This window comes from Urtica dioica, chromosome 1 (assembly GCF_054948205.1).
Source record: "Urtica dioica subsp. dioica isolate 48M chromosome 1, U.dioica_male_clone48M_v1_H2, whole genome shotgun sequence".
NCBI lineage: Eukaryota > Viridiplantae > Streptophyta > Magnoliopsida > Rosales > Urticaceae > Urtica > Urtica dioica.
Window position 1 is genome coordinate 2573038 of NC_142756.1, and position 138883 is coordinate 2711920.

The 138883-nt window shown below is 35.9% G+C and overlaps 24 protein-coding genes and 1 pseudogene across 34 annotated transcripts in view; 11 read left to right on the forward strand and 14 right to left on the reverse strand.

Annotated features, from left to right (window-relative positions):
- Positions 1-1036: 1036 nt before the first annotated feature.
- LOC149406296 (uncharacterized) lies at positions 1037-7269 on the reverse strand. 2 transcript variants are annotated; one of them, XM_089627842.1, is made up of 2 exons: positions 6230-7269; positions 1037-1366 (listed from the first exon to the last, which is right to left on the reverse strand). In XM_089627842.1, exon 1 carries the CDS (start codon positions 7039-7041, stop codon positions 6247-6249), a length of 795 nt encoding a protein of 264 aa, XP_089483968.1. In that variant the 5' UTR covers positions 7042-7269; the 3' UTR covers positions 1037-1366; positions 6230-6246. The 2 variants fall into 2 exon arrangements, with proteins under 2 accessions (XP_089483968.1, XP_089484017.1); XM_089627891.1 differs by lacking the exon at positions 1037-1366 and adding an exon at positions 3897-4028.
- LOC149406297 (uncharacterized) lies at positions 1377-3988 on the reverse strand. The gene is made up of 2 exons (XM_089627947.1): positions 3197-3988; positions 1377-2876 (listed from the first exon to the last, which is right to left on the reverse strand). The coding sequence occupies exon 1, from the start codon at positions 3986-3988 to the stop codon at positions 3239-3241; it is 750 nt and encodes a 249-aa protein (XP_089484073.1). The 3' UTR covers positions 1377-2876; positions 3197-3238.
- Positions 7270-10422: 3153 nt separating the features above from the next.
- On the reverse strand, positions 10423-14324 carry LOC149406298 (cytochrome c1-2, heme protein, mitochondrial). Its single transcript, XM_089628014.1, has 8 exons — positions 14260-14324; positions 13550-13627; positions 12900-13114; positions 11930-12209; positions 11721-11792; positions 11185-11301; positions 11009-11074; positions 10423-10907 (listed from the first exon to the last, which is right to left on the reverse strand). The coding sequence occupies exons 2-8, from the start codon at positions 13604-13606 to the stop codon at positions 10791-10793; spliced, it is 924 nt and encodes a 307-aa protein (XP_089484140.1). The 5' UTR covers positions 13607-13627; positions 14260-14324; the 3' UTR covers positions 10423-10790.
- A 250-nt stretch (positions 14325-14574) lies between these two features.
- LOC149406299 (kelch repeat-containing protein At3g27220-like) lies at positions 14575-16730 on the forward strand. Of its 2 annotated transcripts, none has more exons than XM_089628323.1 (7): positions 14575-14839; positions 14930-15085; positions 15155-15387; positions 15516-15686; positions 16088-16193; positions 16280-16486; positions 16566-16730. In XM_089628323.1, the coding sequence occupies exons 1-7, from the start codon at positions 14648-14650 to the stop codon at positions 16728-16730; spliced, it is 1230 nt and encodes a 409-aa protein (XP_089484449.1). In that variant the 5' UTR covers positions 14575-14647. The 2 variants fall into 2 exon arrangements, with proteins under 2 accessions (XP_089484449.1, XP_089484506.1); XM_089628380.1 differs by having other exon boundaries at positions 14933-15085.
- LOC149406300 (Rubisco methyltransferase family protein) lies at positions 16680-21401 on the reverse strand. Of its 4 annotated transcripts, none has more exons than XR_016301636.1 (13): positions 20823-21401; positions 20670-20745; positions 20021-20226; positions 19849-19935; positions 19639-19731; positions 19165-19319; positions 18964-19048; positions 18793-18879; positions 17924-18043; positions 17702-17803; positions 17450-17618; positions 17279-17350; positions 16680-16802 (listed from the first exon to the last, which is right to left on the reverse strand). XR_016301636.1 is itself a non-coding variant. In XM_089628140.1 (12 exons), the coding sequence occupies exons 1-11, from the start codon at positions 21168-21170 to the stop codon at positions 17451-17453; spliced, it is 1527 nt and encodes a 508-aa protein (XP_089484266.1). In that variant the 5' UTR covers positions 21171-21401; the 3' UTR covers positions 16887-17350; position 17450. The 4 variants fall into 4 exon arrangements, 1 of the variants encoding a protein (XP_089484266.1); XR_016301603.1 differs by lacking the exon at positions 16680-16802 and adding an exon at positions 16887-17136; XR_016301616.1 differs by lacking the exon at positions 16680-16802 and adding an exon at positions 16887-17171.
- Positions 21402-22709: 1308 nt separating this feature from the next.
- LOC149406301 (4-coumarate--CoA ligase-like 9) lies at positions 22710-25386 on the forward strand. Its single transcript, XM_089628718.1, has 6 exons — positions 22710-23857; positions 24286-24475; positions 24538-24686; positions 24782-24849; positions 24942-25044; positions 25138-25386. The coding sequence occupies exons 1-6, from the start codon at positions 22856-22858 to the stop codon at positions 25264-25266; spliced, it is 1641 nt and encodes a 546-aa protein (XP_089484844.1). The 5' UTR covers positions 22710-22855; the 3' UTR covers positions 25267-25386.
- A 400-nt stretch (positions 25387-25786) lies between these two features.
- On the forward strand, positions 25787-31529 carry TPLATE (ARM repeat superfamily protein). The gene is made up of 7 exons (XM_089628493.1): positions 25787-27144; positions 27694-28290; positions 28364-28725; positions 28963-29266; positions 29568-29690; positions 29909-30364; positions 30853-31529. The coding sequence occupies exons 1-7, from the start codon at positions 26020-26022 to the stop codon at positions 31396-31398; spliced, it is 3513 nt and encodes a 1170-aa protein (XP_089484619.1). The 5' UTR covers positions 25787-26019; the 3' UTR covers positions 31399-31529.
- Positions 31530-31660: 131 nt separating this feature from the next.
- LOC149406303 (pentatricopeptide repeat-containing protein At1g19720 pseudogene) lies at positions 31661-35032 on the reverse strand (annotated as a pseudogene).
- Positions 35033-35182: 150 nt separating this feature from the next.
- On the reverse strand, positions 35183-38258 carry COP13 (Proteasome component (PCI) domain protein). The gene is made up of 11 exons (XM_089628820.1): positions 37943-38258; positions 37493-37608; positions 37092-37338; positions 36708-36765; positions 36511-36600; positions 36338-36403; positions 36148-36237; positions 35881-36039; positions 35672-35793; positions 35531-35603; positions 35183-35455 (listed from the first exon to the last, which is right to left on the reverse strand). Exons 1-11 carry the CDS (start codon positions 38125-38127, stop codon positions 35387-35389), a joined length of 1275 nt encoding a protein of 424 aa, XP_089484946.1. The 5' UTR covers positions 38128-38258; the 3' UTR covers positions 35183-35386.
- A 323-nt stretch (positions 38259-38581) lies between these two features.
- On the forward strand, positions 38582-40638 carry LOC149406305 (Thioredoxin superfamily protein). The gene is made up of 4 exons (XM_089628894.1): positions 38582-38950; positions 39163-39306; positions 39390-39595; positions 40249-40638. The coding sequence occupies exons 1-4, from the start codon at positions 38703-38705 to the stop codon at positions 40407-40409; spliced, it is 759 nt and encodes a 252-aa protein (XP_089485020.1). The 5' UTR covers positions 38582-38702; the 3' UTR covers positions 40410-40638.
- Positions 40639-40768: 130 nt separating this feature from the next.
- Positions 40769-44060, reverse strand: LOC149406306 (Ribosomal protein L13 family protein). Its single transcript, XM_089628998.1, has 6 exons — positions 43940-44060; positions 43180-43239; positions 42445-42516; positions 42063-42229; positions 41681-41792; positions 40769-41203 (listed from the first exon to the last, which is right to left on the reverse strand). The coding sequence occupies exons 2-6, from the start codon at positions 43219-43221 to the stop codon at positions 40976-40978; spliced, it is 621 nt and encodes a 206-aa protein (XP_089485124.1). The 5' UTR covers positions 43222-43239; positions 43940-44060; the 3' UTR covers positions 40769-40975.
- A 2993-nt stretch (positions 44061-47053) lies between these two features.
- LOC149406307 (uncharacterized) lies at positions 47054-48902 on the reverse strand. Of its 2 annotated transcripts, XM_089626389.1 has the most exons (3): positions 48409-48902; positions 48184-48302; positions 47054-47078 (listed from the first exon to the last, which is right to left on the reverse strand). In XM_089626389.1, the coding sequence occupies exons 1-2, from the start codon at positions 48825-48827 to the stop codon at positions 48200-48202; spliced, it is 522 nt and encodes a 173-aa protein (XP_089482515.1). In that variant the 5' UTR covers positions 48828-48902; the 3' UTR covers positions 47054-47078; positions 48184-48199. The 2 variants fall into 2 exon arrangements, with proteins under 2 accessions (XP_089482515.1, XP_089482510.1); XM_089626384.1 differs by lacking the exon at positions 47054-47078 and having other exon boundaries at positions 47998-48302.
- Positions 48903-52121: 3219 nt separating this feature from the next.
- On the reverse strand, positions 52122-52550 carry LOC149406308 (S-protein homolog 20-like). Its single transcript, XM_089611696.1, has one exon. It carries the CDS (start codon positions 52548-52550, stop codon positions 52122-52124), a length of 429 nt encoding a protein of 142 aa, XP_089467822.1.
- A 5410-nt stretch (positions 52551-57960) lies between these two features.
- On the forward strand, positions 57961-58389 carry LOC149406309 (S-protein homolog 20-like). Its single transcript, XM_089611729.1, has one exon. It carries the CDS (start codon positions 57961-57963, stop codon positions 58387-58389), a length of 429 nt encoding a protein of 142 aa, XP_089467855.1.
- Positions 58390-59844: 1455 nt separating this feature from the next.
- On the reverse strand, positions 59845-60318 carry LOC149406310 (S-protein homolog 5-like). The gene has a single exon (XM_089611741.1). The coding sequence runs from the start codon at positions 60316-60318 to the stop codon at positions 59845-59847; it is 474 nt and encodes a 157-aa protein (XP_089467867.1).
- A 1271-nt stretch (positions 60319-61589) lies between these two features.
- On the reverse strand, positions 61590-62837 carry LOC149406311 (mitochondrial pyruvate carrier 1-like). Its single transcript, XM_089629211.1, has 5 exons — positions 62523-62837; positions 62275-62413; positions 62125-62179; positions 61896-62032; positions 61590-61768 (listed from the first exon to the last, which is right to left on the reverse strand). Exons 2-5 carry the CDS (start codon positions 62365-62367, stop codon positions 61691-61693), a joined length of 363 nt encoding a protein of 120 aa, XP_089485337.1. The 5' UTR covers positions 62368-62413; positions 62523-62837; the 3' UTR covers positions 61590-61690.
- Positions 62838-62947: 110 nt separating this feature from the next.
- On the reverse strand, positions 62948-68043 carry SYN2 (Rad21/Rec8-like family protein). Its single transcript, XM_089629101.1, has 13 exons — positions 67674-68043; positions 66850-67120; positions 66698-66735; positions 66366-66412; positions 66205-66269; positions 65536-66098; positions 65325-65442; positions 65079-65212; positions 64565-64965; positions 64215-64251; positions 64097-64118; positions 63857-63989; positions 62948-63342 (listed from the first exon to the last, which is right to left on the reverse strand). The coding sequence occupies exons 1-13, from the start codon at positions 67798-67800 to the stop codon at positions 63238-63240; spliced, it is 2061 nt and encodes a 686-aa protein (XP_089485227.1). The 5' UTR covers positions 67801-68043; the 3' UTR covers positions 62948-63237.
- Positions 68044-69578: 1535 nt separating this feature from the next.
- On the forward strand, positions 69579-71724 carry LOC149406313 (Ribosome recycling factor). The gene is made up of 8 exons (XM_089629490.1): positions 69579-69856; positions 70133-70273; positions 70373-70488; positions 70624-70715; positions 70800-70821; positions 70913-70981; positions 71238-71306; positions 71379-71724. The coding sequence occupies exons 1-8, from the start codon at positions 69655-69657 to the stop codon at positions 71454-71456; spliced, it is 789 nt and encodes a 262-aa protein (XP_089485616.1). The 5' UTR covers positions 69579-69654; the 3' UTR covers positions 71457-71724.
- Positions 71725-72057: 333 nt separating this feature from the next.
- LOC149406314 (ankyrin) lies at positions 72058-77502 on the reverse strand. Its single transcript, XM_089629395.1, has 4 exons — positions 77027-77502; positions 74965-75240; positions 74403-74540; positions 72058-73772 (listed from the first exon to the last, which is right to left on the reverse strand). Exons 1-4 carry the CDS (start codon positions 77324-77326, stop codon positions 72261-72263), a joined length of 2226 nt encoding a protein of 741 aa, XP_089485521.1. The 5' UTR covers positions 77327-77502; the 3' UTR covers positions 72058-72260.
- Positions 77503-92378: 14876 nt separating this feature from the next.
- Positions 92379-96428, reverse strand: LOC149406315 (primase homolog protein-like). 5 transcript variants are annotated; one of them, XR_016301972.1, is made up of 13 exons: positions 96211-96428; positions 95981-96126; positions 95829-95884; positions 95683-95734; positions 95486-95578; positions 95041-95121; positions 94500-94583; positions 94332-94397; positions 94135-94248; positions 93512-93563; positions 93316-93401; positions 92750-92810; positions 92379-92668 (listed from the first exon to the last, which is right to left on the reverse strand). XR_016301972.1 is itself a non-coding variant. In XM_089629689.1 (13 exons), exons 1-13 carry the CDS (start codon positions 96401-96403, stop codon positions 92625-92627), a joined length of 1101 nt encoding a protein of 366 aa, XP_089485815.1. In that variant the 5' UTR covers positions 96404-96428; the 3' UTR covers positions 92379-92624. The 5 variants fall into 5 exon arrangements, 3 of the variants coding, with proteins under 3 accessions (XP_089485815.1, XP_089485708.1, XP_089485774.1); XM_089629689.1 differs by having other exon boundaries at positions 92379-92645; positions 93512-93559; XM_089629582.1 differs by having other exon boundaries at positions 93512-93559.
- Positions 96429-96617: 189 nt separating this feature from the next.
- Positions 96618-100504, forward strand: HEMG2 (Flavin containing amine oxidoreductase family). The gene is made up of 18 exons (XM_089629872.1): positions 96618-96835; positions 96915-96954; positions 97125-97260; positions 97350-97415; positions 97600-97650; positions 97742-97798; positions 97871-97953; positions 98058-98094; positions 98195-98260; positions 98434-98474; positions 98634-98757; positions 98843-99028; positions 99175-99249; positions 99329-99452; positions 99534-99642; positions 99752-99826; positions 99923-100029; positions 100234-100504. Exons 1-18 carry the CDS (start codon positions 96754-96756, stop codon positions 100323-100325), a joined length of 1551 nt encoding a protein of 516 aa, XP_089485998.1. The 5' UTR covers positions 96618-96753; the 3' UTR covers positions 100326-100504.
- Positions 100505-103475: 2971 nt separating this feature from the next.
- LOC149406317 (S-protein homolog 19-like) lies at positions 103476-103952 on the forward strand. Its single transcript, XM_089611820.1, has one exon. It carries the CDS (start codon positions 103476-103478, stop codon positions 103950-103952), a length of 477 nt encoding a protein of 158 aa, XP_089467946.1.
- Positions 103953-105789: 1837 nt separating this feature from the next.
- On the forward strand, positions 105790-106242 carry LOC149406318 (S-protein homolog 20-like). Its single transcript, XM_089611883.1, has one exon. The coding sequence runs from the start codon at positions 105790-105792 to the stop codon at positions 106240-106242; it is 453 nt and encodes a 150-aa protein (XP_089468009.1).
- A 16878-nt stretch (positions 106243-123120) lies between these two features.
- LOC149406319 (S-protein homolog 3-like) lies at positions 123121-123615 on the forward strand. The gene has a single exon (XM_089611946.1). The coding sequence runs from the start codon at positions 123121-123123 to the stop codon at positions 123613-123615; it is 495 nt and encodes a 164-aa protein (XP_089468072.1).
- A 15150-nt stretch (positions 123616-138765) lies between these two features.
- Positions 138766-138883, forward strand: part of LOC149406320 (S-protein homolog 4-like) — a 387-nt gene continuing 269 nt past the window's right edge. Inside the window, exon 1 of the mRNA XM_089611972.1 lies at positions 138766-138883. This exon is cut by the window's right edge and continues 269 nt beyond it. Coding sequence (XP_089468098.1) covers positions 138766-138883 — 118 coding nt within the window.

Consider the following 138883-nt stretch of genomic DNA (forward strand, 5'->3'; position numbering starts at 1 on the left):
GCTTTTAATACCTCTATAAACCAACGAACATTTTGCTAACTATTTAAGTACTATAAAGAGAAAAGAAGATGAGACATTAATTCATTGAAAGAATATTGATAGACCATGAAATATTTACTATTTAATTATCATTATTCTGTTTATATCAAATGTGATACCAACGAACATTTATAATTAACTAATGTCTTCTTGATCTTTCAAAATAAATTTGTCTCTTTTATTATTATAGTTATATTGTTATTTAGTATCTATTTTAATCCAATAGTGTAGTAAAATAATTTGAATGTTTGTTAAAGAAAAAGGATCATTTAGGCTTTCATGTATTATATTTTTTCATGTTGATTAATTTTTTTTTTTTTCATGTTTTGCGACACACACACACACACACACAAAAAAGCTCTAAAATAAAATAATATGTTTTTGTAATTAAATGTTTGATAGAGAGATTTAATTGGGTGGACACTTTTTTTATGTCTTATTATTTATTCTCACGACTGTAATGACAGATAAAACTTATTTGATTTCAGATTGATCTTTAAAAAAAAAAGTTGTATACGAGGTTTAGGCATACACTTACAAACACTTAGAAGATTGGTACAAATTTTTAGGTAGACTTAAAAATTAGATTATATGCTTAACAGAGAAAAACATAAACTGTCTACAGTTAGACGTTTTGTATATACATATTTAAATTTAGTATTCTTCGATGTATTATAAAATATTAATTAATCTATAGTAGTTCATTGAATAATAATCATAAACTTGTTCGTGAAAGAATATTAATTTTGTGGCGGATTGTTTTCCCTTCACCTAATATCAGGCCTTAAAACCTTTTAATATTTATCTACTTTCATTCATAAAAAAAAACATTGGTCAGACTAAAAACTGCACTTCATAATAATTCTCTGGAAAAAAACAATTTGCCTATACTTTTCTTAATATCTGTTCTCAAAGAGAGTCAGTGCACTTAGGATTCAGAAGTTATCTGATGTACTAGTACTAGTATACTATACTTCTAAAAAGCGCCACATGAAAAGGAAAATAAATAAAAATATTGAACTTGATTAAAATTAGTAGCGTACTTTCACATAATTTTTATTTAGATTCATTGCACAAAGTTGGTCTCAAAGCTGAAATATACTATGCTTGATGATCTGCTACACGTGCGTCTATACAAGACCCGGCAATAATATATATAGCCACGCACCAAACAAACTAAAGCTACGTTCATATATAATAGCTCATTTCTTATTCATAGGATATATAATACTATATACACTTACAAAAGTACTCTTCTAGTTTGATGATAAGTACCAATTTTCCACGTCATGATAACGGTCAATTCAAGTATCCTCTTAGAGAAAACCTAGAAAAAAAGAAACCAATACATGCATGTGAATCAGCAACAATATTTAGTACCATCAACATACGACAAATTAAAGCCATAATTAAGATAAGCACAAACAACTAATGTATAGTTCGTCAAAGTTTTATTAGAATAATATTAGTAGTGGATATTTCACGTAGATTAATACTGTTTTCTGTAACTTATTATAAGAATTTTTGTCCTACTCCACTTACATTTTTCTTGAAAATTTTGATATAAAAAGTCAGTTTTTAAAAGAATATAGTACTTATCTTCTGTATGCTTCATACAAGTAAAATGGAAAACAAGAGAAGCATTTATGAATCAAACATGAACAGTAACTAGTTAGTATTAAGTACTAAGAAAAAATCTAACAAGATGTGACGAATATTAATTAATATGCATGCATTAGAACAGTAACATTTCATATTGCATCATGTAATACACTTGGCATGTTAATAATAACCTGGTCTGCCAGCAATTTTTTTTTAGCCAACAAATTAACATATAGTGTTCCAGATATTTTTTAAAGCATGTATGCAAGTTAGCATCTCATTTTACATGTATGCAAATGTAAAATAACGAAAATATTTGTTTCCCTCTTTTTGGCAACTCAGACATTATAATAGGTTATTTATTGTAACTTAAAAAATTAGTATGCAATAAAAAAAGTTATGGCAGCATAACTTTATAATGTGAAGAAGATGAAAAAAATAATTGACGGACTGATTTCGTATCATGGATAAATCAAGACAAACTAGGAAAATGGCTTTATCAATGCAAATGGAAAAGAAAAGAAAACGAATAATGCCAAATGTATGTCTATTTTAATTATAATTATAATTTTGATTAAAATCAGTGAATGTAAAATATGGAGCCCCAGGTCAATTTCAATAATCAAGATACTAACTGAATTGAAATATTGTTCAATGAGAAGAAGAAAGAAGAAAAAGTCAGCCAAGGGAAAAAAAAACACAGGAAAAGAAAATTGAACTTTCAATAATGGCAATGTACTAATGCCTACCAAAATACGAAAAACGACACCAACCTAGAAATTAGAATCTACTTTTGAATTGTTAGCCAATTTTAGTTGCTGTACAAACAAACACTATCTTACAAAACAAATATTTGTGCACATGTCTGAAATATATGCAATAATATCATTCGTTGACGAATGAACAGTGGAGATATTATCCTTGTTCATGCAAACTCAATTTCATTGGTGCATTTATGTACTTCAGTAGTAAACAGCTATGTTTCTGACAAATTGCTTTTAGTTTTATTTTCACATAATCACTTACTTGTCGGTCAATAATGCCATTACGTATCTAACATTTTTTACTAACTTGTATTATTTATAGGTTAATGCGTGTTAGTGTATAAAGGGAAAATAGCATGAGGACATCAGAGATGCTATCTAGATAAGTATATGTAGAGCCTTCCAGCCAGGAAATGTATATATTCAGATAATACTATTGGGCCACCCTTTAAACCATCTTTAATTACGTACCTGCCATAAAAAAAAAAAAAACAAAACAAAAAAACACTTCGTTAGTACATCTAGTCCATTGGGTAGGGTATTATATATATAAACAATATAAATTATTGCACAATAAGCTTTTTATTATAGCTAAAAAACCAAACTACAATTCTCTCATAAGCTTAGTCACATTCCCAAATTAACATATCCTCGTATAGATGAACGGACGATAATTAACGACAAAGACAACATCCGAATTTGTACCAAGTGTCGCGCTAATTAATCCTATAGGGACATAACCTAGCTAGCTAACGAACGTAACTATGTAAATCGTTTAGAGTTAATTATACCTGAGAATGGTAAACTTGCACTAATGAGAAACGCTTTCGTGGTTAAGTAGTACGACCAAGCGTGAGAGCGGCTTCAACGTCGAGCCTCCATGCAAATCCTCCGCCGTCCATTCTCCACAGATCGCACGGCACAACGCGCGAGTGGAGCTTCCTCTCCCGCGCGTGGCTGTTGTAGTACTGCAGCTTTACGTGCCCTGTGAGTGCCGAGTAAAAGGACGGAAATTTCTCCTTAATTACCAAACCTACCACTACACTCTGTTCACCGTCACCGTCACCGCTGTTACTCACCATCTTCCTTAACGCCGCGTTCACCCACGTCACGCTCTCCGAACCGTCGGATACGAAGCCCGGACACGTGTCGCTCTCCAGGCTCACCAGCCACGACCGCGCGTTCTTTTGATGAACGTCCTCGCTAACCGTCGGTCGAGCCTGAACTAAAATAACCACAACCACCGAACTATCGACCTGATCGGATCTTGACACGTCAAACGCGATCGGACGGTACAGATCACTAGATCTCTCTGGCAAGAGCTGAAGCAGTTTATCGCTATTATTATTATAATTATTTACGTCCTTCTTCGCCGATTCGACGACCGGCTTTTTCTCGGATCTTCTCGTGTAACGGCTATTCCTACGAACCCTAACGTACTTCCTCTTCTTTCTACTTTCGGCGGAAAAAGCCGAAACTACCGGAGGATTACCTGGACACGTGGCAGGCTTGGGAGCGATCGGTCGGAATCTCGGCATCGCCGGAGATATCAACTGCCATGACTCCGACGAAGAACCGTTCATTATTTCTTCGTTCTTCCTCTTCTTCTCTCACTTTCTCTCTCTGGAGATGAACACGTGGCTAGGGGTTAGAAGAGTATGATAACAAACTGTGGCTAAACAAATCTTATTGGCTGGTCTGCTTTTTTATAATAAGAGAGAAAAAAGGAAAGAGTGTTGGAATCGGGCGTAATTAAGCGCACCGTGAGGGCCCACTAAAGAGTCAATAGGAGAGGGTTTCGTGGCCAGCACTGCTAAAAAGAAAAGGACACGTGGGCTCTCATCGGACGTTGTAGCGTAGTGGAAACAACAAAAGTGAGAAAAAAAAAAAAAAAAAGTAGCTTTGGACTTTGGCGAAAGAGTGAGAGAGAGAGTGGTGGTTCGAGAGAAGACGAACACGTGGTGTAATTCCATTTGCTTACTGTACGAACTTCACAGGTACAACAGTATCGCATAAAGATACACCCGACGCGATCACTGGTCAAGTGAGATTAACTCGCTTGCAAAAATAGCATAGATAACGTGCGTTTCGCTTGCACGTTGATAGAGTGAGCGTGGGTTTTGAGTTTCGATTGGTGATGGGTGAAATTCCTTTTACCTGATTGGTGGAGTGTGAATTGGGGACGCGTGGTTGGTTTTCGACGGTGTGGATCTTGGAGCTAGATCTTTGACGTCATCTAATGGACAGCGACAGATGTCACCTAAAATGGTTCTTTTTTTATTAATATATTTAAATTTCTTTTTCTGCAAAAAAAAAAACAATTGTTTCCTCTTACAGATCGCCACGTGTTTTATTCAGCTTTTCCTCTACTCTCTTTCAAAATGACTGCCTACCAACCGGGAGCCAAAATCTAGCAACTACGGAGAAAAGAAGATTAGGAGTCTATTTCTTTTTCTGAACCATCATTACAAATCAAACGTTAGAAAATAAAATCTATGTACATGAACATTTTGAATTCAACTCGGAATAAATGCTTCTTGAAGTTTGTTCTAGTTTTCCGTTAAGAAAAAAGTTTATTTATATCTGTTATGGGAGAAATGCTACGTATGTATGTACTATGTGATGTATAAATAATCTGGTAGATTACATCATACATGGGTACACTAGTATACAGTATATATTGTATATCATGTTAAGCGCAAACCTAAGATTTCAATTTATTAATAAATTTAAGAAGTAGGATACGCGATAAACTTAAGCGCCAAATAGTCAGAGTCACTCTACAACAACAATTTTTCTTTTATAGATAATTGTCTAAAGCAATTGGCAACAACAAACAAGTACATTACAAACTTATTATGAGATGCACAAACAATTGTACGAGACTTCCAATTATGATATATTATCTTTTATAAAAAAATATAAACATGATTATAAAATAAAAATAAAAAATGACCAATTTACATAAAGCTAATAATATATATAATAACCACCATGATTCGTGTAATATTTTGGAGTAAAAGTCTATATGAAGTGTCGCCAAAAGCGAGTTGTTTTTATACTCGATATTGACCAATCACCAAGAATAACGCTTACTAATGCGATAGGCTAAGGTATTGCTAACTTTCTAGGCCAGGAATGGGTGGATATCTCAGCTTTAACTTTATTATGAATCTAGTTCAGTTTCCTTAGAGACTTTAGTTCTGTATATAGTTTGCTAAAATCATTAAATAACTATTTCTATATTTTATATATAATTTAGCCCTGTAGATAATTGATATGTTTATTTAGATATTAAAAATATCAGTTGATATATTTATGCCCTTAATTTTTTTTGGGTAAATAAAAATTATTTTGATTGTATACTAATGAACAATAAATTAAAAATAGACTTCGTAGGTTCATTAAAATCTGATGACCTGATGCCCTTAATTATTAGAAGCCCTCAGTACCTGTCCTTGGCATTAAAAATCGACCCGTTTCAAAAATATTTCAATATCTTATCTTATCTTATCAACTCTCCCTCTCTCTCCTAGCTAGATCTAGTAACAATGAAAAATTACAGACACGTGTCATGAGAATGAATTGTTTTTTTAAGTAAATTCATACACAAATTCCTCATCTATATACTCAAGTCATTAGCATTAGAATTTAGTAGTAGGTAAGCATTTACATTTATAAACACATCTTTACTTCTCCCAATAGCCTTCCTCTCCCTAACTATTTTATCTTATATATACAAACCAATACAAATTAATTACCAAACTACCACACATATACATATATATAAATATATAGATATACACACACGTATACGTATATACCTGGTCGAAATGACTTCTCAGAGGGCCAAGCCGAGAGCAGCTTTAATGTCGAGCCTCCATGCAAAGCCACCGGATTCCAATCTCCACACGTCGCACGGAATTATTTTCCAGTTATTACGCTTTATCATATTATCTCTCCATTCGCTATTCTTAGAATTATCGTCGTTGCTCACGTGATTTTCAACCCTAACCCGGCACGTGAACGATGTCACCGAGTCCGTACATCCCCAAGCTCCGCCGGAGACGGTTGCCAGCCTCACCACGACCACCGTCGCGGCGACCATTTTCCGGTAGGCCTCGTTAACCCACACAACGTTGCTCAGAGAAGCGTCCGTTACGAACCCCGGACACGTGTCGCTCGCCAGGGAGTCCGTACATCCAAGCAGCCCTATCTTGCCGGTTATGCACGTGTCGGTCACGTGCTCCACCGTCACCCACGACTCAGCGATAACGGCTCTCCCGGAGCTAGTCTCACTTCGGTTCCTCAGAGATCTGCTCGCCGGAGAATCACGGCCGTTCGATTCTCGCGCCACGTGGCGGATCGTTTGCTTTTGAACCGCTTCGACTGTGTTCTTCTCAGATCTGCTATTGCTTCTCCTCCTCCTAGGGTTTCCACCGCAATTTTGAGCTCTGACGTATTTTCTCTTCGCTCTCTTCCCTGTAACAAACTCCTGCGGCGATATTCCGCCAGAAATGTACTCTCCGGTGACAGGCTTCGGCGCGATCGGTCGGAACCTCAGAGCCATCACGCTCTCGATGACCGCGCGTGAGTTCAATCTCGTCGCCGCGTTCCAGCGATCTCCACCGTCCATCAAGCTTGGCCGATTTCTCCGATCTGTTTCTTTCGCTTACGTGTGCGTCTCTCTCTCTCTCTCTCTACTTTAGTCTTTACCGGAGAATGGAAAGAGAGAGAAAGAGAGAATGAAGCGATAATCATAGCAGTCGCAGCAGTGGGTGTGTAAGCGTTTACCACGTGTCTAGGGCAACGCTAAGAGACATTTCTCGCTCCTGATTGGTCAGGTTTCATGTTTCCCGGTGGGACCCACAACATAATTGAAATCTGCGTATCTTGATTGTGATTTTAAGGGTTCGCATAATTGGACCAATGAGGGAAGCCAGAGTGTCCGGGTATTCCTGGAAAGGAGAGACACGTGGGCGCTGTAGGAGGAATGAGCATAATTTGCGCTGGGAAAGGAAAGAGGAAAGGAGGTTCCAGAATACGGACACGTGGTGTGTGGTCATTTGTTCAGAACATGGTAATTTTTGTCCTAAAAAGGACTTGACAGCTTCGATTGGTCGCGTGGTTTTCACGTGGGGATATATTTGAGAAGTGGTGATTCCTTATTGGTTAACTTTTATGTGTGTGGATTTCGAATGAGACTGGAGTTGATTTTTAGGTCGTTGGGGACGCGTGGATATATATATATATATATATATATATATATTTTTTTTTTTTTTGGCAAAAATCACTAATAACAATAAAGTATTTATTTCCCATCAATCTATTTGCAAAACAATTATCATCATCAAATCAAGGATTTAAATACCGTTACTGTTCCGAGGTTCAGAATTTACTGGTAATCGTTGGTATAGTAAAAGAATACCGGAGAAAGCAGGAAAAAAAGGAAACCGTTACCGTTGAACATATCATTATTGTTGAGAAATACCGTCAAATACTATATTTACCGAGAGAAATCCAGAAAAAAATATACAAAAAACATACATAGTACGTAGGATAAAATTCATAAAATTAAAATAGTGTACAATGTTTCAAATTTCAATACATTACCAAATTGCAAACACAAAGTTCAATAGTACAAACCAAAATGATAAAGTTCAACACAATACACTAAATACCATAGTCCAAATTCAACATAAAAGAAATTATTTGAATTAAATCATAAAAAACTAACGATAAATTTCGTGAAGAATGTTAAATATCATCAGATTTTAAGAATTGTCGGTATTTGACCACTTACCGGTAAGTTTCCGTCGGAATGCGTAAAAATTGCCTAAAGACTGTCAAAAAGTGGACGGTTTGTACATACTGGTACTGAGACTTTGAAAAAAACGGTTTCCGAAGTGATTTCCGTCCGGTATCCCCGGAATTTCAAACCATGCATCAAATCGCAACATAAATTGGTATAAATTTTAGTAAGTAATGTATCTGTTTAATTGAGAAGGTAATATTAACTTTCAGAATGGATAATCAAATACGCTTCCTTCGTATTTAAAACCATCCCACGACAGACAAGAATTGGAAAAAAATTGCGGAAAACCGAACAATTATACAATATTTGCCTTATGTTGCGCGAATTAATTACACAAATTATTTGAATGGGATTTGTCGACAATTTTTTTTATATAATTACGTTTGATTTAATCAACTAAAAAGACGTTGTAAATGATGAACTAGTATCATGGCAAAATTTGATAGGTGGAATCTAACATAATCTTAGATTCCGTCGGAACCTATATATTTAAAGTGTAAACAAACTATATATCTAATTAAAGACATTCTGTGCGTTTCATCCCAAGTCTAATAGATCTTTCTCACGCACAACGGTACAAGATTGTGTGTGTGTGTGTGTGTGTGTGTGTGTGTTTTGTGTGTGTTTTATTTTTTATTTATTTATAATATGCTGGTCAAGGGAAATTATTTGTAATAATTTATTTGATTTGATCATTAATAATAAAAGAAATAGTTATCAGTTTGCCCATACACTATCCTCGCATGTTTTATTACATGATTAGTTAAAATTCAACCATATCGAAAATTGAGAACATATCGAAGATTAATTGTTGATGCTTGTTTCATTTAATGAGTTGATAATTGCATACTACACACTCGTTAGTATGATTTGAATGAAAAATGTTAGTCTATATAAGAGATCGATAGCTTCTACCTTATATACATGTAAATATGACTTTTTGAATCTCTAAGATGATAAAGGAAAGAATGCGCATATTTGAGACTAACTTCGAAATTTGTTGGTTTAGCTAGATAAAGCTTTGTTGTAGGATAAAAATACATGATGGGATAAAAATAATAAGGTTAAAGATAAAACACTGTTTGATTTGACATAGTGAAAAAATTTACTCTATTATATGAAAATATGGAAATATGACTTTATGAATATCATATCGAAGATGATAAATGAAAGAGTGCGCGAATTTGAGACTAACTTCGAATTTTTTTGGTTTATAAAGCTTTGTTGTAGGTTAAAATTACATGAATAAGTAGTAAGTTTTTTTAGTGTTAAAAGTAGAGTTTGGGTTAAAGATAAAATATTGTTTGATTTGACATAAATTGTACAATAAAATTTCGAGTTGAAGATGATCCAAACTCATAAAATTTAATACACGATCACTATTAAATAAATCATGGATTGAAATATCAGGAAAATCGGGAGAAAATCGATCGGTATATCAGATTCTGGCAATTCCCGGTAGCGGTATGAACAAAACCGCTAGATACTAGGAAAATCGCCAGTTACCAGCAGAAAACCGGATCAGTTATCGAAATCCCAAAAACTAGGTCAATTTTTTTTTAATTCAAATTTTAAAAAAATTTAGCCAAAGATCGTCGGCCGACTTTAAAATTTTTTGAAATTTTAAGCCCATGGTCGTGAGCGTTATATAATAATGGGTTGATTGCTCGAATGAGTGTGTTGAATTGCAAAATGTGATGCATTGTAATGAAGATATTGTAGACTATTTACATTTTTATTCTATGTATGGACACATTTTTTTTTTTTAATAATTATGTGTTCACTGGATACCTTTCGGTAAATCTGGTATTTATCGGTACAGCATATCGGTAATGGTAACTTCATCGGTACAATTTACCATTATCCTCACTAGATACCCCAGTAAATCATTGGTATCTCCCGGTAACCCAACAAAATCCGAGTCTCGGTAGGGCATGGTAAATGTATTTCAATCCTTGAAATAAATTAAAGGATATAATACAAAGAAACGTATAAAATTAACAATTCCACAAGTAAGTTCTTTTTCTTTCTCTTTTATTCTTCTTTATGGTGGTTGACGAAAAGAAAAGAATAATACAAAAGAATCACTAATTTTGACTTGTGACAAGAGAGTAATAAAAGAACCACAAAGATGTGAATTAAGTATCATCAAAGTGCCATAAATATATTCGAGCAAAAAACTGCAATAACATAACAAGAAAAGACAGAGAAAGTACATTCCTTTATTTGAGTTTTTTTTTTTTTTTTTTTACTTCACGTTAATTTGCATCACATGAAACAAACTAAACGAATAATAGAGTATTCCAAGCAGGAGATTTGAGCCTGAACAAGATGAACAAAAAATTTATGTCCAAGAACAAAAAAAAAAAATCCATGTTTATATGGAGTGTTACAAGCTTTATTTCCTTCTCTGGAAGTACACTTCTCAGGTCACCCCACTTTACCAAATTACTAATGCCAACGGAATCTGACACATGAAGAAAAACACCGATGAAAAAAAAAATAATTTCCGATTGATTCTCCAACAAGCATAAGATAAGGTCGAAGAAGCAGTGGCTTTTAAAAGCAAACTAGTTGATGGCATCGATGACCAATTTGCGAGACTTGAGAACACTCCACTTCAAACGCCGGTAATAAGCAGCTTGAAGAAGAGCCAGCGAAAGAACAAAAATCCACTTGAATCCCATCTGTTATTTGTTTAATTAATTTTAAAAAAACGAGTCATGAATAATTTACTTAGTATTTCGATATATTAATCAAATAAATTTAGACTATAAGAAGACTATACCAGTTTTCTCTCTTCCATTTCTGGTTCTGCAGCCCAAGTCAAGAATGACACGATATCTTTCCCCATCTGTGACCATGCATGCCAAAATATAGTTGTTTAAACCATGATTAAGAAATAAATCAAATTAATTTGTACCGCATAGAAACAAAATAAAATAATAAATATTATAGACGAACCTGAGCCTCTGTGGCGGGTGTACCATCTTCGTATTCCACAGCCCCGTCGATAAGCATCTTAGGCATAGCAATTGCTCCGCCAGGGAAATATGGGTTGTAGTGCAAACCCTCACGAATCTGCAAAGTGATTTTATATTTTATCAGGCAAATAATACACGGTGAATTTTTCACCGAATCCGCAGAAAGGGCATAATCTGGTGTCGCCATAAAGACTTTAAAGCAAGTGCAAGAATCTCTCTAGTAGTACTCACAATATAGAGAATATAAACACTTTTTTTTCCCACATAGTAGCAAGAGACATTGTACTAATAATCATTTAGTTAACAAACATAAATGAATGAATAAGCCATCCAATTGAATCTTTATGAGGGGCTTGAAACACTTATTTCTTGGTTCTATTTTCACGCTTGAGAATGAAAAGTTTATCCTCTGGTTCTTGTTGTGAACAAGGTAACTTGATTTTTTCGCTATACTAGTACGTTTTAAATTTTTATATTTTGTTTGAATAAACATAGAAAAAGTACAGCAGAAAATACCTGAACACCAGCAGGAGGATCACGGTAACCGGTCAACAGAGCAAATACATAGTTCTGCCCATTATGGCGAGCCTGAACATAGTCAACAGAAAAAGTCAGACAATCCGTGGAGAGAAAACAAAAATTGTATATATATATATATATATATATATATATATATATATATATATAATCTGATTATATGCAGAGAGAAGAGAATAGAGGATTACTTTAGTGATAAGACTTAGATCTGGAGGATAAGCCCCTCCGTTGGCAAACCTAGCTGCCTGCTCATTGGGATAAGGCTCGGGAAATCGATCGCTGAGTTTACCGGGACGAGTGAACATTTCACCCTCGTCATTTGGCCCATCGACCACCTCAATCTCGGCAGCCATGGCCTTTGTCTCATCTTCAGTGTATGCGACACCGACCAAATCACGGTACGATACCAAAGACGCAGAGTGGCACGATGCGCACACTTGGGTATAAACCTGATGACCTCGCCGAATTCTGCAAAGAATAATTGAACACGAAGCAATAAGTAATAAATCAAAAAGAGAAAAAAAGACAGCTCTGGGAAAGAAAAATTCAAACTTGTTCAGACTAGAAATATAAGAAAAAGCTGAAATTCGACGCTAAAACTGACAGTCACAAGGCAAAGTAGAAAGATTTATTCTCTCCCATAATAACTCTTCAAAATGAAAATTCCGACCCTCGACAGTACAATTTTTTCATTATATACGGCCTTCCGAGTCCTTACATTCATTCTCCACGAAGCAATAATAAGAAACGATTCAATAACCGCATTCACGGGCATATACAATGTAACATCACACTCCCTTAAGAAACGCTATTTTGCACCCGGTCATCTAAGGCCAGTCTAAAGAATTACTATTCTGTGATAAAATTCAAAAAGGGAGGGCTATATTTTCTTAGGACAGATCATTATAACGTGTCTATTTAAAACTACGGGCCACTATGAGGCCTCGCCTTCAAACTTCCAGGGACCCATGGGCTTATTCACGCAAAGCCACATACCCACGATTATAAATAAAATACAATGTAATATTAATAAGGTATGTTCGACGACAAAATACTTTTGTTGCCTATCACAGAGCACCAAGGGGATAAAAGTAAAGAAGAAAAAAATGCGAAGATTGACACATCATATCAGACACAAGAGGTTAGTTAAGAACTCACGATCCGTGGTCATATGAACTTAGAATTCCCTTGTGAGGCCACGGATAGCTTGGACACTCCAATCCATGTTCGGCCTCGTCGGCAGAAGCGATGGTGGCAAAACCCAAAAGTCCCGAAACTCCCACTCCAAGTAGCGCAAGTCCTTTAAGAGACTTCATGCCAGCAGAGTCGATTTCCTCCTTCTTGGTCACGAGCGAAGACAGAGACGGAGGAGCCTGTACAATTGTGGTTCAAGATCATTCATTTCATGCTCATCGACAAGATAAAATAATAAAAATTTAGCAATATAAGCCACATAAATATAAGCGTTTGTGTTTTAGCCAACGTTTTGTAAATTTTTCGTAAATAGCCAAAAAACTTTTGTAAATGTTTTGTGAATAGCTATATTTACTAGAAATTTACTCTGTATTTTTTGTTATTTTGATAGCGTAAATAGATTTACGTGGTTATTTACAAAAAAATAACGAAACGTTGGCTATTTCAAAATTTCTAACGTTTCATATGGCTAGACAGCCACTGGACCCATAAAATAAAGCTAAAAGACATTTCACGAGCAAGAGGCCAAGGAAGTAGGTCCTCAAGGATACAATACGAATCGTGAGCTAGGAAATATGAAAAAGATAAGAAGAAGAAGAAGAGATGAAACTTACAGAAGATTGAGATAAAAGTTTCCTCCTCAACAACTGATGGATTGCTCCTCTGGCCATCGCAGTGAATTTTTCTGACAACTGATTCAACAAAGTAATTGAATACATGGGGGGGCTAAAACAGATAGATTCAAGAATTTCGATGCTATAGGAATTCTTCAATTTTTGGAAATCAGCAGGATTCACAATAGGATGACGATACCCTCTTACCAATCACCAAAAATTTAAATATTTATCTTTTTTTTTTTCCTGGTTATCATAGTTCATAGATACCAAGCAATCCACACATTATGCTACAATGATAATGGCTCGGGTCCATGAATTTCTAGTTTCAGATTCACATAGTATTGCATTTGACGGGAATATAATATTAAGAATACCGAGGATGAACACTTTGCAAAAAAATAATATATCAATTTTTCACAATGAATAAAACTCCCAAGCAATTGAGAACGTGAATTCTCACATAAATACAAACTCAATCGGATCATAAACGAAAAAAAAACTTTTTTTTTTCAAATCGAAATTTCAGTCCTAAAGAAAGAGAACTAATTCAGAAAACCGGATTTGGATTTATTTTTCGCCAAATTTATCGATGGATTGCGATATGGACGACTAAGGGATTTATCGACCCAAAAAAAGATTCAGCAGAGAAAAAAGAAGAGAGACGAGTATCATGAGAAGAAATCGTACAGCAAGTTGTGATGACTTACAGGATCAAATTAGGGTTTGAGGTCGGAGTTCTCTCGAAGATCCAAACACGACGAACGAAATATGTAATCCTTCTAGTCGCCATTTTTTCTCCCTATTTAATTCAATTGGGCTGGGCTTCATTGACCTCTTTGTGCAAAGCCCATTGTGAGCTTCTAAAAGCCCAATCACATATAATTTTTTAATTTTTATTTAAAGAAAAAAACATAACATAAAGTTTTAAACCATTGGCGCCCAGGTATGCAATTCCAGCGGCACCGATTTCTTGTTTTTCTTCTTTAATATGAAAGAGAGAGAAATTTCTTTTTTTTGCTCTTCTCGTCTTCTATTAAAGTACTGGTTTTTATTTACACCTTTATTATTGAGCATTAAAAAAAAAAAAAAAAAACAATGGTAAGGTTCGGTCAAAACAAGCTTCACTATCCCACAAGGCTCTTCCTTTTCGTCTCCGTCTCGGCTCTCCTCGGAACCGCTCTCATCGCTGATTTTCTCTTCGCTTCATCGTCAACGGCTTCTTCTTCCGGTCAAACTCTTTCTTCCGAGTCAAACATCTGGGCATTCGACAAAAGCAGAGCCAACAAGGTGATTGATTTATTGATTCTGGCGGTAATCATATGATACCACTCAGTTCCAAAAAGTGTTGACTTTTTCGTTTTATCAATGGTTGACCAGAAGAAGAGAGAGCTATCTGCGACATTTTCCGATATTCCGGCGCCGGAGCTTCAATGGGAGGAAATGCCTCCGGCGCCGGTCCCGCGACTCGACGGAGCCGCTGCGCAGATCGGAGATCTTCTCTACGTCTTCTCGGGATACGCCTCTCTCGACTATGTAAGTCCACTATAAAGATTGAGTCTTTACGATCGTGTTCGATGTATTTGGTGATTATGGGTTGAATAGGTACACTCTCACGTGGACGTGTTCAACTTCAGCGAGAACAAATGGGTAGAGAGATTCGAGGCGCCAAAGGAGATGGGAAATTCGCACTTGGGAGTGGCGAGCGATGATGGGAGATACGTGTATGTTGTGTCGGGGCAATATGGCCCGCAATGTAGAGGACCCACGGCTAGAGCCTTTGTGTTGGACACTCGAACCAAGCGATGGAATGATATGCCATCTCTACCCTTTCCGAGGTTTATAACTTGTTTGGTTTGCTTGTCAAAAAAAAAAAAAAAGTGGGCAAGAAAAAGGGAAAGCAACATATTTTTGGTTACTTGGGATATAAGTTATCTTTCATTCAAATTTTTTTTTTTTGGGTTAGGTATGCTCCGGCGACTCAGATATGGAGAGGGAGACTCCACGTGATGGGAGGGAGCAAAGAGAACCGTCACACCCCGGGAGTCGAGCATTGGAGCATCGCCGTGAAGGATGGTCGCGCTTTGGAGGCTCACTGGAGGGACGAGATCCCGATCCCCCGTGGTGGACCCCACAGGTTCGGTTTGGACTTCCCTAATTTGATTGCAATACTCCGTTTGCGAGTTTTTAGTGTTTCTCAAAGTTTGGCCTAATCAAAGATTCTTTAGTTTTATTAGATGCATATAGATGATAAGGGGGCTAACCTCCTCCGACTTTCGTTACCAGACCGCCACGTGATTTCGTCAAGCGTCGACACGTGCCGATTTTTTACTCTTTTTTTCGCTTCTCACTCTATTTTATACGCCTGCCATTTTTATACTTTTTTTTTACTTTTTTTTTACATAGTTTGACGACGGGGGATAAACTTTTGCCTTTTAAATTATACCTCTCTCTCTCTCTCTCATGTGTGTGATCAGAAAATAGATTATGCCAATTGAAAAAGAATGATGCAAAAATTCGATCTTCTTTCTTTGATAGGGCTTGTGTCGTAGCAAATGACCGACTCTTTGTTATCGGCGGCCAAGAAGGCGATTTCATGGCCAAACCCGGGTCGCCCATTTTCAAGTGCTCTCGCAGGCACGAGGTAGTAAATAGTATCAACCTCGTTCACGTGTACACTGTTGTCTTTGGATTCAAGTGATGAGGCTGTTTCCTTGTGTTTTTTTCAAGGTTGTTTACAGCGATGTATATATGCTCGACAATGAAATGAAATGGAAAGTTGTTCCTCCTATGCCAAAGCCAAACTCTCACATCGAGTGCGCTTGGGTGCTTGTCAACAACTCGATAATCATCGCCGGAGGCACAACGGAGAAACACCCGGTTACCAAAAGGATGATGTTAGTCGGAGAAGTCTTTCAGTTTCATTTGGAGTCTCTGGTACTTTCTCTAGTCCCTCTCGATCGGTAACGGATTATAGAGCAACGATGATCTCTAATTATTGTGTTGTTTTGAGCAGACATGGACAGTCGTTGGGAAGCTTCCTTATCGTGTTAAAACCACTTTAGCTGGCTTTTGGGATGGTTACTTGTATTTCACGTCAGGCCAACGGGACAGAGGACCGGACAATCCTCAGCCAAAGAAGGTCGTTGCAGATATGTGGAGGACTAAATTGTCTTTGTGACCAGCTTTCCATCTTCAGTGTGTGTGTGTGTGTGTTACTTCATGTCATCCTTTTGCTCATTTACTACTTTACCTGTTTAGGGCCAAATATCCCTTTATGGCAACATTTCTAAAGAAATGGATACGAGGATAAAAGCTCAAGTAACAAAGACAAGAGTAAATTAAACTGAACTAGTACTTACTTTTTACATTTACAATCAATGGCAAGATGTTATTACCGAACAGAATATTGACATCATCGCATTTCTTTATAAACTAGCGAAATCGACAAGATTACATGCAAATCTTCGATGAAGGACGACATTTTTTTTATAGCATGTCAAGACACTGAGCTCAAACAACACAATTCACAGTCTCCTAATAATAATGATAGCAAATTTTTATAATTTCCTTGATTACTGGGTCGACTGCAAAAATCACAAGAAATTGAATAATTTAGGCCCTGAAGAAAATGAATCAGAACCCCGTTATGTACAAATATAACCTTTTTATCATAACCAATATGTTGGTCATAAAGCCGAATTGCTTCAGGATTTGGAAGGTACTGACCTTGGTGTTTCTCACAAGTCCAACAATTTACCAAAGTCCTTTCAAAAGTCTTTTCCAGGAATACATGGTTTTCTGTAAGTTAATCCAAACAAACAAGAATGTAAGGAATAAACATGATTATCACGTGTTGTGTGTGTGTCGCATAAAATCAAAAGCAGAGAACAAGAGTACCCTAGCTTAACAGAGGGGCATAACGAGCTGGGCACGGAGAGACAGTGTGATCTGGGAGCTGATTTATCATGTCAAGTGTTGCGTCTAGGCAAGCGTGAAGCATTTTCTTCTCCAGCCTCACAAGTTGCGTAGCAACTCTCTTTTTTTGGTTCAGATGATGGTCTTCCAACTATAACAAAGAAAGTCAAATCATGCGAAAAGGCAATATTTTTCTAGGATATAGAATCACAGTTAGACGATTTCAAAGTTTACCAAAGATTCATCTTCCTTTAATGTAGTTGGGTAGCCAGCTAGTCGTCTCCTAAAATAATCAGCAAGTTGATCTAGAACTGCACGTTCCATACAAGGGCTTACCTATTATCATCAAAATATAAAGTTAATCATTATCAATTTAAGATTTTGGCTCCTTATGAAGTCAATAACTTTTCGTTAAAAATCATGTGAGCATTCATAAAAAGGAAAAGTAAGACTTACTGGACAAACAGGACCTTGTGAAGAGATGACAGATTGCATCTCTGAAGGATCTGAAACATAGCCCAGTCGAAGATACGGAATTATGTCCAACACAGCATCTTTTTCCTTTCCGACGAGCACCTGGACATAGATATATTAAAGAACTAGTGTTTTATAAAAGAGAGTCACACAAATAGTTAAAAATAGCAACCTAATTCTGGAAATCTGTTAATAACCCACTTATTATATTATATATATATATATATTATCTTTTTTGTAAATTGGCTTTTGCCTTAATATATATATATATATATATATAAAGAGGTTACTGTTTCAAAAAAAAAAAAAAACCCTCTTATTTTATTAGTAGAAACTAGAAAATAGGATAAATCAATACAAAGATAGATTTCCCGGCTTTCAAGAGGTCATGATAAGGATGCCGTTCTTTCTCATACGCAATACTACTTATAGACTAACATAACATTAGTAATTTTTATTTATTCTAAATGCTCTTCTTTGCTATTCAATTTTTATTATATTATTCTTATCCCTTATCAAATACCTAGCTATCCTTAGTTTGGTACCATGAATCTCATTGGCATTGTGTTACGATCCTATTTGACTCACATTTCCAAGTATGGGATCGACATCTGGGAGTCCCACATCACTAAAGCATTGGCTAAGATTGTGGATTTATAATCTGATTGGTATTACGATCCTAATTGACTCTCACATTGCCAGGTATGGGATTGACATGTGGAAGTCCCATGTCACTACACCACTACAGGCTTAGTCTGTGGGTTTATAACCTCTTAAACACCCATACTCAAGAGATTGTAACGTATGGCTCAAAGACGTACGAACGAAAGGCCAAGACTTTGATATCGCACCTGAAAAGCTTGTATAGATAGTTTTCCATTTCTCTGGGCGACCATTCTTTTTTCCTGATATTGTGGATCCTCGGTATCCAAAGCTGCCTGGATTACATGGAACACTAAGCATACTCGGCAACATTGACACAAACAAAGAATTGTAGACATTGGAAGAGACTCGGGTCTTACTTGTACTACTAGGCGATCATTAGCATTTTCCTCATCAACAAATCCATAGTTTAAAAGCAACCTTGAATTAGGTTGTGGCCCACACCTACAACAATTACAAGCTTCAAATACATCAAAAGGCAGCAGAAGCACCTGTAATTGAATGATCATACCTTTAAAGTGTAGCCATCAACATAAAAACAAATTTTGTTAAAGTCTCACCAAACAGCAATCGGTTCTCCAGCCTTATATGGGCGATCGACTACGAGTTGGACAGCGTCGTTAGCACATGTCAACATTGCTCTGCAGTTGCTTCTGTAAGCTAATAGTGGGGGTCCAAGAGGTACTAACGCAAAACGTCGAGCCAAGCTGACTTTCTGGATTCATAGTAAAACATAAATTAATCAATTTTTTTATGATTTAAACATTACGGACAAATACGGGGATGCAACTAATAAACCCAAAAAATTGATAAAAGCAAAGAATAATTCGCATGCCCATGTAAAAGCATTATTGTTATATGATATGTCTTCATTGTGTCTGTGTTGGTAACATTTGTTAAGGAAATTCATCATTTGAATACCATATATGACATATCACAATACAAAGCGGTATGTCAAGGTATGAAGCATCAAATAAGAAAATGCAATGATATTGAGAATGCACAATTATCAACCGCCACAAAGAAATAACTACCTGCAGATGTACAACACATGACTGCACAGCAACAAAAGCTTGTTTGAAAATTTTGAAGGGGAAAGCCTCCGTAGGAATATCGTATGGGTATTGCTGAAAATAAAAACATAGATAACACATTTATATCACATCTTATATCCATTTAAATTTTAAAGCATAGAGGGGAAAGAATACAAATTCATTAATCAAAAGAGTAGTCTGGAGAATAACCTGAAAAAGGGACCCAGCCATAAACCACACAGTGTCAAGTTCATTATATTCTCTTTTAATTCCTTCTGCCCTTTCGAGAACTTCACCCTGATACAATTCAAAGGCACCGATCTTAAATCTAAAGCCACAATTGTCTTATCATCTTATAAAATGAATGAAAACACCCATTTACCTTAGTAGGGCTTCCTGTAAGGTAATTAAGTTCATCTTCCGACCACAAAAGTGGAGATTCCACGGCCAACTGTCCCCTAGCTCGCTGACGGTCAAGCTCGCGTATGTAAGGATACCAAAAAGACTTCTTTCCTTGCTTCTTTTCATACATCAAATACAATGCCAAGCAAGCCAACTCCGACAGTTTATTAGTTGTCAACAACTCAGCTGCAAGGATAAATCAACTGATAAATACTCCATCATAGCATTTACCTTTTCACAAAAAGCAAGCAAATACAGAATGGATATAATGCAAATGCATATTATAGTTAACGTTCTTGCGCCGTCACTTTCTCATCCTACAAATAAATTTAGCTAACTGATGTATATTCTATTTTAAGGCAACCAACCACAAACCAGCCTAACTGATGTTTTCTTCAGTCTTGGATATTCACAGCCATAATTTACGTGTCTGCAATGCCCTAAAGCTCAGTGCTCAAGCTTGTTAATGCAAATACACTAACAAACTTAAACAGCTCTAACAAACAAACAGTCTAAATCAGGAGACAAGATCCATTTTTGCCATCTATGATCGCACTGAACTCGTCAATTGCCTTATACTGAACATTGAAAAATCATCAACATGGCTAAAAAAACCCAATGAATCTCACCAATGCTCTCGTTCCCCAAAACTCTCTCGAGTGTCACGACAAGGGAATTCGGCACGGAGAAAGCAACATCACCGACCTACAAAACCAGAAACAATTTTCCTAAGACTAAAACCACAATTTCACAGAGAGAGCGACCGAAAAAAGTAAAACCACCTCAAGATCTTCGCTTGCTGCAACAAAGTGAATCGATCGTAAATTCTCGTCGTACGAAGGCCTTTCCTTGAGCATGACCTTGCACGGAGGCAAGCCGTTTTCGTACATCCACGCCTGCAAGTCCTCGAACTCGCCGTCGCTCTTCTTTCCGGCGGCGCCATTGGACTTCGCGACCAAGGTCTCCGAGCTCGACGCGGCGCAGAGACGCTTCCGACGAAGCGGCCTCGGATGCTTCGCGGCGGCGAGGCTGTGAGTCCTCCGGTAGAAAGCCGGAGCCCTGGGACGATCCGAGAGGGATCGAATCGGCGACCAGACGCAGCGGTCGTGCAGAGGACCGACGACCTCCATGGACGGAGCGATTTCTAGGGTTAGTATTGGAGGTCCGATGAAGGTTATACAGAAAGTGAGAGGTGTGACTGAGAAAACGAAAACTTGGAGATATTTTTGTTTCTTATTTGTTTTTGAAGCTTTGAGAGCTCTGTGGATAAGAGCGGTAAGCAAAAAAATCCGAGTTAGTTTGGCTCTTTCCGTTCGTTAATTCTGGATTTGGTACCAAATCGGAGTCTTGATTTTTTAACTTTCAAGTAATCAGTTGTAAAAAAAAACCCCTAATTGGTTTGACTTTCATATACGTTGACATTGAAAACAAGAACTAAACGACTGACATTATATAAATGTCGTTTTTCACCTGAGGAACATGGTGATGCCGCACAAAAGAAAAAAAAAATGTATTTTTTTATTTAAAAAATGGCGTAATAAATATTTAATGTTTTAAAATCGGGCCATAAATTCTTAATGTTATATTTTTTTGGTCCGTCACTATTAAAATCATTATCTTTGAATAGAAGAACAAGTAGTGTGTGTGACGGACTCAAATTAAAAAAAAAAAAGATTTAATGTACTTTCTTAAAAATCAGTAAAACAATAATTACATTAATTTATAAACAAATTACCCTCTAACATCCTAACCTTTTCCAAGTTCACACATAAAAAAAAACCATCAATTAACAAAAGAATCTCATTGCTGAAAAAACAACATAAAGAACCTTATTGCTGAAAAACCAACATATTTAATCTTATTGCTGAAAAAAAAAACATAAATAATCTCATTCTTAGACCACCCAATCCCACAATCTATCTTCCAATCTCTAAAACAAAACCTTCACTTAGCAAGCTCAAGCGAGTTAACTCAAGAATAATTACTTATGAAGTTTGGTTTCACACCTTTTTCGCCCCCTCTTTCATCTACTCTTATCTATGTTGATGATCATTTGACCGTTGCGAGATCTTCAATAGATATCTTTATCCACTGCTGATGGATATCTTTGAACCACGAAGAGGTTGTCCATGGGTTGGTCTTGAAAAAATGGGTTGGTGTACGGTGTTTATAGTGTATAAAAGAGGCCGAACACCTTCGATTAAATGTACGTGTACATGTGAGCAAAAACACAATAGAAGTAGGTAAGCTTTCCATAAAAAAGAAAAAAAAAAAAAAAAAAAAAAAACAGAGGAGCAAATATTGCAAACTACGTACGCTACTTTAATATCTCACTTCATGTTTTACCCTTGTCAAATATAAATTCACGAATCACAATTAACATTTCACTTTACCAATTGTACTTCTTTATAGTCGTCATCATTGTATTCATCGTTGACGCCGTGATACAATTTCCGACCAACTCTTGGTTGGCAAAATTGACAGACCTTCTTACATAACATTTCATTTAATTTCATTACGATTAATACTTAATATATAGCCTACTACTGGTAACAAAAATTCGAATAATATCAAATGGAATAAATTCCCTTCGTTGAATATGAATAATATGGGAATGGAATAATTTCCCGACTTTTCGTCCCACACGTGTGGGTAGCCACACAAATATGTGAGGAGTTGTTTTTCTTTTAATAATTGGGTTGACTTTGACTTTTATTACATCAACTAAACCATACGACACAAAAAGAAGCAAGGACCGTCCTCAGTATCGCCGTCACTGACTCTGAACTGAAGCAAAGCAGAGAGAGAACTAACGATGAACCACAAAATAAACGCCGTCGATCCACGAAACGGTTTCGACTCAGTCACCGGAATCTTCCACAGCCTCAGACCTCCGGTCGACCTTCCACCAGAGAACACTCCTCTCTCCGCCGCGGAGTTCTCTCTCTCCCTCCTCCGCCGCAGCTCAGACTCGGTCGCGTTCATCGACTCAGCCACCGGCCGACGCGTCCTCTTCTCCGAGTTCTCTCTGCGCACCGAAACCCTAGCCGCCAATCTCCGATCCTCTCTCGGCCTCTCCAAAGGCGACGTCGCTTTCGTCCTCTCTCCGAACCTCGTCCAAATCCCGATCCTCTACTTCGCGCTCCTCTCCATCGGCGCTGTGGTCTCGCCGGCGAATCCAATCAGCACGGAGTCCGAGATCGCCGCGCTACTCAAACTCTGCAAGCCGAAGATCGCCTTCGCCACCTCAGCGACATCTCGGAAACTGAACCAGATCGGGATCGTCGTCGTGGCGATCGACTCCGCGAAGTTCGAATCCCTTACGAAGACGACGAAATCGACGGAGTCGTCGGGTCCGGCGAGAGTGAACCAGTCCGATCTGGCGGCGATCATGTACTCGTCCGGAACCACCGGGAGAGTCAAAGGCGTGGAGATTACTCACCGGAACCTGATCGCCATGACCGCCGTCATCCACGCGAGCCGCGACCGGCGGAGGGAATCTCCGGCGGTGGTGTTCTACGCCGTGCCGTACTTCCACATGTACGGGTTCTTCTACTGCGTGAAGTCGGTGGCGGCGGGAGAGACGGCGGTGGTGATGGAGAGGTTTCAGACGAAGAAGATGCTTCGAGCGGTGGAGGAGTTTCAGGTGAGTTACGCGGCGCTCGTTCCGCCGATCGTTGTGGCCATGGCGAAGGGCGATTTCGCGGCGGAGTTTGATCTGAGCTCGCTGGAGACCGTCGGATGCGGCGCGGCGCCGCTGGGAAAAGATGTGATCGCCGAGTTCAAGGCCAAGTTTCCTCACGTATCGCTGGTTCAGGTCAGTCGAATCCGTACAATATTAGGTTTGACCGATTTGGAAGACTAGAGAGCATAGAGTAGATCACTCAGAATAAAATATAATGTTATTGTTATTAAAAGAGAAGGATTGGATAGATTTGCACCTCTGAGAAAATATGTTCCCACACCTGTACGAGGTTGACCCACTTTGAAGACTTAATAAAAATGACCTCATAAAAGTCAATTTGTTTTCCTTACGAAAATGCTGTTCATCAAAACAAGAGTGTTCTTTTTTCCTTGGGGATTTTCACGTGAGATATGTTTTTTGTAGCCAATTTACTTGGATGCATATTTTTTTTTTTGCAAGTACAAAACTTACAGAGAAGGACTTGTAACTAGATTGTAAAAAGTAGCAAAATAATTGGATTGATTGTGTGATGAGCTAACAATTTCATTTCCATGGTGAAGGGATATGGGCTGACCGAGTCAACCGGGGCCGTGGCTCGGATGGCCAGCCCGGAAGAGAGTCTCCGACACGGCTCATCAGGAAAGCTTTGCCCAACTTACGAAGCAAAAGTCGTGGACCACGAATCGGGACAGGCTTTGCCACCGAGAAAACAAGGAGAGCTTTGGATTAGAGGACCTTCCATCATGAAAGGTAACAAATACATTCATCTTCTATACTAAGAATGATTGGTGATCATGTCTCGATCGTCGCAGGTTATATCGGGGACGGAGAATCGGAATCGACGGCTCTTGAACCAAGAGAAGGATGGTTTAGGACAGGCGATCTTTGCTATATCGACGGCGAAGGATATCTCTACGTCGTCGATAGGCTGAAAGAGTTGATCAAAATCAACGCTTATCAGGTTTGGTTGATAAAAAAAAAAAAAAAAAAAAAAAAAAAAAAAAAAAAAGTGGTCAAATTTGATTTGTTTGAATTTTTTGCTTGTAAATGAACCAGGTTGCCCCGGCAGAGCTTGAGCAATTGCTTCAATCTCACCCAGATATACTCGACGCTGCTGTGATTCCGTACGTGGCCGATATGGATCATTGAATTTATAAGATTTATAATGTATGGTAAATATGAAATTAAACTCTTGTTTGTTTTTATTAATTAGCAGATATCCGGATGAGAAATCAGGTCAAGTGCCAATGGCGATTGTGGTAAGACGGCCTAAGAGCAACCTTGGGGAGTCGCAAGTTATGGAATTTGTAGCTTGTCAGGTGTATATAAGTAATTTAATAAAACTATTTTCAATTTTATTGTGTGATATAATTATGCTAAATTCGGTTTTGGTTTGGTTTTGATATGTGAAGGTTTCTCCGTATAAGAAGATAAGGCGCGTGGCGTTTGTAGATTCAATACCAAAGACTGCTTCCGGAAAAATTCTGAGGCGAGAGTTGAGGAAGCATTTTGTTCAATCCTCAAATCTCTCTAGATTGTGATTACATATTAATTCATATACACAGTATCAAACAATAATTAATCATATATTAAGACATGATTTATTTATAAGAGAATTTTATCCACCATAATTAACTTAATTTATGTTGTTAAACATAATAATAAGATAAAAAAAAAAAAAAACAAAATATGTAAAGAACGATCAAGTTAGTTCCTAGTCATGGTAACTGGAAATTACAGATTCTTCTTTGTTAGTTACAATTTTTTTTACTTATTTTATTTTTATTTCTTACAGTTTCATTTAGCTTTCACCCCCTTTTTATGTTTTAAAAACCTGTTAAAATGAAAAAAAAAAAAAAAAAAAAATGAGGTACTTATGAAAGGTTTAAAAGTCTCAGATATTTTAAAAATTACCATCTTCAAAGGAAATATTTGTGGATATTTCCCATTATTACACTCTCTGATTCCGGAGCACCATAATGGGCCAAGAGCACAATGTTTGGGCCTATGGTCAGAAGCCCAATCGGTGTCACTCGTTGTTGTCGCTCACTCGGATCTGAACTCGGTGTCGCTCACACAGACTCAGTGCCTTGTATCGAATTATTTCCCTCGCTGAAGCTCCAACAACAGTTGGAAAAAAAAAAACAGCGTGGAAATGGAAATAGGCATCATCATCAACAACTCTGCAAATCCATAGTCTCACACAGTCATTCATCCATGTCCAAACACCTCCGAAACCCTAAACCTCCGTCAAATTCCCTAAGATCCATACCTTGATCTCTCACCCATCAACAATGGACATTCTCTTCGCGCAGATCCAAGCTGACCTCCGCTCCAACGACGCTCTCCGGCAATCCGGCGCGCTGCTCCAAGCTCTACAGCAATCAGCCGCCGGAAGAGACATCTCCGTTATCGCCAAGTCCGCCGTGGAAGAGATCGTGGCCTCGCCGGCCTCCGCGGTCTGCAAGAAGCTCGCTTTCGACCTAATCCGATCAACTCGCCTCACCGCCGATCTGTGGGACACAGTATGCTCCGGCGTCCGGTCCGACCTCCTCTTCCCGGACCCGGACGTCACCGCCGCCGCGCTCACCATTCTCGCCGCCATCCCTTCCCACCGCCTCTCCGCCCTAATCTCCGGCTCCAATAAAGAGATCAGCGCTTGCTTTGACTCCCACAGCGAGAATCTTCGATTCTCTGTGACTGAAACCCTAGGCTGCATCCTCGCCCGTGACGATCTTGTCATCCTCTGCGAGAACAATGTCAATCTGCTCGACAAGGTCTCGGCTTGGTGGTCCAGGATTGGCCAGAACATGCTGGACCGGTCTGACGCAGTCTCTAAGGTCGCGTTCGAGTCTGTCGGGAGGCTCTTCCAGGAGTTCGATACGAAGAGGATGAGCCGGTTGGCCGGGGATAAGCTCGTGGACAGCGAGAATTCTGTGGCGATAAGGTCTAATTGGGTTTCTTCGATGGTGGATTTGGTGTGGAAGAAGAGGAGGGCTTTGACCGCGAGGTCGCTGGTATTGCCGGTGGAGAGCTTCAAGGCCACGGTGTTTCCGATCGTGTACGCAGTCAAGGCCGTTGCTTCCGGTTCGGTCGAGGTCATGAGGAAGCTCTCGAAATCTTCGTACTCCTCTGCCAATGGCATCGTGGACTCGAACGCGGAGAAACTTGTTGGGGTTTCGGACGTGGTGTCACATCTGGCTCCGTTTCTGGCTTCGTCATTGGAACCGGCGTTGATCTACGAGGTCGGAATCAACATGTTGTACTTGGCTGATGTGCCTGGAGGGAAGCCCGAGTGGGCTTCGCAGTCGATCATCGCGATCCTCACGCTTTGGGATCGGCAAGAGTTCTCTTCAGCGAGGGAAAGTATTGTCAGAGCTGTCGTTACGAATCTTCACTTACTTGATCTTCATATGCAGGTATCGCTTGCCCTTCTTTACTCGCTTTAGAAGCTTTCTTTCTATATTGGGAAAGAAGGTAAACACAAGGAATATTTATGTCTAGCTAAACTACAAACACAACTCGGAAGCACTGTTTGTAACTCAAACATTGGTTCGAATCCAATGCGGATTGACCACAGAACTTTTATTTAGTTGGTGGAATCCCTAATTGAGAAGGCTAATATATTTTTGTACGGAATCCCTATTTCATTTGCGGAGGAAATTAAGTTGATTCCCGGGTTGATGCTGAGTGGTTAATGGGGTCGGACTGAGTTAAATAGGCTTTATGGAGGTAAATATACGGAAAAGATATTTGAAAAATGTCATCTCTACATTGAGAACAAATTAAAAATGGATATGTAATGTTCCATTATGGGTTTGTGATTTTTTTCTTTTGGATTGTTATATTTCTAATCTGGAAAATCAAAGTGATTTATAAAAATTCTGTTCTTTTTAGCTGGAACACGTAAATGTGTCTTTTAGTATATCCAGCGAGAGAGGAGCTAATATTTGACATTGCATTTATAGGTTTCCCTGTTTAGGAGACTGCTTCTAATGGTGAGAAATTTGCGGGCAGAATCAGATCGTATGCATGCGCTGGCATGTATTTGTAGAACTGCTCTGTGTGTTGATCTATTTGCCAAGGAAAGCGTGCGAAGAGGACAGAAACCTGTTGCCGGGACCGATATTGCCTCTCTTTTTGAGGACGCTAGAATAAGAGATGATCTTAACAGTGTTACGAGTAAAAGCTTGTTTAGGGAGGAGCTAGTGGCGTCTTTGGTGGAAAGTTGTTTCCAGTTATCTCTACCGTTGCCCGAACAAAAGAACTCGGGTAAAGAGAGCAGGGTCATCGGAGCTTTAGCTTACGGAACTGGTTATGGTGCGCTAAACTGGACTGAGCCTGCTCTGGAAGTGGTTGAAGTTTGCAGGCCTTGTGTCAAATGGGACTGTGATGGCCGAACATATGCCATAGACTGCTACTTGAAGCTGCTTGTTAGGTTGTGCCAAATCTATGATACAAGGGGAGGTGTGAAAAGAGTCAAGGACGGTGCTTCTCAAGACCAAATCTTAAACGAGACAAGATTGCAAAACTTGCAACGTGAGCTTGTGAAAGATTTACGTGAGGTATGGAAATTCTTTAGATGATTATGCTCGGCCCTGTTTAATTGACTTATAAATCGTTCTGTACATTTGGCAGGTGAATACTCCAAGAATATGTGCCCGTGTTATTTGGGCTATTTCGGAGCACATAGATCTAGAAGGCTTAGATCCGCTCCTTGCTGATGATCCAGAGGATCCTCTAAATATCATTATCACTAATATCCGCAAGGTTTTGTTTAACACGGATTCATCTGCGGATACAACAAATAGGCTTTTAGATCTTCAGGCAATTCTTCTCTGTGCTCAAAGATTGGGATCACGTTATGCAAGGGCCGGATCACTTCTAACGAAAGAGCTTGAAGAGTTTAGAGCTGGTACGATGGCTGATTCCGTCAACAAGCATCAAAGTCGTTTGATACTTCAGAGAATCAAATATGCTTCAGCTCATTCAGAAAGCAAGTAAGCATCTACGAGACTAGGCCTCTCAATCTCAATCTTTGGTTGTGCATAGAAGATCTCCTACTCTAAGTAGGCTATATCGAAAAGCAAATGCCTAACATACTTTTTCTTATAGAAAACTCTAATATGGTCATTTTGCTTCATATACGTCACAGAATTCAAATGAACATAATAGTCCTTGTTCTTGTCCAGTGTTTATGTTTGACTGACTACTATCGTCGCTATTATTCCTTACAGGTGGGCCGGGGTTAGTGAAGCCAGAGGTGATTATCCATTTAGCCACCATAAACTAACCGTTCAGTTCTACGAAGCATCTGCGGCTCAGGATAGGAAGTTAGAAGGACTGGTTCACAAGGCCATTTTAGAGCTTTGGGGGCCAGATCCAAGTGAACTAACCCTTTTGCTGACTAAAGGAGTTGACTCTAAGCTACTCAAAATCCCTCCCACTGCAATCACATTGACGGGTAGCAGTGATCCGTGCTACGTCGAAGCTTATCATTTGACAGACTCCGGTGATGGAAGGGTCACTTTACATTTGAAGGTTAATTTTTTTTTTTTTTTTTTTTTTTAAATCAGTCCTTTCTTTATCGTGTAACTTGTTTCCGGGAGAAATTAACCCGTTCTTCATTTATACATAAATAGTTGCAGTCTCCTCAAACTTTATCCTAGTTAATGTATTTGGTCAGTAGCAAATTTATTTCATTTTAGTCCTTGAACTTTTGGTCTGTTAACAGCCAAGAACATGATGAAATAACAGAGAATTACTGTTTTTTTATTTTTTTTTTATGAAAATCACATTCCCAAGTCCTAGAACACTTGCTTACTTTTGTGTTGGTACACAGGTCTTGAATTTAACCGAGCTTGAACTAAACCGGGTGGACATTCGGGTTGGATTATCAGGGGCACTGTATTTCATGGATGGGTCTCCTCAAGCAGTCCGGCAGTTGCGTAATCTTGTTTCTCAGGTCTGATATTATCCGACCATTTCTTTTCCACACTTCACATTCCTGTTGATTTATCTTCCCTCTTGTGTAGTCTTCAAGTAAAAAAGGGTGTTTTTTCAGTCAATAAATATCTTGCCCTTGGTAGCTCTGGAGAGATTGACTTGAGAGTATTAGTGGGGTATTCAGTTTTCGGCTTCCAATGCGACTTCTCACTTATCTGTTTTTTCGATCTTTTATAGGATCCGGTGCTGTCCAGTGTTACTGTAGGTGTCTCCCAATTTGAAAGATCTGCACTTTGGGTTCAAGTCCTATATTACCCTTTCTATGGTAGTGGTGGTGCCGGGGACTATGAAGGTGACTACGCCGAAGAAGATCCACAAATTATGAAACAGAAGAGAAGCTTAAAGCCAGAATTAGGGGAACCCGTAATCTTGAGGTGTCAACCGTATAAACTTCCTCTGACGGAGCTCTTATTGCCACACAAAATCTCACCGGTTGAGTTCTTCCGATTGTGGCCTAGTTTACCTGCTATTGTTGAGTACACTGGTACATATATGTACGAAGGAAGTGGCTTCAAAGCCACTGCGGCGCAACAATACGGTTCGTCTCCGTTCTTGAGCGGGTTGAAATCTCTGGCATCCAAGCCATTCCACAGAGTTTGTTCGCATATAATACGCACAGTGGCTGGGTTTCAGGTAAACTTTTATCTCAGTCACTTCTTTCTTCTTGGAGTTTGCACCTAAAAATTGTTGAAATTTCTATTCTTTATGCTCCTGTTAAAACAAATATAGTTGCAAACAGTCAATTTTCTTTAGTTCTTAGGCTCTTATTAAAGAAAAAAAGCCTTTTTTTGTAATGTTTGTTTGGACCTTCTTTGTAAATAATTTGTCATTTTCCCCCATTACCTCATTGATAGATTGGCGATTTACCAATTTTTTTGGGTGATATTTTGGAAATTTATTGTGAATATCGCTAGTGGTAGTCATCGATAAATGGTGTACCTTCAGTAATTCTCTAGTAACTGACTGTATTTCAATACTTGACGGTATATAAATGATGAGAAAAATTGTCTACTGTCAAGTCAATTAGTTAATCTCTAAGAGACTGGGTTCACCTCTCGAATTGTGGACCAAGCTCATCAATCTTCTTAATTATGTTACTGACTCCTTTCTTCTGGTCGAAGCTCTGTTTTGCCGCCAAAACCTGGTACGGAGGCTTTTTGGGCATGATGATATTCGGGGCCAGCGAAGTGAGCAGGAACGTCGATCTCGGTGACGAAACGACGACCATGATCTGCAAATTCGTGGTCCGAGCCTCCGATGCGTCGATAACGAAGGAGATCGGCTCGGACCTTCAAGGATGGCTCGACGACCTCACAGACGGCGGGGTCGAGTACATGCCCGAGGAAGAAGTCAAGGAGGCCGCGGCCGAGAGGCTCAAGACCTCCGTGGAACGGATCGCTCTGCTCAAAGCCGCTCAGCCAAAAACCAAAATCTCAAACCCCAGCGATGATGATGTTGTTGTCGATGACGATGACGAAGATGAAGAAGAAAATGAAGAGAAAGAGAAGGAAAAGAAGAAGAAGAAGAAAGAGGCCGAGGAAGAGGAAAAAAAGGGACCATCGACACTGTCGAAGCTGAGCGCCGAGGAGGTTGAGCATCTTTCTCTTCAGGCAGCTGTGCTTCAGGAATGGCACATGCTGTGTAAAGATAGAGATACCAAAGTTTAATTGAATATTTTTCCTATTTTTTGGGCCTCTTTACTCGCTAGATTAGTTGAAAAGGTTTTTTTTTTTTTTTTTTGGGCAATATGCTTGTATTCTTATTCTTCTGATGTATGGATACATTGGTGTGAAAACTACTCCCTTTATTCATTCTTTTTGCCTTGTTACGTATATCTTGTACGGCTAGTCATTGCAAATGTTGTATTGGAGAGATGTTTTTGTTATAATCTACAAGGGTTTCAACAACAATGCTACATTTTACATTACAAAATAATGGGGTTTTAAGCGTCTACCAATAATCTCTACAAGAACACTCTCCGTCACTGAATCGGTGCAGACGCTTCGAGTCATTGACAAATATCTCGCGACCATAAAACTTGGAGACACACTTTACCGTCTCGTGACAATTCCCACACATTCTGAGACTTTTAACGATTCGAATGCACTGGTTTTTCCCTGGGAAAGTGATGAGTGCAAACCAAAGAGCAAGCTTTTCGCTGTGGACACCCGCAACTTCTTCTCTATCTTCTTCCTCGATGCAATGCCCGTCATGAAACCCAGATTGACCCTTCCCTTTTCTCGTTATCCAAGGATATAGATAAGGCTGGGATTGATCACCGGCGTGAAATGTGTAGACTGTATTTTCCAGTTCAATCCAGCACCGTCCCAACTGCCTGGCATTCTCTCTTTCAAGCTTGGATTTCCCGACCAATCCGTTGATCTGTGTTCTCAATCGTCGGACCAAGTGATTCCATGGTTCCAATGCGAGCATTTTGTCCATAGCACGTGAAGCTAGGCCGACATTCCCATGGATTCTGCTCGCTGTGAGCAACGCACTCCATACTGATGAATTGGGCTCCACTGGCATGTTGGCAATGAACTCTACTGCTTCTTCGAGCCGACCGGCACGGCCAAACAAATCGACCATAGCTGAATAATGTTCTGGACCAGCAACGATGTGATAATCTTCGAGCATGGTAGAGAAAGCTTCTTTCCCATCGTCAACTCTTCCAGAGAGACCATATGCGTGGATTAAAGGCAGAAAGGTACCTCCAGTTGGCTTCAACCGCGATTTCCTCACGCGATCATACATTCCGATCGCAAGATCTGGGAATCCATGCGAGACATACACGGAAATCATCGAGTTCCAAGTGATAATATCCTTCGATTCCGTTCTGTCGAACAGGGTCTTTGAATATCTCATATTTCCAGACTTGGCATATGTGTCTATCAAGGAATTCGCAACCGGGAGTTCGGACTCTAAGCCCCGTCGCAGAATGCAACAATGCATCTCTCTGACATTTTTCGCTGCTAAAAGATTTCCACAAGCTGGCAAGACAGTCAACACCGTAGCCATATTCGGAACCACCGAATCGAGCTGCATTTTTCTGAACATCGAAAAAGCCTCGTCCTTTTTCCCAAGTTGAAGATACCCTGCCACGAGAGTGGTCCACGACGCGGTGCCTCGTTTTATTTTACCATCTTTTTCCATTCTTTGAAACAGATCCATTGCCAAATCCTCGTGCCCGTTACGCATGTAACCCGAGATCATCACATCCCACGTGAATACATCTGGTTTTACTCCCGATTCCTTCATTTTCATGACGAGTTCGCAAGCTTTGCCAGAGTGACCAGCTTGGCAATAGCCTCCGATCAGCGAGTTCCACGTGCAAACATTTCTTTCGACCATTGTATCGAAGACTAGCTGCGCTGCCTCTAAATCCCCGCACTTGCAATACATGTCGACGAGCGAACTGCCAACGTAAACATCGCCCATAACGCCAATCTTGATCGAGAAAGCATGACTTTCCTTCCCGTTACCGAGGGATGCACAGGCTGAGACTACGCTTCTAATCGTAAATGCATTCGGTTCAACTCCCTCCAAAAGCATGGCTTTGAACATACCCAAGGCTTGACGTCTCTGGTTGTTATGAGAAAGCCCCGAGATCATAGATGTCCAAGTAACAACATCAGGAGCTACGCCCAAACTCTTCATCTCCTTCATTACTTCCAAAGCTTCCTCGATTAGACCCTTTTGGAAAAACCCCGTTATAATAACATTCCACGTGAATACATTTGGTTCTACACCCGATTCCTGCATTTTCGTGACAAGATCGCAAGCTTTGCCGTTGTAACCAGCTTGGCAATAGCCTCCGATCAGAAAGTTCCACGTGAAAACATTTCTTTCGACCATTGCATCAAAGACTCGTTGCGCTGCCTCTAAATCCCCGCACTTGCAATACATGTTGACGAGCGAATTCCCGACACGAACATTGTCGATGACGCCAATCTTGACCGAGAAAGCATGGATTTCCTTCCCTTTGACGAGGGATTCACAGGCCGAGACTACGCTTGTAATCGTAACTGCATTAGGTTCAACTCCCTCCAAAAGCATCGCCTTGAACATATCCAACGCTTGACGTCTCCGATTGCTACGAGAAAGCCCCGAGATCATAGCCGTCCAAGTAACAACATTAGGAGCTATACCCAAACTCTCCATCTTCTTCATTACTTCCATGGCCTCTTCGATCAGACCCTCTTGGATAAACCCCGTTATAATTGCAGTCCAACTCACCGCGTTCCTCTTCTCCATTTGGTCGAAAAGCCTCCTCGCCCAATTCAGCTTCCCGGAGTTGGCATAGACCGCGAGAATCGAAGTGCTGACTCTAATCGAGTCGCAAAAACCAAGCCGGACTACCATCGAATGTATCACCTTGGTCGCCTCCGAGTCCCTTCCATTCCCACACGCCTCCACGATCGTGGGAAACAGAAACCGGTTAGGCATAACCCCGTCTCTCACCATCATGACGAAAAGCTCCAAAACACTCTCCCACTCGTGCGCTCTAGCGTAGGCTCCGATCATAACCGACCAGGTGAACAAGTTTCTCTCAGGCATTCCGTCAAACACCTTGCGTGCATCGCCGAGACACCCACATTTCGCCAACACGCTGACCAGCTTGGTCTCTACAACACTCAGCCGACCGTGGAATCTGCGACCCAGCTCGACGCAGTTCAAGTCCGCGCAAGACTGACCCAACTTCGTGTAGCTGTTAGAACTGACTTTGAGTCCACGCTCGCCGATGGATTCCAAAGCCTCGACGGCCTCTTTGGGACTTCCCAGATTCTCTGCGGAGATGCGTACCTCACCGGCGTGTTCTTCCACCACATCCTCGCGTTGCGCGGCGAAGAGTCTGGGCCAATTGTTGGAGTGTTTGACGGCGAGTGAGATAGTATAGAGCTTCCGATTAGGGTTTGAAAGAATCCATGGAAAGCAGAGATCGTAACGAGTTGAGGGACCAACTTGAGAGCAACATAACCATAAGCTCATCGTCAACTTTCTTATCCCTTTACTTTTTTTTTTTTTTTTTTTGTTGGTTTTTCTGTGACTCGTTCATATGCCTCGGGCCCACAAATTATCCGAATCTAGTCATTCCTTGTTCTTTAAGGAACCTCTCTTTAATTGGATCGCTACAAATTGCTGAGATTTATGAAGTCTGCTTTGGTTTCTCACATTTTCGAATCTGCTTTAAATCAAATCAATACAACCCAAAATCGAATTTACAGCCTCAAATCGTAGTTAGAAACGTGGAAATTGTCTTCGTTACTTTTTAAGCGTAAAATTGTCAGAATAAATAAAAATAAAACGAGGTAGTGAAAATATGAGGTATTCTAGTCACTATCATCTCATTTGTGGAAGTTCCCTGAGAAACATCGCTAAATCTCTCTTGGCAATGCAAATGCTATATCCTTTGTTGGGCTTCAACGTACTATCAAATATTAAGCAGACCCGTAGAAAAAACTGATGGTAAACTAGAATGTTACGTAGATCACATCCACAAAGTGTTTGTTTTGCAACTAAACCAGATCAATCTATTTCTCAGCTGAGGTCCAAAATATATGAAAAAAAAAACTGTTTCTTTGCACTGTTCGCAGCCGACGGATCATCGATCGCTAGTTCGGGTCCCGGTCCCTATACAAAGCATTCTCGCTCGGCTCATATGTTAAATTTCTGAGGAACACTGTCATAGTCATCGAGATCGAATCTCGGGCGCTCTCTTCCAACCTGAAAACACACAGAAGCCATTAAAGAGACCAACCAAATAAGTTTCCGAGTCGAACCAAGAAACAAAGACCTTACCTTTGCTAGGTATAACGGATCGCACGAGATGTTTTCATCCATAGCAGTCAACTTCTTTGAAAGTGCTGTAATCCTGAAAAAAAAAAAAATTTGAACCACAGTTTAGACATATATGATTTACATGCAATATTCTACTTTTACCTCTGGATAGACGAGTCGATGTGGTCGATCATCTCTGAGGTTTTGTACTGTTCGGGATCTTCGAGAAACCTAACCATCCCGTCTTTCTGGTTGATTGATGCGTATATTTCACCATCTCGAATCTGCAGTACAATACTAGAATGTCAAGACACTAATAACGTGAATTTCTATGCTTAGTGGTCCCAACGCTCACATATGTTAAGTCATACCATTTGCAGAACATGCATTTCGGCTTCCTTTGCACTGTTTAATTGGACAGTGTTGGCTATATCCTGGAGCGAGAGAGTCAAGTATGTCTGAGTAAGTCTCTGGATATTTCGCTTGTACATGGAAGCTACAACCTGCTTTACCAGCCCGAGATTGTAGTCCTGCACAGAGATATTCAATTGTAATATTATACACACAAGAACACACAGTGCAATGAATAGGTCCCAGAAACTGAAAGATGATGAAGAAGAAGGTTTTGGGAAGCTCACACTTTCAAACTTGGTAATGTTTGTCTGAACATACGTCTCCAAATCTGAAATCTTTCCGGCGCCGTAATTATTTGCCAACTCAATGTAGGGCTGTTCAAAGAAGACCGAAAAAAAACCAGGGACCAGATTAAACGAAATTCTCTAAATAGAGAGAATCTACAAAGGGAAAATAAATTTTCAACAGCATTACATGAGAGAGAGTTTTTAAATTCCTTTGAGCTGCCGATGAAGTATACTTTGGGAAGCTGGTTGAGAACTGGCGCCAAAAAGCCAAACATTATTAAAATGTGGATGAAAATTTACAGACTGAACTTTTCCAACGTCTAATTGACAAGATAAGGGAAATTGAGATTGGAAACATACTTGTCCATGATGGATGAGAGAAACAAGGATGTACTTTTTATATGCTTCAACTGCTATGGCATTGATAGTTGGCATTGGTGCAGTTACAACCTGGAGAGAGCATGTAAAAATTCACTTGAAGTTATCATCAGCTAACCGAAAGGCTCATCCAGCTTTGTGGGGAAAAAAAATTAAGAGGGTAAAAAGCGATAACCCACATTGTGCAGAAGCTCCAATGCTTTGCGGAATTGCTTTTGTCCTATGCATATCATCCCCCTATTGACGACGATAGAACGTCAAAATAATATAATCAACTTTCTAAGTGATAAATACCAATTTATAGCTTGGGTTATTTCACTAACGAGACTAGATAAATCACAATAACCCAAGTTGTGTGCTAGTAAATAAAACTATAACCTATGTGTATTAATCTAGAGCAGAAATTTCGAAAGAAACAAAAAAATAAAGGGAAAAAAAAGCAGTAGCAAAACTAAGATGCCTACAAATCCAAAGCATCAAACAACATGGAAATGGGTCTTTATAGACATTTTTTTTTTCTTTTTCCAGCAGTGAACAAAGAAGAAGAAGAAGAAGAAGCTCACCCATAATAGCCGTAGAGAAAAAGATCTTTTGGCTGATCAACCTCGAAGATGTCTTCATGCAAAACGGAGAGGCCAGTTTTGTAGCACTTGGCCAACAAGCAAAGAAGTAAGAATTCCGGGTGCAATGAAGTCAAATGTTCTGAAGAGGTTTGAAGTTTCCTGATCGCCGACAACATCGGAGCGACCCCTCTAATCGGGGCATTGAGCACCAAAACTTGGTCTTTCAGTTTCTTACAAACTGATATGACTGCAAAAACACAACAAATTAGAACAATGACATGACTGTAGTATTTGTATGAGAGGCCAAGCCAACAATGTTTCATTATTTTGAAGACCATCCAATTTTCTAACAAACTGTTTCCAATCCTCAGAAACATTCGAAGTGTCTTAAATGAACTCACATTTCTCGGGCGCCAAACGAATTTGCTCCGTATCACAAGCACTGATGAATCTGCAAATGGCTAGAACCAAGTCGCTTGTTCGCTCTTTCAAAACCGGACCAGACGAACATGCTTCTCTGTGACCATAAAATCCCGAGTTAATATGGGACTCTGAAATTACAAGTTTCGGTAGAGAAATTCAATTCTATGAGGATTTCTAAAAAAAAAAAAAAAAAAAAAAAAAGCTAATTGCATTTTCGAATTAGGACAATCATTTGATTCGGGAACAAATAAACGAATTGAACACAACTATAGTATATTAAAGAATAAAATGTTTGGAGTTAGGGCACAAATAAAATCGCAGTGATACACACTCCTGCTCCGATCACTAGAATCGAATAACTGGCATATAAATCAGTAATCTTAAACCCTAAACAAATCACGAGGAGAGAAAGAGAGAGAGAGAGTTACAGTATGTAGAGATATCCGAGAGAGTGTTTGGAGGAGTCAAGCTGTTCGAGCGCAGGGAACAACCGAGTCGACTCGGCGCGGAGCGAGTCTTCGGCTTGCCTCAGTACTACGTGAAGCCGAGAGATATCTCCGGGGGAGCTCGACAGCCCCTGGATTTGAGTCACCACCGCTTCCAACGATTCCATGGATTTTAGTTGAAGGCTTTCCCTCCCAGTCGATTTGTCTTTGGTCCTAAGCTCTCCGAGTTCTATTTTCCCATTTGAGCTGTATTAATGGCGGATTCGACTCGTTCCTCGTGCTGAGTCGACTCGCAGCGATCTGTAACTCGGATATTGGGCTTTTATTAATAGGTTCAAGCCCATTATTATAAATCATATCAGTTTCACTTTTGCCCCTATTTATTGGGTTAATACAGTGTTTGACCCTACCGGTCAGAATAATATTTTTTTTTACCCTTCAGTCAGTAAAAATAATATCCAAAAATTAATATTACACTCAATTGACAGCCGAGATTCTCGACACATCCACATAGAAAAAAAAAAACCGTAGGTAAATCAAATTAACATGGCAAGCTTAATTTTTCTAAATAGAATGATTTACTATTCTTCTCTTTTAGAATTGTGTGGTTAAAGTATAATTATTTTATAGTTTGTGGGCCTAAAATCAAATACAATTCCGAGAAAAGGAGCAACAACAACAGCAGAGAAAAGCTAAAGATTCGAAAGGAAAGTTTCGGAAAGATCGAGATTCAGAGGCAACCATGGGAGATTATCATTTCGTGTACAAGGATTTGGACGGAGCTTCGACTCAGTGGGACGATCTTCAGCGAAAGCACGGCAATCTTCCACCGAAACCGCCGGTGTTTAAGCCTCCGGCGTTCGCTCCCGCCGAGGACGAATCATCTCTCCCCAAGGACAAATCCTGGATCGATCGCAAGACCGAGGACGAGCTCGAAGACCTCGACGACGACGATGCTTTTGACGACGATCGCTTTCTCGAAGAATACAGGTATTCTTTTTGCCGCAGTCGAAATGATAAAATTTGTATCTTAATAGATCGTTTTGATCTCACGAATATGAACTGGTCTGATGGTATGAGGAATTCGATTCGGAATGTAAGAACTGTAAAAGTTTGGGTATTTATAAATATGTGGTTGTTTGACTTTGTTCATCGTAATTAGTTTGTTTGTTGATATAGAGCTGTATGGATATTGTTCATAGGAAGAAGAGGTTGACTGAGCTTAGAGAAGCAGCTAAGGTTGCAAAATTCGGGTCGATTATGCCGATTTCGGGATCCGATTTCGTGAGAGAGGTCTCTCAAGCTCCATCTGATGTTTGGGTTGTTGTGCTTCTCTACAAAGAAGGGTATTCACTTTTTCATTCCGAGCTTTTTGATTATTTTGGATTAGAATGATCTTTACAAAAAAAAAACATTGAATTCATTGTAGAATCGCAGACTGTGCCGTGCTGATGCAATGCCTAGAGGAATTGGCGACTCGATATCCAGCAACGAAATTTTGCAAGATAATATCAACCGATTGTATTCCTAATTACCCGGACCGAAACCTTCCCACTGTTCTAGTGTACAACAATAGCGCAGTCAAAGCAAACCATGTTGGCATGCATAGATTTGGACGGAGATGTACACCCGAAGGTACTCACAATCCAACCACGAAATGATTAGTTAATTGTTTATGGGAAGAAATATTATTACTAGGAGTTTGATAGTCTAAAAAGAAAGAAAAAAGTCATTCAGGCAGGAAATGAATTAGCTTGATCTAAGGCTTAGGCTTTTGGATTTGGTAGAGTTTATCGATGGAATTCAAAGATTTTTATTGCTAGCTATATTCTTATACGCTTTGAAAGAGTTGCTTTAGTTAGTTTGTTAGGGCAAGAAATAGTATTAGCAGGTCATTTAGGCAGGAAATGAATAGCTTTGTTTAAGGCTTAGCCTTCTAGTAAAAGTCATTGATCACTTAGGTACTCGATCATCTTGTATTCTGCATCAGATTATCGACGGAATTTGTAGGTTATTTTATTATCACAATATCGTTATATGTTTTTCGAACTATAGGGGCTGCGAATTAATTAGTTAATTGCTTAGGGTATGGAATAGTATTATTGGAAGCTATAGGTTTTATTGTCTACAAAGAATAATTTAGGCAGGAAATGAAACGAATTAGCTTGGTGCGAGGGTTAGCCTTTCGGTTGAGTTACAGGTCTCTCAGATACCTGATTATGTCAGTTTATTGACGGCATTCGAAAGTTCTTATAAAATTATTGTTATATGCATTTGGAAAACTATAGGTGTGGCGTTAGTCCTGTGCCAATCGGACCCGGTTCTCAACGACGGCCAAAGTGGAGGCGATCAATCAAGAGACTCCGTAATTGACGGAGTTCGAAAGAGGTTCTTGGAAAAAGTCGTTTCACAGCACGAGGAAGACGATGATGGATCTTCAAGTGATTAGAAGAAGGCTTTTAGTTTGAGGAGGATTATATACTTTCTTTAGTTTTTGAGTATTGGTTTGAGTTTTGTGAAGTAGCCTTTTGACACTTTTTAACTGTTGTAAAACTTTATTGTCAATGAGACTTAATCGCTTGATTGTATTTTTGTATTTGTAATGTGACACGTTTTACTCTGAACTCACCCAAATCATAGGCTTAAAGCCTTAAATTAAGTCGTCGTAGTTATTGGAATCTATATTTATTTAATATATTATTTTAAGCTTAAATTAAGTCATGCATTTTTTTTTTTTTTTTAAATTTTGAAGTCCATATCTGCGGAGAAATAACAGAAGTTTTACGTATAAAACCGTATAAGGCAAGCTATATGAACGTAAGATTTTTGCATTCGTACCAGTCATACAATATCTGCTTGTCAATGGCTACAAAATTATTTGCCACTCCAAAAAGACATTGAAATCTCAAAAAAAAAATGATCCGGAAAAACAGAAAGACACAAATTTGAACTTTCTGAACCGCCTATCGATTTTTTTCCCCTGGGCTCTCGTTTAAGCCTACACTGTGGCGAGCCTCACGACTCTTCAACTTGTAATTTATTCCTGTTCTTCTTGCTTCCTTTGACCGTGTCGCCGGTATCGTTTTCCTTCTCTACAGCCTTCTTTTGAGCTCGAACCATGGCTCTTCTGGCACGAGGACGAAGCTCTCTCACTGTCCGAGGAGGCATCGCATACTCTTCAAGAGGCCGGTCCCCAAAAGGATGCTCGCTTCCCGGGAATATCCTCAGCTTTAAATCTCTATCCTACAACCATATAAACGATAGAGGCGTGAGAGAAAGAGAGAGACTTGGATATGTTTAAGCCCTCGTTTGGAACCAGAATTTTTAATAAGGATTTAAATGAAAAGTCGGGGAAAATTTGAGGGGGAAAACTATTTTCTTATTCTTGTTCGGATATGCCAAGAAGATTTATGGAGACATGTGCGAGATAGGTATAATGAAATCTCGCGAATGCGAATTCGGTTTTTTATATTCCATGGTATACTTTTAGGAAAACTGAAATCCGTGTTTTAGTTATACACTATCCTTCAAATTATTCTTTTGATTTTTTTCTGGCCAAATTAGTTATAGGGCGTTCCGTTTTCTTTTTCCCTTGCATTTTCCAAGGTTTCAAACATAGCACAAGTCTTCCAGTAAAATATAATTGGGCCAAAGATGACACACACACACACACACACACACACACATATATTTATATAAATATGTAAAGACGATACGTACATCACGTAATTTGTTCCTGGGAAGCATGCGGAGAACAGCTTTCCGAATGACTTCAGTCGGGTCTTTAGCCATCTGATCTTTCAAGCTCCTTTCCTTGAGGTGCCCAACATACCTACAGTTCATCAATACAAGTTCGACATTCATATAAATTATTTGTTTGATTAAAAAAAAAAGTGCCAATAGTGATATCAGCTTATTTTTCAGGCATCACTAACTACATGAAAAATCTAGTCTCTTGTTGCCTAGTTTGCCAATAGAGTTTACCATCTAGTCATCTAGTTTTCACCGTTAAGTAGGAAATCGATTTATTTTTTCAAATTGAAAATGAATACCCAACGAGCACGACTTTCCGATTGGAATTTATTGTGATAAAAATTGTTACCCGGTATGCCAACGGTAAAACTTATTGGTAAGTTTTCTTCCAGTAACGCAGACTTCCTTGGCGTTAAGCACAACACACATATCTCCATTCTCTAGATACGGTGTGTATGTTGGCTTATCTTTGCCTTGGATAACAGTTGATATCTGAGATGCTAATCTTCCAAGAACCTTCACCAAAAGAAAAATAAAGTAATCAATGTAAAAAAAAAAAAAAAGCAAACCAGCATTTGGATTTTCATCATATCAATTAGCTCAATAATATCGAACTTCAAGAACGAACAGTGTTTGAACACTTCATATAAGATTTCTCTATGAATATATTGAAATATATAAAAAGAAAAAAAAATCAGAGTAATTAATTACACCAAGGCTAGTATCCAAACCTGGCCTTTAGCGTCAAATACTCTCCATCTTAGACCATCTAGATTAATTCTACGAATACCCGCAACTGCTTTCTGCAAAAATAGCACAAACTTCAGGGTTGATTCAAGTAATAATTGTATATAGACAAAAGAAAATCTTAGAAAATATATAATAACTGTTTAGTAATTAAATATGATACAATAAAAATTCTAAAGGAAGTCATTTTTTACTCTGCTTCATCAAATCACTTCATAGTATAATCTGATTTATAAAAAATCACACTTCCTTCTTCGAACACTAAACTAAGAACTCATATGAACTTCAAAATTTAACAAATGGATAAACGGATTCTATATATCAGATAGATGAACAATAAGGTAAAAATTTGTGATTCAGCACCTAAATCTATGAATTTTGTAACACCTATTTAGAAGTATACTTACAGGTTACAGTGGAAACAAAAGTTCAGAACTTCAGCTAATCATTTGCACTAAAAAATTATTCACAAATTCTTCTACAATATAGAAATGAATCGGCTGATTGAAAATTTTGTACAGAAAAAACATTCATATGAACATCATCTAAATCGATTAATTACGTATGCAGTTTGACATCATTCGAGTCTTTCAAAATGATTACGTGAGACAAGATTTGAATCCATAGTAAATCATGCCAATTTGAATGAAATAAACGATAATAATAAAAATGAGAAGAGACATATTCCAAAGGTTGAAGAAAAACGAATGAAACATTGCCTTCAAGTTTCCACTGAAAGACGAAGCGGCTTGACTTGCCATCTCTGTTTTAATTTGGAGCTGTAAAAAAAATTCCGGATTCGGATATTAGAAAATGGTCAAACTAAAAAAGTGGTTGCTTCAAATTCAAATACTTTTCTAAGATCGTATGTCACATAACTAATGAATCAATTAATAAAATAAATAGGAACTCCTTCAAAGCATAGCCATAGACTACACTGGAAGACAAAAGACAAGACACCATGGATATTTAAGCCGTAATCACCATATATGCTTTATCTCTGTAACCAATTGATTTCAACAATCACTTACAACTTGCTGGGATTTTTTTTAAGTAAATGACCTTAATTGAACACCATTTTGCAGATTTGGACTTGTTATATAGACTTTTTCTTTTTCATTTACTTTTATTCGGTTTCAACTTTCAACTAAGAAAAACGCAGTCCTAAACTTCTAAGTCAAAACCAGGATCAGATTCCCCAAAAGCCAAATACACGAACAAAAATCATCATCTAAGCCCTAAAATCAGGGACCCTGGAATGCTCTACCTGGTATATCTTGATTAGACTTTGCCAAAAAAACGGAATATGAATTTTAGACGATTTCAAATTACATAAACTAAAAACAACAAAAATGACTCTGAGTAAAAAGCACATCAATTATATATTTTCGCAATGAAATAGGGAATTCAAGCAAAACTAATCAACACGTGAACAAAATAAAATAAAAAAAAAACTGAAACTTAGGGTTTGAACATTACCTGGTGGTGCGATACGGTGGGAGAAGGCGAGACGGCGAGCAATTGGGAGCGACGGCTAGAGGCTTTTCTAGTTACTCACTAGGTTTTTTAATTTAATAATTTTTTTTATCTTTTTATATTTAATTATATTCAAGTAGATATAGAGTAGGGAGATTGATACCAAAAATACCAAATGTATGTATCAAATATTTAGCCTAGTGAGTAAAGACAAATATACCTCTGAAATATAATTTAAACATTTCCTCAAAAAAAAAAAAATATATAATTTAAACAAAAAAAAAAAAAAAATAAAAAACCTCAAAGGAAATTGACAATGATATCATTTGTTTGTTACTTACCAAAAATCAACAAAAACTCAAATATTTATACATCTAGTACCAAATCGATCACGAACTACAATCAATTCGTGACCTATGTGCTACGAAATCAAACAAGCTCGTGACCGATTTGGTACTAAATGTGTCAATATTCGAGTTTTGGTTGATTTTTGGTAATGACAAGCGATTGATATTATTGATGTCAATTTCTCAAACCTCATCCGCCCGTTCTTTTTCAAAGCTTCCCACGCACCTATTCACTTCACTTCTTCTGGTTTAAGGGGAAAAAAAAACTTATCTCGCAGTCATCACTCTCTCTGTGAACTTCACGATTCATATTAAAAAAACTTCTCTCAAAATCGTTGCTCTCTCTGTCTCTCTTCTCTATTGCCCATCAACAAAACAATGTTCTCTTCACTCTCATTCTCTTAACTTTCCGGTTCCAAAACTAGAAAACCCCTAAAAAAAACCCATTATTATGAAGTAATCCAAATCGATCAAGGAAGCTTCTACGCCAATGGAAGTCTGATGAAGCCCTAGGACAGCTTCAAATAGTGACATAAAAGCCATGTCGTCTCTAAAGAGAAAAGAACCGGAGGTGTCGCCGCATATACTCGAGCGGAGACAAAAATTTGATAATGAACATGTCTCGAGGTAACACAATAACCAAAACCACAACTACAACCACAACCACAATCAGTTGAGGTAACACCATTTCTGTATTGTGTTTAAGTTTAAACAACTGTAGTTCGTGACAGATCTATCAAGGAATAATCTAGTATGTGACATATCTGCCACGAAATACCCTAGTCCATGACACATCTGTCATGGAGTAACCTAGTTCGTGACATATATGTCACGAACTCAAATTATTTCGTGACACATCTGACTTTGTTATTGTACTTATGAAATCTAACTACAATCCCGGTTCGAGGTTCTCAAAAATGTAGTCCGAAATCTCCAAGGTTGTTTCCTTTGAAGAGGACTACATAAAGTTTAAAAATGAGATTCTCGACGCAGTGAAGTGCTTCAGAGTTAGTCTTGATGATCTAGATCAGTTCTACAATTGGAGACGTAAACTTGAGAAGGAAAAGAAGCAGTTTGAGAGAACCTCCAGATTACGTGAGCAAGCGAAAAAGCACATTGCGAGGAAGAAGCAAGAAGAAGAAAAGAAGAAAAAAAAGGAAGAAGAGGAAAGAGGATGAAGAGAAGGAAAAAAAAAAAAAAAGAGGAACAAGAAGAGGAAGCGAAAAAAAAGAAAAAAGAGGAAGAAGAAGAAGAAGAAGAAGAAAATGTGATGAAGAAGAGGATGTGTCACAGATAAAGCCACTTCGTGACACATGTGTCACATATTGAATGTATTTCGTGACAAATGTGTCACAGACTCAAAGTATTTCGTGACAGATGTGTCAAAGTATCAATGTATTTTCATGACAGATGCGTCATGGAATCAATGTATTTTCGTGACAAATGTGTCACAGAATTAATCTAGGTCTATGACACATCTGTCACAAAATACATTGATTATGTGACAGATGTGTCACGAAATATATTGATTCCGTGACAAATTTTTCAAATTTAAAACTTCCAAGAAATAATTAATGTTTTTTTTCGTGCAGCATATTGACATCGAGATGTATTACCTTCGTAAGAAGAAAAATACTGATTTGATAATTCACTCATTCAATGTCATGTCAACAATCTTTTGCAAGTATCTTTGAGATACTTACACTGAGTTCAAAGACGAAATGTAATGACACATATGGCACGAAATGTAATGACTTTTCTTGCTTTTTTAATCAGTCAAAAACGTCACGAAACTCCTAAACAGTAACAACAACGTCAAAAATTTGAAAATTTGTCTTATCAATAAACCCAACAACACCAGTAAAGTTCTAAACATTGAAAATGAAATACATACCAAAACATAAAGGAAGTTCTAAACATTAAAGGAAACACAAGAAAACTTAAAAAAAATATTTGTGTGAAATTACAAACCAAACCAGTGCCTCATCCCCGGAGCTCTCATTTCTGGTGGAATTGGATTGCGGCACGTAGCTCTATTGTGGCCTACACACGTCCACATCGGAAACATTTGCGAAGCCGTACATCAGATTCTCCTAGAGAATGAATCCTTCTCTTCCTAGGTCTATTGGTATATGTCTGGTGAGCAAGAAGAAGGGACGCGTCAAGAAGAATGAAACTGTGTTTGGTTTGAGCAAAGAAGAAGTCAGGAGAAAAATTGGGGAAAATTTTGACGGATGATAGTTGAAGAAAGAATTAATTCTCTCACCGAAGTATTATTTCTGTCAAATTTTGAATTTTAAGTTATATTTAGTAAATAGCATCCATTTTGATTCAAATATCATTAGTGTCAATCTCCCAAAAATAAAAATAGTATACATATCAACATAACATATTCAACTTTTTCATGCCATTTGTGAAATTGAGGAGTGGATCCCAAGAATGCGTAGGCGGCAAAGATTGAGGAAGACTTAATATTAGGGTTGTGAATTTGTTTCTGGTTATCATATTCATGAGAAACTATGTATTGACCATATCTTCTTTTTTATTCTTTGAGCAAATGAACCTCTCGAATTTTCATGTGTAGCTTTTGTGATTCAAAATCTAAAACCACATAGAAAGCAGTAATCAAGAAGAGTCAATACATTTTTCTCAATTCCCTTTGTTACACGATCACTTACTTTGTATTACAAACGCTTCAAATAGTATTATTATATTCAGATCCGAGATTACAAGCCAAAGACATATTAGTAAACACATAAAGGCTGAGTGAGAGGCAGATCCAGGGCGTAACATAACTTAAAGGAAAAACAATCAAATACAAATCAACAATCTCGAAAACAAAATACTCTTTTTTTGTTCTTTATACTCTTGTTATTTTTTTTTCCACATCTTCTATGAAGTCATGGCAATCCTACTTTGTGGAATCGCTATTACAGAAAGCAATATATTCTGTTTTTCCACTAATACAAATCAATCCGAGGTTACAAGCTCTTAAAGCTTTCTATTTTCTCTTACGTAAGAATAACAATCAAACACAAATCAACATCACTCTTATTATTTAATTTTATTTGTTTTCAATTTTAAACACACACAAAAAAGAAAAAAGTTTACACCATATCGGCATAAAATATTCAAAATTTTCATGCCTGTGAATGTTCAAATCGTTTGTGAAATTTTTCCGAGGATATCAAGTCCACATCCTAATCTCACCAGTTCACCCCAAAAGACACAACCCAACCCCAAACCTAAATCACATTCATGCCTGTGAAAGTCAAATCATTTGTGAATAAATTTGCCTGAGGATATCAAGTCCACATCCTAATCTCAACAACTCAGCGAAAAACACTCAATCCAGCCCCAAGCCTAAATCACATTCATGTCTGTGAAAGTTAAAAACATTCGTGAAAAAGTTTTCTTGAGGATATCAAGACCAAATCCTAATCTCACCAACTCAGCCAAAAACACTCAATCCAGCCCCAAGCCTAGACGACATTCATGTCAGTGAAAGAAACATTTGGGAAAAGTTTGACTAAGGATATCGCCAATTAACAAAAAAAAAAACTCAATCCAACCCCAGGCTTATAACAGTCTGTTTAGTATCGATTTTACATCTCATATAGGAAAAAGATGTAGAAAATGACCGAGAATACTTGGAGGTTTTAAAACTTCATTCAACAATTATATTTCTAAAGAATAATAATATGATTCAAACAAAGAAATTAAATTTTATGAACGTACTCCAACTCTTTTATTTTTTCAAACAGATCAAAAACTAAACCAACAATGTTTATCATTGATAATCCACCCAGGAGCGAAACAAATCCAAGATTTACAAGATGGTAATATAGAAAAGAGTTTGAAACAAATAAACCTAGTTCATGATCTGAAAATATGACCTACCGAGTCGGCGGTGATTTCACGAGGTGGCGGCGATGAGAGCTTCGGGGTCGGAGTCAGAGAGGTGTTGCCGCTTGGGACTTGGGATCGGCGGAGGAGAAGAAGAACGAAGGCGTTTTTTCCTAAAAAGAGAAATAAAAGATCGAGTCATAAACGTTAAATTATTAAAAAAAAAAAAAAAAAAATTCGTAAAACCTAATAAATATTTAATTAATAAAAAGCAATTACTCGTCTTCGGGGACTGGCAAGGCATCAGTAAATCTTTCGATGGTGAAAAAAAGTTCGACGAACAGAGCGAAAATAGAGTTTTCGCTCTCTACGGGGCGATAGGCATCATTCTTCGTAAGCTCTGCGCACTTGAGAACGTGGAAGACGATGCGGCTGTAATCGGAGCGGATAATCTCCGTCGGAATTAAGGTTGCTTCGGAAAGTATGTTCACGACGGCGTCTTCGTCGAGCGCGTCGACAGGGACGTTTTTTGTGACCTCCAAGTAGCGGACACCGGATCCGAATGGAACTCCGAACACGGACACGAGGCGGATCAAGAACTCCGTTGGACCTTCCGTCTCCCGCGCCATATTGTCGCCCTTCACGGAGAACATCGGACCTTTACCAAGCACTTTGAACGGAACAGACTCGCTTCCCATCTCTGCGTTTAGATTGAGATCCCAGAATTTTGCGTAAAATCTTAAACCCGATTCTATTTTTCGGTAGTGTACATAATATCCTTTTTTATAATCTTTTTTCTTTTAGAATAAAAAAGACATATTTATCCCAGAATTATGGTTATGACGAAAATACGCTAGTTGTACTATCAAATCAATGGTTTTGCTCCTCAATATCATTTTGTCTTTTTGTATATTTTAACGTCCATCCGTATGTTAAATACCTATGCATTTATCACGTGGTAAGGGAAGTATTGGATCTCCGGTATATAAAGTGTTTTTGGGCGTAAACGGACCTTGACTTCCACCGTAGCGTAACGAATATGTTTTTATCTTTATTATGTTTACACTTTCGAAGTGGTCTGCGTTGAAATAATGAAGATTTGACTTTAGTTTTGAGTTTTTAGTAAAAATTAATTGATTCGAAAAAAAATTGGTGTAGATAACTGCAAATCACTGCACATGGCCGCAACTTTATTGATATCAGTTGTGGTTATTTTTTTTTCAAGACAGACTCGATGAATGTTTATAAATCGTAATATCTCGCAGGCTTTTGTAAAACGCCGTAACAAAAACCGGTTTACTACAGTAACTTATGATCATTTGGGATTAGTTGCGGTGGATACGATCGTGAGTTATTATGATTTTTGTATTTAATGTTGTTTGTTTAAATGTGCCGATTTTCGTGGTGTTATTCTTATGTTTGATGGAATTTGGGTCTTAAAGGTGGTGAATTGGCTGTATTTTTTGAGGGAGTGAAAATGAGCTTAAGGGCATGGAAGTAAAAGTTCTGCTACATAAAAAATCAGTTGGAGAGTAATGCTGGAAGACTGAGGGTTAATCGTCTACCATCTCAAGGTGAAATAGTTGTTGCACAATGCAAATGTGGCAAATGCGGCGGTCGTGATCATATTCGAGCTTCATGTAACGCAATATCATGATGTTATGTTAATTCTTTGTTATTTTGATTCAATATGGAAGATATTTTGTACTTTTATGAGAATTATAAGACTGAATTATGTTTAAAAGTTTATTTTCTAGTTTTCTCAAACACTTTAGTGAAGTTTCTTTCGGCTAATATACCACAGGTCATCGTAGAATATCTTGCGGTCACTTGCGGGTTTATGCAGAAGCATGCGGTGACTATTCCAACTAAAGTAGGATGCGGTAATTTGCGATTACATGTATACAATACATACGACAACCAGTTTATAATCAAAACTTGTTCTTCACGACATAATGACGGATTTTTAACAAGTAAAGTACACTCGCAACAAACAAAACATAATAATGGGTTTTTAAATGATGTATGTCTAACACTTCGTACAACGTTTGAATTCTTTACTCGTGGGTCACCCTAGGAAACTCAAACCCTTTTGACCAAATTTGGTATACAAACTCACACAAAGCCCACATATCTCTTCCATATGAAAACTCTTGTAAGAACACTCCCACATCACTTTTATATTTCCTTCACAATTACTGATATCTTTCAATCCATTTTATGCATCAATTTCTCATTCAATATAGCATTGAATTTGGAAAATAAATATTCAATCTGATACCCGCCGCAACGAGGAATAAGAATACACATGAGTTAATCAATTCAGATGAGTAGATCTCACTCAAATCTTAGCCACAAATCAGCTACACAAAGTGTAATTAATAAATACTATGTATTACAATATTTCCAACATTTCATTACTACAAGAGAAGGAGCCAGCAATTGCAGCCATGAAAGGGTGTATTTGAAAACAACTATTCAGGAGGGGCATAAATGAAACACTCATATAATTTTGGAGTTAAAATTTAAAAATTGATAACAATTTGGGGCAAATATATCATTTTCAAAAGTTTAGCTGACTCCGGCCGTGATTACTACGATATTTCAAGTCAAGTATCACAAAGGTTGCACCTTAAAGCTAATTTATAATGAATGAGTACCTTATATGCACTTACAAACAATATCAAATCTCTTTTATATTTCTTCTTAACGAAAATATATCCGAGTTGCCTATTTTTTATTTCTCCATTTCTCATATCTTAAATCGTGTGTCCCGAACTTTACCGAGACAACTTTATTTGTTGGATCTATTCTTTAGATCTAAAGGTCTGATTAAAAAAACTCAATGATGTTATGTCAGAATTATCTTTTCATTTTGAACAAAAATGTCTCTCACCTTCAAAAGTTCACGATATTGTCCTTCTCACCATTTTTTTGTTTCACTCTCTTTCATCTCTATTTTTTTTTCGTCTTTCACTATAAAATTCCAATAATCACATTCATCTTAACATGCTGGAAAGTGAAGTTTAGATGTTCAGTATCATTATCTTGTGCTTTCAGACCTCGAGCCATGTTAAATATTATTGAAGAACATATAGAAAATCATCAAAAAATTATTGAAATAATTTTTTCATTTAGTAGGATTTTGTCGGATTTAATAGGAAGAAGAATAAAAAATCAATTGAATAATATTTTTGTCCAAAATAAAATGATATCTCTAATTTTGATGTGGTAACATTATTGAGTTTATTTGATAAAGTTCATAGGTTAGTGAGTCTACTTTATGAAATTTCTTTGGTAAAATTGATAAATGTTAGGTACAATTAAATAGTCCAACCCAAACAAAAAATTGTAGATGACTAATAAAAACCAATAAAAAGCGCCAATCTTAAAAAAATTTAACTATTTTAATTTCAGAAAAAGGAATTCATGAATAACCTGGGGGACAAATTAAACTCCGATCAGTTTTCTGATTTTTGAGGCACCGTGAGAGCTTCGTTAGAGTGTCCGTAGATCAATGTTGTAAAATTAGACATGCTTGAAAGGGTTACAACTTTCCGTTATATTTTACTGGACCGAACGAGATATAAATTTTTCTAGAATATACTTTACAGTCTCCGGGAGTTACCATAGTAATTACAATAAAAAATTATAATCAAACATTTAAGCTAATAAATTTCTATTAAATTATACTATTTAAATGTTAAACATACTTTTATTCTAATATTTTTTTTAATTATAGATAAACTATTTGATATATATATGTATATGTGTGTGTGTGTGTGTGTGTGTGTGTGTAGAGTAGATGGTAGAGAGAGAGAGTCGATAATATATAAATAAAGTAGACACATTTTAATATTCATTAATCAAAGCAGCAATTAGCGCTCCTTATTCTAAATAAACAACGCCCATAGTAGTACTTACTTAGGAGTTAGGACATATACATTGTATATGAAATGATATATATTAGATATAATTATGTAACGATTGAGTTATTTCCAGGAAAGACAATAATTGTCGTCGTCGCAGGCACAGGGTCCACTGGGCTTGATGTTCCAACAGCAGCGATCGGTGCCGGTTTTGCAACGGTCGGAGTCTCTGTCGAAAGTATAAGCGTCGAAGAAATGAGACTGGCTGTTCCCAGGCCACTTCCAGGTGACGTGGCAGTAGAAGAGCGTGGTCCCCCAGAAATTAGGGCTGAACGAGAAGTCAAACCCTTTGTTGGGAGATAGGTATGTTCTTCCCAGGTCGTCGTTCTTTGACTTGCAGTGCAATCCAGCCCAAACCCCTCCGCCCAAGCTGTTTCTGATCGTCACTTTCACTTTCTGGCTTGGCTTGTCTTTCCCTCCCGCCCCAATCTCGCTCTGAACCGCCCCGGTCAAAGTCAACGACGACGACACGAATAGCAGCGTCGCAACCATTATTATAATACTAGTACGACGACCTAAACCCATGTTTAACAGTACGTATAGCTTTTCCTGTAATACTATTAATGGGTTTATTATGAGCTTGAAAGGGATGGTTTGTGGTTTTGTGTGATCTTGGTATTTATACACAAGATTTGGCTACGTTTTGACGTTGGCTTTTTACTATTTTTATCTGCTTCTAAATGTTCAATATGCTTTGTTGTCTTGTGTTGTATCTATATGTAGTAACAATCTGTTTGTTTACATTTCTAGTCTTCACCCAAATTTTGAGTAACTTCATTAGTATTTTTGCTTTCAAATTTTAGACGATTTGATTTATGTATAGTCAATAGTTAATTCTTGCGTGTGTCACGCGGCATAACTTATTAAATCTCTCTAAATTTAAAATCTTATCTGTTATTAACAGTTACAATAACTGATATAGTATAGATTAAATGGCAATTTTTCGTTGTTACACTTTGCTGGCTGATTTGCATTTTTTTTTTCTGCTTTGATCGATCTAGGCAGTCAAATATCGTGCGATCCTTCTTTGATTTTGTAAAATATTTATCTAAATAAGGATAATGCATAACTTTTTTAAAAAAAATTGTTTCTCTTAAATTAGCTACGTACTAAAACTATTTTTTGATATATATGAATAATAAGATAAAAATTTGTGTAGGCATCCTAGTAATGAAGTTCTGTAACAGCTACTAGAAGTATAAGAGTATATAATTAACTAATGCGGGAACAGCCTTTTCAATTTTTTTTAATCTTTTATTGAAACATACAAAGATCAGAACTTCAATTTCACTAAAATCATCCATGGAGCGATTCGTTCAAATACGATTTGCCATGGTTTCCTAAGCGAGAAGCTTCTCTAAGTCTCAGTCCTCAAAGCCTTCCTCGGATCTCAAATAGAGCTTTTTTGCTCGAAAATAGTTCTCAAAAATAGTTCTCAAAAGTCCCAATTTTATCTCCATGTACACAATGTATCATGTTTACTATTTTATATCAATTGTTTGTGTGTTGATTTATTTATATCAATGTATATGTATTATGTCATTACTCTTCCCATTGCTTCTACCACAGTCACTGTCACAAGAGTGTTTACTAGAATGCATCTTATGAAGCCAAATTTTGTATAGGGAATAGAAACTAATATATTGTTACATAAATTGGCAATTTAATGTTGGAAAAATACTTAAAGAGTCGCGGAATATAATTTCAGATAGAATTAGGTCTCGCGACAATTATAATATTTGGAAGCGTCACAGCTTCTGTTGTAACAGACTGTGCAACAGTTACGCCACATTCACTTTTGGACTTTTCTATTCCGAATTAAAGTAAGATTCCAGTGTGGATTGATGATATCATCGACGTAGAGGAGCGCAACAATGAACTGAGGACCAAAACCTCGTGTGAACAAGGAGTGATCTGCTTGGGATTGCACAAAGCCTAGCTTCTGAATAGTAGTGTTGAACTTAATGTTCCATTGTCTCGAAAGCTTGTTTAACACCATAATGAAGTCGACACACATGTTTTCCACTGAATTTTAAATCTTCTCCTGAAACAAATAGCTAAACGACAACTCCATATAAACCTCCTCAAACAAGTCTCCGTTTAAGAAGGCATTGTTATTGTCCAACTGAATCAGAGTCCATCTATGATCAGCAGCACTATTAGCAAGAAGAATTTTAACGCCGACTAACTTGGCCAATGCAGAAAAGGTCTCAATATAGTCAATACCTTCCAATTGACTATAACCTTTTTTGCAACCAAACGTGTCTTGTGTCATGCCAGCTCACCATCAGCACCAAACTTGTTTTTGAACAACCAAAGACAACCATTAGCTGATTTCCTTCCAGGAATGAAACAACTGACAAGAATATCAAGCATTGCATTAATCTCTTCGTTCATGACTTGGCACCAATGAGCATGTTTGGGACCACGATGGTTGTGGTTCAAAATGGACTGAAATCGCCAAGGCGAAAGCCTTGAAGCTTGGAGATAAACAGTCATAGCTGAGAACTTTGTCTAGAAAATGAGGAGAAGTCTTGACTGCATCATTGTGAGTATCTAAACCATCTAGAGCATCTGCCATATAGAAGTGATAATCCCTTAGGCGCACTGGTGGATTGGTGTGCCTAGTTGACTTTCTTTGAGGCTGCACTATACGTGTCAGCTTCAACAATGTCTTATGGATGGTCAATGATGTCAATGTTGTGATCTCTGTTAACATCTATAGATGGTTCACAATCAGCTGCTTGAGATGAGGATGCACAGTCCTTAGGAGTACAAGCAGGTTCATCATAGTGTCCAACATAGACTGAACGTGGAGAAGGCAAAGAAAGATCACTAAATGGATCATTGACATCATCAAGTTCACTGATGTTGACAAAAAGAAATATATGCTCATGGAACACCACTTCCCTAGAGATGAAAATTTCATTCTTGTCAATGTCAAGTAACCTATAGCCTTTGACCCCCGGAGGATACCCAAGAAAAACACACCTCCGTTCTCTAGGGTCAAACTTGGTTATGTGAGCCTTAAGGGTTGATGCCTATGCTAGACAACCAAAAAATCTTAGCATAGTGTAGTTAATCGGTTTGCCAAACAAGAATTCAAACGGTGACTTGTTCCCTAAGATAGAGGTAGGCGTGTACTTGATTAGGAAAGTAGCAGCGAGTACACACTCAGATCATAATTTGATAGGCACACGCGACTGAAAATATAGTGCCCTTGCAACATTAAGCAAGTTCTGGTGTTTTCTTTCAACTACCGAGTTTTTATGAGGAAACTCGATGCAAAAAAACTGATGTAAAGTGCCTTGCTTGGAGAAGAAGTCAGCAAAAAATAATTCCCTTGCATTATCTGATCTAATGCTTTTAATGACCTTTCTAAATTGTGTGTGAAACCATGGCACAAAATCTAGATATTAAGAAATGCACACCTGCTTTATATTTCATCATGAAAATCCAACGAAAGCGAGAGCAATCATCCACAAGCGTGAGGAAATAACTATGTCCAGAGTGAGATTGCACATGACAGAGACCTTATACATCACAATGAATCAATTCAAAGCAGTTTTCAAACAGTTTATTTGAAGAGACAAAAAGCAAACGTCTTTGCTTGGCAAGATGGCAAACACTACAATGACAGTTTTTACTACTAGTTGAGTAATTCAAAAGCTTCTTGAGAGGTTCCAACTTCTTGAATGATAGATGTCCCAGTCTGTCATCCTACACCTGTGAAGATGTTTGATTGACTGGAATGTCTTTACAACTCCTCCCATTGATGATGTAAAGTCCATCTCGCATCTCACCCATGCCAATCATTTTCCCTAGCCTTGTATCCTGGATTATGAAACCACGAGCAGTAAAAGAGATCTCACCATTCAGATCTTCATTCAATGCATGCACACAGAGCAAGTTGAACTTGAATCTAAGTACAAATAAGTATCCCTCAAAACTGATGTACTATGCGATTAGGCAAGGTCACAGTTGATCTAGCAACATGTTTGAGGCTCAGATATTGAGAACTCTCATCGCATATGTGCTTCGAAACGCCTGATTCTAGTATCCATACTGCATTATTACCAGAGTTACCACTATAAAAGCTATCAGAATAGCAAGCACTTGCATTGTAAGTGGTTTGATTGACATCAATGTGATAGCACTGATCAAACAGCTGAGAAGTGGTCAATTGATTATGATCATCACCTTTGACCTGCTGATCTGTAGCTTCCACATAATTTGCTTGATTCTTAGGCCTCTTGTGTCCCGGCGGATAACCATGCAATTCGTAGCATTTATCCATGGTATGACCAGGAATCTTGCAGTGAGCACAGACCTATTCTCCTTCTCTTTCTTGTATACCTTCTTCTGCACCTCATCCTTTACTGTCGTGGCAATAACATTATCATTTTCAACAGTTGAATACTCATTTCCAACACTGTGCTACTTCTCTTCTCGAGTCATTAACACATTCCAACTGATTTCTATTCTTGAGAGAAATTCACCAGCTCACGTTTCAGCTGATAGATCCTTTGACCATTAGATTGCGGAAATCTCTCATTCGTATCAGTTCAGATCTTAGCTACAGACTCACCAAACAAGAGACTAGACAAGATTTCTTTTATACAAAGTTCATCAGCCAAGCTATCACTATGTGGTTGTTATGCCTCCAAGAGTTCAACAATAGAGGGTCAGATCCATCAGGTTTCAGAATAGATCCATCAACAAAACTTAGCTTGTTTTTCATTGATAATGCAATCAACATAGATGTGTTCCACGATGCGTAATTATCTCCATTCAGAAATTGAGATACGAGCACCGTATCTAGTTTGTCCGAGTGATGGAGATAATAAGAATTGAGTGGATCATCGATGACTGTTTTGCATGAAGCTCCAAAAGATGAATTCTCCGTCGTCTTGTTACTCTGTTCTTCCATTTAGTGCAGAGTAAGAAAACAATGTATAACCAGAGAGACGAGAACTTCGAATCAAAGCTTCACTAAGCTCAACAATGGTGAAAAGAGAGCTTTGATACCATAACACAACCAGTCATTCGAGAGTGTTTGGAGAGAATGATCTTCTCAATTTGAGCAAGATCTATATTTCTCATTAACCAGAAAAGAGCTTACAAAACTGCTTATACATGCTCGTCTCAATGATAGAGAGCGCTGTACAAATAAATGAATGACACGTGTCTAAGTGTGACATAAAAGAAAATACCCTAAGCTACGTCGTTTAACTCCTAATAGTTAGAAATCACTCAGGCTCAACTAGTCGAGTACTAATAACATGATTTCCCTTTTAATGAATGAGAAAATCCATAAATAGGCTTTTTTTCAAGTTCCCAATTTAGGTGTTACAGAATTTAAATTTAGCACTATCAATAAATAGTTTCAGTAGATAGCTTTGTGATATCCAAATTCAAAAACAATTATGCACTATCCTTATTTAGATAAACATTTTCCAAAATCACAGAAAGTTCGCAAGATTTGACTGCCTAGATCGAACAAAATAAATAAATAAATCAGCCAGCAGTGGTCAGTTGATAAGATTTTAATTTTAGAGAGATTTAGTTATGCCGCTTAACGGTGATCACGATACCCGCAAGAACTATCGACTATACATAAACCAAACCGTATCTAAGATTTGGAAGCAAAAAAATAAATAAATAAAGTGAGTCAAAAATTGGGTGAAGATAATTTTAAACAAAAAGATCTATATATAGACATTAACAATAATAGTAAAATGCCAACGTCAAAACGTAGCCAAATCTTGTGTATAAATACCAAGATCACACAAAACCACAAACCATCCCTTTCAAGCTCATAATAAACCCATTAATAGTATTACAGGAAAAGCTATACGTACTGTTAAACATGGGTTTAGGTCGTCGTACTAGTATTATAATAATGGTTGCGACGCTGCTATTCGTGTCGTCGTCGTTGACTTTGACCGGGGCGGTTCAGAGCGAGATTGGGGCGGGAGGGAAAGACAAGCCAAGCCAGAAAGTGAAAGTGACGATCAGAAACAGCTTGGGCGGAGGGGTTTGGGCTGGATTGCACTGCAAGTCAAAGAACGACGACCTGGGAAGAACATACCTATCTCCCAACAAAGGGTTTGACTTCTCGTTCAGCCCTAATTTCTGGGGGACCACGCTCTTCTACTGCCACGTCACCTGGAAGTGGCCTGGGAACAGCCAGTCTCATTTCTTCGACGCTTATAGTTTCGGCAGAGACTCCGACCGTTGCAAAACCGGCACCGATCGCTGCTGTTGGAACATCAAGCCCAGTGGACCCTGTGCCTGCGACGACGACAATTATTGTCTTTCCTGGAAATAACTCAATCGTTACATAATTATATCTAATATATATCATTTCATATATCATGTTTATGAAAATGTAACTATTGGTGCATAAATGATAAAATGATTGATCAAACCTTCGTAGTTCCCATGACCATTTCTTTTTTCTTTATATACATATGCACACAAACATATATGCGTACGTGCTCGCGGTAATTCTTTCGACATGAAAAAGAAGTATATAAAATCGAATAAACTATAAATATAATATATATTGTTAATGTAAATTTATTTATTTTCACCAATATTGAATGTCTATGTTTAGTCTTTTTTAAATTTATGATCCATAATTATTATTTTATAGACAATTAAAATAGTTATCCAATCTATAACATTATAGAAGTTCTGGTCTTTCAATTGCAGTTTTTCAGTTCGAAGGATTTTTGTTGATGGAAATACAAGAAAAAAAATTCTTATTGTAATTGGGCTGGGGCTGTATCTGTTATAAATAAATAGCTGTCAATCAATTATTAATAACTATTGTCTATTAATAATTTGACCACTCATCAAATTAGCGCTTATGGTATATTCACATTATAGCGCCATGAAAAATATATCATTAAGTAACAAAGCTTTAGTTTTATATAAATCATATTAATTTTGATTTAATTAATAATGACGCAACACATTTATTTAACGATATTAATAATCCTAAAATTATCTTAATAGATTCATGGCTTCCATGATGACCATAAATGGGTTTATCCGTAATAGGGATTTTCTTTCTGAGGCCTTTTGAATTTGCGAGGGAGAGAGTTGGCACATCTTCAAAACTCCGACGGTGGATCTAACAATGGAGGCCAAAAGACTTAATTACGTTCGAATGTGAAAGGTTGGGTTCAATGAAGGAAACTCATAGGGTTTTTGGAGTCATATGCAGAGTGAAAATGGACACTCCTCTTTATTTGTAGTCATAGTTCGGAAGACAACGGTTTTGATAATAGAGTGTCGGTAAGATTTTGTGTACTAGAACTATTTTAGTCCCACCTTGGCGACTAGCTAGCCACACAAAGTCGACTTTGGTAGCTACAATGTAACTTTGGTCACAACTATATCTCCGGTCGTGGCTGAATCATTGATTTGTTATTGTTATCCTATCATACTCTTCAATTTTTTCTATCATGTTTTGAATTACATTATCTCCACACGTTCATTTTCCGCATATTTGTACATGATATTACCAACATCATCTTAAAAATAATCAATAATATAGAAAGAAAGACTTGGTCATTAACTTACAATATCAGCCTTTCGGATTTCCATATATATATATATATATATAATCGATCTTCTTAAGAATACACAAGATTAACAATCCTGATACAATCCATTATTAGACTGTTAGAGAGATCATCAAACCCCAAACAAACAAGGAATAATGCACAAACACAAACACATAGATATATTATGAAAACGAAAGCCACATATATGATTATTTCCAGGGGATACACCTATCCTTTTCGCCGCAGCGGCACGGTCCTCTGGGCTTGATGTCCCAACAGAGAATGTTTCCCTGTCCGAAGTTATATATCTTTTTTTTATAATCATAAGCGTCGAAGAAATGAGATTGGCTGTTCCCGGGCCATTTCCACGTGACGTGGCAGTAGAAGAGCGTGGTTCCCCAGATATTAGGGTTGAAAGTGATCTCGTAGGATTTGTTTGGAGATAGGTATCTTCTTCCCAGGTCGTCGTCCTTTGACTTGCAGTGCAAGCCAACCCAAACCCCTCCGCCCAAGCTGTTCCTGATTATGACTTTGCCGAATTCGTTCGGCTTCGTTAAATTGCGCTCTCCGGACCCCATATCGCTTCGACTCGCGCCGATCAACGCCAACGAGGACGATAGAAATAGCAGCGTGACAAGCATGAACGTGCCATTATTGCATTTCTTGCTTGTACCTGAAGCCATGTGTATTATATTGTTTCAAGGGGCTGACTAGAGTTTTGCGTGTTTCTGGTTTATTTTTTTTTTCATTTATTTATATATGTACAAGAATTTGTTACGTTCTAACGCTGTCTTTACTATTATTATGTATTTTTTTTTTTTTTTTTTTTTGCTTATGGTCTATCTTTGTAGTTAAATATATCCATTCCATAATATGATCACGCGTTCCAAGTCAAACGCTTTGTTGCGTCTATATATAGTAACGTGAAGTTTTTTTTAGTTATACATTATCTATTCTTCATCAAAATTGATATTCTCTGCAAACTTTTTGCATGTTTCATATAATCCTTATAGTTATGTAACTGAATTTCTAAAATTGAAGCCTCGTCCATGAATAGTAATAGTGAATGACTTTGTGGGTTTGGGCTTTTAACTTGAATGTCAAATTTAAGATGATGACCTTATGGGCTAGTGAGTTGTGGCAATTCATAAAAGGGAAAATATCACATGTAACTCCTATTAAATCGAAATGCTTAACTTATTCCTATAGTTTTTAAAAATGTCATAAGTATTTTTTAACATTTCTATTAATATCAATTATATACTTTTAAAACGTGTTTACATATCAATACTCTCCTTTTCTATTAGATTTTGTTGATATTTTTTTAAACGAAAAAATTGAAATACCAATTTTACCTTTGATGAATTCCCTCTTTTTATACCCTGAGTTGTTTTTATAATAAATAAAAAAAAAATTATTTTTGGCTTGTGCTTGGCCTTCCATTTCTTCTTTGTTAAGTACTTAGCAAAGAGAGAGTTCTATGGTTTCGAGCGAGAAAAAACATAAAGAGAGCTTTTAATCATGACAACTGTGTAAAGCTTGATTGGGCTAGTCAGCCGTATATAGAGAGCTTGTACAGTGTTCGGCGACTATGGAGGTGGTGACAACAATGCTTTCTCTTCTCTCTGGTAAGCCCTTCTGTTGCTGTCGTGGCCAGATGCGATCACTTCTTTTGAAAATGGGTAGTTCAATTTTAAATTTTAAAAAAAGATCAACAAAATATTATAAAAAGGATGGATTTTGCTATGTAAAAGTATTTTAAAGTATACAATGGAGAGACATATGATATTTATATGGGTTCATTAGGTATATAAACATATTTACAGTTTCACATTGTTATATAATCAACGTTTCATAAATCTTAGATAAATAGTCACATCCATGCATTTATATGTGTAAATTGACGTAAATACTCATCATTTAGCGAATACACACTATATATCTTTTGCCATAGAATACTCATATCCAAATCCAATATTTCATTATTACAATTACAAACATGTCTTTCATTGAATCATAATCCTAATAAGACAATTATTTACATGATAATTGATATTAGCTCTCAGCCTTATTTAATACATCATCACTAAGCAATCCCATACCTTCCTCACTCTTGTCGTCTTCTCCAGATTTCTGCTCACAAACACAAATCACAAATTAAACACTGCTTGGACAAGTAAATAAAATACTTCTTGGTCGTATAAACGAAACCCAATCACAGACTCTATAAAAGGAAAAATAAAAATAAATAAATAAATACCGTTGAGCCTTTGACCAAACGAGATAGCTGATAGAGTTGAACAGTCTCATTAGAGGCGTGGAACACCAAAAGATGTATATTACGTGGTTTTACCATCCATGCGAATCTCATGAACAATGCAGAATAAACGCACATCACTGCCAAAAATGTCCTTATTACATCAACACAGATGATCTATTAATATAGTTATTAGCAAATGTAGAGTTTATAAATTTAATCTAAATTTGACCTCCAGTCATTTTGGTAGATATTAGATCTGGAGATTTCTTCGAGTCCATCAACGCCTGATTTTCAGAACGGTGGATCATAAATTAATATTTGTAATCGAAAAAAATTAGCAATCATTATAGACACAGAAATATCAAATATATTAACTTACGGCTATAGGAATACCCCAGTTAAATATGGGTCCCCAAAAGTGAGTTGTTTTTGGACCAACTGGGCTATTCCAAAATGTTCTGAGGAGTCCCATTCCAGGCAGGCTTGATATTATTATTATTATTATTTTTTTTTGCTAGCTTTTTGTCATCATGGAGAAATAAAAGAACAGTTATGGTATTAAAGACATGAATTTGCAGAATATAGTATACGGCATCAAAAAAAAAGAAAAGAAAAAAAAAGTCTTACTTGGATCGAGAGCTATTGAAGATTAAGAGCACGCACTGGTTCTGAAGGTTTTCATACATAATTCTATGTGTAAACTTCAAACTATATATGGAATCCAAAAATAGTATCAAGTCAACGAAGAAACAATAGAGTATTAGCTTGTGGATGTATATCATCCTTACACAGCTGTTATTAACTACAAAGTTGTTTGGCAAACAGGTCCTAGTCATTTAGCGTTATCTCTTGGGGGATATTAAAATAATCAAAAGTAATGTGGTCTTAAATAAATTTCTTTAATTATCAAGTTATTACATCGAATATATATTATTTTATCATAACCATTTTGATTGTTCTGTGAATATTCTATCGTTGACTTGAATGACCCACAAAAGGGGCAGAAAGAAAGAAAACATAAATACATGCAAATATATGAAATGGAAGGTTACTTGTTTGAAAGGCCTACGCAAAACTATTCTTTATATTTATAAATACGCACTTGATAATTACATACTCATATTTGCATATCCAAAAAAATAACCAAAATTGACCGAAGGCTGACTAAAAAGGCTACTACTCTTATCATTCTCTTATGCTTTAGAGCTGAAATTTTTCATTTACATGAAATCTAAAAGACATCTACTTAACTCAGCAAACATGTAATATAAGTGTGTTTTTACGCTATATCTAGAATTTGTTAGTCCTTCCCTACTAAATAAACAAGCTTCAAAGCCTTCATTCAGTCAATCATCAAGACTCTGTCCAATTTCTGGAGTTTCTGGACCAAAATGTCACCGTAGCTTTCGTCTTGCTTCACGCCCACAAACCCTTTACTGCTCAGTACCTGTACACGAACCGAAAATCGGGTGTCGGTTTATAGATCGGTTTTTGAATTTGGGAATATATTATAAACAGTACATCCTACTGATGTATCAATAGTTTCACCTTCTATTTTCGAATGGATCACAAATCCGCGAATTTTCGTGGCGTCAATACAATCTCTTCTGCTCAAATTTTGTTGACTTTTTAATCAGCTATTCAAATTCTAAATTGATCTTATTTAGGTAATCATAAAACATAAACTTACCAAAAATAGAAATACTATATTTTTCATAAAATTTTAAAAAACCTGGTTCTGGTGATCACCAACAGTATGAGCTTTTGGTAATTTATAAAAGTTAACAGTAATTTTGTCTTAAAACAACCATCATATAGAAAAGTCCAACAAAATTCGAGACTAAGAGATTAAAATTTGACATTGAAACAGAAGGTACGATCAAAGCTTTTTACTATAAACACAAGGGATACGTATGATATTTTTTTCCCTCTTATTTAGAATGAAGAAAAGAAACACATACCAGTACTTCGTAGAAACACCGGGCGCTCTCTTTCTTTGTTTTTCCTTCCACGACTCGTGACAAGTTCAGAATCTCCTCCGCTGCTCGCTCCTCCAGCTTTTGAAAACTTCTGTACAAGTACTTAGCCACTAATCTGCAGAAGACCCGACCATCAACGAGGTCATGGAAATTAAATAAAAAAAAATCTCCAATTAAAGAACAAACTGAACACAGATATTACGTGCAACAAAAATTACATACCTAGTTCTTCCAGACCATCCGTCTGAAATATTTTACATAAAATAAAGAATGTATCAGTTTGTTACAATATAAGCAAGAAAACTAATTCCAGAGAGATTGGAGTGGGATAGCTTCTTACTCCAGTCACTGTCTCCGTCTGAATGAGAACTCGTCACCTGAACACAAGATAAAAGAAGAAACACGAATGATATTATATTATGGTAATGAAACTATAAGGAAAATATCATAACCATGAACCATCCCTTGTGTTTTAACAAAAAGCTATATCTATACCCTTCTATGTTCAAGTTGATCACAAACATCTCCTGAATTTCACATAATATCAATATCTATTAAAGTGCGGTATTAGGAGGATATCCCATTCAGAGTATCAATTCACGAGTCCATGTAGAACTCGAATAACCAACAAAATATTGTCCTATAGTCTTTCGAATTGAGAAGAAGACAGATAAATAATAGAGTTCACACCTCATCCACCAGATTGAGATCCAACGGTAGATCCAGGCTGGGAGAGCGATCGCGTCTTGGGCTCTCGAAGAACGATGGCCTACTTAGGCTCTCGTAGTTTGGCGTGCTGGGGCTCAAAGGTTGCTCGAACGGCCTCGTGGCTATGGAGCTTTGGACAGGTGTTTCGGGGGCAATGCCCGATCGCTCCGACACAACACGAAAACACGGGACAGGTGTTGCCGGAGCGACGACATCGACTCTCTCCGGCACACCGGGAAAAGACCGGTCCGGTTGCTCCAATGATATACCAGGAGAGTTGATCTTTGAGATGTCGAGTTTCTCTAGAGGAGCCATGGTCTTAGAATATTTTGGCAATTTGTATTTCTTTTCGTAGTATAGGGATCTTAGTTCTGGGGCAATGCCTGCATTGAAAAAAGATACGGGTTTTTTTTTTTTAAAAGAAAATAAAAAATAAAAAAGATATACGGGTTAAGAGCTCGACAAGTAAAATAAAAAAAAATGTTATCCCACTTACCACTGATCAATGGCTCGACGAAGAAAATACGGGGAAATGAACGAGTGGCTCTCCAAACACCAAGCGCAGTGTGAGCAAGTTTTCTTCGTTTAGAAACCAAGTCACTGGCATCGTGTATGCTTTGCTTCACTACCCTGTATCATTAAACTCATCCATTAGCCCCCCTTTTTTTTTCTAATCACAAATTGAATGTAAGGAAAGGAATGAAAGACTTTAGTGATATGCAAGATTATGCTTTTCACATACTCCATAGGCAGAATTATTGCTTCATCAATGATGCGATTTCTTTTCATTGATTTCCGGGCACGTTCTTTAGGAGCCGGTGTTGATAGACCCAAAAACTGTGGCGTCGCAGAACCTAAATCTGCAGGAGAGTCAAGATGCAAAAGATAAGAAAGACTTTCAATTTGGAAAATTTAAAACTCATTGAATTGAATATGCTTAGAGGAACTTTCACCAGAAGCATGAGGAATCTCGATATCATCAGTGGAGATTTTAGAGACCGAGTCGTCTTCTTTGCCACCGTGATGGGACTCTCCTTCGTTTGGTATTTCACATATGATTGGCTCTCCATCTTCGGGATTCTCTTCCATGACCGAATCGACGAGTTCACGAAGCTCGCGATTGGAATGTTCTCCTACAGAGCACACATTGTGTCGAAGCTTCTCGATATTGGCTTGCGAATCACTTTCATTTTCAAGATGTTCAGGTTCCGAGACCATCTTCTGTTCTGTAGCAATCAAGAGATCTTCATCGGGCACAACCTCAACCTCGGGTGATCCAACAAGGTGCACATCATTTCCTTCAATATCTTGGAGCAATATATCCGGATCCTTGTTCTTCTCTGTATCATCTTGGCGATCTTCATTGTGGGTCATATCTATGTTCTGATGTTCTTCTTCCACCACAGACTCTCTTTGGGAAGACCTGTTTTCTTTAACGATCTCCATGGTCGTAGTTAAGCCGTCTATGTTAAGTAAGTTTCTTAAGTTCACATCTATCCCGTAAGATGAGAGAATACTGCAATAAATGTTTTTTTCTTAGAAGCGAAAAAAACACAAACACGCACTAATAATTCATAACAAAGATTACAAACTCGAGCTACTTCTAGAGGGCTTGAACATACTCGTCAAACGGAGAGTACATAACCGAGCAAGGATAATAACCACCAGAGATATCCTCGTAAATACACTGCATATTTTTTTTATTGGATATGTTCATTAGAAATCAAATAAAGGTTAATGTTATGAGTATAGAAAAAAAAAAAAAAAAAAATCCACGACCTACCATGTCTAAGGCATGTTCCTTCGTGCCTGTCTTTTCTAAGAAACTCTCTGTTTCACATAACACCAAATCAACCCCAAGAAAATTTAGCCACAATTATTACGAGAGCCTTCAAATGACCATAACCCAGACACCACGGTTATCCAAAAAAACAAAAAAACATGATAAGAGAGCCTCTGAATTCCATTGATGAAATGATGGAGAATACTAAATGACTATTTCCAAGCTCTATTTATATACTTAAATAACTCTTAGTAAAACTAGTTTTTTTTAGCCTAAACCATCAACAAACAATAAGAGCAACCGGATATTTATTTGATCACACGATATGATACCTTTCAGAGTGATCTCTTCGTGGGGAAGCACATTAGCACTAGAGAAAAAAAAAAATACAAGTAACACAACAATCACATGAGAGTCATCAAAACAAAAGGGTGTTCCTCGATCACTTGATTCATAAGCAAGTACTAAGAAAAAAAAGACTTACTCGATAGCATCCTCAACGATCTCAACGTCGAAAGCGTCGAGTTCGTAGGTCTCTGGTAGAGTTATGGAGAAATAAGGGGCTTTCTGTGTCCGAGTCTCTTCGGGCAACTCTTCTTTTCTCGTACGAACCACAAAGTTTGTGATTTCCTGCAGAACCTCTCGGCAGTCATAGAGCATGTATTCGACTTTCTTCGAGTATATTCGGACGATTCCGAGAAGAAGGTACCCGAATATACGACAAGTAATTTGGACCTCATCTTTCAAAATCTCATCTGCAAAGAAAAATAAGATTCCAGAATAACATTACCATTGTGAAGTGCATGATTTCGGCTCAAGGAGAATCACTTCAATATGCTCATAATATATTGTTTATGCAAAAACAAAGCAACGAGACTCTTGGAAGAAAAAAAAAAATTAAGATACTAATTTTTTCCATCTTCCTCATCTAATAAAAATACGGTTCTATTTACTGTTAGTAAATGACCAAAATAAAAAAAAATAAAAAATAAAATACAAAATTGAAACAAAAAGCCCTAAGTTCTCAAATACACTAGGTTGTCCTACAAGCCATATAGTTCTTCAGCTGAGAAAGAAATGATTCGAAACCTTGGAAAACAAGGTAGTGATGTCTTTCACAGATCCCTAGTCAAACTACATTTACATTTCAATCATTATACAAGCTTGAAAGGATCGTATTGTGGAAATCGCTTCAAAGCTCGATTGCACATTCTGGGTTCTAACAGAGATGGAAGCTCTTAAACATCCACACACAAAAAAAAAACTGACCAAATCAGCTAAAAATGGAAAAAGAAAAAGAAAACGAACCAACAGAAGAGGAGATATCTGTGCCTTTGACTTGAGGCTTCTTGAGCTTCTTGAAGAAATAAGCAGCGATTCTTACGGCTTCTAAATGCTTGTTCTTTGTCGCAGAACTGCTCTGAGAGTGAATCATCTTTCTCAATCGCTCAATCTCTGGTCACGTTCTTATTCCCTTCTATGGAATTCCTGTACTGTTTTGTGTACAATGAGAGAGAGAGAGAGAGAGAGAGAGAGAGCACAAAACGGTCGTCTTGTTTTGCGTGAGTTGCTCTGAACAAATTACTCGGCGAAAAAGACAAAAACAGAAAAGAAAAAAAAATCGTGAATTTTGGGAAAAGACCCTGAGACACAGAGAGACTAAGCGAAAAAAAGAAAGGGGGCAAATCTTATAATTCAATTTTGGGGATTCTTAATGAATTGATTTAATTTCATATTTTTATGGATATTTAATGTAACAGGAAAAGATAATAAAAAATAGTTTTTTTTTTCCCTTGTTGACAGACATTTATTTCTATTCATTACAAATAATGTTTGGCCCATGTTAGTATTAGGGTGTATATATCTATATTATTACTGAAATAACTTGGATGATTTTTATTTTTTAATATTACTTATTTATTATAATTGGAGTGTTGGATGATGTTATTTGAATTATAAAATAAAACCATCATCATCTACTTTGAGTTTAAAAAAGAACAGTCAATTTGTACACCATGAAATGCCACATCGGAGAACTCTCTCTCATAAATTGGATTTTGATGTAAACATTACATCTACAGTTTAATTAATTAGCTTTTATATTATTATTATTATTTTATAGAAAATAAAAGGGAAAAAAGAATAAAATAAGAATGTAGTAGATAAAAAATGATAAGGATAATCATTAACCGACTGTGAAATCGCTAGAATGTCACATCTGGTAATTTCAGTAGATGTAACGGACGGTTAAGATTTCTGTGATGTTTTACTCGCTGAAACCCCAAAATGATGGAGACAAATATATATTTCTAAAGAATATATATGAAGCAAGTTTCAAAAAAAAGAAAGAAAAGAATATATATGAAGCAAGCGACGTGCCAACGTGTCATATTTAGACATTGTTGGTCAAAGAAAATTGGTCCCATTAAATCAAATTACTCTGTGGCTCACCTTTCAGCTACTGAGAATGTTACAGACCAAACATGGTCTAGGTTCTACTACTAAATAAATACATAAATAAAAAACTGGTATTATTATTATCTCCTTCTGCCATGATTTTAACCATTTTAATATTTATTATCACTTTTTAGTTATGTTATTTATAACAAGTGTTTTTTTTTTTTTCAAGTCCAACAAAAAAACATGTTTACACATAAATTTATTATTCTTTCGTAACAATAAAGTAGTCCCTAAGAAGTATTATACTTTTAGTAATATAATCTAGATTGAGAATTTGAAGATTATTTTCCCAATTATTGATAAATAAGAGGGCAACACCGCATTATCTTTAATATATACTAACAAGTGTAAAGGGAAAATTACGTAATATGAACATAATTCTTCGAATACCTCCCGTTTAAAATTATTTTATCTAGAAACAAAAACTAGGAGACTATTCTACTTAAAAAAACTAATGCATAAATTAAATTTTAATTCGTTATAAAATATGAACTTTCCTCTATTATTGGTGCATCAGAGGAACTCATTTGAATTTTTTTTTTTGTGAAGATAAATACTTGAAATTAGGTCATAATGGAAAATTGACATAACAAATGTTAGGTGATCATAATAATTTTAGAAATGAGCTATTATAAGAAAACGTTTTGAAAACAGGTAATCATGTAATTTCCATCAAATGTAAACGAGACAATACTTTTGGGCTTACTCATTGCGCTTAAAACCAAACAAAATCCAGGCCCAAATAATAAACCTTTCGTCCCTGACCTCTGGACAGTGAAAGGGTTTAGAAGAAAACGTCAAAACCCTAAGCTTCAGTTCAGGCACTTCAATGGCGATCTTTCTCAGACGCGCGTTCGCCTGTAGAAATGTCCTTCTTCCCCGGAGTTCTGGTATGTACGTACGAGATATATCGACCATAGTCAGCTCTAGAAATGGCGTCCTTCACTCCGAGGAGCCGAGAATTTCCTCTCTCCCGGCGAATAATTTCCTCGCTGAAATTCGCAGAGGCTTTGCCAAAGCACGCAAATCAAGTAATTTATATATATATATATATATATATATATATATATATATGTGTGTGTGTGTGTGTGTGTGTGTGTGTGTGTGAATTAGAATACAGAACCCTAGACATTTGAGTTTCCAAATAAAAGAAATGAATATCATATTCTCAGTTAATATGTGATACTAAATTGAATTTATCATGGCATTGTGAATTGAAAAGAAGATCAATTTTCAAAATGAATATGATAAATGTCCATATTTTTCAATCTCTTTATTGTTATTATTATTATTTTTTTTTTTTGTAGAGGATGATTCTGGTTCGAGTTCTTCGGACTTGCAAGATATGAGACCGGTTATCAAGTCGAGCGCGAGCTCACAGATGGACGCGGCCATGGCTGCGTTGTCCGTTGAATTGAGCAAACTTAGAACAGGAAGAGCTTCTTCAGGTGATTTCTGATGTTGTTTTTTTCTTTCCTTTTTTAAGTTGATTAATTTCATTTTTCATTATACGTGTTTGATAATGTGATCTTTTAATTGTGAACTAGGAATGCTTGACCACATCATAGTGGATCTTGGTGATATGAAGATGCCATTGAACCAGATCGCAGTTGTTTCGGTTATGGACACAAAGACTTTATCAATTAACCCTTTTGATCCCAATGTGAGTTGCTAATATATTTTTCCGAGTAAGTTTAGGCTAGTCAGCATTTTGATTTATTCAGTCTGAAAAAGAAAACAATTCTGTTGTGTCTTATTCATACATTCCATTTATACAAATAGTACATGTCTTATTCAGTCATTAAAGAATTTGGAGAAAGCAATTGTGGCGTCTCCGTTGGGAATAAATCCGAGAGAAGAGGGTGAGCGATTGATCGCAGCTATACCTCCGTAAGCACTTCGATATACAGTTTTTTTAACTGATTTGTATCTTCTCTGATTCTCTCTCTCTCTCTTTTTTGGGGGTAAAACCAGATTGACCAAAGAGCATATTCAGGTGACTTCACATTGTCCTTCTTTCACTGGATATTGATGCCCGTTTCACATTTCATATCTCTCTCTAAATTATTTTTAACTTGCTTTTTCAGGCTATTTGTAAAGTAGTCACAAAGTCCGGTGAAGATGCCAAATTAAGCATAAGGAGGGCTCGCCAAAAGGTTAGATTGATTGAATTCTTGTTTTCTTCATCTTCTCTGTCTGCAAAATTCATGTTATCTTCTATTAGAGGTTTAGACTAACTGGGTAGTAGAAAATGGACAGAATTTAAAACTTTTTTTAATTTTCTTAAGTTATACAAGTAATAAACAATACTTGTTTTTTCAGTCCCCAGCAAAATAAAAAACCGTGAGCAGAGTTGTTTTCATGTTATGAAATCTGTTTAAAACGTCTTTTGGTCAAACTATTTTTTTGCAGGCAATGGATTCGATAAAGAAATTGCAATCGAGCTACCCCAAAGACGAGTTAAAAAGATGGGAGAAAGAAGTGAGTTGTTAAATTGTGCCTTAAATCACAAGGAATCAAGTTGTATTATTAATTTTTTTTTTTTTTTACCAGATTGAAGATTTAACCAAAAAGTATATCAAATCAACCGAAGATGTGTGCAAGGCGAAAGAGAAGGAGATCACAAGCTAAATAAAAGCTAAAGCAATGGTGTCGGTTTTCACTCTTTGTTCAAAGAGCCCCACCACCACCACTACTCAAAAGATTTCACCTTTGCGCTCTAATCATAAATCATTGCATTGGATATTTTGTACCAATAAAAATTATTTATTAAGTTCTGGTGGTCGATATTAATCAAAAAGTTGGTTGAGATTATTATAGATGGATCAAGAGACGGATTTCACAATGTCATGTCTTCTCAGCTGGAAATAAAATAGGTTGCGATGCTCTTAATGGATTACGATGGTGTTCTTTTAAAAAAAAGGTTGATTACTGACCTACGTGATTGATTTTGACTACTTGCTTGCTTTCACAGGACCCACTTCAACTATCAAGTTGTTTCTAGTTCTGCTCTTCTCTGATCTAGCCCTCTTCGTTTGGTCAATTCACAATATTATATTCTTCTTCATACTCATAGGTTCATATATAATTGAAGGTGTACGGTCAAGTTAAACCCGAAGGCATTCTATCCGGATCCTCTGTTTTCTTTTTCCTCTTTACTATATCATCCAAATTAAATCATTATACCCTTTTTTGCCTCTATTTTTTTTTTTTTATGTTATTAGTAATGATGTAAAAGAAAAGACCAAACTACCACAAATCAAAACCTTTACAAACGAAAACTTCTTACACATTAGTAGTAGTGCCTCAAGGTGAGGTACTCTTGACAAACTAAGCTGGTAAAGGAAAAAAAAAATAAGGTCTATACATATCCTACTACTTCACCGAAAAAAATAAAAATAAAACACTCATCCAATCAAAATCAACATACATATATTATAACTCTTTGGCCTCTCTAGTCACAAGCTTAATCCCTCTGACGAAAAGCTCGGCGGTTTCTCCGCCGGACAAACACACGAAATGCACCTCCTTGTTTCCCTCCGTGACCACCCTGAAGAGCCCCGCCTCGTGGGCCCCACCGCCACCTCTGCTCTTCCGGTTCCGCCGGAACGCCTCGCTGGCACCGATCTCCGCCTCCTTGCAGACCACGTTCCTCCGCCTCGACTTTCCCCAACACAAAACCCCGCTCTCTCTCGCCATCTTGACCTCCTTCTCGTGCGCTTTCCCTTTCCCGCCCTTGGTGTGCTTCCGCGCCCGCACCCCCGCCGTAACGATCTCCCGCGCCGCCTCGTCGAGCAAGAACTCGCGAGCTTTGCTCTCTGGACCGGCGAGCGAGACCGCCGACTCGCCTCTCTCGTTGACGAACCCGAGGTTCGACCCGTGCGACAGCAAATGCCGACATATCGACACGTGCCCTTCTCTCGCGGCCAACATCAGAGGAGTGAAGCCCTCGCCGTCGGGGGCGTTGACGTCATATCCGCGGCTCGTCAACAGTTCGACGGCTTCGAAGTCTCCGCGGCGAGCGGCGCAGTGGAGAGCGTAGAAGAATCCTCCGCCGGAGCTTCGGCTTCCTATCTCGAGCGCGAATTCGAGCATCACTTTCTCGAAGAGGTCGCGATTCGGGTTGGAGCGAGGGAGGGTCAGGGACGCCACGTCAGCGCCGGCGTAGACGAGCGATCGGAACGCGTCGACGAATCCGCCGGAGGCCGCGATCGTCACAGGAGAAAGTCCGTTCTCGTCCTTTCGATCGACGTCGAAGTCTCCTCTGGCGATCAGAGCCTCGAGAGCTTCTTTATCTCCGGCTCGCGCCGCGGCGATCAGTGGGCAGAAGAGTTTGGGGTCGCTCGATTTCGGGAGATTCCCGGATTTGATCGCGCTCATGACGGTCCGTTCGAACACGACGGACCAGTTGTTCAACTCGGCGATTAAACTCGCCGTTTGACCGTCGGAGTTGACCAATGCGAAGTCAGCTCCGGCGAGAATCAACGTTCTCAGGCACGCCTCTTGTTTATACCTCGCACTGACCATCAATGCAGTCTCGCCGGAGCCGTTCTTTGAGTCGATATCGCAACCGGATTCGAGCAAACACTGGAGGATCCCCAAGTCTCCGAGCCGGGCCGCCATGTGGATCGGCCGGGAAGTTGCTATTCCGGCGATTTCGACCGGAGACTCAACGTCGGCCCCGGAGCTCAAGAGCACGCTAACGGCCCCGGCGTTCCCGCAGAGAACGGCGTGGTGGAGGAGCGTTCTTCCGCGGTGAGGCGTGTGGACCGAGAGGTGTTGCAAGAGCATCCGGAGAATCGCGCCGCTGGATTCGAAGTACTCCACGGCGCACCACGTGATCGGGTACGGCTCGGCTAGCCCGGCTCCGACGCGGAGCTCTTCCCCTGTGGCCGTGTCCCACGACCACGCTCCGAGCTTCGCATCCACGTCAGTTCTCGCGCCAGCCTGGCATCATCAATTTTCACGTGGGTTAAAAAAGCAAGCAAGCAGATTATTATTATTAATTTTTTTTTTCCCCTTACTTTCTACAGTCTTGAGTCATAACTCATATTACTGACAGATTGCTTTAAAAGGGATTGGCCGGATCAAACACATTTTTCTGTTGAGATTTTCATTCAATGAAAAAGTTGAACCACACGCCTAAATCCAAAAGGTACAACAGCTGTAGATAGTTATTTATTGCAGCATTGTCATATACGAAGGGCATAGACGTCATTTTGGATTTACATACACGATACATGTACTGAAAATAAACAGAAGCATAATCTACGTACACATAGTGGAGACAAGAGCTACGCTCAGGAGTATAGCTGGTTTTACTACTCATAAGGACCCACAAAACTTAAGCAAATGGGTGGCTATTTTTAGGAGGGTCGGTTGTGGTGAAGAGTCCTTTCCAATTACAATATCATTTTCTAAAACAGAGGTACCATAAAGGACAATGTCGTGACAAGTACATTTACAAATATCTGAAAAGCATTTTTCAAATTATGGAGGATTGGTCGATAGTAATAAATTACGGCTTACTTTCTTACTACCAAGATTTATAGCTTTGGTGATAAAAAAATTTATTACCTGTAGAAGCAAACGGACGGTGGAGATTTGTCTGCTAACAACCGCGGCAACGAGCGCTGTGCAATCGACATTTGCGTGCAATGAAGGTTTAGACGATTGAAGCAATACCCGATCTACCGCGCTTGGATTAACACCACACTGCCAATAAGCAAGAATGAACAATCAGTCTAAAGTTCTGTAAATCAAAGAAGTAAAATAACTCGGATTTCGATAGTTGCAGCAATTAATTCATTACTCTTCATCAACCTCATGACATCTTCTAATGATTTTATTACTGATCTACCCTGACATCCAAACAGCGAATACAACGAACGACGACAAAAAAACTGAGATTCTTTGCAAATCTCATTGCTGTGGACAAAATGGGGACGTGTCCAGTGACATAAGAGGGCAATAATAAGAAAGAGATGGTCAACAGCCAATTCATTCAATCAATCCTGTTTTTTGGAAAGAGACAGTTCCAGTGGGACCTTATACTGGCTGATGGCTTATAGCCCGTAAAATTTCTGCGTTAAATGTTACTATAAGTAACTAAGGAAAGCTTTTTTATTTTTTTATTTACCTTAATGAGTGTGTCCACCAAATCAACAAAGCCTCTGCATGAAGCTGTGACAAGAGCGTGCACAGCGATGTGGGGCCGGATCAAGTCGGAGGCCATTAACAGCTCGGCGAACTTAGCGCGGCCGTGACAGCTGGCCTCCATCAGAGCCTCCTCGCAAGCTGGCTGAGACGCTCCGTCTTTCACTAAGATCTCGAGAATCTCATAGTGGCCCTCTCTCACCGCCGCCGTTGTAACGAATCCCCTGAAAAGCTTCTGATTCAACTCCGCTCCAATGCTCTGTAATTTTGTTTGAGAATTTTCACATGTCAAATTATTACCGAAGCATCTTAACAATGTAGTATTGGCATGTGGGATAATATCAATGACATGATTGTGGAGTCAAAATTGTTTGAGCAGGGGCTATAGGAAGCCTTTGGTAAGCCAGTAAACAAGAGAAGTAGAAACGAATGGGTAAAAGACATATTCCTGATTTCTATTCTATCCACGTAGTTGATTTTAGAGACAACTAGGTATGGGCTCTTTAGACGCATACAAAATTCAATTAAATAATCTAATGGCAATTTGTGTATAGGTCACCTAACCAAACATTTGCTATGCTAGCTCTTCCATCATTTAGACCTCATTAATACATGTCAGATATATAGGATTCCATGTATTTCTGCACATGAATAAAACAATAATTGAAATTATGTCTCCACATTCAGATATTCGTTTCTTTAATCCAAATGAGTCCAAAAATGAGCAGAAACCTTTGGTATTTGAAACATCACACACTACAATGACATAAGTTTTGTCTGGATTTCTTTTTAATAAGGTCATATGGCAGAAATAATTACACAAGCCCCGAAGATGACACTCAAAAGCTCAATTGCTTAAATTATTAAATAAATTGACAAGGAAATTGCAGTGTGAATCCATTCACTCGAGAGAAACCATTAACAGTGGAATTGAGCGTGAGACGCTTCCTTTATGATGTCAATTAAAGAGGTTCAATCTCGAACAATGTCACAAATAGGAAGCCTCAAATAGCTTATCTCAAAGAAGGTTTGGAACTAAGCATACAAAGATAAGATAGGACCTTTAAATGCCAAGACAAGGCACAAAGCACAAAAGAGAACCATATCTTGAATACTAAAAAGAAATCCACGTAACTACGCAAAGGTAAAGGCTAAATTGTCGACAATAGTTCGCGCTTATTGCGCTTCAAAAAGTTTTGACATTAAAGAAAGATTGAGACTAGACCAATACTGTCTGATGAGCAATTAAGATCCAATATTTAAGCTCTTTCATCAGCTAATTAAAATATAGAGAGGATTAAAATATTTATCTTTGACCAATGAATGCCAACATTTTCTGAAATCACGGAATTAAATACTTCGAAATTAAGACTTCAAAAACCAAACCTGCACAGCAGTTAATGTCATAAAGACGGTAACATTACAATAAGACGCTCGTAATTCAAAAAAACAAAAAGCTTTACGTCCTGAAAAGAACTCTGCGAGGAAAAGGACAGACAAGCAAGCACTAAAAGATTTTTCAAATTTTTTTTATACCCCAAACAACAAAATGATTTAGGTCAAGTGAAAGTCAATCAACAGCTACAAGCTCAACAAATAAAACAGTTTGAAAACATAAAAAACATATATAAAAAAAAAAAAAAAAAAAAAAAAAAAAAAAAAAAAATTCAGCTACGAACGAGAACGATCAATTTTTCAAATTAAAGTAATCAACAAAAGGACTTTTCAATTTTTTTAAACAAACAACGAAATGACTCAGTCAAGTGAAGATCCATTGAGAGCTACAAGCTCAACGAATATAACAGTTTGACCCAAAAAAAAAAAAATACAACAGCAAACGAGAACGATCAATTTTTGAAATTAATACAAACAACAAAATATTTTTTCAACTTTTCTCAACACAAACAGCAAAATACGTCAGTCAAGGAAGGCACTGAAGGTCAATCAACAGCCACAACCTCAACGAATAAAACAGTTCGATTATAAATTAATAAAATAATATCAGCTACGAACAAAAACGATCGGATGAAACTACGTTACATTACCAGCAATTTCTTCGTCAAAGCGACGTTTCCAGAGTGAACGGCAACGAAAAGAGCCGTAACGTCCGACCTAAACTCGTCGTAGTCGACTCGGACCTCGGCCGGCGATTCACCGCGTGGCACCAACTCGGTCTTCCTGGTCCGGAGGCAAACGCCGTCGACGAAGTTGACGTCGACGCACGGATCAGAGACACACTCGAGCGCCGATTTCAGATCGCCGACGAACGAAGCTTCGACGAGGCGCTGCGAAACCTCTGCCTCGTAGTCCACCGGAAAAATCTGCTTTCCTGAGAACACTACCATCGTCGTCGAACCAGAAGAGAGCTTCGAGCTTCTTCCACTGAAACTGTCTCTGTCTCTCTCTAGAGCATACGATCGTCTCTCTCTCTCTCTCCAAAACAGACTCGAAGCTCGAGAGAAAGAAATGAAAACCGTAAAAAGAAAAAAATAACAATAAATTGAAAGAAGTGAGCGCGAGTGAGAATGTTGAGCGAAGGAGTGAGTGCATATATATCGGGGACGGGTTTAAGCTTAACTCGGGTTTAACCCACGGTTAAAACTAATAAATTTTGACCGGGTTTTTTTTATTGTTATTATTTGTGGGGTCCACTAGCTAATTTCGTGTAGGTTTAATTTTTATTATGTTTTCATTTTTTATATATATATATATATATATTTTTTTTTTTTGAATAATTTGAAAGTTGAACTTGCTTGAGTTGAAGGCCTGCTCAAATATTACGTGGGCCAAATAAAAACTTGGCTCAACTTGAATCGCGCAGTAAATGTCGTTTACAATCACCGCCGTCGATATGCCACGTGTTCTAATCTTAGCCGTTAAATGATGAGGTGAATGAATTAAAAAGGAGTTGACACGCGAGAAACTTCAATTTTTTTTTTTTTTTTTTTTTTTACAGCTGTTGGCCGTGAAATAGAATTACCGTTTAGATTGTGAAATAATTCAAAAAATGCGTAAATTTATGAAAAAAAAAAAATTCTCAATCATAAGAACATAAATGACAATGAAAATGCTGTTACGGATCACGCATGCATGAATGAATGAGAGCGACATCATTTCTTCCAATTTGTCATTTATTTGAATGTATGTATTTACTTGGAAAGAAAGATACGAAATTCGGTGAGGCATGACTCATGAGTAATTAAGAGAAATCAAAGAAGAAAACTTGATCCAAAATATGTTGGAGAAATCTGCAAGCATATTAATTAAAAAAAAATTGATCAATTATTTGCGTACATAGACATAATAACTAATTTATATTTGATTCTTACCCTAATCTTAGTAAAATCTAAAATTAATTTAAGATTGTGTGTGAGCTAGTTCATTTCTGTTTTTGAAAGAAAAGTGCTTCAAATATCCCTCTCATTGAGAAATAAATAAACAAAAATCTATGTTGCTTAATAAGTACTAAATCTTGACATGTATAAAACTACATAACTGTCTCCGGATATATTGTAAAACCAATCAATATGTTCACACAGAATCTTGAAAGTTTACAAAACTAATTTCCCCACAAACTTTTTTTCCAATTTGGTCCTTTTGAAATTCAGTTCCGTCCCTGCACACGTGTGATAATTAATTTATAAAAGAAAGAAAGAAAGAACACGAAACTACTATGCGTATTAAATGGAAATATATACTTTAATTAATTTTATAAGTTTTAGTCTATCTTTTCTCACACTGATGGGTCCAAAACAATGATGCCACAACCACTTGTCGTTGAAGCCCTTGAATAGCCCAAATCTCCTAAGAGATATATAGTACATAAACAAACATGAGACCCCAAAGATATCAATTATCCACTAATATTCACGAATCCATTACTGTTCTTTTAATTAGAAAATACAAACACACATTATAACCACAAGATTGATATCTAATTGACTCATCATGTAGTGAACCATAGTCAGAGATCTTTTCGTAGCTTTTATTGTATTTCACACGCTTTTTCTGTATAATTAAAAAATACAAAAGAAGCATAAATTATTCATTATTCTCTTGGTGTGTGTGTGTATATATATTTATAGCTCGTAGTCAATAAGAGTACTCAACAAGCAACCAACAGTGTGCCTTTATATAGTCAACTTTTTGACCACGACCTCACATAAATTACGGTGCACACGCACGAGCTTGTATGTATACACTGGCAAAGCACACTCTCTTGTCTTGTGTTTTCCGAGTCTTTGAAACCCTCTCTGACGAAGGCCGTGAGATCTTTAATGAATCGTGAGGAAAAATACTCGTATACACGAATCGAAGTGATGCAGAACGTATTTTTAAAATCTAATCCCGTTTGGTTAAGTTTTCCATTCCTGTTTTCTGTTTTCTGATTCTAAATTCTAGAAATCTAAAACTGTTTGATTATAAATTCAGAAAACAGATTTAGAATCATGTTTCTGTTTTCTTTGAAATTTGTTTAGAAAACATAAAACAATGAAAAGTTGTTTTCTATTTTATCTCTATACAATTGAATGAAAAACATAACCAAACAACATTTAAAATATTCCGAAACGTAATTCTAAATCTGTTTTTTAAATTTAAAAATTAGAATCAGAAAACAGAATTTAAAAACAGAAAACGAGTTTAAAAAACTAAACCAAACGGCCCCTAAATTTGTTCCTCCTAATTTTTTATATTTTTTTTATTTGCGCCTAATTGAAATTTTTAGCTCTGTCACTTATAAATATATTTTTCGTCAATATTATCCTGATAGAATGATCATACGGGTTTGCGGGCAAGACATTTCTGTTAATTATTTTTGGGTCAAGCGGCTATATAGCCAAATAGAACTTAAGCTTTTGCAAAATAGTCATAGTTTGTCAACTATAAGTAAACTAGCCAAAGTAAGATTAATCTAGGCTGGATTAAATTTAATCCCAACGAACTATAAAGACATACTGTAAGTTTTATGAAGGCTGGATTAAAATTAATCGAGGCAGGATTAAAAGTCGTAGTACTCTCAATTGGCTATTTTGCTATACCTAATGAAACTATGGCTATTTTGCAAAAGTCATAGTTTGAATTGGCTACTTCATACAATTTTTCCATTATTTTTCTCCCACCCCTTTTTTTCTCTCTACAACCCTAAACATTTTTTTCTCTATAAACACCATCTTTTCCCCTAAAAACCTTTGTGTCTCAATTTTAGGAGAGCGGATGTTAAACTTTATTTAAATATTTTGTATTATTTTTCTCTTGTTGCTGTGGTCGACGGCAAGAAGCCTTTGGCCGGTTGGCGGTAAGGAGCCTAGGGCATGCAAGTTGGCGGCATCATGGCTAAAGGAGTTGGCGACAACTATCTCTAGGTGAATTTTTGGGGTTGGAGGCGACATCAAGTCGGCGCCGTCAGGTTGACATCACCTCAGGTTGGTGTCACCATCAAGTTGGCAAAGTCATCAGGTTGGCATCACCTTAAATTAGTACTAATATCAGGTTGACAGCGTGGCAGGTTGACGGCACCATCAGATTGACGATGTCATCGGATTGACGGTGTCATCAAGTTAGCGGCACCATCAAGTTGGCGGCTCCATCAGGTTGACGGCGTCATCAGGTTGGCGGCACCATCAAGTTGGCGACATCATCAGATTAGTGGTGCCATCAAGTTGGCGGCGTCATCGGATTGACGATGTCATCAGGTTGGCGGCACCATCAGGTTGACAAAGTCATCAGGTTTGCGGCACCATCAGGTTGGCGACGCTATCAGATCGGCGACACCATTAGGTTGGCGTAATCATCAAGTTAGCAATATCATCAAGTTGGTTGCAATTAGGGATGGCAATTTGACCCGTTACCCGCGTTCCGGCCCGTTACCCGATTTATTCGGGTCGGGTAATACCCGTTCTTTTTGGGTAAACGGGTAATACCTGTTAGGGTTTTAACGGGTCCGGGTACGGGTAACGGAATAGTCATCCCGTACCCGGTTACCCGGGACCCGACCCGTTAACTTTTAAATATTTAAAAAGATAACAAATTTTAATATGTTGCAATGAAGATGACCAAATTTACAATGAAAATTATCAATTTGCAATGAAGACTTCTTTTGTATTTTTATTTATTTATTTTGAATTTTAATGTTCTTTATATTGTAGTAGCATTTTGATATTTTCACCTAAATTTTATTATTTTTAAACTTTATATTGTTGATGGATTTTTATTTTATAAACGGGTCTACCCGACCCGCTACCATTTTTTTAAACCGGGTAAACGGGTAACGGGTCCAATATTTTTAACCCGATTACCCGGCGGGTATCCCCGTTACCCGGCCCGTCTCAAAATCCGGGTAACGGGTAAAAAATTATAGCGGGTACGGGTAACAGAATAGGTGTACCCGGTTTTACCCGTACCCGTTGCCATCCCTAGCTGCAATACTTATATTATGGCCAAAATAGGTTGAAGGCGAGCTTGTTTTATGGCCAAAATGAGTTGGCGCTAATGTTTGTTTTGTGCCCAAAATGAGTTGGCATCAACAGTCAAGATTGACTCGAGGTTTGATCAAAAGACTTCACTTGTGAACTTGAAATTTACGTATGGACTTATCTTTTTATTTTTGCTCTCGAAGTATCATTTATATCTTCTTAAAAATATGATGCTCTAGCATAAGAGAATGATAATGCCTTTTCATAAAAGAAAAAAAATGCCATAATAAAAAAATAATATTTTGAAAATGACACAACCTTCGCATTTTTCTTAATTCTTCTGACCATAGGACTAGGACGGTGACTTTCCATTTATTATATAGTCTATATATATCCGTGCACATGTAATTGCATTAGCATATGCATGCATGTATATATGACCTTAGTGATTGTTACTATTTTTTATATCCTAGTGGGACCTAGTCTTGAAGCTACGTACATGCATGGATAAAAACAAAATTAATTAACCATAGCCGATATTTTTCATAAAATGTAGATATCATTCAAACATTCATTAGTCTTTATTATTCTCTCACATAAACACAGATCATAAAATGGTCATGGTGTTGATACATATTTTGTATCAACTATAGTTTTTCATAAAGTTTTTATAGTACTAGATGAAGGGAAAAATATCTTCCACCCATATGTAGACATATATATATATATATAATAGCATAATTATAGGCAGAGAAATACAATGAGACAGCTTGCAATTGTATACGGAACATTGGTCACAAAAAACTATCAATCACAACCACCAAATGATATTCAGGACTAGTATAATATCGATCGTAAATTTGTGTTATGCAATCGTAAGAGGGAATTTGGTAATATATTTAAGAGTGATCAGTGAAGATTTATTTTCCGCGGCTGATCGTGATACTTTTTGTATTTGATTTTATTTATTTTTCAGCTCTCGAATGGTCAAACTTAGCCGACAAAAAATATATTGGCTAGTCAACTCTATTTATCTCCCACGTGAAGTGGAGAACCGATTCCGGATTTAGCAAATATTGCTGTCTATATTGTATCTCTAGTTCGATATATATTATTATGCTTTTTCAATATCAATTGATGTACATGAGATATCAATGTCATATACAAAATATAATAATATTTTCGTCGGTCAAAATTTATAGTTAAACAACAAAATAACCTTCATACATACGGCTGTATAAAACATATTTTATTTCATATGAATAACCCCACAAAACGGATTGTCAAATAATGGACATTAATGTAAATAATCCCACGCGCATGTGGCCAAAAATAAGCATATAAATTTAATATCTGCATGGAATCTTCAGTCGTGGAAAGCTCTCTCTCTCTCTCTCTCTCTCTCTCTCTCTCTCTCTCTCTATATATATATATATACATATATATATATATATATATATATATATATATATATGCTTTATTGAGATGATTAACTTGTTTAGTTTAAGGTTTTGGCTTTAAGATTAAGACAAAGAGAAGGATATGCTTCTTCTCGCTGGTGAATGCATGCAGGTGTCCTAGGAGTTGATGACGATCTTGTAAATAAATGATCAAATTAAAGAAGAATAAATTATTATATACCATTACATATGATCTTAATAAAGGTTAATTATACATTTACGGAGTCTTTTGATTTGTTTTTTCTTCATATGAAACAAAGGAAATTAACTTAATTAGGGTTTAAATTTCTTCCACTCGCAAATTCGGAGCATTATTTTCTATTCGCGTGCTTTGGGAGATAATTAAACTTACAAGATATACAGTAAATAAAAAACACCGTATGCTTAGTGTGAACTATTCTTGGTTCCATATATCAACATTAATTCACAATAAGAAAACTCATGACCTACAAGGCCGACCTATAGGTCAAGCAATTGTATTAGACTCTCATTAAATAAAGACCTAATTATGTAAAAAAAATATTAAAATGAATAAATGTATTTTAGGCCCAAATATATCAAGTATATATAGTCTAAATAAATTTTTTTTAAAAAGCTTATAGGGTAGACTTGTTTTGGGTCGCAAAAAATATTAGAGCCTTGATGCCATAAACAATTTTGGTTATGTTTTTTTTATGTGGCATTCAGATACATGCTCAATCAAGCTCGTCATCTTGTACCAAATGTCAACAATAGAATCAAAATACTGGTTTGTGTTTTGTTTTACTCTAATACCCTGCGAAGTTTTGATGCAAAGAAAAAAAAATTAATAATGAATAACTTCAATAAATTTCACAACAATACGATTATATTGATTAATAAGACTGTTTTACAAGCGAAATAAATGTAAAATGACTCGAAATGCAGTTGGTCCAAAAATAAAATAAAAAGTATTATAAGAAGTAAAAATGTGAGATTACTATTGACATTGTGAGAAAATGGTTCCCGAAGCTTGGTTGCTCAAAATTCTACTTATAAGTGATTCTTTGATGGTTATGGAGGAGGCAAGGATGTTGTAAATTATAACCTCACTCTCTTGTAATAATTCTCAACAGCTAAGTAAGATGAAAGTGTAAAAGGGTGCCACTCAGGGTAGGCATCAAACCTGAGCAAACCGGGAGCTAGACACACGGACGCAATGGCAATGAAAAGTTAATTAAATACTGAACTCAGGCAAGGGAGGCTAGATGCTAGATGAAGGATGAGTGAAAACACTTCGGGTCCGTTTAGAACCCGAAAAATATGAGGGAAAGGAAAAATGGAATTCCTCCTATTTTCTTTTTGTTGTTTCAATGGAGGAAAAATAAGATGACAAGAAAAATAAGAGGAAAAACGGGAGAGAAAGTGTATAGCTAAAGCGGAGATTCCATTTTTCGGAAAAATCGGATGAAAAATGAGAATTTCTCTAAATTTATCTATGTAGAGACCACGTTTGTCTATATCTTCCTTGATTTTTCTCTCAATTTTCTCTCATATTTTCCATGACTTCCAAACACAATCTAAAATTTTGATTTCCCTTGTATTTTCATTTTCCCTCCTATTTTCAAGTTCCAAACGGACCTTTAACGGACCTTTAGACATTGTGCCAGATGAAGGCTAGGCGCGAATGAATGGATGCAGTATGTAAGGTCATGTGCAGAACGAGATGGGCGAGGGTTAGGTGTATAGGGCATGCTCTAGGCAATGTCAGCACTATACTGGAGGTAGCGCCGGATGAGGGTTGGGCGCTAGACGATGGCTGGGCACGACTTGTGGACCTTGCTCGGTGAAGAACATATATAGATGCCAAGCTCAATGATTGTCGATCTTGATAAACACGTTGGAATGTCATTTTCTGTTGCTATTGACTTTGATCATGGTAGAGTCCGCTTCTTCAATGTTTGATATTGTTTTTTTTCCTTACAAAACTAATTGATAATAATAAGAGGTGAAATTCATAATCTTATAACCTATATTAGTTGCTTTGTGGAATCTATAATACTTATCATAAATAGAGATGCTACTATAGTGAGTTAGTTTGCTAAGATAATAGGTGTTTCTTCTCCCACGAGTAAACTTACTAGTTGATAATTAATGTGACATAAACCGGAGAATCTACAGTGAGAAGAGGCTAGAAATATAGCGTACTAGAAGTCTCTTTTACATGCGTATACATTATAATGAGGTCGTATATTATATTGTTGAAGACCGAGGTAGATCGTCTGTGTCTCCTAAATATGAAACAAATATGTTAACCCACATTACTCGATCTATAAATTAGAATCTTACAACACTTAATGAAAATAATATATATGTGTTAGGGATATTAATAAAATATTGTGCGAGAATAAGACAATTAATGGAAATAAAATAAAATAATTTGTCAAAAAATAAAAGAAACAGAATAAAAATACTATGGACAAAAAGAACTAAACATTAACCGGTATGAACCAAAACAATAAGGAAACAAAAATGATGTCGAGGTCCGTTGGACGGTTTTCTTGAAGCTTTTTATCGCCCTCCCACATGTGCTGAAAAAATTAGCGAAAGCCTCTCAGGAGACAACGACAATTAGGCCAGCTTAGAACCACTTAGCTTGACTACAACAAAGTTGAACCACTGTCTGAATACTACCACTAGAATACAAAAGAAAACACACAATTTCAGAGGGAGAGAGAGGAGAGCAAGAAACGTAATGGTTTCGGTGTGTTCTAAATAGAGAGTTAGGCCTAGGCTGAGCCAAGCGTTCGGTTACAAAACGTTCAACAAACGTTTATAGACAATGAGTGTTACTAAATGCTCACCCATTATTGCACGTTTAAACACCCAACGTACAACTTCATTAGTGCACGGTTACAAGGCTTAACCCACCACTTGATGCACGGTTTTCAAACATAAAACTGTAGCTTTAATGGGCTATTGTTATACCGTAAAATTAACTATTTTATTTTATTTTAAAAATAAAATATGAAAATTTAGGAATTAGGCCAAGCCCAACCCGACCGGACGACGGCGTGTGGTGCGGTGGTCTTGGGCCTTTTCAAGCCCATGGCCTTCTACAAACTGGGTCACCCTTGGGTACCCAAATCCTTGAGCACAAATTGCATATATAAGAACTACAAAGTCTACATATTTCTTTCATGCAGAACTCTTGTATATACACACTCAACTACAACACTTTCATTATTCATTCACAATAATTGGTATTTTTCAACACACTTTAAGCATTAATTTCTCATTCAATATAGCATTGATTTTGACAAATAAATATTTAATCTTATACACGTCGCAACTAAGAATAAGAATATGCTGAAATTAATCAATTTCGATGAGTGGACCCCATTCAAATCTTAGCCACAAATCAGCTACTCACATCTTAAAATCTCCAACAATATGTATATCTGTCTCTGCATATAATACGCAGATATCATATATTCATATATGTATTCATCTATATATATATATATATATATATATATATATATATATGAAAAAAAAACTATATTTCTGGCACACTAGTACAAAATATAGCATCATGTGCGATTTTTTTCGCAACTGAAAGTGCAAAAGTCGCACCTGAAAGTACTTTCAGGTGAGACTTTAGATGCGACAAAATCGCACCCGAAAGTCCGCAACTGATAATCCTCTTGATTATCAGGTGCGACAAGTCGCACCTGATGCTCTTTATCTTTTAAAAAAATTAATATGCTGATTATATATTACAATATATAATCAGCATATTAAAACTAATCAAATCTAATTTCATTATATTCCTAATTGATAAATTACAATATATCTTAATTTTAATTTCATTAACTAATTACAATTCCTAATTGATAAATTACAATATATCAAAACTAATTAAAACAAAAACAAATTTAAACTAATCACATTATTACAATTACTAATCAATTAACTAATTACAATTCCTAATTGATAAACTAATCACATTATTACATTATTACAATTATTAATCTTAATTTTAATTTCATTAACTAATTACAATTCCTAATTGATAAATTACAATATATAAAAACTAATTAAAACAAAAACAAATTTAAACTAAACATTAACCTAAACATATTAGTATATCACAAACTAAACAAGTCAAAAGAATTCCCGACAGCCTGACCCACTAGCGCTTAAGCCATCATAACTCGAGCTACAAAACTTGAAATCGATTGATTCTAGCGGCAAATGAAAGTAGACTCATGTAGCTTTCTAACGAGATATACAAGTATATATACGACAAGAATAGCTATCTCAAAAACAGCCCGTAATTCACTGTTACAATTCTGGAAATCCCGTTTTACTGCTGCGAAACACAAACTTTGGAAATTCATAACTCATTCAATACTCAATGGATTTACATGTTCTTGGTCATTTTAGAAAGCTCATACAGTCTACTATCCATGAAAAATATCCAAAAATAAGAACTCAGATCATATCGGTCTGTCCACGTCGATTTACAGAGGCAGTTCAACTTAAACACTCGGCCAGCACCACTATCACACGGCCAAGATCCAAATCAAAGGCAAACTCAGTTTAAATCAAGAACAAACATCATTGAGTCGATTCCTAAACTATTAAATCTGGAACAAATACTAATCCACGCCCAAAATCACCCTAAGACAATCAGAGAGAAAAACCCCAATCCAAACCCTAGAATCGAATCTCAAAATTGGGGAAAAGAAATTCTCACTTGAATATCTCCGATTGGCTCTCCTCTCCTCTGATTCCGGCGTCCTCGACGTGCTCGCGGCGGCGCTGGTTCCTTCTCGGCCGCGCGCGGGTGGCGCTCGGGCTCGGTGGCTGGCTGGATGGCGCGCGCACATGGCTGGGGTCTCGGGCTGGTGCTGGTGGTCGTGCGTCCTCTCCCTCGGTCTCTCCCCTTCTCAGTCTCGCTCTCTCACTCTCTTATCATCTCTCTCTCGCTCGATCTCTCTTTCCCTCCCTCTCGGTTCTCTCTTCTTCTTCTACGAGAGAGAGGAGTTGTTGTTTTTAAAACTGAATGAAAAAATGAGGGGGAGAATTGGCCCGGTTAAAATTTTAAACAATCAGCACCTGATAGTAATTTTAAACTATCAGATGCGACTAGTCGCACCTGATACTCAAAAGAAAAAAATAATTTAACGAAATTTTTTGTACTTCTGGTTGACAATCTGATGCGACTAGTCGCACCCGAAAGTCATTTAGATGCGACTTTTAGGTGCGACTAGTCGCACCTGATAGTCATGCGCATCAGAAAACCAAATTTGTAGTAGTGGCAATAAAAATTATGAGCTTTCATACATAAAAAAAAAAACTAATAATTGATAATATAAAATTAGAAGTAGTGTAGGTAATACTAATTAATTATTGCTAGTTATTTACAATATGACACTACCGTGATACACGCTATAATAATTTGTATTTTTAGCAAATTATAATAATTTATATTTTCAGCTACTATATTTACAATGATGATGACGATACAATTATAACGAGGTTAAATGATCGTGAGAAAAACTTCCCACCTATATAACGGCATATTATAATTACAAATAATAAATTTATAAAATAGTTAAAATTGTCTAAAATATAAATGAAATAATAAAAATTGGTGATATATTTAACTCCGTCAATAAATTTTTTGACATAAATTTATATGAATGCATGCATGAGTCATTACTTTTATTGATATTATAATTTTTTCTGGACAATATAACTTGGACAATATTTTACTGAGAACTTAAATTAACATTTGACTATTTTATTTACGAATTAGTTTCAAATAACTATATATATATTTATGTCTTATATGAAATTTATAAGCAACTAAATTATATCAAACTTATTATTTGCTAAATAGTCAATGTTTTCTTAATTATAGTTAATTAGCCTTTAATTTTATTAAATGTAATTAAATTGGCAATTTAATCTAAATAGTTCAATTAATAGGCATGAATTATTTGGACAAAACTGTCAATTTGATTATAGTTAATAAAATTAGTGGTTAATTAATTATAATTAACTAAACATTGATTATTATACAAATATTTTAAAGTTTTTATATTGCTAATATGTCATAGGGCTATATCACTTACTAACGCTAGTAGTAAACTTACTAAATGTAACATTTTTCTCAAGTAGTAATTCGTTTCTAGTGTAAGTGTGTAACAATATATACACGACAGAAGAGTATGGTCATACATGTGATCGAATCTAAGCTTAAGAGTCCCTCGCACTGTCTTTATAGATGTCAAAATCTTCTTTAGTTTAATGCAAACTTTGTATAATATATATAAATATATAAAAAAATATATTATATAGTACGTACCCCCGTGAATCTCTTTGATGGCAATGCATGATATGCCTCTAAATTATATTTGTATACTACTGTATTGAGAATATTTCCATTCAGCTGCAGCAGATCTGTAAAATCGGATCACAATTATTTATTGCAGATATATATGTATATAGTTTCCACGAAGCTGCGAGCGTACGGAAATATATACTTTTTTTTTTTGGTTGGGGAACACAAGTTCGCATTAGACTTTTGTTGCATGGCATTCCATTCTGCTCATCAATGAAGTAATCGACATGCATTTATATGTTCCTCACCTCTATATTGTGTTATTAATTTGAACCTAGCTCCATCATTTTTTATTCAATTTACAACCAGACATGCATAATGTAAAATAAATTTAGAGAAATAGTGAATAATAGCTTTTCTGGTCAAGTAGTATTATTAACATGTGATATGATAATTTTTTTTTTTAATTCTACAATGTACAGTTTAATTTTTTTTTTTTTTTTATATATATCGGTTTTAACATTTTTGTTTATTTATTTTAGGCTATTATCTATTTACATTTCATATAATTGCACTCTTCAACTTCTTTTCTTTTTCTTAAAATTTCACTCTCCAACTTATTTGTGAAAATAATCGAAAGTAACCGTTTCTCATAACTTTTTTCCAATATTAGCCGTTGAACCTTCAAATTTTCATAAATAACCTTTTTTAATAACAAGTAAAACCAGATAGCAATAGATGTTGACCAGATTCAATAACAATTAATCATATTTTAATAGTTGTTGATCATATTTCAATAATTATTGATAAGATTTCAATAATTATTGATAAGATTTCAATAACTTTTAACCAGAGTTCAATAACAGTTTAGCAGATTTCAATAGTTGTTGACCAGATTTCAATAATTGATGATCAAATTTCAATAAATGTTGATCGAATTTCTGAAATATGAGAGTATTTTTGTCCAAAAATAGAGAAATGATTACTATTAAAATGTTTTGAAAATATGAGTGAAATATAAAAAGTGACGCATATTTTAAATTAGTTATGAACTTTTCCCAACTTATTTTAATTATATATATATATATATATATATATATATATATATATATATTCGCTCTCCAACTTATTTAATTAGCATTGTCAAAATTACGTCTATAGTGTCTACAGAATTTTGCAAGGGTATCGTCAAAGATGGGAGTTATCTTAAACATTATCGTGCGATGATTTATTGTGTAGATGTTGTAATCATTGATTTGAGAGTTGTGAAACTATAGTCTCGTGATAGAACTCACTACAAATTCAGACTCGAGGAGATTTCGAGTTGAATTATGGATATAACAGAGAAACAATGGATCGATAATGATGAAGTCTTATCGTATAAGACTATAGTAAAATATTGTCGAGTACTATTTAACTAAAATAATGACTCATATTTAATTTTTTTTTTTATATATTTTTTTTAATTGTTGTTGTTGAATTAGACATTATCACCAAAGCGGATTATAATATAAGATTGTTTAGTTCCATCTCACATATGTTGTTAATTTCGTTTTCACAATATTTATGAAACCTCATTGGAACGTATCTTGAAACATTATCACGACAAAGTAATGAGTTTTTCAAGCTATAATTAAACTATCAAATCATGTGACACTACTTAGGACGTTGCCACGTTTGGGTATCATCTATGTTAGTATAGAGACAATTACTTTTTCGTTTGTTTCTTAAATTAATTATTGGTCACTCAAACTAAACTCAAGCAAGCATGCATATATACATTATAAGCTCATACGTATCCTCCAAGTATTTACCTACCCCACTTGATTATTTATTACACGGACTATTTAATTTTTAGAATCAGGAAATTTATTTTCTTCTTCTCAAACTTGTGTGACTCTCAACAGAAACACTTGGTACACAGAGTCACAATCCCAGAAATGTGATTAATAAAAGTCAAATTCCTAGTGTTATGAACAACTATACACCCACTTTATTGGAAAGAAAAAGTTCAAAATTTGAATGGAAATAATAATCAAATACATTACATGCCATTCCAAAATTCCATGGTTTTTCCTTGAGCTCAAAATGGACCCCCCAAATCCCCTGCAACTATTATTGGTCCACTCAACTAGCATTTCTTGGTGGAGCTCTTTGAATTTGCCTTCCACTAATGGGACAAACCAAATACCCGTTTTGGCATTTCAAAATTTTCAATCCCCTAATAGCTTCTTTAGTGATCCAATACCATTATAATACCTTGAGAAATCAAGTCTCTACTACAAGTAGCTAAGTAATTTGAATTAAAAATACTAGGTCCCCACCAAAGCATTGCAACGAATCATTAATACTCATTGGAATTTAAGTAATATTGGCGCTAAAGCATTTTTCCAATAGCTTCCTCTCATTGAGCTATTCAAATTTGCCTACCAACACAAGCAAAATTACCCTTTATTATTCCCATCTTTTCTTTTGGTCCCGGGTATTGCAACTTTTTAGCACTTACCTAACTCTCTTTAAAAAAAAAAGAATAAAAAATATAAAAAATACGCATTACCTGAATTTAAAATCTCATTCAAATTAGAGCTTTTCCATGATTGGATGATTTTAAACAAAGCAAGGAAATATAAATTTATGGGTCATTTTCAAATAGTTGCTTGTGTGTGACTGTACCAAAACCTAAGCAATATGTAATGTATGATCATTCCAATGGAATAATTAATTAATAATGCAAATTACTTTTTATTTTCCAAGATTATATCCCGAACCCACCTTTTAAATGAGCCAATAGCTTCGGTTACTTTTAGATTTATTGCACGGCATGATCATGAGCAAGATAATTTTAGGAGCCACGGAAATTAACCTTTAAATCAAAATCATTAAATATTATAATCTTGTCTTTGCTAAGGCTTCAAGTACAAATTACATATATTAATATGGACCGGTTTTCAACGACAATCACTAATAAAATATAACCTTGCAGAATTTATGCAGTTATCGAAAGATAATCTGCCTTTAGTTTAAAAAACGAAGATACCAATTTCAAATCAAATCCACTAAAACACTTTCTTAAAATATATTTAAAATAAAAGATACGTAAATAACCAGACATGTCATTCTAAAACTTTTCAACTACAACTACCTTGAACGCTCGTTGAAAAAAAAAACTACCTAAAACTTTTGGAAGTTCTCAACTATAAGTAGCTAAATATTTTTCAAGCTAATATGTAACATCACGTAATCATGAAATTCTCAGGTGATAGTTCAAATCTCTAGTTAGCTCTTTACACCAAAAATATGCTGACATAAGTAAAATTAACTGAGACATGCTCGGCTTCTAGATGTTTACACATTCAGATCTTTCGAATCAATATTCATATATATTTTTTTTTCTTTCAATTATCGGGGTTAATCTTGTTTGTATATGACCGTAAATTGCAGATATAACTCAGCTCCTTCAATCGTATTCTTCAAAGCACTTGGTCCCAAACACATCAAAACCTGTATCAGGAATATTCTAAAAAAACATTTCATTTCATAAAATACAGCCACTTTTTTAAAGTGGTTAATTTAGCATAATACCTCATTAGCATCCTTGAAACAACTGAATTCGTCTTTCTTTGGCCAACTTACTTGCCAACACCTGAGAGCCGAAGAAAGAGGTTACATCGAAAAAAAAGGCAACAATACAGACAAGCCATTTTAGTTATTTTCATAAAAATATTAATGTTTTTTTTTTAATGAAATTTATCAACCAACCAACTTACAACATATTTTCCAACTTAATAACTTGTTAATTTTATATAAGAAATTAATTAGATTATAATTGTTAGAAGTATAGCCACGTCAGATGAGAAGCTAGGAGCCAAAAGCACAGCCACGTCAGCTGATAAAATTGACAGCCTGTCAAGGCCGTTAAGGCTATAGGGAGTTACCGATTTATATTCGTAATAGTTAATTCATCCAATATGAAAATATACAAGAGAAGACTTTCTCTCTTTTTTAATCCAAACACATTTTCCACCTTTAACTATAATCTAAAACCCTTAAAAATACTAAATAAAAGTCTTTGCAATTTCTTTTATTAGTTCAGGGACTAAAATGCAACTCGATTAGAAGTCGATTTTTGTTGCATAATAAAGACAAACCTGTGTTTTCCGATGCGGCGTGCGAGCTCTTCTGCCAAAGATTGGCCGGGTTTGTCAGCGTCAGTTGCGAGGATTATTCGAGAAGCCTAAATAGCATTATTATCCAGAGAAATTGAAATTACAAAAAAACAAAATAAATAAATTACGACAAACTAGCTGTGATTTGGTTGGTGAGGATAGTAGTCTGTTTATTTACCTTATCCAAATACGGTAAGCAATTCCAAATGTAGCTGAATTTGGTGTCCTAACTTCACACAAACACACATTTGAAGACAAGGTTAACGTGTAAACAGAGATATCTTGAATGAATTAACACCACAAAGCTAACAAAAAAATAAAATCCTGTACAAGACCAATCGGGTAAAAATTCGTAGAAAAAATGTCAATCACGCACTGTCAAATCTAATGTTATATGACAATCATTCCCCTAGTCCAGAACTTTAAGTCACAAGGGTCATATAAAATAATAGAACTAGAATATAAAAATAATTTATACATTTAAGAGGGCATATAAGGGGAAAAAAATAGGGTATAAGAAAAGTCATTTTTTTTTGGGACTAAAATGTATAAACTTATGGGTAAAAAAAAGTAAATGGTTAGAATTATGACAATAATGTCAAAACTGAGGGTATACAATTGAAATTTTTGCAAACTCATAAAAGTCGCTTCATAAAGCCAGTATTCATATCTTGAACCATTTTCCATATGAAGTGTTTAAACTTGCTCGACAAGTCATATTCAACAAAGCTCATTCATCATCAAATTCAAAAGAGATCCTATTCGATAATATGAGAAACGCTCTCAAGTTAATATTTTTACCATTTCGGGCGGCGGTATTATTTCAGATATCCTAAACGGAGCACCATCGGGGACACTCACACAGTTGCGAAATCCAGCTTCTTCCATCGAAAGCTTATCCAATTCCCCTTCAACCTATAATCACCAATACCCGATATGAAATCTATGTTTAAGGTCGGTGACACATGGAAGAGAAAGAGGAGAAAAGAAATACTTACAATGATGATTTCATCTGAATCAACTATGTCGTCCAGACCGTAAAATATTTTTTCAGTATCCTTCTCCTGAAAAAGAAAAAAAAAGTATTTCTTTACATAAGAAAATAAAAAGAGTAAGCATTTGATCATGGATATGTAGTAAGGAGAAGAAAGAAAGAAAAAAAATACCCGCCAAAATCTTTTTCCGACGGTCCGGTACTTGCAACTAACAATAATTCCCTCTCGCCTATAAGTAAATGCCATGGCAACACCCTTCAATTCAGAAAAAAAAAAAAAAATAACGTGCTTGAAAATTACGAAGAAAGCTCTCTTTGCATGTGAACGTGATCATATAATTTTAAGCTAGAGTACAGAGCACATAATTATTTGAAAACCATTTAAGGTGACTTGAGTCTTTGTTACGATTGATTTTAATTTAGCTCACGGGATTTGAACCTGTGACGTTTGAGTCACTCGGACTCACATGCTCTCTCTTACTCATTCAAACAAGATCTTTCAGCTTCGAAGATATTTATTCCTATAGATGCTTCAAATCTGTGTAGTAAGAGCTTATATTCTTGTTTTCCAAACAGACAAATCGCCATATAAAACTATGTTCAAACGGAATCCAGACCAAGTATTGAAAAGCTAGTTCCTATGAAGAAAATCTCACTACACGAAATGAATAAACAAAAAATTCAATATTTCAAATGGAATTTAAAGGTAGTACCTTATCATCGGAAAATTGCATAACCTTATTTCTATGCAGAGTTTCCTCGGAGATCATTCGCTCCCGTAAATACGCCAAGAGCTGAAAAAAGATTAATTAAAAGTATATATGAAACAGAATCAACTTTGTGACTTAATGAATATACTTGGAATATAAAGATTACGTCAAAGTTCGAGAGAAAACTCGAATCCCTATTTGAGTTTCTTGTTCAGAGTAAATAAGGTTTCTATGACAAATTTTCCATTAAGAAAATCACGAAACAAGTGGATAACATCTCCGAAATCCTTCTAGACAACTTTGTTCATGGAAAGCCGAAAAATGCTCAAGCTGCTTGACTTTGCAACTAAGAAAGCCATTAACACCATCAAATGATAAATATTAAACTAATGTGCAAAGCAGAAAAAAATCCTCCATCATATGTCAAAAGGTAAATAATAAAGAGAACCTCGTTACTAAGAGGCATTAAACCCAAGGACTCCTCTGTCAATGATCCGGGCGATCTTATCTTTCTTTTTGCTTCGGGAATCTCTGCAAACACCTAAATTTCCAACTATAAAAAATTAAAAAAAAAATACATATATAAAAAATTTAGAGTTTAAAATAAAAAACCAGATTACAAGGTATTCAAGAGAGTATGTTTACCCGGCCAGCCCAACCGCAATCAGACCGGAAGCAACGCCACATTGCAGCGTCACTGTCACAACATCAAAATCTAACAAAAATTATTCACACATCACTACCCAAAAACTTAAATACACAATAATCACATAGGAGAGGCTTCACATTACCCTTTCTGGACGATATGAAAAGACAAACTCCTCTCCAATGTCTCTCCTCCTTTGCACTGTATCAATAGAAAATGTGTTCACATAGAACACAGAAGTTTCTAACTAAATACCCTCAACAAATGCGTTCACAAAGAACATTAAAAAGATAATACCTTTGGGCAGAGAAGATTATAAAAACAACCGGGCACACATGAATCGTCGTACACGACCCCTAAAGTCTCAGCCTTTTCTTTCAGAACACTCCATTTCGGCGCGTTATTATCGCTGGTGCTCTTTTCTTCGAGTTCCAACAAATTAGCTATCATAACGCCACAAAAGACATAAAGGAACTAGCTTTATAGCAGTGATGTGAGTATTAGAAATTCGTGTGTAAAGAAAGAACCTGGGAAGGTGATTGGAGTGTGAAGTTCGTCAGAGCTAGACAAAGAGTGACACCGAACTTTCCTGCTGAGCTTCGCACCGGGAAAGACGAAGCCATTACAGGGCTCGTAGAGTAACCGGTTTCTGGATGAGGAGAAGAAGATTGGCGTTTTAATCCAGCGACAGAGAGACTGTATTGATGAGCTCGTTCTCATTTCTGGGGTTTTTCTTTTCCTTCGACGGTTTGAGAATTTATCACGTTTCTTATCTATCTATTAGTTTTCTAAGAAAACCCGGTTCGGGTCGGGTTGGTTAAGATATCCTTATTAGGTCGGATATCGGGTTGGAATGATATCTGGGGTTTTTCTTTTTTTCCTTCGAAGGTTTGAGAATTTATCACGTTTCTTATCTATCTATTAGCTTTCTAAGAAAACCCAGGTCGGTTCGGGTCTGTTAAGATATCCTTGTTAGGTCGGATATCGGGTATTTTATGGGAATGATAGAGACAGAAAGAGAGAGGCAAAAATAAATTCTGGTCCGAGTCTGACATAGTCATTTGGTTTGGATGAATTTAATCGATTCGGCGACTCTTATCAGAGCACCGAAGTTTCGCAATATGGTCTCGGCTTCAAAACAAGATAATCCAGGTACTCTCTCTCTCTCTCTCTCATTTGTAAAAGAATTTGATTTGATACATACAATTTCAAATGGCCATTTTTTTTTCAGGCCATGCCAAAAGAGTAGCTGTAATTGGTGCTGGGGTCAGGTAAATTTTTTCCGTTTCATTGGAAAATTCTGGGAACTTAAATGCATGACATTGTAGATTATTGAATTTTTCAAAAAAAAAAAAAACAAGCTTCTTGAATTTGAATGCATTGTGTGAATTAGGGTTTGATTAGAGAGTAATTTTGTGTGTGTTGTATAATGGTGAATAAGTGGGCTTTCTGCGGCGTATAAGCTGAAATCGCGGGGCTTCGATGTGACAGTGTTCGAAGCCTCAGGAGGGGTTGGAGGGAAATTGAGGAGTGTTTCTCACAACGGTCTAATTTGGGATGAAGGAGCTAATACAATGGTAACTAATTCATTTAGGTCACATTACATTGATTCAATTGGATTGGATTGGTGTTTGTGAATTTATTTATTTATTCATTTTTTTGGCAGACCGAAAGCGAGATAGAGGTCCAAACTCTGCTTGATGATCTTGGACTCAGAGAAAAACAGCAAATTGTAATGGATTTTGATTCACTTGCTCTCTCTCAACAATCTGTTTTAAGTCTTTTATCAGTTTATAATTTGGAAGCTTTGAACTTGGAAATATAAAGCGAAGAAGCTAAGTTGTTTATGATTGATTTTTTTACGAATTTTATCGATGAGTTCAGAAACTTATTGATTTTTTTTTTCATTGTTACAGCCGATTTCGCAGAACAAGCGCTACATTGTGAGAAATGGGTTGCCAGTGATGGTATGATATTTTCTCAGTGCACTGGTTTTATTTTTTATTTTTTATGTTTTTTTACTGTAAATGAGACTTTCTCTGTATTCAACTTTTTTAGTTACCTACAAATCCAATTGATCTGATTAAGAGCAACATTCTCTCTTCACAATCCAAGGTTAGTCATCTTTTATTTTATATTTATATATTTTGTACGATGGACTACAATTCACATGATTGGGGCTTGCAGTTTCAACTTTTGCTAGAGCCATTTCTGTGGAAGAAAAGAAATTCTAACTCCAAGATTTCTGACGAAAATACCCAATCAGAAAGGTGGGAATCATAAACCATGACATGACATCTGTTTCACCATTAGAAAGAAAACTCGTTATTAATCGATTATGACAATTTTTTTTTATTTTTCGGATTTTCTTTAGTGTGCGGGGATTCTTTCAACGTCACTTTGGGAAAGAGGTAAAAAATCATAATCGAAGAATTCATGTCATTCCTCTTCCTATATCATACATGTTGATCTCATTTGTATTAATTTTTTTTATATAAATAATTTTTTTAGGTTGTTGATTATCTCATCGACCCTTTTGTGGCTGGCACAAGTGGTGGGGATCCCGACTCTCTATCGGTGAGTTATGTCTCACTTTCGCCTAATTGATCCCAAAATTAAATTAAACAAATCATAAACATTGTTTTTTCAAATAGCCAAAGTCCAAGATTTTCAGCTCTGTATCTTCTTGGACAAACACTTTTTTAAAATTTCTTATTTAACAATTTTTTTTTCTCTGTATTTTTGAACAGATGCAACATTCTTTCCCAGAACTATGGAGTTTAGAAGATAGGTATATAAATATATTTATTTTCCATTCTTACACTTTTTATTTTTATTTTTAGAATTCGAGTTATGCACATCTTATTTAGCCGGTGTAACTTGTGCTAAATCTTGCTGAAATAAAAAAAAATGAAGATTTCTCATCACTTGAATTATCATATGTCTGTAGGTTTGGTTCGATTATAGCAGGAGCAATTCAATCAAAATTTCTTACAAAAAAAGACACAAAAAAGCTTTCCTCAGAGACAAAGAAGCGTTCGCGTGGTTCGTTTTCCTTTCAGAATGGCATGCAGGTAAATATGTGGATAAACATATAGTCTTCCGGTTCTGGTCATTTTTCTTTTTAAAGTCCAGATATTCTCCATGATCTTGTTTCAGACTCTGCCTGAGACTTTGAGCAAAGAACTCAACAAAGACAAGCTTAAACTAAACTCGAGAATTTTGTCATTGGCTTATGGCTGCCACAACGATGATGATGAGCTGGCGATAGGAAAGTGGGTGATTTCTTCAAGTGATCCCGAGAATGCTCCGCAAGATATAGCTGTTGATGCTGTAATCATGACGGTTCGTAAAATAATTAACTTTGTATTATCCGACATTAGGCACGAGAATTTGTTAGAAGACTTGAGACATTTTATCTGATTTATAATTTATTGATGCTACTTATTCGAAGGAAAAAAAATAAATAGATAATGTGTTGATTTACTTAGGCTCCACTAGGCAATGTCAAAGAAATGAAGATTACAAATAGAGGAACCCTCTTCCCACTTAACTTCATCCCGGAGGTAAATATTTTTCTCGTCTTTCAGTTACAAAATTTATGCTCAATTACATCACGGGGAATTTACGATGTTGGTATTTCAGGTGACTTATTTGCCACTGTCGGTAATAATAACCACGTTCAAGAAACACGATGTCAAGAGACCCCTCGAGGGATTCGGCGTGCTCGTTCCATCTTCGGAGCAGAAAAAAGGCTTAAAAACGCTCGGTAATCGTACTCCTATATTAATGAAAGTTAGTCATGATTTTAAAGTAACGTTGTTGTGATGTGTGGTGTGAATAATTGAAGGTACTCTCTTCTCGTCCATGATGTTCCCCGATCGAGCACCTAATGACCAATATATGTACACAACATTTGTCGGAGGAAGCCGTAACAAGGAATTAGCAAGCGCATCAACGTAATTATATAAAAAAAAAAAAAAAAAAAACACTCCGAATATTTTTTTTTTTTGTAGAGATTTTATAATGTGTTATATATTTCTTAAATTGTGCTTTGTGCTGGTACAGGGATGAGTTAAAGCAAGTTGTTACCTCTGACCTCAGACAGTTACTAGGAGTCGAAGGAGAGCCCACATTTGTCAAGTAAATAATTACCAACTTTCCCGAAATCTTTTTATTTTTTATTTTTTTTTACATCTGCTAAACAGGTTTGTAATAATTGTGATAAACTAATGGCAGTCATGTCTACTGGAAGAAAGCGTTCCCATTGTACGGCCATGACTATGGTTCAGTCATGTTAGCGATCGAGACGATGGAAAAAAGTCTTCCCGGCTTTTTCTATGCAGGTATCAATGTCGTCTTTGTCAATTACGAGTGGCATTTTGAAAATTAAACTTTTTTATTTCTTCTAAGAAAACATGGCCATCAAACTAATTGATTTTGTAGCATTTTAGTAATGTTCAGAAAATACTTTACTTTTTAATGAAATCTAAAGATATTGCATCTATTATTACTTATGTTTTGGCTGTTACCGTGAGTTTTTTTGGCAGGCAATCACAAGGGTGGACTTTCCGTTGGAAAATCCATTGCATCGGGCTGCAAGGCGGCTGAGCTAGCCATCGCTTATTTGGACTCTTCTTAATACCGAAAAAAGATAACTTCCTGATCAAGTTACTTGTAACTCGGCAATTTTTTTGTTCATTTGCTCGTTGAAAGCTAATAAAAAAATAAACTGATTGGTAACCTGAAACTTGTACATGTAAAAGATACATTGGGTTATGTTCAAAGATCTCAGGTTAAATAAAAATGTGTAATTTGATACTTTGGTAATTTCTGTATTAGCTTTTTAGTTTGTGTTGTTTTGACGAGGTTGTCGTTTTTGTGTAGGGTTGATTTCATGGTTTGTCGTGCTTAAGATGTCGCTTTTAATATCTAGCTGGCTAATTGACTTCTAGGGGGGAAAAAAACACTTTATGGGTTAAAGTTAAACTTACTAGCGTATTTTTAGATGATAGAAATATTAAAAGCTAAGTAGCGATATCCTGATTCATATATTCATTTTTCTTAAAAAGGGCTCACATATTTTACCAAAACAGAGAGACATGGAAACAAATTTTTACTTGGTCTAGATTCATACAATAATATGGAAATGTCTAGGTTCATATTTTACCATGTATCAATTTACAGCTGTCATTAAATACAAGATATATAGTAATGTTTTTAGTAATTGTAGAAATTTGTTCATAGTTATTGTTATTGTACTTTTATTCATCGAGGTGAGACATGTTGACTGGACATAGTCACATAGACATTGATCTCATATACAGATTATTTGCAAGGGAAGAGTATTCAACTTTCAGATCGATTAATACCAAAAGAAAATAGACCAACTGTACACATCAATTCTCACTTGAAAAAATTTCCCGAATTTCGACTAACCAAACAAACATAATATGTACGCTAGACATATCTTCTTTCAATTTACCAAACAAACATAGATCTTTCACTTAATAACTGATGATTGTACCGATATATAATGTACAACTAAAAATCCGTTATATATAAAAGAACATAAAAACAATATCACAACTTAATTCATGAGTCTTGAATATAAATTGGATCTAGTTCGTGGTAGCTAGCTTGGTCTAGCGGTAATCCCACACTCACCTCGACGGAGAGGTCATGGGTTCAAGCTCCCATGGGATGCAGAAATGCATGCCCCCTAAGATTTATTCTAATAAGTATGTAATATTTGCCAATAGTGCCACGTACTATGTAATCTTGGCCGATAGTGTCACCTGCGCTTTGCACTGCTAATATATCATGTAATCTTGGCCGATAGTGTCCCTACTAAAAAAAAAAAAATTGGATCTAGTTCACACTAGGATAAAATGGGCATTTAGACTAGACAAAAATCGCGTATAGAAGCCCAAAAATCACAATTATTTTTAGAACAGACACGAGGACACTCCCCTTCTTCTTGGAATTTGCCGTTTCCTGTTTCTGATTCTTAACCTTGACTTTTGCGCTTTGACTAAGGACCGAAGACGGTGAATATTCGAGTTGTACGAGAAGAGAAATTTCATATTCTAAACCTCAAAAGTAAAGAAATATCGCAGCTAGACCTCTCTTATGTCAAAAATATCTAAAATTAGATTTTTGATCATTTTTTGGACAAAAATGCCCTTAAAATCAATAATACTCTCTTATAGTCATCTTAAGCCATTGCAAACAATCTTAAACTATCGCAACCCATCTCAAACCATCTTATAGCCTTAAGGTAAATCATCTTAAACAATCTTAAATCATCGCAAACCATAGCAAAAATATTAAATTTCATCGCTGATTTAGTTGAATTTCATCTTATTCATCACAAACCATTGCAAAATTTTTATAAAATTCTAGATTTTTGAACGTTGAATCTAAACCTAAGTCAAAACAACAATCTCACCTAATCTAAGCTGATTCAAAATGAATAAACAAATGAGCTTACGGGGCCGGCCCAAACTCACCGGGGGCCCTAGGCGATTCAATATTTTGGGGCCCTAAAATACTAATAAAAATTTAAATTTTCAGGGTAAAGAATGTAAATTTTTTAAAAAATGGGCCAAAAGTGTAAATTTTTAGGGTAAAAAATGTAAATATTTTTAAAATAGGCAAAAAGTGTAAATATTTGGGGCTCATCCACATATGGGGCCCTAGGCCTGGGCCTAGCCCGCCTTAGCCCAGGGCCGGCCCATTCTTTTAAAATTCAATCCACGAAATCCATGTTTTTAAAAGAGAAACCGAGGTTTAGAGTGAGCGAGAGAGAAGTGGGAAAATGAATAAAAATGAGAGGATATGATGTTCAAGAGACTTAAAGGGATATTTTGTCTGAAAAATGGTCAAAAGCCCACTTTTAAATATTTTTGAGATAGGAGGAGGTTTAATATTTTACTAAGTAGAAGCCCCACTATATGAAATTTCTCTACGAGAAGATTTCTGTGGCGACGACATTTGTGTCTACATGAGAGTCTTATGTGACCCTTTGGGGCGACAGACACGCCTCATGGGCATCTTTGTCCATCGTCAGCATGATGTCAAAGTTATATTTTCAATCCACGCAGTTAACACAAGTTAATTTGTTCAACTCAAAATTCTTGCTGGTGAAGATAATGACATTGTTACAAGAAATGGAAACAAAATGTTGTTTCATAAATGTGCAAACATTGTCATTTGTCGAGGGGTATTTTTGTAAAAAAAAAGTAAAATATACACAGTAATTTATTTTTACAGCACTAAATTTATAATACTAACTTGAACTATTTTGACACGTTTAATCAAATTTGTCTTCATTGATCAATTATTTTCAGATATAACTTAACAACATATGATAAGGTGTGACGACTTGAAAAAAAAAAAAAAAAATTCCCTACCCAATCATAAACTTGTATACTTTATATTCGTATATTTGATCTCATTTTAGAATTTCAGTTATGCCTATGCTGCGAATTCATTCCATAAGAATAGTGGTAAATGCTGGGAATAAGGATCAACTTTGATTAGGATCCTTATCACACCAAAAATTTAGACATCGCTATCCAATTTGATAACGAACTACTAACAGAAAAAGACATTAATTGTCGACTATATATAGACACAATACAATCTCATATTCAAACTTTCCACGTAATTAGTCATCGAGACAACCCGAATTGGCGAAAAATATATAAATAGTACATGCAACGAGTATATATACCACAACGTCCAAAACCCTAATCATCAATCAAAGAACCCTAATTACTATACCAATATGTCTCATAGTCATATCATTATCCTTGTCGCGACGCTATTGTCCGTGTCGTCCTTGGCGACGACAATCGCGGCAGCGAATCAGATCGGAGATCGATCTGATCGGAAGATGCTGGTTCTACCGCCGCCAGGATCGAAGTACGCGTTCAGAGTCAATAACGCTTTGGGCGCCGGGGTTTGGATTAACGTGCACTGCAAGACAAAGCACCACGACCAGGGAAACCGACTCTTGCCACCGAACAAGAGCTTCGACGTTGCGTTCAACATCAACTATTTTAGGTCAACCCTCTTCTTCTGCCACGTCACGTGGCACTGGCCTGGGAACGACCAGTCTCACTATTTTGAGGCCTACGATTACGACAGAGATCATGACTGGTGTAAGCTCGGTCAAGTATGTTGCTGGAACATCAAACCCTCCGGGCCGTGTGATTGCAACGATGACAAGAAATGTATTGCTTGGGATAAACCATACATGTAGATATATAATATTATCCCATATATATCTATTGGTTTAATGTTCCAGCTACCTTGTTATCCTTTTATTTTTTTTTCCTCCTTATGTTTCGTACGTACTTTTGTTGGAAAAATGGTATTTTAACTGTATTACTATATTATTAATAACTTATTTTGTGGTAATAACCCGTGTGGAATCCGCACGTCGAAGTTGGCCGGTGGGGTGCAACATGATCTTATATATTATGCGAGATCAATGAAATCGATTATTTATTTGTAAAAATTAGAGTAAAGATGAATGAAAAATTGATATAAAAAATTAATAAAAAATAATAGTGAATTTGTGAAGAGAAAACTGAAAAGCATTGTACATCATTTGCTCCGACGTTGAAAAGTCATTTTCAATCCTCCGTGTGCAAGCTTGCGCAACATATATATAATTTTTTTTAACATAGTGCAAAGTAGTTTGCACAAAAATTCAATTCGTTAGGCAAGTAACCCAAAAATAATAGGGTTTGCCGTGGTGAATAAGTGACTTCGTCGTGGAGAACCTTTGCATGACGGTTATGAATACCGTCATACAATACGGATTGCAAAAGGAAAACAACGTTTTTTTTATTCTATGAGGGTGTTAGGAATCCCACATTGAAAGTGAATGAGAACTAACAAAAGTTTATAAAGGTCATGAGTTACTTCTCTCATTACAAATTGGTTTTGAGATGAAACTTCATTATACTTTCACATGATATCAGAGCTCATTAAACCCAAACGGGTATCCAATCATATCGTTGGAATTCGGCCCAAGATTAGCAAACGCAAAGAGCTCCCATCTTGAGGGGGCCTGTTAGGAATCTCACATTGAAAGTGAAAAAGAAGTAACAAGAGCTTATAAAGATTATAAGTTACTACTCTCATTATCAATTGGTTTTGAGATAGAACATCATGATACTTTCACAGAGGGCATGGTATAGCCTCAATATCAATGTTTGTTTCTCATGTGTCTCTTCTCAAATGAATTTTTTTTCCAACTTTTGCATGACGGTTATACAATTCATGGAAGCTGTCATGCAAGTGTAGTTTGCTACGGCAAACGTACACCTAATTTCAAAGAGAAATGGTATAAAAAAAAAGTGGCAACAATATATTTTCACAGCCGTGCAAACTCACTTATGTTTAAGCTAAATAATCCAGAGTTTGTTTAAAATTTATGAATGTTCAATTAATAAGTTTCAATAATATTTTTTATCCAATGAATAAATTTTTTTAAAGTGATATATTGCTTGTATAAATCGGCAAAAAAAAAAAAAAAAATTAATCACATTATTAAAAATATTTTTGACAACTAGTAATTTTTGTTACTTTGCTAAAAACTTGAAATTTTAAAGTGAGTTTGCACGGCTGTGAAAATATATTGTTGCCACTTTATATTTATTTATATATATATATATATATATATATATATATATATATATATATATATTTGGTGATATTCATATTCATTACTCATTAGCTAATTCTATTATATTTCAATTATTGACGAATTCGATTATAGAGGACAACTTTTTATTCCGATCGATCCATTTAACACGATAATTTCGATCTCGCAATCCCATATTTAATTGATGACTAACTAAGTATAGAAAAATATATTGTTGACTATAAATAAATAAATGCCATAAATTTCATATTTAAACTTTCAACATATTAAGTGATACGGCAGTAATTAAGACCGACTTAAATTAGTACCAAAAAAAAAAAACAGTAAACAATTCAAATTCACTCACACGAAAATCGTGTATAAATACCACCACCTCCAAAACCCTAACCGTTCAAACATAGAACACACTATCATGTACATCAACATGGCTCACAGTCCGATCTTCATCCTTGTCTCGTCGCTACTATTTGCGTCGTCGTTCGCGGCGGAGGATCAGATCGGCGATCGGAAGATGCTGATCACTTTACCGCCGCCGGGAGCGCAAATCGACGTCCGAATCAGCAACGGTTTAGCCGACGGAGTTTGGATAAACGTGCACTGTAAGTCAAAGGACCACGACCAGGGAAACCGAAACCTGGGACCGAACCAGAGCTTCGACATCGCGTTCAATCGCAACTATTGGAAGAGCAACCAATTCTTCTGCCACGTCACGTGGACGTGGCCAGGGAACGAGCAGTCTCACTGGTTCGACGCCTACGACCCCAACAGAGACTACAATTGGTGTAAGCTCGGCCAAGTGTGTTGTTGGACCATCAAGGCTTCCGAGACCTGTGACTGCAACGATAACACGCGCTGTTTCCCTTGGAATACATCATGATCACATTACTACCATCAATAAAATTATATATAGGGCTACTTTGTTTTTTTTTTAAATAATGTTTCAGCTACGCGCGAGCGTGTTTTTCTACCGAGAATAAGAAGCACTTCTATCTGATGTTTTGAATTAATTAGAAAAAATTGTTCTTACTTTATGTATCTGATATATATGGTCTGTTTGGAATACGGGGTAAGAGAAAAATGAATGTTCCCTTTTTGCCTCTTTTTAGATGAAGTTTTCAGATAGTGAAAAATGAATAATTAAATAAGATTTTATTTTCCTTAAAAATTTTAGTGAAAAATGAATAATTCGGTTTAAATTCTTAGTTTTGTTTTAATGGACTTGCTAATTAAAGCTGTAATTTGTACAGAATAATTAATACAGTAGAATAACATAAGTCTTAGTGAAAACGGAATTTTGTTTTAATGTCCGTAATTTTTTTTTTGAGGGAATTTAATGTACGTAATTTTTTTTAGGGAATTTAATGTACGTAATTGATTTACAATAATTACACGTGTAACATCAATTTGTTGCGAATCCTTGTAAATGGAATTGTGATTGTCCAAGGCCCTCTCCAATAAAGCACAGTTGTATATTGTTTGTTGGATTATAATATTGTATAATTAATTACATTATAATTTAGTGGAGAGTAATCTTATCTTGCATTTAATTGGTCATTCAATCTATTCATTATAACTATTAATAGATCAATTTTTATTTTTTATTTTTAGAGATGCAGGTATGGACGCATTCCAATAGTAATCATGATCTATACAAGCAATGGTGAGTACTAGACAGAGATCAATTCATTCGAAAAATCCGGAAGCAAATCGCTGGTAGTTATATCTCATGTCATAAATAATTGTGGTCGCTATATATATATCCAATCAATTTAATAGCCAATTATCGTTAATTTTATACACAGCTAGTCAAACTATATACATGGAGGGCTAAAATTAAGGATAGGACCTAAATTCGCCAACACATTTATAGTAAACACGACTTCACGTAAACCATCAAATATTGTAACAATTCCACCAAAACACAAAACCCTAATCATTTAAACGAAGGAAGAGCTAGTATTCATGGCTTTCTTTAATAACAGGGATTTGTAACTAACTACACCCCTTTAAACATGTGATTTTGAATCTAGCATACGTTTGACAATTTTTAGTAATATAGCCAAATGACTTATGTTGCAATAATTAAAGTCTGATTTGCCCTTATTTATTAACAAATTCGTCACTTTCTCTCTTATATTTTTTTTCCCAATAATTTTTTTTGCATCAAAACTTCGAAAATTCGTATCTTTCTCATACAAACTCGAAATTGAGTGATTTTAGATCCTACAAATTCGTGGCGTCGAGATCTTCAAAAACAGACCCATTGTGTTTGATGAAAAATTATGTTTAATGTATCATATTTACGATTCCATTTTTTTTTTATAATTTCAAAAAATTTCAGTTATTTCCATATTTAAAGTAGTAACGTGATTTTTCTACATCTATGGTATTAAACATGATTTTTCATAAAACACAATAGATCTATTTTTGAAGATCTCGGCATCATGAATCCGTAGGATTTGGAATCACTCAATTTCGAGTTCATGTGAGATAGATATGATTTTTTGAATTTTTTTTGTAAAAAAAGTAGGAGGGAGAAAATTACGAATTTGTTAATAAATAAGGGCAAATCAGACCTTAATTATTGCTACATAAACATGTTGGTTATTTTCCTAAAAGTTGTGAAACGTAGGCTAAAAACAAATTTCATAGTTTCATTTTGGCTATTTTGCTACACTGCCCTTAATAATACGGCCATAATATCATCATCATGACGGTATTCTTGTCCTCGTTAGCTTTAACCAGTGCGAATGCTAGCGAGAACAAGACCGAGATTGGGGAATTATAGAGTAAGGTGAACGTAGCATTAAAGGATAAGGTGAACATGAGAATCACCGACACGTCGAGTGCCAGGATTTGAGTTTACTTGCAATGCAGGTCAAAGGACAACGACCTAGGGTTCCATATGCTACCCCCTAATAAGGACTTTGGGTTCTCGTTCGATCTCAACTTTTAGGGAACGACGATGTTCTTCTGCCGCGTCAGGTGGAAATGGTCCGGAGACATGTGAACATATTATTTCGACGTTTAAAAAAACTCTAGAGACCACAAAAGTGTCCTTAAGGCTCTGAGTGTTATTAGGACATCAAGCATCTAGGGCCGTGTGACTACAAAACTAAGCAATGTTATTGAAAGAGAAGCAAAAGATTGAGAACGATCAAATAATTTAATTTCATTATCTTGAATTGTGAATACAGAGTTGTACATATCCATAATTTGTTCAGTTTAACAAACTCTTAACTAACTCGTACACTCTTAGATAATCATATGTTGCCACATGACATGCTTATAATAAATAGAATCACATAAGATTCATATAATCTGATATTCCCCCTCAAACCAAGCGTGTTTAAGCCTTTTACTCGAAGCTTTGATCTCCAATCCAAGAACTGGGTTATATGAATTTTCTTAGTATGCACGTCAGCTATTTGTGAGAAGGCAGGTATGTGACGTACATCAATCTCTTTGCACACGACTTTCTCTCGAATAAAGAACAAATTCAATTCAATGTGCTTAGTACACGCGTGTAGGACTGAGTTAGTAGAGAATATACAGTGAGGTTGAGATTAGAACATCTTCTCAAGTGTAGACCATTCTTGAGAGTGCCCTTTAAGTATCTCAACACTCGCTTAACTGCTTTCAAGTGCTCTTTAGTTGGGGCCTGCATAAGCTACACACTTTATTAATTGAGAATGCTATCTCTGGTCCTATGATAGTAGCATATTACAACGCTCCCACTACACTCCGGTACATGTGAGGATCACCAAGTAGTTTGCTTCCAAGCTTCGAAAGCTTGTGACTACTCAGCATAAGTCTGTCATGCTTTTGGCTGTGACCATGTTAGTATTCTTGAGCAGATCATTGATATACTTAGACTACATGAGTAGAAGCCCTTTAGTAGTCTTGGAAACTTGAATCCCAAGAAAGAAGTCAAGCTCACCAAGATCTTTCAGAGCAAACATTATGTTGAGTGACTCAGTGACATGTTGAATCTCATACTTGATGTTCCCTACAATATGTCATCCACATAGACAAGAACATACATGACTGATTTTTGATCATGTTTGGTGAATAGAGATTTGTCAGACTTGGCACTTGAGAACGCAAGTTTATGAAGAACAGAGTGAAGTGTTTCAAACTAAGCCTTTGGTGCTTGTTTGTGATCGTAAATTGCCTTGTGCCGATTGCACACTTTAGTCTCTAGCCTTTTTACCTCAAACCCTTGAAGCTAATGCATGTAGACCTCATTTTTTAGCTCTCCATTAAGGACATCAAGCTGAGCCATCTTCCAGTCATTAGTCAAGGCTAAAGTAAGCACTACTCTGACTGTTGTAGGTTTTACCACTGGACTAAAGGTCACAGAGAAATAAAATCCAAGTGTTTGATGAAAACCTATGGCAACTGACCTTGCTTTCAGCCTGTTTAATAAGCCATCAACATTCTCCTTGACTTTGTACACCTATCTATAGCTAATTCCTCGCCTTCCTTCCTTGTGGTTGGGAGATCTACAAGAGACCATGTGTTGTTGCTATGAAGGGCACCGTACTCAGAATCCATAGCAGTGACTCAGTTTGGATCACTAAGTGCTTCATTGACCATGTCTGGTTCTTGATAGTTGGTTATGTATACTCTTAGCTTATGAACACCACCCTTAGCCCTAGTACACATGGGATGAGCATTGACAAGTACAGGTTGAGAAGAAACTGAAACACATTGTCCAATAACTACTTCTAGTTGAACTCCACGAGTAGATGCTGAAACAACTGGAGCAAGTGGAGTGGTGCTTGGACTGGCCACATAGACATGAGGTGAGAGATCAGTTGGAACATTTGATGGAGCTTGAGCTAGTAGTGTGGAAGCTTGAGCTGGTTGAGCAAGTTGGACTTGCGACACACAAGGCATTATAGGCACATACACACCTGGTAGTGATGTAGGTGATGAGGCTTGACATGTAGATTGAGCAGGCATAAGAACATTGAAAAGACTTAGATAAGAGAATGTGTGCTCATCAAATTGAAGATTCCTGGAAATGATCATTTTCTAGCTAAGGTGAGTCACTTGTAGCCTCTGTGGTTGATGTTGTACCCTAGAAAACACATTTCTTGGACTGAAAGTCAAGCTTGTATTTATTGAAAGGCCTCAGATTAGAATAACAAGCACAACCAAAACTCTTTAGAGCTGTTTAATCTAGTTTAGCCTTGAACATGCAATGAAGTGGTGTGTCTAGCTGCAAAACTGGTGTTTTGGAAGTCTATTAATGAGATAGAATGAGGTTCTAAACGCCTCATCCCAGTAGCTGATTGGAATTTGAGCTCGTGCTAGTAGGGTCAAACCTGTCTCTACAATTTGCCTACGCTTCCTCTCTGCTAGACCATTTTGCCAATGAGTGTGGACAAGAAACTTTGTGCTGAATACCATGCTCAGTGAGATACCCTTGAAATGATCTGTATACTCCTCCCCAATCAGTTTGGATTGCCTTGACCTTATGCCCAAGTTGTAGCTCAACTCTATTCTTGAAATGAATAAATGTCTGGAATGCCTCAAACTTCTTGTGTAACATGTAGATCCAAGTGAATCTTGATGAATATTTTATGAAAATGTAGTATTTATAGCCAGTTGAAGATGAAGGGGTGTTGGATCCCATAGATCAGAGTGAATTAGCTCTAGAGGCACACTATACTCAGACTCAGAACTTGGATATGGAAAGTTATGTATTTTGTCAAGACAACATGAAGGAAAAAAATGAAAAGTCTCTTTATTTCATTTCAAGGGAAACTGATTACAACTACTAAGAACTGTCTTCATTACAGGCAAAGAAGGATGGCGTAGCCTAATGTGTCATGAAGTCAAGAGTTGAGAAGCTTGACCATTGTCCTGTGTAGTTGTCAATGTAGATGAGCTTGCCTGGACTTGTGAAGTTTGCAAGGCCTATTTTGATGTAGAGCCTTTAAATTTGGAGACACGTTGACTGAAGAGATTAGCAGCTTGTAGACATAGCATAAAGAGATCATTCTAGATTTTAGATCTTGCGAGTTGTGACAGATCTGAGATCGGTCCCTATATCTTTTTTACTTTTTCTTGGTGATTGTCCTTTAACTTTAATTTGCACTCTTATGTAGAGGTGTTAATGTTGAAAAACCATTGATCAGAACTGACCACATGATTTTATTTTGCACCCCAGTCAGACCAAATTTTCAATTTTAATAATTTAAACTACGGTTTACATGGTGTACCAGACAAGTCTCAATTTTTTGAACTTTTAAAATAATTTTGAGACATTATTTAAACGTAAGAAAGTTTGATTGAATGAGTTTGAAACAAATTTGCTATTGGTGGGGATTGACCCACGATCTTCACTTTGGAGATGGTGTGAAATTACCACTAAATCAAACTAGGTATTACTTTTATGTTAATAGTTATTAAAATGTTTATTTTAGCTAGTCTCTAGTCAAAATATATGTAAAAATTATATATATATATATATATATATATATATATATATATATATATATTGAAAATTGTTTAAAACATAACAAATATAACTTGACCATACTGATATCAAATAGTATCGTTTTTCATTTAAATTGATTTGTTCCTTTCTGATCAATGTTCAAATCGTAGTCCAATCCGATTTGAATACTAGTTTATAAGACCAGATCGGACGTACACACCTATACTAGTATGTACTCCACGAATAACGGAACAAATGTAAGATGCTACAATACGACTCTAGAATGGGTTAGCCTTCGTAATTTTTTTTCACTGCCAAATCTCCTGTAAAATCTCGAGTGCTAATTTACATAACAAGGGAAAATATAATCTTTACTTTAGTTATACATTTTTTCTCCAATTTTTCTTCATATTTTCCTTATTATTATATTTTCTTTCCATCCAAACAAAAATAAAAAAATTAGGGAATTCCATTTTTCTTTCCCTCATATTTTTTGAATTTCAAAAGGACTCTTTTAGAGTTTACTTGTCTTTTTGTGACTTAATCCTATGTAATAAAAAATAGCTTTAATTGAATAATGCATTGAAATTTTATACATGCACATTCTCAGTTATTTTTCTCTAAAATGTTGGTTATACATTTAAAAATACTTATAAGTTACACGTACCATAAATACAATAAAATAAAGTTTAAAGCGTGTAAAAATATCGTTATTATAAAGAAATTGGTAATGGACTAACCCTATTCAAATTTAAAAAATTCATTTTATCATACGTTTAAGATTTTGTTATTTCTAGTCATTCCGCTTATGTGGCACAATATTTATACCATTTTACCCTTATTAAGTAGTTAATATAATTTATTTTTCAAATTAATAAAATCTAATTTATTATTCAAAATCCCTAATTATTAGAATCTCAGTTATGTCTTTCTATTCTCTCTCTCTCCACATTTTTTAGCCATGAACAAAAGTAAAAAAATATTAAAAACGCAATTAATAGTCGTTAATAATTATTAATTGGTTTCTACTTTAACTCATAGTCGATAATAACTGTTAATAGGTTTCTACCAAAAATCTATTAAAACAGTTATCATCGACTATTAACTGCGATACTGTTGTTTTTTTTTTGGAAAATATCAAGAGTATCCCTCGTGTTTAATTGAAATGCGAGATTTATCCCCTCTATTTCTAAAAATATCAGACATATCCCTTCAGTTTAATATAAATGACATATACCTTCCTTAAAAAAATGTTATATTACAAATATCACCATTTTCGTTTATTTTTTACAAAAAAATAATTTGAACTCCCCAAAATACCCTTAACAGAATAAATATCTATTTACTATTTTATTAAAAAAAAAATCAAAATCTCTCTCTATAAAAAAAAATCCTTAACTTTTTATAAAGTAATTTTTTAATTTAATTTTTTTGTTTATAGGATAAAAAATAAAAAATTATTTCATTAAGGGCATTTTGGGGAGTTCAAATTTTTTTTTTTTTTGTAAAAAATAAACGAAAAGGGTGATATTTGTAATATAACATTTTTTTAAGGGAAGTATATGTCATATATATATTAAAATCAAGAGATATGTCTGATATTTCTAGAAATAAAGATGATAAATATCGCATTTCGATTAAACACGAGGGATACTCTTGATATTTTCCTTTTTTTTTACCTCTTCTCCCAGATACCATTATTGGTATTATAGCATTTTTAAAAATGTAACAGAGAGAGAGAGAGAGAGAGAGAGAGAGAGAGAGAGAGAGAGAGAGAGAGAGAGAGAGAGAGAGAGAGAGAGTATTTAGGTATAAATAAAAATAAATTATTTTCATTTAATATATTTTTGACAAAGAATGAGGGGAAAAAATAAGAGTTATTTTGTCTTATTACATCAAATATTGACTAATTACTAAATATTATTAAAACGTTGACTATTTAACAATTTCTAATAAGTTAGAGCGCCCTATTATAAAAAGGAAAAATGATATGAAATAGCCAATTCAAACTATGACTTTTGCAAAATAACCATAGTTTCATTAGGTATAGCAAAATAGCCAATTGAGAGTACTACGACTTTTAATCCTGCCTCGATTAATTTTAATCCAGCTTTCATAAAACTTTCATTCTGTCTTTATAGTTCGTTGGGATTAAATTTAATCCAGCCTAGATTAATCTTACTTTGGCTAGTTTGCTTATAGTTGACAAACTATGGCTATTTTGCAAAAGCTTAAATTCTATTTGGCTATATAGCCGCTTGACCCTTATAAAAACCCCCTACGCATATATTTGGATGATGCTCCCTAACAAATCGTTCAACCAAGAAACTGATCATAACATGGATAACAATTAAGATAAGACATCTGCCAAAAAACTGAAATAGTAAATACTAACATAAGTTATAGTGATCGACCCAAGAAATAGTACGACTAGAAATAGATGAAATCATACCCAAAAAAAAAAAAAAAATCCGTGAATTCAGCGCAAAGAATCCTCTAATTTACATATTTTCTACATAGAAAGTTCTGGTAATTATCCAAATTATTATTGTTGACTATACATAGAAAGGTGATTTAGCTAAATCAACCAATTTCAAATGATTATTTTGTATCATTTTTCCTACATACAAACACCATCTGGATTAGAACTATGACCATTTTATCTGGAGGCTAAGCATAAAGATAGCTCTTCATATGCCACCAAATCGTGTATATAAATACTACTTGTAACACAAAACCCCTAAATCATTCAAACAAACACATTTACATCAACCAAAGCAAAAGAAGAGCTAGTATTCATGGCATTTGCTACTAATAATAAAGCCATGAATATTATCGTTGCGACGCTATTCCTGTCGTCGCTAGCGTGCATGGGTGCGAATGCGGACGCGACGGGGGAGGGAGAAAATAAGGTGTACGTTACACCATCAAACGAAAAAGTCCGCGTCAAAATAACAAACACATTGGGCGGCGGTGTTTGGCTTGGCTTGCACTGCAGGTCAAAGAACGACGACCTAGGTTTCAAAACCCTACCCCCTAATAAGAGCTTCGGGTTTGCGTTCCAGCCCAATTTCTGGGGAACGACGCTCTTCCACTGCCACGTCACCTGGGAATGGCCAGGGTCCAAGCAATCTCGTTTCTTCGACGCTTTTAAATTCTCCAGAGACCACAACCGGTGCCCACGTGGCGGTGAGTGTTGTTGGAACATCACACCCCAGGGACCGTGTAGCTGCGTATCTAAAAGATGCTTTCCATGGAAATGAATCATGAACAACACGACTACACGAGCCATATATATATATATATATATATATATATATTATATATATATATATATATGTATGGGTTTTATTTTTCATGTTTGTTCCAAGTATATATATGCTGTTTGTTGTGAATGAAGAGCACTAATGGGGCTCTCTTATTGATTAATAAAGAAGATATATAGCATCTAACTTCATAACTATATTAGAAATTGTTGGCGCTCTACTAAGACGAAAAATAATTGCAATAGTATATATTTCCTATACCGTTATAAAATATCTGATGTCAAACGAAGCTAGATCGTGTAATACGCGAACACCGAATAAAAATATATTGGAGCTCTGAAAACAATGTAACGTCACTATAAATATATTGGAGCCCTGTTTTAATCTTCTGTGGAGACATTGTTTTCTTCTTTCTAGGTTTTTAATTTATTTTTCACTCCAATTTCTCCCAAGTCTATCACCGCTCCTGAATTTCCAAATGTTCTCAAATTAAATCCATTCAGAGAAGATCAAATCAATTTGATTAGTGGATAAAACACCTCGCATTAAATTTGAATCGTGGGTTCAATGCATGAATACGATATCCGTAAAATCATTACACGAAATGCTATACAGTAAACTATATTAACCATACGTTTCAAGTTCATTTCTAATTTTGCGTGATAAATATGAGGGTCATGCGGTTATCGAGCCTTTTTTAAGTTTTGACTTGATAAAATAGCTCAAATTTATAAAGTTGAACCAAAATAGCTCAAAATTTGAAAATCACAAAATTACCTCTCTGCTAAACAAACACTATTGATCTCTCTCATGTTTACCCTAAAAAAACAAATCACTTTTGTAAAAAAAAAAAAAAAAAACTCTAAAACGCTCTTCTACCAATTGCCATTGTTGTTCGAACGTCCTTGTCATCTCCGCCGAACACCGTCGTCATCGATCTCGATCTGAATCTCGGTCACCTAAATCCCTCTCAATTATCTCGATTGTTCGAACTCGCTGTTGACTATGTTTCCATCTCCCTCACAATCTTCTTGGATCTTTGTCCCCGTCGAACTCCGCTTCCATGGAACAGCCGCGCCGACAGCATCGGAGCAGACCGTACGGAAGTCTTTGACTCCGATCTCGGCGACGGTTTCATCTTCTAATTTTTCTCGCGGTGGAGCTTACATGGCAGCGATTCAGAGGCCAGTGTCGACGATCTAGAGACCATCGTCGTCGATTTTGGTCACCATCATCTTCGATTGTCATATCTTTCGTAGTCGATCGTCATCATCATCGTCATTACTGTCGCCACCAATCGTTGATCTCTGTCGATGGTGCGATTGCCACCAGTTGTCGATCTCCATCAATCGCAATCGCCGTCATCGTCGTTCTGCATCGTCATACCCGTCCATCTCGTGCAAACTAACTACTTCTTCTTCTTCTTCTTCCTTCTTTGGTTTGAGCGTTTTTGTTATAAAAGATAGATTACATATTTTGAAATATCAGGAATAAATATTAGGGTTATATAGCTAAATAGCCTCCTAAAAATATACAGTTTTGGATTTAGCCAACATTCGGTTAATTTTGTGTTAATAGCCAGGCGGATTTATTTACATAGATAAAAATACCAATATATCCTCGCAACTGTTCCGGCCCGTTCCCCTAGCGAAAATAAAATCAATTAATGCAAATCTTTGGATAATAACTGCCGCATATTTCTAGGGCCATCATTATCTCTGTAATTAATACCAAATATACACACAATCTTCACTCTCATTCAAACACAGATTTCAAACACCAGAACCCCCATATTGAAAACCCAAAAAAAAAAGCGAGCTCTGGTTTCATCGGCGAGACCGAGCGCCATCCCGCTGAGACCGACGCCGCCGTCTTCTTCTCCTCCTTCTCTTCTGCGCGCGGCCACCGACACCAGCCCTCACCCCGGACGACGGCGGCGACGATCTCTTCGTCCACCAGTCCTCCATCAACTCCGAAGGCTTCCGATCCCTCGCCGACAACGAGACAGTCGAGTTCGTCGTCGAGACCGGTAACGGCGGCCGTACCAAGGCCGTCGATGTCACCGGTCCCGCAGCGCTCCCGTCCAGGGCACCCGCAGCGGAGGCGGCGGCGACGGATGAAGAGGCGGAGGCCGTGGTGGCGGAGGCTACGGAGGAGGAGGAAGCTATGGAGGCGGAGGCTATGGAGGTGACGGCGGTGGATACGGCAGCGGCGGCGGTGGCTACGGAGGTGGAGGCGGCGGTTATGGCGGAGGAGGCTACAGCGGTGGCGGCGGTCGAGGCGGCGGAGGACGCGGCTATGGCGGCGGCGGTGGTCGCGGAGGAGGTGGAGGCGGTGGGAACAACCGCTTCAACTGCTTCAATTTATTATTTTGGGGTTTTTTTTCTACGGTTTGATATTTGGGGATGGGTGTTTCGTTTTCAGTTTGCGCGCTTTGTTTGGTTGGTTATATATTTTTGTTTTGTTTTAATATACAGTATGTTCGTGTAAATAGATAGCCTATTTATATTTACAGTATGTTCGTGTAAATAGATAGCCTATTTACAGTATGTTCGTGTAAATAGATAGCTTATTTACAGTATATTCGTGTAAATACGAAGCTTATTTACAGTATATTCACTGTAAATACAAAGCTTATTTACAGTGTATTCGTGTAAATAAACTGAAAAATTATGGAAATATTTTGAGCACGAAAATTCTGGAAATTATGAATAAATGGAAGATAAAATAATATCAATGAATGAAGAATTAATTCGAAATTAATTACCTAATGAATTGCAATGAAAATAGAAACTAATTACCTAAAGTCAACTTTGAAAATTTCCAAATACATAACAATTAATGGCTGATATCTTTCAAAATCTGCTCAAAATTCAAATTTGAAAACTTCCCTATTCGGTTTCAATATTTAATTCGAAAATTATTTTAAAAAATGCCTAATTAAAATAGCGTAAGGACAAAAAGGTAAAACTAATTCAATTAATAAGGTGCCACGTAAGCAAGATGACTATTTACGGGAAATTAACGAAAGGTTGGCTAAAACCAAATTGCTAGTGTTTTAGATGGCTAAACAGCTAATTATTTGTAAATATTATAACACTTCTTTGCATTCTCGTAGCAAAAGACTATATAACAAAAAAATACTTCAAACATTATATTATCATTTTTACCTATTTAGATGGGGACTTAATTTGGTTTTTAGCTAAGTTTTTTTTTACTATAAATTAGACTAATTTTTTTGAAAAATCAAGTTACTTTTTTTTTTTGAGACTGGATTAACAAAATTGAAAGCATAATTAAATTTTTTGAAATTTTGTTGCCTAGTCGATGGAATTAGCTTTGAAACTATTTGATATACATAGAAAGTGAATTAAAAAAAATAGTGGATTAAAATTTTAGACACTTAATTAATTATTTTGAAATCTTAGGAAAACCGATTCACCCAAATATGAAAAGATATATTATTTTTTTACACTATAAGTGACTATTATGCAATAGATATGAAATCTTGTCCATTTTTCTAAAAAATAAATTTAAATCGACTACTTCATAAAAAAAAAATCCTAAATATAACTATCTTATGCACTATGCATGTTCAATGATTATTATTTTTGCACTATCTTAAGTTTCAGTCTTTTTTTTTTATATTTTAATTTTCAGGAAAAAGTAAATATTAACCAGTCGTACACATATACAATATATATTATTAAGCGTATATTTTTGAATTTATTTTTAAATTTTGAAATATTAAAATTAAGCATTTTATGTATACATAATATATATCATTAACCAGATTATGTTCAACGACAAGTCGTGGTTCTTAATATTAGTTGTCGGAGGCAAAAAGTTAGCGGTTGGGGGTAAGAACGTCAGTCATCCGGGAAATTCACAAGTCAGTGAGGATTAGGGATAATCGTGTTCATTTAGTTGATTTTTTCATGTACTATCAATCCAAATAGCTATAACTAATTTCTTAGATTTAAAACTCAAACCAAACCTGATTGAAAGGTAAATCCAAACCAAACAAAAATATAATCAAGTTGGTTTGCATTGGTTTTTTCGAATTATTTTTCTCGACACATGTATTTATAACTCGAGTAAAATCATGTATATATATTATATCTAGCACTATATGTCAAATAAAATAAAATATAATCATGTATCTAAATTCTTTTACATATTAAAATAAAATTACAAATACTTTTAATAACAAATGTTCGTGTATTCGCAATTAATAAATATAATAATGAGTATTGTTTAATATAATTGTAATATTATAATTAAATGATAACAATAGTACATATAAAATAGGAGCAATTAGGCTAATAACCCAATAGTCCACACGACTTTTAAAAATAGCCAAAGTTTTCATTTTATGAAAAAAAAAATAACCTATCAAGCCGAAGTAGATGAATTACTTGATTAGGTTAATTTAATTTACTTAGAAAAATAGCTCACCAGGCCGAAGTAAATTAAATTAACCTAAACATTTAATTAAATTACTTCGACTTGCTGAACTATTTTCTTAATAAAATGAAATTTTAGCTAGAAAATTAAACGTATCTAACGAATTGGCTAGTTGCAGCAAATGTTTCTATAAAATATTTGTAATTTTTTTAAAAAATAAGGAATTAACGTAATCGAATCAGTTTGGTTCAACTAAATCTTATGATTATAAAAAATCAAACTAATCCGAAATAATTGCGGTTTGAGTTGGTTAAAACTTAAATTTCTTCTTATTTTAATGAGGCGATTTGATAAGAGTGCGATTCAGTTTGAATTTTCGAATTGTTTGGTCTAGCGGGTCACATGAACACCCATAAAGGATATCGCGCACAGAGCTTTTTAGAGATTGATGAATTTATTTTCTGTCTATTGGAATATTTGAGGTATATACTTAATCAGCACATTTAATTGTTTTTTCTCCTTGCTCAATTTTCTCATTCATCAATTGGGTTCTATAAACGTAATCAATTTACAATGTCAGTTTGAAAGGAATATGATTGTCATCTAGTTATTACTCAATATGTCTGACCGGATATCTTTCCCACATATTTTTGTACAGGTCTTTTAAGGTATTATAATTCCCATATTCAGTGGTCCGCGAAATTCACACGTCAGTGAGGATATCGCGCATAGAGCTTTTCAGTGATTGATGATTTCTTTTCTTTCGATTCGAATACTCATTGCCGAATTTTTCTCATTCATTAATTGGGTTCTTTAAACGTAGTCAATGTATGTACCGGATATCTTTCCCGCCCATATATTGTACTGGTCTTATAAGATATCCAATCAATTATAAAAATACAGACCCAACTTAAAATCAAAGCATTGAATTGCAGTTAAAAGCTGAAAAATAACAGAAGTTCTAATATAAGTAATTGTAAGATACAATTCTAAAAATATAGCAATGACAGACTCGATCTTTATTTGCCTAACTTCCATTGACTGTAGATATATGGCAAAGATAGTATCGTCTCCAATCTCTCCGATTGTATAAATACCAATACTACGAACTCAAGTTCATACAATAAACTCACACTTGAAAGAAACATCAGACACAAAAAATAATTATGGCGTATAATTCCATTACCAATAATAACATTTATGTTCTCACGATAGTGGCAGCGTTAGGGCTTATGATCTCATGCGCTAATAGCGAATCGGATATAAGCGTACCTCCTTTTCCGTCCGGCGGAACGACGGTGACGGTCAACAACAAGTTGGGCGGCGGAGAAACGGTCAACATTCACTGCAAGTCAAAGGACGACGATCTCGGACTACACTCGATGGGTCCGAACGGAAAGTACGACTTTCACTTCGAGCCCAACTTTTTCCCGCACAACACCCTCTTCTATTGCCACGTCACATGGCCCGGAAACTCCCACTTTTTCAACGCCTACGACGAGGTGATTGACTTGGATCGCTGTCACCCTAACTGTTGCTGGAACATCACTCCCCAGAAAGCCTGTGACTGTGCCGCTCCAGGCTTTTGTCGTGTCTGGACCTAATTTTGTTTATTTATTTATATATCATACATATCATGTTATGTATTGTATGGTCTGACGAATTGATTATAATATTGATCAATCCTTAATAAATAAAAATATTTTTATAATATTTTCTATATACTTTGGGTTGATTGGATCAGTATTTTCTTCGTCCTTGTAATCCGTAATTTCATGCAAAGCGCTATAAATTAATTCCACCATTTTCGATCGTCAACGATATCTTTGCAAAGCGCTATAAATTCCTTGGAAACCTTTTGAGGAACAAGTGACACTCAACATCACATATTCTATAAAACAACAAGTTTTTGCACGTCTTACAAGATCACTTATTCTTCTATCCCGATTCCCATATTGACCTCATAATCAATTCCATACATTCAAGTTGAACGTTATGTTCCTCAGCATATCGTAAGGCAGCTCACGCTTTTCTTAGACGTTTGTAACCATGTGCTTGACTCTTCCTAAAAAAAAAAGGCCTTACGCACTCATTCTATACACCGAAAGAAAATCTTCAAAAGCTTCTTCTCATCCTCCTAAATTGTGTTGTTTGTGGTTCGGTGGTTGGTTCTGCATAGTTTTAAGTTATATTAATTATATTTACATATATAGTTTGTCTAATTATTGTTACCGCATATATTATCTTGTAATATTTTGCTAACACGTTTGAATATATTGACATCCAATTATACAAAATCGATGGACGCAGAGAAGCAAGATCTTTTTTCATATACCGCAAATATTATTTTATTAATCAGAAAAAATATGTATATGTATATGTATATGTATATGTGTTGTATGGAAACATCATGCCTACCAAAGACGAGGACGAGAGTGACCACGACGGTGACATGGACCTAGACTAGCTAAGTGGATAATTTGTACTTGTACTTGGTCTTATGAACTTCAATGAGTCTTTAGTAACGAAGGTTTCTGATTTATTGTACATAATATAATGTATATACTTTTGTGTCTTTTAGCATTTTAACAATATATATTTAATATATAAATAAAAAATACAAAAATAGGAGTGAAAAAATGTAATATTGATTGAGAAACAGCGATGTCAAAATTCATCCATGTTGATTTTTTATTAACCGTGATGTTTTAAAGCGTCGCTGTATGTTTTTATAAGCGTCGTTAAAGATATTCAGGGACATATTTGTAAACTTTTGGCGACGATTTAAGACGTTGCTGCTAATGTTTTCACTTTGTGCTGCTATTGACTTTGATAATCATTCATAAGAACAAAAACATTAAAATTGTAACCAGCCTCCACATCGGTCAAAAACGTTTGTCCATTTTTTTTTTCAGATATTAATTGGTCTAAAATTCATATAAAATAAGATGGGAAAAATGTTATCCGTTATAGTTAATATTCATAGCTAGAGTTTATGTCGCGTTGATGTCCACATATAGAGGTCCATTCCAAGAATCAGTACGTAATTTAATTTTGAAGACATGACTGATTCGTGGAAAAATTTTGGCCAGGAAAAGACTGCTTTTGTTGTTTTTTATATTGAATAATGAAATTCTAAAGCTTATATATATCATCTTTAAAAAATTTAATAATAAATATTCCATCGAACGAGATCATGTAAATCTATTCTTAGGTAAAATGGTAAGCATATATGCCCCACTAAATATCGTAATCAATTCAAACATAAAGACTAGACTTGAAAACTAGAAACTTGGAATTATAATATATATAGACGCATTCATATCGTAAATATATTTAGAAAATAAATTTTTAGAGATTCAGTTATTTTGACAAATTTCGTAATTGATTACCCACGCAAATTCGCTAGCTAATTAATATCATAAACTGCTGTCTCAATATTAATGGAAACGAATATTTTAGTTTTCGACAGATTCAATCGATATATAATAGAAGAAAAATTGTAAATAATAGATATTTAAAAATAGTATATACAACTTCGCAACGCAAGGTAAACCACCAAATAATGCCTATAAAATAATATCACCAACACTCAAACCCTAATTACGAAAAAAAACAAAAACTAGAATTCATGGCTTTATCACGTACTGATAAACACATTAGCAGTATTATCGTCGTAACCCTATTTGTATCGTCATTAACGTCAATCTGCGCGAATCATGAGATCGGACAAGAGAAAGAGAAGAGCGATGAACAGGTGTCCGTTACATCGTTGAACTGGAACGACAGGGTAACCGTCAAAATCAACAACGCCATGGGTGACAGGATTTGGATTGGCGTGCACTGCAAGTCAAAGGACGACGACCTAGGGTTCAAAATCCTACGGCCCAATAAAAACTTCAAGTTCTCTTTTTTGCCCAACATTTGGGGAACGACGCTCTTCCACTGCTACTTCACATGGAAATGGGAAGCCAATGGGAAACAGACAAATCGGTATTTCAACGTCTATGCCGACAAGGTCGACCGAAAGCGATGCAAACCCGGCGGCTCCGAGTGTTGCTGGAACATCACGCGCCAAGGACCTTGTGACTGCCATAGCTCAGACTGTTTTTCTTGGAAGAAATAATCATGACCAACGCACTCTCATTTCATTTATAATTGATATGATATATGTATATCTTTAGATTTTCCTTTCATTTATATATAATATTGTTCCAACTCATGACGTTTCTTTTTATTTATTGATTGATTTCGGTAGATTTTCAAACGTTATTAATTGATAGAGATATAGTAATTCAAATATGAAAGCCTTAAAAAAAATTTGTTGCCTTTATCTCGCATTCAACTTTTGGAAGAAACAATAATTAATTAGGGTGTTAAGATTTGTCTGAAATTAGTGATAGGTTTCAATTTTTTTTACTTTTTAATTTTTTTTAAGTGATAAATTTTCAAAAAGTTCAATGATAGTGTAAAAAATTTGAGAATGTAATGTTAACTATTCTATTGAAAATTTAAAATTTGGAGTATATATATTTTGTTTATAAAATTTTAAATAGCTATTTTACATAATTTTTCCTAAATATTAAACCCCAGCGTTTTTCCCTACTTTTTTTTTTTTTTTTTTTTTTATTTTTTTTTTTACGTTGTTCCTATAACCTATCTCGCATCAATTACTTGGCATGAAATTTGTCTGTACGTAAATTAAATAAGCAACGGAACCAAAATAGGTGTCTTCATTTTTGAGAGAGTTACTCATAGCCCATTTAAATATTGTAGGTTAAAATTCTAGTTAAATTATCAACAATTAAAAAAAAAATAGCAAAAACTAAAGCAAGATGCATGCAACATATTATGGAGACGCCGTCATGAATTCGGCTATTTATTTAATATTTGGGTAGTTTGGTTAGAGTTTTAATAAAGAGTAGTCATTTAGCTAGTCATAATAGTTTTTTCTAATTTATATGCATATCTTTTTATGAGATTTATAAGTGATTAGCCAATTTTTGAGCGGTCAATTAAAATTATAGCCAAACTATCATTTTATTCAAGAGAATAGTCAATAGTATATTAGCTAGTCACAACAGTAGTAGATCACGTACTATTATAAACATTGATCAACTACTTGGTGAGAGTGTTGAGAGTGGAAGTGAGGAGACTCGGTCTTAGGGGAGCCTGAGTCGGAATTCACTAATAATATAAGTCATTTCCACTGGAAATGCATCTCTCCAGATGTAGGCATGATTTTTTGAACTATTGGGTTATCAATTCCTAGTATCTTTATTTACAGCTTTAATTTTTTACATTAATCTGGTTAATTCACCGTTGGTAGATAATTTATTAAGAATACCATAAAGAGACATCGCGAAACAGTAAATACACTCTTTCATATTTATTTTTAGAAAATTAAAATTTGGAGACTTATATTGTAATAATATTAATATTGACACATGAAATAATTATTGACTGAAAATTGATCAATGCTTGTATCTTCCAAAAATTTGCTAGCTAATGGTATTAATGGTTGTCCCTCAATATATAATATAAATTGCAAATTCGGTTATCAACGTTTCGTAATAATATTTATCAAACGATACAAGAAACAGTGACTAGGACGTAGATAAAATCATTCAAAAATTAGGAAGCAAAGCGCAGAGAGTCATTTCTAATTAAGATACATTTTTCACAACAGAATCCTGCTCGGTTCAATGCCTAATTATTGTTATATAGACACGGCTGAAATAGAACGTGATCATAATGGAGAATAGAGAGAGATATACCTTCATTTTGAGTCCCCTAAAAAAATAGTAAATACAACGTCACAAGCACAACGCAAGGTAACACACCAAATCTTGTACATAAATATAACCACCAAAAGTCAAATCACAATTTCAAAACAACATAATATAAAAAATAATAAAAAATAAAAAATTTAAAGAAAAGCCAGTATTAATGGCTTCATTATGTACTAATAATAAACACATTAGTACGAATATTAATCATAATCATATAAAAAATGAACTCCATGAATTAAGAATTGGAAATTTATTTAAGGATTAGAAGTACAAAGATTATGTGCCATCTTCACACACCCACGCACACAAAAATACCATATGATTTGACTCGCCTAAAAAATAGTAAATACAACGTCACAACGCAAGGTAACGCACCAAATCTTGTAGATAAATAGAACCACCAAAAGTCTAATTAATCACAATTTCAAAACAACATAATATCAAAAGAGAAAGAAAAGAAAATTCAAAGAAAAGCCAGTATTCATGGCTTCATTATGTACTAATAATAAACACATTAGTACGAATATTGTTGTCGTGACTCTGTTTCTGTCGTCGTTAGCGATGATCAGCGCGAATGGGATCGAAGTGGGAGAGAGTAGTAACAAGGTGGCCAAAATATCGTTGAATAAGGTGCGTATCAACATCAACAACACCATGGGTGGCGGGGTTTGGATTGGCTTGCGCTGTAAGTCAAAGAACGACGACCTAGGGTTCAAAATCCTACGCCCCAATGAAAATTATATGTTCAGTTTTGAGCCCAACTTTTGGGGTACAACGCTCTTCTACTGCCACGTCACGTGGAAATGGCAACGCAATAGCAACCAAATATCTCATTATTTCGATGCTTATGTAAACTCGAGAGACAAACATCGGTGTCCCCGTGGCTACGAGTGTTGTTGGAACCTCAAGCCAAGTGGACCCTGTAAGTGCAAAGGTTACCAAACTTGTTACAAGTGGAATAAAAATTGACCGACGAACTCTCAAATATTATATACATATATGTTCTTTTTCCTTCCGTACGTATGTAATGTTCTAAGTTCCACCAATGGATGTTTTGCTTATTGAGAATAAGGAGCACTGGTTGTTTTCAACAATTACCAATGTTTGAGAATGTTTCCTAGGGTTATTATATTATAAAAATTCAGAAAAACAACAAGCAATAATAATTTAAGGAGAAATGACGGCATAAATACCTAATATTTTCGGAAACATACACTTAAATAATCACTATTTATTTTTTGCGGAAAAAATACCTAATGTTGAGTTTGTGTTGCACATTTAAATAAGGGTCCATTAGGAAAATAGTCAACTTAAACGTTTGATATTGCTAAATAACCAACGTTTCATAAATCTTAGATAAATAACCACTGCATTTTATTTACAAACGTAATTTTACAAGAATATCCATAACAGCATTCCCGCCCAAACTAATAAAATAAAAAGATTTAAATGACTTAACTGTTTAATACACGTAATATATCAATATTCAATCAAATACTATGTATCATTAAGACTAAATGGCTTGAATATCATAACTAAATGCGATAAAATGGAAATTATTCTTTAGATTCACTGAATATTCCAAAATTATAACTAATTTGCATAAAATATTATTATCATTTAGTGTTGAAAAAATTAAATTCAAAATCAAATAGAACTTCCGAAAAAGAAAATTCAAGTTTTAAAAAAAAACTGCCGATTATAATTTTTATTATTGTTACAAGTATTTACACTATTATTTACCGATATTTACATAGTGATTACACTCTTATTTACAACTATTTACAAAATGATTACACAAAAACAAATCTGAAAGACATAAACTTAATAATATTTACACTTATATTTATAACTATTTACAACTGAATACAACACATAACAGGTACCAAATATGTAAATCTATAGCCATATATATTTTCTGAATACGTCAACACCACCGTCGAACGTTTAGACTAGCGATCGCCACCTACATCCCTGGCCACCGACGTAACCTTCACCACCTCCGCGATCATAACCTCCACCTTTACCACCTTTGTTTCCTCCTCCGCCACCTACGCCTCCGCTGCGAAGTGCACTCATACTCATAAATTTGATCAATTATATATCATAGAGATATACCTTTATTTGCCCCCATAAATTTATACAAGTGAATTAGAACGTGGTCATAACATGGACAGCAGAGATATACCTATTTGCATGGCCCCATAAATTTATAATAGTAAACACAACTCACAACAAGGTAAACCACTGAAGATCCTTTAAGAAAAACATAATAATAAAAAAATATCAAAGACAAAGCTAGTATTCATGGATTTCTTATGTACGAATAAACTCATTAGTGCGAATATTATCACTGTGATGACGCTATTTTTGTCGTCGGTCGTTAACGTTCTTTAGCGCAAATGGGATCGAAGTGGGAGCGAGAGCAATAACAAGGTGGCCGGATTATCGACGTACAAGGTGCGCATCAACATCAACAACACCATGGGGGACGGAGTTTGGGTTGGCTTGCGATGCAAGTCAAATAACGACGATTTAGGGTTCAAAATCTTACGCCCTAATGAGAGCTATATGTTCACTTTCGAGCCCACATGAGGGATACGACGCTCTTCTACTGCTACGTCACATGGAAATGGCAACGCAATAGCAAGCAAATATCTCATTATTTCAATGCATAAAATCATGAGGTACACAGAAAACGGTGTCCACATGGCAGCTAGTGTTCCTTTTATTGATTAACAAAAGATTGATTCAGTAAGAAACGAAAGCAATGCATATTTACATACATATATTAGTTATTCAGGTGGGCTAATTTGTACATTTTTATGGTAAAAAATGGAAAAAGGAGTAAAATGATGATATATATATATATATATATAGAGAGAGAGAGAGAGAGAGAGAGAGAGAGAGAGAGAGAGAGAGGTCTGTGTATGGGGATTGAGCGGGTCTTAAGAAGATATACGATGAGACCGTTGTCACACATTCAACAATGAGTTATTGTCAAGTCTTCAAAGAGGATGAGTTATTGTCAATTCTATGTGAAGATATAGAATGTTGTTGTCACACATGCATTCAAAAATGAGTTATTGTGCAGGCTCCGAGGACTATACATTTACAAGCAGTCAATCATCTTTTACGTTACATCAAGTCCAGTCCTAGATTAGTATTATTTTATCCATTTGAATCTACCACTCAATTACGTGGTTTTTTATTTTTTTTTTATTTTTTTATTTTTTTTTATGCAGATTGGGTTGCACGTCCTGATACTCGACGATCAATAATCGGATATTGTGCTTTTGTAATGAATGCTTTGGTTGCTTAGAAGTGTAAGAAACAGGCAACTATGACAAGGAGCCCTGCAGAAGCTTAGTACAACAATTTTGTATTGTGATAACCAAGCAGTGCTACACATCATCGCTTCGAACCCTACGTATCACGAGAGAACCAAATACATAGAGATTGACTTACATTTCGTCAGAGCATCTTCAACGAGGCTTGGTCAAGTAGCTGCCGATTCGGACACATCATCAGATTGATGATGTGTTCACGAAACCGCTGGCTTCTCCGTCTTTGGTTCATCTAGTACTGAAGCTCATATGCATTTTTACGGTATCTTTGTTATTACCGAAACTATGTCATTTTCTTTCAGTCTTCTAATCAATCACTTATACGACGGGTCGTTTATTAGACTCGGTTGTTTTGAGTCGTTGATTGATTTGACATTTCTTTGTATTTAAATACGTCGAGCTATTTGCTCTCATTAATTCAATTGATTCCTTTTTGTTTTCTTCAAATCAGAGAACTTTCCGAAAAATCTCATCTTCTTCTCCAACCGATCGAATTTGAAGTCGCAATAACCAGAAGATGATGAGGGGGGATATTCTCATGGTTTCAGCCCCCGAGTGAATTACTTATAGTATGCAATTTAATACGTATGTATAACGAAAGCAAGGCAGTATACAAGATTTTTAGTAACACTCTACTTGACTTTTAGATTTTTTTTTTTTTTTTTTTTTTTTTTTTTTTTTTTGTATTTGTTCTAAATAAAAACAAAAGATTTTGGTATATAAGTGTAATTCAAAACTTACATTAAAATTTTTTATCACAATTTTAATAAATTAAATAAATATCAAATATTACTTTTTAAAAAGGCTAACATGCTTTTGTGCTGATCAAGACTTCAATTTTTAATAAATCTAGTATCAATGCGAATATCTCTAAAAGACGAGTATTTTAACACCGTAAGAATTTATTACTTATGGTATATTTTAAATTAACAGTGATTGATATAACATTAACTGCATACACACGGATTAAAGAATTATAAAACTAGACATTTATTTAAGAAATAAAAATATAAAGATTATATATGTGCTATCTTCACACATACGCGCGCGAGCAAAAGAGAAAATTCATAAATTTAAATTGGTTATTTAGCTACAATCACTTTTTTTAATACTTACCATTGTCGTTTGATTTTTTTTCTTTTAACTTTGTAATTAATTATTTAGTTAATTTCCTTTTTTATCATTAATTTAATGGGAGATTTCACGAATATTTCATTTGAGTAGATAGATAAATGATGGAAACGGGAATTTATGTAAAACAAATCCTAGCTAGCATTTTCTAGAACAAAAAGAAGTAGAATTTTTTTTTTTTAAATAAGACCGTAGTTTGACATGAAAAGTTTTTGTATTTGTTTTTTTTTTTTTTTTTTTTTTTTTTTTTTTTTTTTTTTTTTTTTTTTTTTTTTTTTTCTGGAGGTGTCTTTCATGCATGAGAACGGGGAATTTGTGTATGAAAAAATCCTAGCATTTCTTAAAAACATAGCTATGCTCTTCATACACTACATAAAAAATTGTTACAAACAATCCAACATATTAAAGAAATTTTGTATAAGAAAAAAAAAAAGAATGTGAAAGAAAGACGCTCGTGACAAAAAAAAGAAAAAAAAAAAGAGAGCCCATCCATCAAATCATAAATAAATAAAAAAATCAATAATTACGAGCACATAATTAAACTAAAAAAAAACCCTACTTAACTGTACATATATATTACAAGCTTTAAATTGCTAAACAGGCCAAAATGATGAAAACCCGACTAAAAACAACACCAATTTCAGACTTATTATCCTCATCCACCGACCCGCCGTCTCCAACGCCGAAACCGCCGGTGAAAACATAGCCGGACTTCCAGTCGACTGAAACATCACCGGAGATTCTCCGCAGGAGTCAAACGAACTGGACGGAATCTCCGGTCCTTCGACAGCCAGAGAATCAACGATCGGCGCCGGAACTTCCGCTGCGGGAGAGCTCACTGGAATATTCTAAGAGAATATTCTCAAGGTAAAAATAACTATTTTCCAAGGCTCTCTAATTTTTACATTTTTTTTTATTGTCCGGGATTTTCAAGATGTCGTTTTTCTATTTTTATTTTTTTGTCGTTTGAGTTTTTATCAATGTCTCTTTGTTTTTTAATTTACGATGTCGTTTTTTATACGCTGTCGTTTGATTTTATGTTTGATACATATGGATGGGGGATGTGGGGACTTTCATTGTCGTCATTTGCATTAAGACGTTTTCGTGTTGTTTTCTGTTATATTTCTTGTCGTTTAATCATTAATGTATTACTATCGTTTTGCCTTTGACAATGTTGTTTTTCTATAAGATGTTGTTTGATTTTCTGGAGAAAATGGCATTTATTGCCCATATCCCGGTTTTTTGTTTGATACAATTGTCGTTATTATTATTATTTTTTGTCGTTTGACGTTTTCATACTCTTGTTTTGTATTTGTTATATGACAAGCTGTATCCCCGCGCTTTCTAGCGGGTTGCTCGATGTATTTAAGTGAGCGTGAACTATGATATATAGCTTTAATGTTCAAAAGTTAAGTTAATGAATTTAATGCACCATTTCAAACGCTCAATTTTCTTTTTGCATTATACAATGCACAAAAAAAACTTTATCAACGTGTAAAGGGAAAGCAAAGCAGTATATTGGATTTTCGCAACACAGTACTTGACTGTTATATTTGTTCTTTTTTAATTGGTTTTTTGGAAGAATGTACTACGTGGTTTTCGTATTAATTCAAAATAAAAACGAAATAACTTGATACAAGTTCCAATTGTAACGTTGAATTAAAAACGAAATAACTTGATACAAGTTCCAATTGTAACGTATATCAAAGCTTGTGATCACGGTTTTACTTAAGTAGATATTGTTGGTGTCGTTTCCGAATCTCAACGATCACGAAGAAAATAATTTAGAATTTAGGTGTTTGGTTCGATTTAATTTATTTGTGGATCTCAAAGGCGTCGTATAGAAAAAAAAATATTAATTATTTTTAATAATATATACGAAAAGTAAATAAAAATGTAAACGATTTTATTGAATATCAGATCTCAAGTACACTTGGTCGAGCTTGATCAGTATGAATACAATTGACAAACTCAAGAATACAATTGACAAATTCAAGAATACAATTGAAATAAAAAGAGAGAGAGATGTAAATGATAATAGGGCAAAAGAACGTGCAAATCTTCTCTGAATGAGAGAATTTATTTTACGACGATGTGCGATATCTTCTGAGACACGTGTTGGCGACTTCACCATCCATTGCCTTTTCTTTTTGTCACGTCGCTCCTTTATTTAAATTGGCTCAATGGAAGACGTCTCCAGTTTTTTAGGCAATATCGCATATCCTATACGCTGACTTCGACTTCGTGGTGATCCTTGGCGAAGGCATTTTGAGTTCGTAATTGAATTTGGGTCAAACTCGAATTATTATGTTGACGAGAAACTGTTGTTACGTGTTTTGTTGGCTTTATTTTTTAGTGCAAGTGGTATGGAAAGATGTCGGGTGTTATGTTTCATCTTCTGGATTGAAATCTTTCCTCGTGTGTGCAGACAGTATTTCAGGCAAGTTTCCAGTTTCGTCAGTTTGCTTCGCTGGCGTCTTACTGCAGAGTTATTGCCTCGCGGCTGTCTTCATTTCAAGATATCTGCCTCGCTGGAGCCTTCATTGCAAGATATCCTTTGCTGTTATCTTCATTGCACGAATATTCACTTTGATGGAGTCTTTACTTTGTGATATTCGTTTGAGGCCGGGTAAGGAAACCCGAGATATCTTCCAGGATTGTCCAGCTGCTATAAAAGCCATGCGCTCTCCCTTAGCAGCCTTGACACTTTTGATCAAACACTCAAAGCTCTTAGACGTGCAAGACCGGCGGACTGGGAGGCTGTGTGTTTTGGTTTTAAGTGGTGTATTCTCTCAAACACTATTCCACAGATTGAGTGTATGTGAGAGTTGGGTTCTTGTGCTTTTCGTGATTGAAGGTTCACGTACCACTGAAGACTGAAGGTCATCCGAGCCAGAAGGTTGCTCGAAGAGTGGAATTGAGACGGAGCTCAAATTCAGGGGGAGTCCCTGTCTAGGTGATCACTGGTAGTAATAGTCTCTAGGTTTTATTGATTTGTTGATTGTAATCAGATATAACCTTGTGTGTACTATTGACTACAAGATAGTGAAAATCCTTTCCACTGGCAGCGTGCCCCCAGATGTAGGTGTGATTCACCGAACTGGGTAACCATATCATGTGTACTTTGTTTACTGCACTTTTGTTGTTTATCCATATCTGTGTTCAAGCAAGTTGTCAGACACATTGTCAACACATTGTGTGCGACATCTTGCCTTTGCAACTAATCAGAATTTCAGAAACGATAAACGACTAAAATCTCAAGTCATTTGATTATTTAATGGATCGTTTCACAAAACAAGATTATTGGCTTGACGGCCCAATGTCGTTTTATTAAAGAGGGTTGAATTTTACCCCCACAAATACTACTATTACTTTCATAAAGACTAAAATAGTGCATTATTTTTAGTCAAGACCACTATTTTTTTTATTTAATTTGATACTAATGTAAATATTTGAAATATTATTTTGATATCGTAAAAATCTATTCTGATACGTAATATATATTTGATTAATCATAATCATATAAAAAAAATTAACTCCATGTATTAAGAATTGGAAATTTATTTAAGGAGTAGAAGTACAAAGATTATGTGCCATCTTCACACACCCACGCACACAAAGAAGAAAATCCCACAGGATCACCTTGATCTCTTCTTAACTATACTACTAATTTCAGGGGCATATATATACATAAATACCATGATTTGAGTCCCCTAAAAACATAGTAAATACAACGTCACAACGCAAGGTAACCCACCAAATCTTGTAGATAAATATAACCACCAAAAGTAAATCACAATTTCAAAACAACATAATAAAAAAAATATGAAAATTCAAAGAAAAGCCAGTATTCATGGCTTCATTATGTACTAATAATAAACACATTAGTACGAATATTAATCATAATCATATAAAAAAATTAACTCCATGAATTAAGTATTGGAAATTTATTTAAGGAGTAGAAGTACAAAGATTATATGCCATCTTCACACACGCACACACACTAAGGAGAAAATCCCACAGGATCACCTTGATCTCTTCTTAACTATACTACAAATTTCAGGGGTGTATATATACATAAATACCATGATTTGACTCCCCTAAAAATAGTAAATACAACGTCACAACGCAAGGTAACACACCAAATCTTGTAGATATATATAACCACCAAAAGTCTAATCACAATTTCAAAACAACATAATATATCAAAAGAGAAAGAAAAAAAAATCAAAGAAAAGCCAGGATTCATGGCTTCATTATGTACTAATAATAAACACATTAGTACGAATATTATCGTCGTGACTCTGTTTCTGTCGTCGTTAGCGTTGATCAGCGCGAATGGGATCGAAGTGGGAGAGAGTAGTAACAAGGTGGACAACATATTTTCTGAGAAGGTGCGTGTCAACATCAACAACACCATGGGTGGCGGAGTTTGGATTGGCTTGCGCTGCAAGTCAAAGGACGACGACCTAGGGTTCAAAATCCTACGCCCCAATGAAAATTTTATGTTCAGTTTTGAGCCCAACTTTTGGGGTACAACGCTCTTCTTCTGCCACGTCACGTGGAAATGGCAACGCAATAGCAACCAAATATCTCATTATTTCGATGCTTATGTAAACTCGAGAGACAAACATCGGTGTCCCCGTGGCTACGAGTGTTGTTGGAACATCAAGCCAAGTGGACCCTGTAAGTGCAAAGGTTACCAAACTTGTTACGAGTGGAATAAAAATTGACCGACGAACTCTCAAATATTATATACATATATGTTCTTTTTCCTTCCGTACGTATGTAGTGTTCCAAGTTCCACCAATAGATGGTTTGCTTATTGAGAATAAGGAGCACTGGTTGTTTTCCTTTCATTATTAATGAACTAAAGAAATGTCCTTTTTTCAGTTGATATAATTGTTGCCTCTCTCCAATATTGAAACAAAATTATGCTGTATATGAAATTTATACGTAAATTAGGGAGTAACGAAAAGTAAATCATACATATTATTTTTTTTTTTTAACAATTACCAATGTTTGAGAATGTTTCCTAGGGTTATTATATTATAAAAATTCAAAAAAATAACATGCAATAATAATTCCAGAGGAAATGACGGCATAAATACTTAATATTTTTGGAAACATACACTTAAATCACTATTCTTTTTTCTTTTCGCGGAAAAAAATACATAATGTTGGGTGTGTTGCACAGTTAAATTAAGTCAGTTAAATTTGACAAAAATACATGTGGCAGCCTCAGATTAAATACAATTTAGTATTTTTTTCCTTAAAAGTAATTAAGCATTAATTATATCATTCTTATAATAAAAAAATTAATTAAAAATAACTTTAATATTATTTTGTTACGTAATTTAAATTAATTATAAAATTGATACATGAAAACCTGACATTATGTATTTTTTTCCGCGAAATAAGTTCATTTGAGGCTGTCACGTTTAACTTATTTTGTTTAACAATGCAACTGAAACCTAACATAATGTATTTTTGTCGCGAAAAAAAAAAAAGAATAGATATTATGAAAAATTAAGTATTTATGCCGCCATTTTTTCATAACTTGAAATGACTTTCATATTGACAATTGTAAGTTATAAAAATAGACACATATTTCTACGAGAAAAAATACATTGCCTTCAAATACAGGCACATACTAAACAAAATAAATTGGAGGATTTTAATCCGCCTAATAATTACTGAAAAAGAATATTAATTGAGCCATATATATTCAAAGGCGGAAATTATGTACGCCTATATAATTAGAATTTTTTAGATGCGAGTTTTTAGGTCAATTACATGCAGAAATTAGAGTATAAGACAATGTTTTCTTTGCGGCAGGACTTCCAATAGAAGATATAACCAGGGCACTCGTAGATCCCAAAAATGCATAGTTTCCCCTGATCATATGCAAAATCTCGTGTCTAATTACCGGAGAATTCAAAGGTCCTCTTTGTTGCAGCATGTTTTGAACTCCATATATACTTCTTCTATTCTTGACATATTTCTTATGATCCTCAGTGATACCGATGTAATATTTAAAAATACTACTAGCACGCTATGATATATATATATATATATATATATATATATATATATATATATTTTCGCACTTGATGTTAGATTTGAAGAAAGTACTATAGCAATATTTCCACTCACGGAAGTTTACATGTCGCCCAAGTAATATAATATACTAAGTACGAGGATCAACCCAACGAAGATTAGCAAGTACTAACACCTACTTTAACAAATATCAATATTAATTGAATACACAGTAAGATATTGACTAATTAAATTGAATCACGAGAAATTAGAACGATTTTAAAAATATGAGAAAAATACGGGGCCACATCTCCACCACCGATCGACTACGACGATTATCCCTAATATATTTATTATTGCATCGTTTTATATATTTCCAATCATACTCACGCAAATAATTGCAAACTATCTCGAGTAAATAAAAATCCTAAATAATTGATGAACTATATAACCTTTAGGTACGTATCAAGTCCTATTGAAACAATCATAAGCATTAAGCTTGAGAATTAATAAAATTGCATGAAACTTCTAGAGTTTTCTACTAATTAACCTATATCATTCATATTAATCATATCAAACTTGCGATAATTTAAAGTAGTTACTCATTGAACATAACAATATGTACGGCTAAAATCAAGCAAACACGTTTATAAACGAGACAATTATTAAATAAATAAGAGAATCATGAAACCATTTTACATCGATCCGGGCTACATTGTGAAGAAGAATCCACTTAACGGTCATTTTGTGAACAAACAGACTTATTAAATAACTCTTTATATATTATGTCCTCACTTTTACGGTCTTACTGTTGGAATCGCTTGAACAATTAAAAGAAAAAAATCCAAAGTTAAAATTTCTCGTTGGTCGGACTATTCGGGGCCCGCTTAAGCCGAGTTTGACAACCCTGTGAGCTTGAGAAGCGCCACAATAATCTGTACATCAGCCAAGTCTCCCTCCTCCTTTTTGTGTCTCTTTGGTGTCCCTAGGAAAGCGCTAGCTCATGTCTCATATATCATACCTATTTTTTGGAAAATTGAAATTCAGAGGCTTATATTGTATGTGTGGTACCTAATATAGCTTAGTTAATATAATTTTTTGGAGGTCATGGATTCAATTCTCTCTGCTAACAAACAAAGCTGCCCTAAAAAAAGGCTTATTTTTTTATGTATGTCGATATTGATACATGCAAGAATTATTGACTAAAAATTGATCAATGCTCGTATAGTCGAAAATTTGCTAACTAATGGTATTATTTGTTGTCCATCAACATAAGATTTATATTAAAAATTCAGGCACGACCGCATTTCATAATAATAATGATCATCGATACAAGAAACAGTGACTAGACGTAGATATAAAATCATTCAAAAATTACGAAGCAAAGCGCAGAGAGTCAATTCTAATTAAGATACATTTTTCACAATAGAATTCTCTGGTCGTTTTAATAGCCAATTTTTTTTTTTTTTTTTATAGACACGGCTGAATTAGAACGCGATCATAGCATGGAGAATCGAAATATCCTTAATTTTCCCCCAAAAATAGTAAATACAACGTCACAATGCAAGGTAAGCCACTGAATCTTGTAGATAAATACAACCACCAATCACTCAAACCCTGATCCTTTATAAAACAGCATAATAATATAACAAATATCAAAGACAAAGCTAATAATCATGGCTTTATTATGTAGTAATAAACAAATCAGTACGAATATTATCATTGTGACGCTGTTTCTGTCGTCGTTAGCGTTGATCAGCGCGAATGGGATCGAAGTGGGAGAGAGTAGTAACAAGATTGCCGGATTATCGACATACAAGGTGCGCATCAACATCAACAACAACATGGGTGGCATTTGGGTTGGCTTGCGCTGCAAGTCAAAGGACGACGACCTAGGGTTTAAAATCCTACGCCCCAACCAAAGCTACAAATTCACTTTCAAGCCCAACGTGTTTGGTTCGACGCTCTTCTACTGCTATGTCACGTGGAAATGGCAACGCGATAGCAAGCAAACATCTCATTATTTCGATGCTTATAACCAAGTTGAAGACGGAAACCGGTGTCCACGTGGCAGCGAGTGTTGTTGGAACCTCAGACCCACCGGACCGTGTGATTGCAGAGATAACATTTGTTTCCCTTGGCATAAATAAGCTAGGAGTATTAAGGTTGCATTTCTTTTATTGATAAACTATAAAAAAAAAAAAAAAAAAAAAAATTGCAGTACGCAATTTACATGGGCGTAAATCTGTAAGTAACGAAAGCAAGGCAGGCATGTGTATTTACATACATATATATTATTTTATTCCGGCAAATCTCAACGTTTGAGAGAGTTTCCTAGGTTTTTTTTTATATAAGGGTGCATTATGAACCATATTTACAGTTTTACGTAACTAGGCACGAAGCCACATAGTGCTTGTTGGATATGGTCCCTAAATCAAGACATCAAAGTCATAGACACACATAGTTTTTAAATAACTTTTAGAAGCGGCATTAAGATCTTTAGAAGCAACAATGTCACTTCTAATTAACCATTTAATGATATAAATTTTAAAATAAAAATAAATAGATATTAATTTATTTAATTTTTAAAATTTATATCTACGTTCTTTTAAGAAACTACTTAATCAGGCCCAAATTAAAGTAGTACAATAATTATGTGCAATCTCTTCACACACACTCACAAAGTAGAAAATCCAACAACATCACAACGATCTCTTCTTAATTAAACAACTACTTCAGGCATATTTTTAAGTACCACCAAATCAAGGACTTATTTAATTAACGAATCCAAACATAAATACAAGATATGTTTTGTAATGGTGCGCCACTCTATAAATACCAACATATATGGACAAGGAAAGCACATCTCAATTATCTCACACATAAAAAAAAAAAAAAAAAATAAGCATCATTACTATGATCATGTCAAACTATGGTTTCAACAACAACTATGTTGTGACAATCACAATGGGGTTATTATTAGGACTCATGATCTCAGGCGTTGTTAGCCAAGAGCTGATAAATATACCTCGTCCGCCGGTCGGCACCGTCGTCACCATGAATAACAAGTTGGGCAACGGAGCTA

Coding starts and splice junctions, on each gene's coding strand:
- LOC149406297 (XM_089627947.1), bottom strand. CDS start 3,988: ATGAACGGTTCTTCGTCGGAGTCATGGCAGTTGATATCTCCGGCGATG.
- LOC149406296 (XM_089627842.1), bottom strand. CDS start 7,041: ATGGACGGTGGAGATCGCTGGAACGCGGCGACGAGATTGAACTCACGC.
- LOC149406298 (XM_089628014.1), bottom strand. CDS start 13,606: ATGGCCAGAGGAGCAATCCATCAGTTGTTGAGGAGGAAACTTTTATCT. Junction 12,210..12,899: donor AGTTCATATGACCACGGATC/GTGAGTTCTTAA, acceptor TATTCTTTGCAG/AATTCGGCGAGGTCATCAGG. Junction 11,075..11,184: donor CACCCGCCACAGAGGCTCAG/GTTCGTCTATAA, acceptor GCATGGTCACAG/ATGGGGAAAGATATCGTGTC.
- LOC149406299 (XM_089628323.1), top strand. CDS start 14,648: ATGGTAAGGTTCGGTCAAAACAAGCTTCACTATCCCACAAGGCTCTTC. Junction 14,840..14,929: donor ACAAAAGCAGAGCCAACAAG/GTGATTGATTTA, acceptor ATGGTTGACCAG/AAGAAGAGAGAGCTATCTGC. Junction 15,388..15,515: donor CCATCTCTACCCTTTCCGAG/GTTTATAACTTG, acceptor TTTTTGGGTTAG/GTATGCTCCGGCGACTCAGA.
- LOC149406300 (XM_089628140.1), bottom strand. CDS start 21,170: ATGGAGGTCGTCGGTCCTCTGCACGACCGCTGCGTCTGGTCGCCGATT. Junction 19,732..19,848: donor TGGCTGGGTCCCTTTTTCAG/GTTATTCTCCAG, acceptor TTTTATTTTCAG/CAATACCCATACGATATTCC. Junction 17,619..17,701: donor TAAAGGAAGATGAATCTTTG/GTAAACTTTGAA, acceptor TCTTTGTTATAG/TTGGAAGACCATCATCTGAA.
- LOC149406301 (XM_089628718.1), top strand. CDS start 22,856: ATGAACCACAAAATAAACGCCGTCGATCCACGAAACGGTTTCGACTCA. Junction 24,476..24,537: donor AGGACCTTCCATCATGAAAG/GTAACAAATACA, acceptor CGATCGTCGCAG/GTTATATCGGGGACGGAGAA. Junction 25,045..25,137: donor TGGAATTTGTAGCTTGTCAG/GTGTATATAAGT, acceptor TGATATGTGAAG/GTTTCTCCGTATAAGAAGAT.
- TPLATE (XM_089628493.1), top strand. CDS start 26,020: ATGGACATTCTCTTCGCGCAGATCCAAGCTGACCTCCGCTCCAACGAC. Junction 27,145..27,693: donor TACTTGATCTTCATATGCAG/GTATCGCTTGCC, acceptor TTGCATTTATAG/GTTTCCCTGTTTAGGAGACT. Junction 28,726..28,962: donor TCAGCTCATTCAGAAAGCAA/GTAAGCATCTAC, acceptor TATTCCTTACAG/GTGGGCCGGGGTTAGTGAAG.
- COP13 (XM_089628820.1), bottom strand. CDS start 38,127: ATGGAATCGTTGGAAGCGGTGGTGACTCAAATCCAGGGGCTGTCGAGC. Junction 36,404..36,510: donor CTCTCATCCATCATGGACAA/GTATGTTTCCAA, acceptor TTTTGGCGCCAG/TTCTCAACCAGCTTCCCAAA. Junction 36,040..36,147: donor ACATTACCAAGTTTGAAAGT/GTGAGCTTCCCA, acceptor ATCTCTGTGCAG/GACTACAATCTCGGGCTGGT.
- LOC149406305 (XM_089628894.1), top strand. CDS start 38,703: ATGGGAGATTATCATTTCGTGTACAAGGATTTGGACGGAGCTTCGACT. Junction 38,951..39,162: donor CGCTTTCTCGAAGAATACAG/GTATTCTTTTTG, acceptor TATTGTTCATAG/GAAGAAGAGGTTGACTGAGC. Junction 39,307..39,389: donor GTGCTTCTCTACAAAGAAGG/GTATTCACTTTT, acceptor AATTCATTGTAG/AATCGCAGACTGTGCCGTGC.
- LOC149406306 (XM_089628998.1), bottom strand. CDS start 43,221: ATGGCAAGTCAAGCCGCTTCGTCTTTCAGTGGAAACTTGAAG. Junction 42,230..42,444: donor TATTTGACGCTAAAGGCCAG/GTTTGGATACTA, acceptor CTTTTGGTGAAG/GTTCTTGGAAGATTAGCATC. Junction 41,793..42,062: donor TTTTACCGTTGGCATACCGG/GTAACAATTTTT, acceptor GATGAACTGTAG/GTATGTTGGGCACCTCAAGG.
- LOC149406307 (XM_089626389.1), bottom strand. CDS start 48,827: ATGGGAAGCGAGTCTGTTCCGTTCAAAGTGCTTGGTAAAGGTCCGATG. Junction 48,303..48,408: donor TTGCCAGTCCCCGAAGACGA/GTAATTGCTTTT, acceptor TTCTCTTTTTAG/GAAAAAACGCCTTCGTTCTT.
- LOC149406308 (XM_089611696.1), bottom strand. CDS start 52,550: ATGGTTGCGACGCTGCTATTCGTGTCGTCGTCGTTGACTTTGACCGGG.
- LOC149406309 (XM_089611729.1), top strand. CDS start 57,961: ATGGTTGCGACGCTGCTATTCGTGTCGTCGTCGTTGACTTTGACCGGG.
- LOC149406310 (XM_089611741.1), bottom strand. CDS start 60,318: ATGGCTTCAGGTACAAGCAAGAAATGCAATAATGGCACGTTCATGCTT.
- LOC149406311 (XM_089629211.1), bottom strand. CDS start 62,367: ATGGGACTCCTCAGAACATTTTGGAATAGCCCAGTTGGTCCAAAAACA. Junction 62,180..62,274: donor ACTGGGGTATTCCTATAGCC/GTAAGTTAATAT, acceptor TCTGAAAATCAG/GCGTTGATGGACTCGAAGAA. Junction 61,769..61,895: donor GTTTGGTCAAAGGCTCAACG/GTATTTATTTAT, acceptor GTTTGTGAGCAG/AAATCTGGAGAAGACGACAA.
- SYN2 (XM_089629101.1), bottom strand. CDS start 67,800: ATGATTCACTCTCAGAGCAGTTCTGCGACAAAGAACAAGCATTTAGAA. Junction 66,099..66,204: donor ATGTACTCTCCGTTTGACGA/GTATGTTCAAGC, acceptor CATTTATTGCAG/TATTCTCTCATCTTACGGGA. Junction 64,252..64,564: donor ATCTCAATCTGGTGGATGAG/GTGTGAACTCTA, acceptor TCTTGTGTTCAG/GTGACGAGTTCTCATTCAGA.
- LOC149406313 (XM_089629490.1), top strand. CDS start 69,655: ATGGCGATCTTTCTCAGACGCGCGTTCGCCTGTAGAAATGTCCTTCTT. Junction 70,716..70,799: donor TTGATCGCAGCTATACCTCC/GTAAGCACTTCG, acceptor GGGTAAAACCAG/ATTGACCAAAGAGCATATTC. Junction 70,982..71,237: donor TAAGGAGGGCTCGCCAAAAG/GTTAGATTGATT, acceptor ATTTTTTTGCAG/GCAATGGATTCGATAAAGAA.
- LOC149406314 (XM_089629395.1), bottom strand. CDS start 77,326: ATGGTAGTGTTCTCAGGAAAGCAGATTTTTCCGGTGGACTACGAGGCA. Junction 74,541..74,964: donor TGGTGGACACACTCATTAAG/GTAAATAAAAAA, acceptor GCTTATTGGCAG/TGTGGTGTTAATCCAAGCGC. Junction 73,773..74,402: donor CCGTCCGTTTGCTTCTACAG/GTAATAAATTTT, acceptor TGATGATGCCAG/GCTGGCGCGAGAACTGACGT.
- LOC149406315 (XM_089629582.1), bottom strand. CDS start 96,403: ATGAGAACGAGCTCATCAATACAGTCTCTCTGTCGCTGGATTAAAACG. Junction 96,127..96,210: donor CACTCCAATCACCTTCCCAG/GTTCTTTCTTTA, acceptor GCGTTATGATAG/CTAATTTGTTGGAACTCGAA. Junction 93,402..93,511: donor GCTTACCGTATTTGGATAAG/GTAAATAAACAG, acceptor AATGCTATTTAG/GCTTCTCGAATAATCCTCGC.
- HEMG2 (XM_089629872.1), top strand. CDS start 96,754: ATGAATTTAATCGATTCGGCGACTCTTATCAGAGCACCGAAGTTTCGC. Junction 97,416..97,599: donor TCAGAGAAAAACAGCAAATT/GTAATGGATTTT, acceptor TCATTGTTACAG/CCGATTTCGCAGAACAAGCG. Junction 99,250..99,328: donor CACTTAACTTCATCCCGGAG/GTAAATATTTTT, acceptor TTGGTATTTCAG/GTGACTTATTTGCCACTGTC.
- LOC149406317 (XM_089611820.1), top strand. CDS start 103,476: ATGTCTCATAGTCATATCATTATCCTTGTCGCGACGCTATTGTCCGTG.
- LOC149406318 (XM_089611883.1), top strand. CDS start 105,790: ATGGCTCACAGTCCGATCTTCATCCTTGTCTCGTCGCTACTATTTGCG.
- LOC149406319 (XM_089611946.1), top strand. CDS start 123,121: ATGGCTTTATCACGTACTGATAAACACATTAGCAGTATTATCGTCGTA.